Consider the following 144179-nt stretch of genomic DNA (forward strand, 5'->3'; position numbering starts at 1 on the left):
TCTCTTTTTGATTTTTAATTAAAATTTATTTTTTTCAATTACATGTAGAAACAATTTATGACAATTGTTTTCAGGCATTTTTCCCCCTAACATTTAGATTCTCTCTTTTCCTTCCCCTTCTCCCTGAGGTAGTAAATAGTCTGATTTGGGTTATACTAATGCTTTCATGAAGCACATATTACCATATTTCCCATGTCATAATTGAGACACATACAATTAAAAACTCATGAAATAGAGGGAAGTATGAAATGCTTTGATGTGCAATCAGATTCTAACAGTTCCTTCTTCAGCTGAGGATAGAATTTTTTTTAATCATGTGTCCCTTGGGGTTATCTTGGAATCTTGTTTTGCTGATAATAGTTTAGACCTTCACAGTTGATCATTGTACAATATTCCTGTTACTGTATATACACTGTTCTTTTGGTTCTATTAAATTCACTTTGCATCAGTTCACATCAGTCTTTCCAGGTTTTTTTTTTTCCAAATTCATCTTGTTCATTATTTCTTATGGTGAAATAGTTTCCTGTAACAACCATAAGCCACAAATCAGTCATTCCCCAATTGATGGACATCCCTTCAGTTTCCAATTCTTTTCCACTTACAAAAATGGCTCTAAAGGGAGCAGCTGGGTGGCTCAGTGGATTGAGAGCCAGGCCTAGAGATGGGAGGTTCAAATTTGGGCTCAGACACTTCCTAGCTGTGTGACCCTAGGCAAGTCACTTAACCCTCATTGCCTAATCCTTAACCACAATACATAGTATTGATTCCAAGATGGAAGGTAAGGGTTTAAAAAAATAGTTGCTACATATATTTTTGTGTGAGTAGGTCATTTTCCCCATCTCTGATTTCTTTATAGACTCATTAGTAGAATTGCCACAAATCCTCTCTTTTGATTTAATCTCTTCAGGCCTAACTTTCTCCTAGACACATCTCTTGAACAAGCCCCAGATCTTCACAAAGATTTGGATATGAAATAATTTCTTGGGGAAAATGAAATCATTAGGAGAAGAAGCCAGAGAAACAAGTAAAAAAATTAAAAAAATTAAAAATCCCTAGTCCATAAGGAGCTTATATTCTGATTTAGAGGAGAAAGTATATACTCAGGTAAGTATAATCAAGTAAACATAATCAAAAGGACTCATCTTCATGAGTTCAAATCTGGGTTCAGACAGTTACTATCTTTGTAATCTCTGGGCAAGACATTTTACTATGTTTGCCTCAATTCCTCATCTGTAAAATGAGCTAGAAAAAGACATGGAAAATCACTCTAGTATCTTTGCCAAGAAAATCCCCAAATAGGGGCATGAAGATTTAGAGAGGACTGAAACAACTAAACAGCAAAATTGTGAAGGAAAATGGAGGATACAAAGAGGGAAAGAAGAAGGGAATGCTTTTTAGGCAAAGGGTATGACATTTAAAAATCACAGAGATTGGAGTTCAATACCAGAAGATCCCTAGTGCCTTGCATAGGCCTGGAATATAGTGTGGGTGTATAATAAATTCTGATCACTGACTGACTGATTGGTTGATTGATTGATTGATACAGACATGATGAAGGTGATTCAGATTAATAGTGCTTACTTTCTTTGCATTAATGAGATCAGTACCAGAGCAGGAAACAAAATAAAGAGATTATTAGGAAACTTGCTCTTTGTATAACTCAGCCTGTCTCCTTAAAGCATCTCTTGCCCCCAGCCTGCACTAATGTATTGATGTGGTCACTGTCCACATCTGCCATATTCCCTCCTGACTAAGCTGTGCCAATAAGGCCAAGCATTCAAAGATCAATAACTCTGACAACTAGTCTTGTGAGAAAAATATTGTGGGAGGCATCTTTACTGATTACTGATACATCATAAATGGGGTTAATTTCTATATTTCAGTCATGGTCATTAATAAGCCTTGTTTTTAAAAATGAAAAAAACCCACAGTGACCCAACATATTCCATTATTGATCCTCAGAATCAAGCTTCAGGGTATTAATATCATGGAGGCATTGTGATACAGTGAAAAAGACACAAAAGCAGGAAAATTAGTCCAGTCTCTTCTGTTAACTGGTTAGGAAAAAATGAGACCATATAGCTAATGCCTGTGGACCTCAGTTTCCTCCTCTGAGAAATGAAGGAGTTGGACTAAATAATTCCAAAAGACCCTTTAAGTTTTAAATTGTGTGATGCTGAGGCATTTAAGCTGCTTTGACTACCTCTAAGTTTTCATTATGGAAGTGTAGTCACCTTATTCAAGAACCAACAAATTCTAGCTGACCAACAAAAGATATTGTCAATACCTTCCAAACCACCACTTTAAAGCACTGTGTCATTTCAGACTCCAGGGGAAGTATTTGAAAAGGGAATACTGTTAATATTCATTATCTAGATTTTAAAAACACTACATTTTCATTGTCAAATTTGCTTTAATATTTTACAACAATCTCTATGGTGCTCCACAGCCTCTTATTTTCTGAATGAGGAAGACTAAAGAGAGAGACCAAATTAGAAAAGGTCAGCAGTTGTGTCTTGATTTTAAGATTATGGGGCTTTTCTTTAAGGGCTAATGTTAAAGAATGATGAGGTCCACAGGTTTTCCAATAGGAAAAATACAAGGTTAGTGTCCTATAGGAAATACCTATTTAAAAGCTGCTAACAAGAGGCATCTTTAGTTGGGCTACAGCTCCCCAAACCAGGAAAAAAAATAATCCAGAACAAGTTCTAAGTGCTTCCTCTCTGGCATTTTCCTCCCAGTGGCCAACCAGTTCCATTTTAAGACAGTTTACAATACCAGCTGAATGTCATAAATGCTATACTAGCAACTGCTGTAAAGGGAGGCCATGGGCTGTATGGTTAATGAAAATTCCTCAAGCACTGCTCTGCTGGTATTCTTGAAATGAAATTCAGAAATTTCCATGGGTTCAAGATAAGTTCACTTCATAAAGTCTTCATGAAAATTCTCATTCCTTCTCTCTGACCCATGCTGAATTGTTTTATAGAGGAAGGTCAACAGGGTTATGTGCTCTCTCTCGTTACAGTAGAAGTCTGCAGTCCTTTGGGGATGAGAGCCTATATACATTTGTGAACTGTCATGTGTGATATGAAAGCAATGTCTTTTAATAGACTTTGACAGAGTTAAGAGCCAGACTATTGTCCCCTTATTTATTAAGTCAGGCTCCCGAGGGAGAACTGTGTATTACAAATGTTCTACCAATGTTTTTTTGAACATTGCTCCCGAACATTCAGATATCAGGTGCTGTTCTGGTCACTGCTGACTTCCAGGACTGAAATGATTTTATAGACACAGCTTTGCTATCTATTCTCTCTGGTTTTTGGAGCAGACATTAATGTAGATGCGGCTCGAGTCGAACTCTACTGTTTCACCACAGCATAAAAGCGATCCTGACTTCTCAAAAGCTCTGGGAGCTTTGGAAAGTCAGACCAAGCTGGCAAATTCTCACGTACAGATACAGAAATAAACTGGAGTAGAGGCCTGCCATGTGAGTATGAGGCCAGTTAAGTGCTCATCTTCAGAAGAATGGCTAGCAGGGGATGATGATGATTTTGATTATGACCATCAATTTCAGTTACTTTTGACTAAGGCAGAAAGGTACAGAAATCTGCTTAAGTGAAGGGATGGCTTATGGACAAGGTCATAAATATTCTGAGTCAGGATTAAATCTTTGAAAAATTCAAGTATAGAGAGAGATATGTGCCACAAACCAGAACTTCCCATGCTTCTGTGTCAAAATCAAAATATCACTCAAGATTTTGAAGGGTAGATGGGAGACAATAATTTAGATTTTCTTATAAGCAACTACTGAGGCTATCTGAGACTTTGTATCTTCCTGATACAATTTCTTGGTTAAATATGGCTTTGATGAGCAGAGACATGAGAAGTGCAAAATTTTGCCAATGAAAACTGATTAATTCATCAGTGGTCATGCTATGGGCTTGAACATTAGTCACAAATGATTTAAATTTGACTGAACGAAGATACTATGAAATACTTCTAAATCAGTGGTATTCTTAAATTGTAAGACCATGAGCCACTATATGGTATTTAAACCAAAAGGTCTATGGCTCCCAATTAATACTTAATAAATTGCTCTTTAAAAAAGATGATTGCTAATGTTTATTTAATTTGAAGTATTACCTACAAGGTCAGGTAGTATTTATTGGAATCAGTGACTGCAGATTTCCTTCTTTCATTGATGTAAGTCATATGAATGTAGAATATTTATGATTTCTGTCACCATAGTGCCTGGATATGGTTGCTCAGGTAGAAGAGAAGGCAGGTAACTATTTAATTTGAAGATTAAATCTTAATTCTATGACACCAATTTCAATACTATGACAATTACCCCCAAAGCATTCTATGTGTAGCTTCTGTATCATAATAGCGAACATCAACCAATTAATCATCATCCATAAATGCTTTGCTAATATGATGTCTCTAATAGATTTTTAAAGTTTTAATTAGTTTATTTAGTCAATTTGGAACATTATTCCTTGGTTACAAGAATCATATTATTTCCCTCCCTCCCCTCCACCCACCCTTCCAAAAGCTGACACACAATTCCACTGGGTATTACATGTGTCCTTTATCAAAACCTATTTCTATGTTGTTGGTGTTTGCATTAGGATGTTCATTTAAAGTTTACATCCCCAACCATATCCCCTCGACCCATGTATTCAACCACTTGTTTTTTTTTTTTCTGTGTTTCTACTCCCACAATTTTTCCTCAGAATGTGGATAGTGTTTTTTCTCATAGATCCCTCCAAGTTGTTCAGGATCGCTTCATTGCCACTAATGGAGAAGTCCATTACATTCGATTGTACCACAGTGTATCAATCTCTGTGCACAATGTTCTCCTGGTTCAGCTCCTTTCACACTGCATCAATTCCTGGAGGTCATTCCAGTTCCCATGGAATTCCTCCAGTTTATTATTCCTTTGAGCACAATAGTATTCCATCACCAACATATACAACAATTTGTTTAACCATTCACCAACTGGAGGGCATCCCCTCATTTTCCAATCTTTTGCCACCACAGAGAGCACAGCTATGAATATTCTTGTATAAGTCATTTTCCTTAGTATCTCTTTGGGGTACAAACCCAGCAGTGCTTTGGCTGCATCAAAGGGAAGACAGTCTTTTAGCACCCTTTGGGCAGAGTTCCAAATTTCCCTTCAGAATGGTTGGATTAATTCTCAACTCTACTAGCAATTCATTAATGTCCCAACTTCATCACACCCCCTCCAGCATTCATTACTTTCCTTTGATGTCATGTTAGCTAATTTACTAGGGGTGAGGTGATACCTCAGAGTTGTTTTGATTTGCATCTCTCTGTATTATAAGAGATTTAGAACACTTTTTCATATTATTATTAATAGTTTTGATTTCTTTAACTGAAAATTGCCTATTCATGTCCCTTTTCTGTTTATCAATTGGAGAATGGCTTGACTTTTTGTACAATTGGTTTAGCTCTTTATAAATTTGAGTCATTAGACCTTTGTCAGAGGTTTTTGTAATGAAGATTGTTTCCCCATTTGTTGCTTCCCTTCTAAATTTCGTTGCATTGTTTTTTTGTACAAAACCTTTTTAATTTGATGTAATCAAAATGATTGATTTTATATTTTGTGATTTTTTTCTAGCTCTTGCTTAGTTTTAAAGTCTTTCCTTTTCAAAAGATCTGACATGTATACTATTCTGTTTTCACCTAATTTGCTTATAGTTTCCTTCCTTATATTCAAGTCATTCACCCATTCTGAGTTTATCTTGTTATAGGGTATGAGATGTTGATCCAAACCTAATCTCTCCCATACAGTCTTCCAATTTTCCCAGCAGTTTTTATCAAATAGTGAATTTTGGTCTCAAAATCTGGGATCTTTGGGCTTATCATAGACTATCTCATTGAGGTCACTTATCCTAAGTCTATTCCACTGATCCTCCTTTCTGTCTCTTAGCCAGTACCATATTGTTTTGATGACCGCTGCTTTATGGTATAGTTTGAGATCTGGGACTGCAAGGCCACCTTCCTTTGCCTTTTTTTTCCATGATTTCCCTTGATATCCTTGATCTTTTGTTATTCCAAATGAACTTTGTTATGTTTTTTTCTAATTCAGTAAAAAAGTGTTTTTGTAGTTTAATGGGTATGACACTAAATAAATGAATTAATTTGGATAGGATTGTCATTTTTATTATGTTGCTCATCCTACTCATGAGCAATTGATGTTTTTTTTCCAATTTTTTATATCTAGTTTTGATTGTGTGGAAAGTGTTTTGCAGTTGTGTTCATATAGATCCTGTGTTTGTCTCAGCAGAAAGATTCCTAAGTATTTTATATTGTCTAGGGTTATTTTAAATGCAATTCCTCTTTCTAATTCTTGCTCCTGAGATGTGTTGGAGATATTTAGAAATACTGATGAGTTTTGTGGGTTTGTTTTGTATCCTGCAACTTTGCTAAAGTTGTTGATTATTTTGACTAGCTTTTCAGTTGATTCTCTAGGATTCTTTAAGTAGACCATCATATCATCTGCAAAGAGTGATAGCTTGGTCTCCTCATTACCTATTTTAATACCTTCAATTACTTTTTCTCCTCTAATTGTTACAGTTAGAGTTTCTAATACAATGTTAAATAATAGAGGTGATAATGGGCATCCTTGTTTCACTCCTGACCTTTTTGGGAAGACTTCTAGTTTATCCCCATTGCAGATGATGTTTCCTGATGGTTTTAAATATATACTGTTTATTACTTTTAGAAAAGACCCCTTTATTCCTATGCTTTTTAGTGCTTTCAGTAGGAATGAGTGTTGTATTTTGTCAGACTTTTTCTGTATCTATTGAGATAATCATGTAATTTTTGTCAGTTTGCTTGTTAATATGGTCAATTATGTGGATGGTTTTCCTAATATTGAACCATCCTTGCATTCCTGGTACAAATCCTACCTGGTCATAATGAATAACCCTCGTAATCACTTGCAGAAGTCTTTTTGCTAGTATCCTATTTAATATTTTTGCATCTATATTCATTAAGGAGATTAGTCTATAGTTTTTTTTTTTTCCTCTGTATTTGACCTGCCTGACTTTGGAATCAGTACCATATTTGTGTCGTAAAAGGAATTTGGTAGAACTCCTTCTTTGCTTATTTTGTCAAATAGTTTGTATAATACTGGGATTAGTTGTTATTTGAATGTTGCATAGAATTCATTTGTGAATCCATCTGGTCCTGGGGATTTTTTCTTAGGGAGTTCTTTGATGGCTTGTTCAATTTCATTTTCTGATATGGGGTTATTTAGGAAGGCTATTTCTTTCTCTGTTAGTATAGGCAATTTATATTTTTGTAAATATTCATCCATATCACCTAAATTGCCATAATTATTTCCATAAATTTGGGCATAATAATTTTTAAATGATTGCCTTAATTTCTTCTTCATTAGTGGTAAGGTCTCCCTTTTCATCTTGGATACTGTAAATTTGGTTTTCTTCTTTGCTCTTTTTAATTAGATTGACCAGTACTTTGTCTATTTGATTTGATTTTTCAAATTACCAGCTACTATTCTTATTTATTAAATAAATAGTTCTTTGACTTTCAATTTTTATTAATTTCTCCTTTTAATTTTAGGATCTCTAATTTAGTCTTCATCAGGATTTTTAATTTGTTCACTTTCTAGTTTTTTTTTAATTTGCATGCCCAATTCATTGACCTCTACCCTCTCTAATTTGTTAATATATGAACTCAAGGATATAAATTTCCCCCTGAGTACAGCTTTGGCTACATCCCCAAAATTTTGAAAGGATGTCTCATCATTGTCATTTTCTTCAATGAAATTATTAATTGTTTCTATGATTTATTCTTTATCCAATTTTGGAAAATCATATTGTTTAATTTCTAATTAATTTTTGATTTGCCTCTCCACGTACCCTTATTAAGTATTATTTTCATTATGCTGAGATCTGAGAAGGTTGCATTTTTTATTTCTGCTCTTTTGCACTTGTTTGTAATGTTTTTATGCCCAATACATGGTCAATCTTTGTGAATGTACCTTGTTCTGCTGAAAAGAAGGTATATTCCTTTTTGTCCCTATTTATTTTTCTCCACATATCTACTAACTCTATTTTTTCTAAGATTTCATTCTCTTCTCTTATCTCTTTCGCATTTATTTTTTAGTTTGATTTATCTATTTCTGAGAGAGGAAGGTTCAGGTCTCCCACTAGTATTGTTTTTCTATCTATTTCATCCTTGAGGTCTACTAGTTTCTCCTTTATAAACTTGGATTCTATGCCATTTGGTTCATACATGTTGAGTACTGATATTTCCTCATTGCCTATACTGCCTTTTATGAGGGTGTAATTACCTTCCCTATCTCTTTTAACTAGATCTATTTTTACTTTGGCTTTGTCAGATGTTATGATTGAGACTCATGCCTTCTTTTCATCAGTTGATGCCTAATAGATTTGGCTCCATCCTTTTACTTTTACCCTGTGGTTGTCTACCTTCCTCATGTGTGTTTCTTGTAGACAGAATGTGGTAGGGTTTTGGTTTCTAATCTACTCTAGTATTTGCTTGTGTTTTATGGGTAAGTTCATTCCATTCACATTCATAGTTATGATTACCAGCTTTGTATTTCCCAGCATTTTTATTTCCACTCCTAGTCTTGCCTTTTCTTCTTTCACTATTTCCTTCGATGCCAATGTTTTTTTAATCAGTCCCCCTAATGTCCACCCTTATTTTACTTCCCTTTCTACACCCTCCTTTCTTATTCCCCTTATTTTCTTTACAGTCTTTTTATACAACCCCCCACCCTCTCCCTCCCTTGTACTGCTTCCCTCCCCACCAGCCCATTTGTTACCCTTCTACTTCCCTATAGGAAAAAAATCAATATTCTGCCCCAACATATTTGATTGTTCTTCCCTCTTTGGGTCAGTTTCAAAGCACATAAGAGTTGAGTATTTCCTATCTCCAACCTCTTTACCCTTCCAGTGTATTGATGTTCTCCCCCCTCCAGCCATGAGCTTCTTTATGACATATAAATTTATCCCCTTTTATTTCTTTTCCTTTTTGTTTTAGTATTAACCTCTTTTTTTAGATCTAGTTATATATATATATATATATATATATATATATATATATATTTATGCATCCATATATCTATATACATATTTATGTCTTGGCAGTTCATCCTAAACAGTTTGTCACTATTACCTCTAAGTGTAATTCTTCTAGCTTCCCAGGTTATAATAAGAATTTTTAAGAGTTACCAGTGACCTCTTTTCTTATAGGGATACATATCATTTTAACTTATTCAGTCTCTTAAAAAAAAGGGTTTGGGTTTGTTTGTTTGTTTTTGTTTTTTTCTTTTTCCCCCTCTTTTTTAATTACTTTTTGATGATTCTCTTGAGTTCTGTGCTTGGGCATCAGATTTTCTGTTCAGGTCTTTTTTTTTTTCCTTACAAATGCTTAGAATTCTTCTATTTTGTTAAATGACCATACTTTCCCCTGTAAGAATATAGTCAGTTTTGTTGGGTAATTGATTCTTGTTTGTAGACCTACTTCCCTTGCTCTCCAGAATATCATATTCCATGCCTTTCCGTCCTTCAGTATAAATGCAGCTAGATCCTATGTTATCCTTCCTTTGGTTTCATGGTATCTGAAAGAGGACTTCTTAGCAGCTTGTAATATTTTTTCCTTGGGCTGATAGTTCTTGAATGTGGCCATAACATTCCTTGGTCTTGTCAGTTGGGGATTAAGTACAGAAGGTGATCTGTGAATTCTTTCAATCTCCACTTTTCCCTCTTGTTCTAAAATATTGAGGTAGTTTTCTTGGAAAATTTCATGTAGTATGATGTCCATGCTTTTTCTTTTGTCATGGTCTTCCAGTAGACCAATGATTCTTAAGTTGTGTCTCCTGGAAAGATTTTCTAAATCTGTTTTGTGAATGAGGTGCTTTATATTTTCCTCAATTTTTTCATTCTTTTGATATTGTTTTATAGTGTCCTGTTGCCTTGTGAAGTCACTTGTTTCTAGTTGTTGTATTCTGCATTTTAAACACTGGGTTTCATCCCTGGATTTTTGGTCATCCTTCTCCTTTTGGTTTGATTTTCTTTGGAGGTCATCTTTCATCTCTTTTGCCTCATTTTCATGCTGGTTAATTTTGGCTTTCAAGACACTATTTTCTTGTTTTAGTTCAAGTGCCTCTGTTTCCAGATGACTTATCTTACTTTTTAAGTTCCTTTCCCAGTTGTCTTCAGCCTCTCTTAATTGCGTTTTGAATTGTATTTTGAGTTCTTCCAGAGCCTGTGTCCAATTCACTGGAGTTTCTGTTATTTTGCTTGGTATTCCCTCATCTTTCTCTGTTCTGTTTGCTTTTTGTTCATTGCCTGTATAGAACCTTTGATTGTAATTTCTTTTTTCTTTTTCTGTTGTTTGCTCATATTTACCCCTTCTTTAATCCCTGCAGTTGCCTGTGCTTTTGCTCCTCTCATTTTTTTGTGGTTTTGGGTTTTTCTGTCAGCCTTCACCCTTGGAGCTTTGTCAGCAAATCTCTCAGCAAAGCCTGTGGGTGAGGGGTGTTGGAGCTTGAGCTTCCCTGCCCTCTGAAGGCTTTGATGGGATTAAGTCCAGCTGGGTTGATCTGGATGTGCCCTGAGGCCAAAACCTTGGGAAGGGGGAGGGCAATATGGAGTCTATCCACTGCTGCAACTAGGCTGCCCACTCTGGGCTCTGGGCTTTTTCTCTACCTGCTTCCCCACTGCTTGTGTTTGATGCCCTGAGCCTGGCACAGCTTTGTCTGCAAGGTACTCCCTCCAGACCAGCACCCTTGCCTGCCCAGAGGTTCCAGCTACTCCTAGAGGCTTAGAGCTCTAGATGGAGTAGGGGAACCAGGACCTTCCTTCTTCCTTCCCCTTAAACCCAAGTGTTCTCAAATTATGGCTTTTAGGGTTGATATTTTATGTTGAGTCAAGCAGGAGGGTTCCTTGGCTCTGTCTTGTTGTTAGGTTTGATTTTCAGTCCCCTAGGAGCATTTAGTTTGTAATCAGTAAGGAAGGGTTTTCAGAGGTCTGAACTTTTACTGCCTCTATGCTGCCATCTTAACTCTACCCCTAGACTAAAAAAAAGGAATTGTTTAAACAATAAAGTATTTATTTTATTTTTTATTGTTTTTGTTAATAGTTGTTACTTTTTTTTAAAAAGCTATCCAATGGTTTTGAGTTCATTCCAAGGCTATATTTTAAACCTTATAAAAGGTTGCTAAATGCCATGTAAAATCTATAATTCATTGTTAGAAATTCCTTCAAAGAAATCAAAACCTTATCTTGGGAAATATGATGAGAATTGGGACAGAGGAGAGTTGCACATTGTATCAATGGCCTGACAATCATTTTGGAAGGCATCGTGGGTAGAATAACTAGGTGTCATAGACAAAGGTTTTGCTTAGAAATTTACTTTCTGTCACAAGCTTTACTGTCAGAAGACTGGGTAATAGGCATGACATAATACTTTGTACCCTCTCTTTTCCTCTCTCTGGCAACTGGTATCTCTATGGAAACAGCAAAGTACCTAAGTAGCTTTGTTACAATATAGATTAACATTGCTAGGTAGTTCTAAGTACCTACTGAGAATGCAATTCCTCTCTATTATTTTTAGGTAAATACTAAAGGCCACTTAATGGTCTTTTTCAGCTTTATACTGACTGAGAGAAATTGTGAATATTAGTTCATCTGACAGTTCATAGTATATTGAAAAAATGTATATTTTTAGAATGATGGATGAATGATTTGGCATTTTAGACCATCAAAAAATCATATATATGTTTGGATGTACAATGGTAGACATGATATAGGATGGGCTGGCTGGCCTTAAAAAGCTAATTTTTTTTGGATATCTGGTTTCTTTATCAAAATAGACAATACTAAAAGAAACCAATGCTTAGATGATGATTCATTGGGATGAAAAATACTCCAGTAAAACCTTTCCTTCTTGATTCTGAGTTGTTATATTAGAGAATACAAGAACACTGACTTCTAGTTAAGAGACCCAGACCTATGGCTCTAGCAGCAGTTGAAGTCACAACTTGTATCCTTCCTTATGATAATAAAATTACTTTGTTTCAGAAATCTAATATTTATCTGCAAAACATCCCACCAGAAAAATTCAGGCTTTAAAATTCAAATCACCCATCAGAACTGTGGTATCTTCTTTAAAACACAAGATCCAGGTCACAAATGCAAATGGAAAATGTTGGGAAAGATCTTTCATTTCAAATTTACAAGTGGGGTAATACATGGATAATCAGTTTTAGGTGACACTTTAATAGTAGAATGTTTGACTTATAAGCTTCCTGGCTTTCTTCAAGGTTCATCTAAAAATCTTACCTTCTATAGGAATAGGGAAGGGTAGTATCTCTGGTATGGAGGGCTTGTCATGCCCTTTTAGGGCAGCTCTCCAGCCTCTGACCCCCACCTGACACCCAGCTCTCACTTGTGGCTCCCAGTAGCTGCTAGCATGTGGCAGCGGCCACACCCTGGGCAACGGCTTCAACAGGCCAGCTAAACCTTGTGAGGGTAGCCATTGGGTCATTGACCCCTGGTGAACTAGGGCTTTGCTCACCCAGCATGTGAAGACTGCTTTGGAGGAACAGGTGGAAGAAGGTTCAAAGGCTGAGATGGTGATGCAGCAAAGCACTGTGGAGTGCTTAGGGTGTGTTGGAGCACAAAAGACAACACGGCCATCCAATGCAGCTGAGGAAGTCTCCAGACGTAACAATTTTTTGTGCCATTGGACCCAGGCTTCCAATGCCAAGAGAGTGGGACTGTCTCTGTGCATCGGCTTTTCCACTTAAATCTCCTTCACGCACAAGTATCTTTGTGCACACTCATCTATCCTAACCCTGTCCACCCTCTTCAACACCTGCGGCAATGGGGGAGTGACGACACAACAGGTGGAGGTGACCACTGGCTGTTGTAGTCATGATCCTGCACATAGGTGGCCCAAGGACCAATGGTAGCTCGGCCCTGTGGGCAGCAGGGACGTTTGGCAGCATCCTGGGCGACTGAGCAGCCCTCTCTAGGGCAGTACTGCTCACCCTAATCAAGGGAGGGGACTAGAAAAGGTGTCCCAAACATTGCCTTTCCTACAAACTCCGGGTCAGCACACCGCGGCTGGCGGGTCATCCCTTTAAGCGGTGGAAACCAAAGAAAACATAATACAAAGAAACTCCTACTAGGAGCATGGAACATCAGAAAGTTACTTGATAGAGAGAATACCCCAAGACCTGAGAGAACAGCTCTAATCGGTAAAGAACTGGTATGATATAACATCGACATCTCAGCCTTAAGTGAAACACGCTTACCAGAAGAGGGATCACTCAGCGAACCCACCACTGGATACACCTTCTTCTGGAAAGGCAGAGCCTCAAATGAAGGCAGAATCCACAGTGTTGGCCTGGCTATCAAGACCAGTTTACTCAAACAGCTGCCAGACTTGCCTGTGGGCATCAGCAAGAGGCTCATGAAGATCTGTTTGCCTCTCAGCAAAGACCGGTATGCCACAATCATCAGCACATATGCCCCAACACTGACCAGCACAGAGGAGACCATTGAGCAGTTCTACTCTGACCTGAGTGCCATTCTACCCTCAGTGCCCATAAATGATAAGCTGATACTACTGGGAGACTTCAATGCCCGCGTTGGCCAGTACCATGAAAGATGGAAAGGAGTGCTCGGCAAACACGGCATGGGCAAAATGAACAACAACGGCCTACTGCTACTCAGCAAATGCTCAGAGTTCGAACTCACCATCACAAACACTGTGTTCAGAATGGCGAACAAATATAACACAACATGGATGTACCCACGATCAAAACAGTGGCATCTGATTGACTACATCATTGTACGCCGGCGAGACATCCAGGATGTACAGATCACCAGAGCCATGAGAGGAGCTGAATGCTGGACATACCACCAATTGGTTAGAGCGACTCTTCAAATGCACATTGGGCCTCGCCATACAAAATGCTCCCAGACAGTTTGCGCATTTTACAATGTGAGTCCTCTTAGAGATCCATCTTATTTGCAAACATTCCAGTTCTGCCTGGATGACAAACTGTCTGCCAAGGGACCACTCACTGGAAGCTCAACCAAGAAATGGAACCAGTTCAGAGATGCAGTGAAGGAAACATCAAAGGCAGTCCTAGGCCCCAAGCAACGCAACCACCAGGACTGGTTCGATGAGAACAACACTGCTATTGAAGACCTGTTGAATAAAAAAAACAAAGCCTTTATGGAATGGCAAAATAACCCAAACTCTGCTCCTAAAAAGAACAGATTCAAGTCTCTCCAAGCTGCGGCACAGTATGAGATCAGGAAGATGTAAGACCGATGGTGGGAAAAAAGGCAGAAGAAATCCAGTGTTTTGCTGATACGAAAAACTACAAACAATTTTTCAGTACCTTCAAGACTGTCTACTGGCCTTTAAAACCCACCACCACTCCCTTGCTATCCTCTGACGGTGACACTCTCATAAAAGATAAAAAAGGCATCAGCAACAGGTGGAAAGAACACTTCAGTCAGCTTCTCAACTGACCCTCTTCAGTCAACCAAAGAAACCTTGACCAGATCCCCCAAAACCGCACCATTGAACAACTTGACGTCCCTCCTTCAATAGAGGAAGTCCAAAAAGCCATTAAACAAATGAATACAGGCAAGGCAGCCAATAAAGATGGGATCCCAACCGAGGTGTACAAGGCCTTAAATGGAAAGGCACTCCAGGCATTCCACATAGTGCTGACCAGCATATGGGAAGAGGAAGACATGCCCCCAGAACTCAGAGATGCCTCCATTGTAGCCCTATACAAGAACAAAGGCGCACAAGCAGCCTGTGACAACTACAGAGGCATCTCACTACTCTCCACTGCTGGAAAGATCCTCCACCCTGTTATACTCAACAGACTCCTGTCATCTGTCTCAGAACAGAACCTGCCTGAATCACAATGTGGCTTCCGACCAGATCGCAGCACCATCGACATGGTCTTCAAAGTGAGGTAAATGCAGGAAAAATGCCTTGAGGAGAACCTGAGTCTCTACATTGTCTTCATAGACCTGACAAAGGCGTTCGACACAGTGAACAGGGATGCATTGTGGGTGATCCTCAGCAAGCTCGGTTGCCCAGCAAAATTTGTCAAACTGATCCAGCTCTTTCATGTCGACATGACAGGGGAAGTCCTATCTGGTGGAGAGACTTCCAATCGCTTCAACATCTCCAATGGTGTGAAACAAGGCTGTGTCCTCGCTCTGGTACTATTCAACCTATTTTTCACCCAAGTATTACGACATGCTGTGATGGATCTAGACCTGGGCTTCTACATCAAATACCGACTGGATGGCTCAGTATTCGACCTTCGCCGCCTGACTACAAAAACAAAGACAACAGAGAGACTCATCTTGGAAGCTCTCTTTGCAGATGACTGTGCTCTCATGGCCCACCAAGAAAATCATCTCTGAACCATTGTGGACAGGTTCTCTACTACAACAAAACTGTTTGGCCTGACTATCAGCCTCAGCAAAACAGAGGTGCTGTTCCAACCTGCACCAGGGAGGCCAACTAACCAGCCGTGCATTACAATCAATGGCACGCAGCTTTCTAACGTCAACACTTTCAAGTACCTGGGCAGCACCATCGCCAACGATGGGTCCCTAGACCACGAGATTAATGCCAGGATCCAAAAGGCCAGCCAGGCACTCGGGCGGCTGCGCTCCAAAGTCCTCCAACACAGAGGTGTAAGCACTGCAACAAAGCTCAAAGTGTACAACGCAGTGGTCCTCAGCTCACTCCTGTACGGTTGTGAGACATGGACACTGTACCGGAAGCACATGAAACAGCTGGAGCAATTCCACCAAAGCTCCCTCCGGTCAATCATGAGGATCCGATGGCAGGACCGAATCACCAACCAGGAAGTCTTCGACAGAGCCAACTCCACCAGCATCGAAGTAATGGTCCTCAAAACCCAGCTACAATGGTCTGGACATGTCATCCGCATGGACCCACAGCGAATACCAAGATAGGTATTCTATGGTGAACTGTAAGCTGGACTCAGGAAACAAGGCAGACCAAAGAGAATATTCAAGGATCAGCTAAAGTCCAACTTGAAGTGGGCTGGCATCACACCAAAGCAACTAGAACTTGCTGCCTCTGACAGAAGCAGCTGGCGAACCCACATTCACCATGCCGCCACCACCTTTGAAGATGAGCGACGTCGACTTCTTGCCGCTGCGCGTGAACGCCGACACCAGGCCACAACCGCACCTCCTGTTACAACTGGCGTCCCAGGCCCCATGTGCCACAAACTCTGTGCCTCTGCCTTTGGACTTCAAAACCACATGAGGGTACATCAATAGATTACAATGCACAAAGACAATTGTCATTCTCGGTTACCGAGAGACTACCACTATAGGAATCCTTTTCCAGAGTCACCTCACTCCATTACTAGTCCTTTTAATGTCAGATAATTTTCTATTTCCATTGACTATTGTCTCTCTCATTAGAATGTGAGCTCCTTGACGGGACTGTCCATGACCTTTCCTTTCTTTGCCACTTAGTACCTAGTCCTAAGTATTATCCTAAGTCTCTTGTTTGATCCTAAATTCTCCCCTTTACTATACATCCAACAGATAAATGATTCTATGTTCCTCTAATTTGCTTATGGTAGCACCTTTTATGTCTAAGTCATGTATTTATTTTGATCTTATGTTGATATATGATGTGAGATGTTGGTCTCTGCCTGGTTTCTGCCTTTACTGTTTTCCAGTTTTCCCAGCACTTTTTGTTAAAAGGTGAATTCTTAACCACACAACTTGGATCTTTAGGTTTCTCAAAATCCATATTATTATGGTCATTTTCTACTGTGTATTATATATCTAATCTATTCCATTAAACTACCATTCTATTCCTTAGTCAATAACAGCTTTTTTTTTATGATTTCTGCTTGATAGTAGAGTTTGAAATCTGGTATGGCTGTGCCATCTTCCTTCACATTTCTTTCATTAATTCTCTTGATTTTCTTGACTTTTTGTTCTTAAAGATTAATTTCATTATTTTTTCTAGCTCCATGAAACATTTTTGGGTAGTTTGTTAGATTAGTATAGCATTGAATGAATAAATTCATTTATGTACAGTTGTCTTTTTTATATTAGCTTAACCTATCCATGAATCATTAATGTCTTTTCAATTGATTAAAATATCACTATTTTTGTGAAAAGCATATTATAGTATGTTCTTATAGTTCCTGGGTTTGTCTTTTTTTTTTTAATCCTTACCTTCCATATTACAACCAATATTGTGTCAATTGTTTCCATGTAAGGAGAGTATAAGGGTAGCAATGGGGGTTAAGTGGCTTGCTGAAGGTTACATAGCTAGGAAGTGTCTGAAGTCAGATTTGAACCAAGACCTCCTGTCTCTGGCCCTGGCTCTCAATCCACTGAGTCATTTCACTTCTCCCCATCCATCCACCCCATATTTGTTTTAACAGGTAGACACCCAGCTTGTGAGATTTAAAATGGATTGAGGTCTTAAACTGTAGTGATTAGAATAGTGGAAGATATAAATTGTGATAGATATAAGAGAGGGTGAGTAAATTTGACCGCAGAAATATGTTTCATTACAGTGTCTTGGGTTTAAAATCAAATATAAGGTGGTTGCCAGGTATAAACCTCAACTTAAGGTTGACTGCTGACTTGAGTTTTCATTAAGGAATTACATAGCTGAATTCCTTGGTGACCTTAAATTAATATATATCAGTCTTTAAAAGTGATTTCCTTGTCACACAGGGAAATATTCCCAATTATTCAAATACCCAAGTCAATTGGGTTTTATAGAGATTTTAATTAACAATACAATGAGTAATCAAAAAAAAAAGAGAGAGAGTAAGAAAGGAATAAGTATGAAGGGCCTCAAGCCAATATGGCCTAGACCTGAGTCTTAAAAGAGAAATCAGTCAGTTTTTTAATACTCACCACAAGGTCTGACTAAACAAGGATTCTAGTAACACCAGGCCAGCTTCCTTCCTCAAAGAGTCTTCCAGCCAGAGAGTGTTTCAAAGGGCCTCTCTCAAGAGCCTCCCGAGCTCCTACCCCAGAGGGACAGAGCCCCTCAGAGGAGCTACTCAAGGAGCTCTCCTTCAGAATGAGAGTCAGAAATCAAGATCCCTGAATGAGATCCAAGCTCATTTTTAAGGGCAAAATTTTCTCTGTCACCTCCCCTAAGTCCTTACATCTACCAATCACTGTAGATGTTTCTAAAGGACCGCCCATTTTGAATTCACAGCTAAGTAGCTTTAATCTCTTTAGTAAGTCAGAAAAAAATGCTGCTGTGTCGACAAATTTCATTAAGAAAAAACCTCTGAATAAGTTATCACCCTTTTAGGTTTAAGTAGTTTACAAGTTGCCCCACCTATATGCATGGATCCAAGTACTTTCTTTGTTTAGCAATGAGTTTTCTCCCCTAAAACTGTCTTAAGTACGGGTGGAGTAGAGGTCCTCCCACTTCTGATCCTGGCGAGTTCTCACATCAAAATGGGAAATGTTTCTCAGTAGGGAATTTGTTCCAATTAAGAATTCCCTGATGGGGAAATTTTTAACATTCACAAATCTGAGAGATTTTAAGGTTCACAAAGTATTCTATATAGTCTACAGTTATTTTAAATGGAATTTGTCTTTCTTTCTCTTGCTGCTAGTTTGCTGATAAAATATAAAAATGCTGATCTCTTAAAAACTATAGAGTTGAAGTGTCCCTCCTTTTAAGAAAATCTACATTTTCCCTATTTTTTAATGTGTAAATGAAGAAAATAATTTTATACTGGAGAAAAAAATTAGGCTCATAGAGAGGAGACTACTCGAGAAAGAAGAGTGGCAACTTCTTTAAATATTTGGTCTTTTTAGAATTTAAAAAAAAAACATTTATTTTTAACATTCTTTAATTTTTTGCTTCCTAAATATCTCCTTCCTGCCTGCCTTTAACCCAAATATTGAGAAAACAAGCAATGTTAAATAATTTAAAACATATTTCTATATTAGTCATATCATGGAAAATGGGCTAGTGAAAGAAATAAAGTGAGAAAACTATTTCAATTTTCACTCAAAATTGATTAGTTCTTTCTTTGGTTGTGGACAGCATTTTTCATCATGAGTCTTATAAAAAAAATTGGATCATCATGTTAATGAATAGTTTATTTTCTCATAATTGATCATCATTATGATATTGATGTTACTATATAAAATGATCTGGTTCTTCTCACTTCAATTTGCATCAGTTTATATAAATCTTTCTATGGTTTTCTGAAACCAACCCCCTCATGATTTCTATAACACAATAGTACCCCTTCGTAAACATAGACTACAACTTGTTCAGCTATTCCCCAACTAATGACCATCCTCCCAATTTTAATTCTTTACCACCCCCAAAAAGAGCTGCTATAAATATTTTTGTATATATAGACCCTTTTTATTTTTTCTTTATTTAAGCTCCTTGGGATCCAGAACCAGTAGTGATATTACTGGGTCAATGAATATGCACAATTTTATAACCCTTTGGAGATAATTCCAAGTTGTTCTCTAGAATGGTTGTACCAGTTCACCACTCCATCAGCAGTGCTTTAGGGTACCTGTTTTTCTCATTCCTCCTAGTATTACTTATTACTGATTATGTATGAGGAGGTATCTCAGAATTGTTTTAAATTTGCATCTTAAAATTTTTATTGAAATAAATTAGAAAGTAAATAGAAAGAATACTCAGGAAATGAAGATGAGGAAGAAAGGAAGTAATGCTTTTTAATGGAGAATATAAAGTGATAAAGCAGAGAATTGGCAAGAATCATGAGTAGCGTTTCAAAGTATTCAGATGAAATATCTCATTGTTAAGTAGAATAGTATGTATTTTGTTGTTATTATTGTAATTTCCAAAGCACGGGGAAAAGAAAAAAATGCACTAACTTCTTTAGGAAAGCATGTCTAAAGAACAAAACACAAACTAATTTTACACGTTTTCTGAATATGATTAAAATAACAGGTAGAAAAAACCTTTTAGCTAACTAAACAGTGGCTCATCTATTGTGTTAGTATTAAATTTATACTTTGGATCTTCTTTTTGGAAGTATACTTGTCATAGCTCTCAAAGGAGACTTATCTTGACTTAAATTACTGGATGTTATATGTTAGCATTCAAACAGTTAATTGCTAATGTAAATAAAATCACATTTTTAAAAAGATGCCAAATTCATAATAATTTAGTTATTAAAATGAACATGTCATTGATTGTAGCTAATATTTGCAATTTCTTTGAGATTCTCCTTGGGAAAATCCCATAATTAACTAATTAACCCTTTGCCATTATAAATTAATTTTTCTACCCCAAACATACTACTATAATTAGAGCAATGAAATTGGTCAAGGTTGAGGGTTAACCTTTACATTTCCTAATAACTAGACTATTAAAAAGCTAGCATTCATTACCTATTACCTAATTTCTCCTTGCATATGTAAGAGCAGAACTATCATGCTCAAGAAATGTGGCTACAACTGGAACATAAACACTGATATATAGCAGCTTTGACTTGGTTTACATACAGTAAAGTCCATTATCATTTGTGACTGTTAAAATTTCAGTAGAAAATTGAAAAGTGGATAGTAGAACTAGACAAAGTATAATTCTCCTCCTCACCATTTGCCCAAAACTCCTTTGAAATTAAATATTCAGCTTTTTGTGTTTTATGGGTCAAATGACACTGCAAAATTTGGCTGCAAGTATCCTACCATTTACAGTTTGCAGATATGCCCTGAAATTACTAGGTAAAAGGGCTCCTAAATGTGCTATAAAGCTCATTCTCCCTCCATATTTAATTCAGGCTGGCTTCTGTTTTGTGGGCTAACCACTAAATGGACAAAATAAAAATTATCTTAAGCATAGTTTTAAATCTGACAAATAAGAGTCTGATTCTTTGAGTAAAATCCCACTCAATCCAAATTCAGGTAGACTTGAAGCAAAGTAACTCCCTCAAATACTGGAGCGGGGGAGTCCATTAGAAGACAGAAGCAAACCTCCAGGGACTGACAAATGAGGACGGAATGAAAAGGCCTACAGCATAATATCCTGCAACTCTGTTAATGAATTGAAGGATGGATGTGTTTGTAATTGTTAAAAATCTATTATAGGGCATAGTGTGGCCTGCTCCTATCTCAAGTAAAGGGGCACAAGGAGAGCATGGGCAAATTAAATTGACAGATAATCTAAAAACCTTTCAGGAGAGTTGCTAATCAGGAGCTGGCCAATTCGAGACTACATTTTTTTCTTTCTCTTTTTCTCCTCTGAGGTGGAGATGCTAATGGACAGGGCAATAGCCACAGGGTAGATAGAAGTGGGGAAATGTTCAATAATCCATAAAATGGATCCATGGTTTCTGAGTGATTGAAAGCTTCCGTTCTCTTCACTTGCCCCTCTGGGGAAATGAAAGCTTTGAATAGAAGAAAAAATAAGGCTCATCAGGTTTATCCCTGGAGACAAGATTTTGATAGAATGAGAAAAATAACAGGTTTATAATATTATTCAAATCCTAGAGAATTGCTTCAATTCCATTTCAGCATCTTCTATTCATAAGAATAAGCAGGGGTAGATATCAGTGACTATCTGGATCAATGCTCTCATTTTACATGAGGGAGCCAAGGTCCAGAGTGTTTATGTGACTTGCTCAACACAACACAGTCTGAATTTTAACCTAGGATCTTGATTCTAACTAATTCCTGCTCTTTTGATCTCTAACATATTGCCTTCCAAAGGAGGCCAGGAACTATTCATATCTTCAATGGAAAACTATATCTCAAAACCCAAATTCCCACTATCTCTTAAAATTTATAAGTTTTAAGTCCCACTTAGGCAGCATCAATACCTTGGCACAGAAGATCAGTACTTAGGTTTGTAGTTTATCAAGGACCCATTTTCTTTTTTCAGTATGTTCTCCACCCTTTCCCTTTTTTCTTTAGCTGTTTAGATAAAGGTTAGTTTATCTCCAACAAATCTGGTTTTTACATTCTCTCAGTGAATAGGCATTCCTCTTGACTTCATGCTTTCTTTTTATTGCTTCAAGTTTGCTGTACTATAAAAATACTAAAACCTCTTTCCTCCCTCTGCTTTGAAAATTTTTTCAGAGGGAGGGGAAATGGGAGAGTTTTTGCAAATCAAGCCTTCCTGGAAGTGGCTAAAACCCTGATCTTTAGGAAACAGAATTCCTAGAGATGGGTGAATCCAGATGTATTTCCCAATTAGGACACATCTTGGGTTATTTTATAAATATTTGGATTTCTATTTAAACCCAAATATATTTTTCCAAAAGGCTTTTCTCTTCCTTAAACACACACACACACACACACACACACACACACACACACACACACACACACACACACACACACACCAAAACCTATGTGCAATTTAAGGGAAATTTAGTCCATGTGTTTCTGATTCATTTACACTTAACTCATCAAAATAATGTTTGCTAAGAGCTATTGGGTGTCCAAGAAGCCCCTTGATCTTTCCTTTTTCTTAACAAGCTGTCCACCCCATTGCTGCCCCACCTCCCTTAGAACCAGGAAGCTGCAACTGGTCCAAACATTTGAGGTCTGTTGAAAACTTGGGACCCAGAAGGATCAAATGAGTTCAAAACACTGAAAAACATGTTCTCCCATCCCGAATAACTACCCTCTTAAGATCAGAATAACAGAGACATAAATATATATTTGAATGCTCAGAAATGAACTTCCCAATGTTGTTAAAAAAAACAATTAGGTTAATTTAGGGTGGCTGCAATCTTGAAGTGCTGATTGGCATAGATTCAACAATTCTGTCGCAAGGCTTGGACAGTGATAAATAATGTTCCCCTCATTTTTCACAGATATTTTCAGAGCTCAAAAAAGTGTAAAGAAAGAAAAACACACACTAAAACAACAACAAGACCCAATAACAACAAACACTAAACCGGGCTTTGGAAGACTTGGTGGATTTGAACAACACAGAAGTATACCACTGCACTTCAAATGGACAAAACTCAAAGGGTACATAAAGCATTGTATAGTCCTGGGAACATTCTTAGGAAAAAATAATAAAGACTGTGCTGAACTTGAGTTGGAGAATAGAAGAGTTTTATAGTCCCATGCTATTATTGGGGAGTTTTTCATTTCAAAGGCAGGAGAGCCTTTCCCCTACAGCTGCTGTCAGAGAGGAAAGGGATACAGTGCTCAAAGAGCAAAGCCTCCTCACTGACCACCTTAGAGACAGTAGATGCTGAGTCCCTGGGAACTCCCGTAGTGCCTTCCCCTTAGACTTGGTCTGACCATCTCATGAAGGAGTCATTTTCATTCCTGGATCTGTGATATATCCATGAAACAATTTCTCCACTAGGAACATAGGAGTATAGCTGCAGATCAGCAAGAATCCTTCTTAAGAGGACGGCTAGTTACATCCCTGGCCCTGGAAGGGAACATGACTTCTCTATGGTGACATACATAGTAGATAGGAGGCAGGGAAAGGATTTGAAATCAGGACCTTTCATGTTAAAACCATAATTCTTTGCACTATATAGCACAAGCAGCCCAAATTTAATGCAGTTAGTTGACAGCTTCCTAGTACTAACACACTTAGATCACAAAAGAATGGAAATAAGTTTGAGGAAGTGGTCTAGAAGTTACAGGAATTGTCAATTAAGGGGCAAATCACGTAAGAGTAAGAAGAGTAGACTAGGAGTCAGTATCTGGGTTCTAGTGCTACTCTCTTGCTACTTTGTAATCTTAGGGAACTGCATTCCTCAGGTTCCTTGTTTGCCAAATGGAACTAGTACCTGCAGTCCCTACCTTAGCTACTTCACAGGGTTCTTGTGAGATTAAATAAGATAATGAGGGAGAAAAAGATCTGAAAAGTTAAAAGCACTGCTTGAGTGCAAAGCATTATTTTTTTCTCCTCTCACCATGATATTGTGCGTCTAAACAAAATACTTACAAAGAGAATACAGGAGAAAAGAAGACTTCTCATCCTGCTGTGTTCAAAACACAGCTCTATTTAATTGAGTAGGAGGCACCAGAGCTAATGCTCTGGATTTTACCTTGAAGTGAAGACTTGAATCAAAAGGTAAGTTTATCTTATCTTTCTGAAGGTGGTAAAGCTAGGGGCTGAGACTAATCAATCTGGGGCCAGTCAGAATCCCTCAGCCAGACATTCTTGATTGAGACAACTGTTCATTCTTAAATCCTTTCAGCTTTGTCCCAGGAAAAGGCTTGAAGCTGAGGCTCATAACACTTAGCTGAATTGAGTTTTTGAAGCAAATTGTGACCTACAGTTAAGGACATGGATGATATTATCTTTGAGGTTCATGAGTAAATGTTGGTGTTCCAGTCTTGGCTGAGGGAAAATGATTTAAACAAGAGTTGGAGACACGGATATCATATGGAATACTCTGCCAGATGCCTTTAGCTCTTTCCCAGTGACCTTGCCAAAGAAAGATAAGTGCTATTTCAGTAAACCAAAACACACAGGCATAAAGAAAGAAGTGTGTTCGATTCTTAGGGTTGAATAAAGGCTACTAGAGAAGAAGAAAGGTGAGTCACCTTTACCTTGGTGGCTCTCTCTGGAAGGCAGAAGAGGAGTCTGTCTGACTATATGAAGGCCATTTGGGCTCATAAGTCTATAGGGGGACCATAAAATTGCCACTGCTCCTGAATTGAGTGTATTTAGTCAGGGCTCAATTTTTGTTCTTCAGCTCTTACCAGCACAGTTCAGAGAAGAATTGCACCAATTCTGATGATCACACTTACTACATATCCCATCTGCTTTCCTAGATGATTGGGATGTAGAAAATTGCAAAGAATGCTTTCAAATATCTGTCTTGTATTAATGCTGATGTAAGGTCTAGCACTACGATCACCATTCCATCCCATGGACAGGCAGTGACCATGCAAGATGGATGTGTGACTGCAAAATGGATGATTTTCAAAAGTTTAGCTAAAGATCACTGGGAAGTTGGAATGCATTTTTCCCATTGACACCATGCAGGAGGCAAGCTTCTCAAACTTGTTCACAAGTTTATTTTATATCTGATGTTGCTAAAATTCTCTTATATTTGCAATATGCATGAAAAGAAAGGAGGAAATGATGTGGCAATCCTAGTAACTAAATAGAATAGGAAATATAAAATTGAATGTAAACATTTTAAATTTATTATGAGTGCTAATGCTTATGGATCATGTCCTTCTTCCTTAAATTCCCCTTTTCCCTGTTAGCCTTCAGTATAGTTTGCTCATTTTCTTCTTTTCAATACAAATATACAGATACATAGACATACACATGCACAAACATCCATGAGTGAATCGGACTGCATAAAGCATGACCTTTAGTCCTCTATCCCACCACTTTTTTCCCCTACCAGTACCCACCATTGTCTATATATTCAATTCACCCATACTGTCCTTCCCTAACTTACTGTTCAGACACCCCTAATCCTTGCTGTGAATTTCTGTTCCAGATGACTCTGATTCAAATAAATGTGGATTTGTTCTGTCTCCTATTCCCCTCCCAAAAGGCATATGAAGACTTCCCCTGTTGGAAGGGACAGATGAGAATAATTTGTTTCAAAAGCCAGGAAAGCAGTGGAAGCAGGCACCATGGAGTGCTGATAACTTGGTTAGACACTGAGGTCAACCACTGTATCCTGAGCCATTGCTAGGCATCTTGACCTTTGTGTTACCACTGAGCTTTGATGACTGTAGAAGAGACCATGAGGCTGATGACTGTTTAATGCTGCCTATTTTAAATTTAATTTATGCTGTAGTCAGAAGACATTACCCAGTAATGTTATTTTGCTCATCTCTAATAGATGAAGGACAACAATCACCACTATTGCTCCCAACTCATTGCTTCTCAGTCCCATTTCCTGATTACCTGAAAAGAAAGAGCAAAGGGATATATAATAGCTCATAGAGGGAGTTTATTGAGTGAGTCTTGGGGGGAAATGCCAAGAAAGAAGATACTCATAGTTAAATAAGGAACAAATCTGAATACTTGAGGCAATGCAGACTACACAACCTGCATCTCCTCGGAGTAGGGTGAGTTAGAACTTTCACTGTTGAATTGAGATACAAGTTTACTAAGCCTGTAATCACCAACTTCCTACAAATTCATTGTACAGTGAAAGGTAGAAGGAAATAATATCTCCTATGGTCCACAAACTATTCCAATTGTTGGATTGAAGTCCAAGTTCATAACACTTTGACTAGCTCAAAAGGGTACATTCTAGAGATTGTTCTGCTTGCCCAACCTGGTTGGGAGTTAGAAGTCAAAGGTAGCTTTTTTATACTTCTTTGTGTACCTCTTCCAATTTTTACAGTTAAGCTTTGTTTCTGTCATTTGGCTGAGAAAAAAAAAAAGTTAATGTTTTGTCCTTTTCTTGGAGAATCTAAAATTCAAACTGAGTCATTCCATGCTCAGTGATTGGTCAGGAGCCATTATGGCAAGACTATGAAACACAAGTGTCTGAAGTAGCATCAGCTGGATAAGCTGGATCTGGGAATGGGTAAAAAAATGGGAACTATAAGAATTTCAGTTCCACAGGGTGCTTACTGAATATGCTTTCACTTGATGTTAACTTTCTATCTGTCCACTGTGATATGAAAATCACTTTAAAAGACTGATATATATTAATTTAAGGTCGCCAAGGAATTCAGCTATGTAATTCCTAAATGAAAACTCAAGTCAGCTGTCAACCTTTTTTATGGTGTTTTAATTACAAACAGGAGGAAGAAAAGTATTAGAGGGAAAGGGAGAGAAGGAAATAGGGCTTAAATATCCACTCTGCCTAGGCTGAGTCAAAGGTCTAAAACCCTGGATAGCCGAGGCAAAGAAAAGAGATCAGTCCCTATCACTCAAGTGACCAAAATGGAGAAACAGTCTGTGGGCTCCTCCACTCCAAGCTTCAGGCTCCAACCACCACTTTCCCTCCACACAGGAAGTCCCCAGAACTCCTGAGCTGTCCTCTACCTCACTTCCTGTCTCTCACATGTGCCAATGGTGGCTCTAGCTTGACCTAGGACCGCCCAGAGGTCTGTCCTTTTTGCACATGTCTGTTGAAGGCCATATTCTCAAATAATTAAATCTTAAGTTTTGCTGCAGCCCTTCCTGATCTTGTTACCCTGAATAGGGTGGAGATTGTAGTTTCCAAGACCTGATTCTGTTATTCCAAGTATCTCTGTTGTTATTGATCAGGAAATAGCTAAATCCCATCTTCTAAAGAATGGTCTGAATAGGGTTGAGTAGTTTTGAAATTCACACCACCCTATTGTTTTAGTTTATCGCTTTAGTTTTTATGCTGAAAACAAGCACTCAATCATCTTCTGATAATATTAAATCTGCCATCTTTTATTTTCTCCCAAATCTACCTCTTACATAGGTCTGTAAGTAGCCCTCCACTTCATTTTCAAATAATTCAAATATCTGCAAATACCAGTAATGATTCCTATTTTTATGATCTATCCTCTATCCTGCTTTTCTAAAATTCCACATAATTGAGATGGACTCTAATTTATCCTTTCTTGGTTTACCCCATTATGAGTATGCATGTGATTACCCCTCTATCCACTCCTCTGACTCATGATAGAGATTCCAGAAATCTTGTTGCCTATATTCAATCATCCAAAGAAGCTGTGGAGATCTAATACCACTATTGCTATCAATGGTATCTAGAATAACTTTAGGAGGGAGAAAGGAAGAGGAGGAACATGTAAAGTAGAGCTATACTACCTGGACTACATGTTTCTTTTAGGACAGGCTATTCATTGGAATCTTCTTGGGATGGTCCTTGTCATCCATGTTCAATGTGTTTCCTTTTTTCTTAGTTTTTTTGGAGCTCAACTTCCTGTTTCTGGTTATAGGATTCTTCTACCTTGTATCAGCCTTTAATCTTTCACTCTGATAGCGTCACTTTAGTTTCTGGATGCGAAATCAGTATCTATTATTTCATTCTTTTCCTTGGGTCTCTTTATTTGTAGGCTTAGCCTAATCTGATCTATTGCCATACCTAAGTTTCCACAGTTAAAGTATGGAACACAGGAAATGGGCTCTTTAGTCTCTTTCTCTACCCTCCACATTACCTACAAATTTGGACTCCTAACATTTCTACATTAACCTTTGGGCTTTTGAAGTTTTCTTTCTCTTCTTTTGTCCCTGACTCCTTCAACCAACCCCCTTCTTGATCACCTCATCTATTCAATGTTATATTTGCTATCTTAGCCCATAAAAGCTCTGAAGATTCCTAAACCAGATTCCACTCTCACAGGAAAGTTAGATGTCTTGAGTTTGGCTATATTTCTTCAGGGTTCTAGAAGTATCCTGATGAATTAGAGGGAAATTATTATCAAATGCAAATGACTTCAGTTTCTCACCAGTGTTATGATACTTTCATCCAAAATAATGTCTACTCTTATGGAGCACACCTTCCCATTCCCTTCCTAGATTACCAGTTGACAATTATTTTTGTCTTCCAATTTAAGTAGACTTTGAAAAACAGTTTTTTAATACTAAGGTGGCATAGAAAGTAGAGTTAGTAAAAAACATACCCCTCTAAATGTCTTTCACACACTCTCCCTCATTTATATACAGAATCTAGAGAAAAGCAGGTTTCTGCTTAGAAATTATAAGTAGTAATTCACATCTCCTGGTGACTAGAATATTTTTTTCCTTTTTCCTTGAGGGGAGCCCATGAAGTCTTCCTTAACCATGATTAATCTGGGAAATCTGTCCTTGGATCCCAATTCAGAAACTGATTTCAGCAGATATAGGGATGTCACTAGAATACTAACGGGAAGATGAAAAATCCAACATTTCCAAATGCTTTAATACAGAATAAGTAGGTAGGTGGCTCTGTGGTTTGAGAGTCAGGTTTAGAGATGGGAGATCCTGGGTTAGAATATGGCCTTAGATGCTTCCTAGCTGTTTAACTCTGGGCAAGTCACTTAACCACAATTGCCTAGCCCATGCTACTCTTCTGCCTTGGAACCAATGCACAGTATTAATTCCAAGATGGAAGTAAGGGTTAAAAAAAAAGTAACAACAACAAATTATAAGATTTTCTTCTGGCCAAAGGTGGGGTATATATATGGGAAGAATAAGTAGAGTATCTGGTCAAAGTTGAAGATGAGCCTCCATTTCCTTTCTCTCTCTACCTCCATGGTAGTTTCTTTTCAAGAGTATACTGGGAAATTCAGACTTGCTCTAACCTATAGAATGACTCTAGTACTCTAGCTTGATAGTTTACTGACTTGAAGTGAGGTGGGATGACTTGATTGAATAAATAAATCCTTTGAAGGCAAGGAACTGTCTCTTTCCCCCCTTTATTCACATTCTCAGTGGTGAGCACACAGTGCCTACAGCATAGTAGGTACTTAATATATTTTTACTGAATTGAATAATTAACCAATCCTACCTTTACACATACTTCTACCCAAGATAATTGTAACAAGCATTCTAATAGAGCATTTATCACCAAGATAGGAATATTTTTTGGGTATGATAAGGACACATGCCATAAGGAAAATCTGTTTATCACAGAAGTGAAGAAATAGGATGATCCATTTATCTCTACTCCCACATAGAAATAATAGAATTGTATGATATGGTAGGCAGGAATTGCACATCTTTTTTTTTTTAATCTTCTGTTGTAGAGTAAATAAAATGTATTGGTTCCAAGGCAAAAGAGTAGTAAGGAGTAGGCAATGGGAGTTAAGTGACTTGTCCAGAATCACTGAGCTGGGAGTTTCTGAGGCCAGATTTGAATCCAGGACCTGCTGTCTCTATATCTGGCCCTCAATCCACTGAGCCACCTATCTGTCCCCCAAAGAGTGCTAAAGGCTAGGCAATTGGAGTTAAATGGCTTGTCCAGTATTAGATAGTTAGGAAATATCTGAAGACAGATTTGAAATTAATACCTCCTAGTTCTTGGCCTGGCTCTATCCACTGAGCAACTCTGCACATATTAATTTAAAGGATCTATGTAGTGTAGCTGGTCCCCTACACTGGTTTCTGATCTCTTTTATCTCATAAATTCCTCCTTCTAATGTTTCATCCCTTAAGGCAACCTGGACAGAGGAAATTACTTAGGGCTTTTTTACCTAGGCCTTATTTAGGCTGGATTAAGGGAGCAAAATGTTGCCACAAGCCCTTGATTCTTTGTGCTATTCCTCAAATAACTCTAACCAGTGTTCTGGGGAGCATTTTTTTTTTTGCTTGTATCTACTCTACAAATCATCTTATAGTCTCTTATAGAACTTTGTTAGTATTCATTAGCATTCCTAAATTGAGAACTTATAACTCAGGAGATACCTATAGGATTAAAGGAGCAAGATTTATGTTCAAAGATATGGCTAATGTAGTGCCTGTTGCCTGAATTGCCTTCTGTATGCCCCAGGGACATATTTTTAAAATTACTATAATCCACAATATTTTTACAGAATGTTATTACAAAACAAACCAACCAAATACAAATGAACACTAGATCTAGGGTGGGGAAATAATATTGACATTGATCCAAGTAGTTTGGAAATGCCTTAAAGCTTCTAATCAATCTCAAATTATGTAATAGCCTTTGATATTCTGTTTTAAGACTATATTTCCCAAATAAAATGACCATTGTTTCTATTTCTTCCTCTAATCACATATAAGCATATGATAAAATGAATACATATAAAACATAAATAAAACAAATAATTATTAGTAATTTTTAAAGAAAGTATGCTTAGTGTATCCATTATGTTTCAGTTTATCTTTTTATTCCTGAACTTCACACGTTCTGAATAAAAACAAGCATAAACACATAAAAAGTAAAACGGAAAAAAAGATGATTGTACATGGAATTTTATCTCTCTTATACACAGCTTACTTTTCCTTTTAAGTATATGATAAATTCAATATATAATTTCCAAAGATATCTAGAATGTCTGTTCTTTTTTAAAGATTCTTCTGTTCTCTTCTATCCATAAAACAAAACAAAAAATGTGCTTCAGTGACCCTATTTTCTTAACTATAACCATTTCTGAAAACTGAAAAAAGATTTGGAAGTTCTTCTAAACAAACAAACAAACAAACAAAAAAGTCACTTTTGGGACCCACAAATGTCTGAATACTGCTAAATTCTGGGAATAGAAATATATATATATATATATATATATATATATATATATATATATATATATATATATACCCCAGTTTCTTTAAGTATTAAATTAGAAGATTGGATTAATTGATCACTGAAGTACTTTCTCGCTTTGATATTGTAATTCTTTGGACTTGGCAGTCTTATTCACTGTAGGGTCAATGTTATGTTAAAAGGATGGTTTAATCTCTTAGGGATAGCTCACTCAGTGATCAAACCTGAACATTAAAGAATGAAATGGAGGAATTTTATTTTTTATAAATCTGTTAAAGCATAAGCAGAATTTGAAGAAATGAAATAAAAAGGAGGGGAGGGCACAAAAATCAATAAGGGGGTAAACATTTAATGTTAAAAACAAAAACAAAATAAAAAAAAAAACCAGAAACCTGAATATCTCTAGATTTTTATAGGAACCTTCTAGAAAAAAAATTGAGTAAGAATATTGGTTCTGCTACTAAGTAACTATAGCCTTGAATAAATAACTATTTCTCTAGGTTTTGGTTTCCTCATCTTTAAAGTGAGGGAGTTATATTCAGAAACCTCTAAGAGCCCTTATAATTCTAAACTTTCATTATTCTATGATGATAACCACAGAAATAAAAAGAATAGAAGGTTCTTCAAATTTTATTAGCTCTAGTAATGAAATATATACCAGTTTTTCTGAAGGGAAAATGGACTTGGTGGTGTTAGTTGGTCCTTGTGAAAGGGGTCAAACCTGAGAAGTCAATTAAATGTGTTTAACCAATATTATCTTCTCATTTAGTGACTGCTCATCTTTTCTTTTCAATTAGCAATATATAATTTAAGCATGATGCATAGTTTACTGAAATTGTCTTTGCCCATAAAGAAAGTCATATTAGGTACCAAAAGTACTCAGATGTGAGTCTTTAGGTTAATAATATATCTGGCCTTACAGATTAAGTGCTTTGCAGAGTAATATCTCTGGCAGCAATACTATGAGACAGATATGAGACAAATTTTCTGTTTATATATGAAATCTAATGGTTTTTTTCAATAGTCATACTTTTTAACCTGTTTTTTCTTTTTTTCTCTGTAGGTTTTTAACACACTGCTTATTCCTGGAACCCCTCCTACCTCTCTAATCTTTCTCAGCAACCTTTGGTATATTTCCATTGAAGTCTTTCCTACTCACCCTGGATGTTCCCCAAGACTTTATTCTAGGTCATTTCCTTTTCTCCATCTATATTATTTCACTTGTTGTCTCAACAGTCTCAATGTACTCAGTTAACACCTCCATGGAGATGATTTCCATTTATTTGTCCTTTTAACTTCCATAGTTACATCTCCAACTGTGTATTGGATATCTCTAATTGCATCTCCTGTAGACATTTTAAATTTACCAAGTCCCAAACTGAACTCTTAATCTTCCCTTTCCTTCAAGCCTTTTCCTCTTCCTAACTTTTCTATTACTGGCAAGTATATTTCTATAATCCCAGCTACCCTGGCTCACAACATATATTAACTCCCAGCCTGGTATTGCAATGACTTTCTAGTTGGTCTCCTTGCCTCAGATCTCTCTCCCCACGCTAATCCACTTCCCACTTAAATATCAAACTGGCCATCCTTAAGCACAGATCTCACCATGTTATCCTACTTATCAATAAACCAATAATCCCCTATCAAGTCAAGGATAAAATAAATGGTTATTTTGTCTTTTAAAACTTCCATTAGATACCCCCATTCCAACATTTGTTATTCTTATACTTAATTTACTTTCTATACTGTTTGATACAATGAAACTGGCCTCCTTATTGTTCCTTAAACAAGAAATTCCATCTCTTGACTCTGGGCATTTTCACAGGCTCTCTCTTTTTTATTATATAAATTTTAATTTTTTTCCTACTTGTCATGTCAATGCATTTAAAAAATATTCATACTCTGATATTTTGGAATACATGTTCTCTCTCACTATTCCCCCATCCCGAAGAAGGTAGGTAATATGATATAGGTTGTACATATATTATCATATAATATATATTTCCATGTTCATTAACACATATTACTTACATGTGACAAAAATTTGTGGTGGAAATAAAAAATGGTATGTTTCAATTTGATTCAGGCTATAACTATTTCTTCTATGGCAGTGGATATACTTTTTTCTTTTTATGAATTTCTTGGAGTTATCCTAGATCCTTGCCTCATGGATAATAATTAAGTAATTAACACTTAGTCTTCATACATTATTGTTATTACTATATACAACTTTCTGGTTCTGTTCACTTTACTTTGCATCACTTCATATAACTCTTTCCAGGTTGTTGTTTTTATTTTATGATCATCCTGTTTGTCATTTCTTAATGGCACAATAACATTCCATTACAAGCACATATCACAATTTGTTCAGCCATTCCCCAATTGCTGGATATCTCTTCAGTTTTTCAGTTCTTTTCCACCATAGCAACAGGTGCTATAAATATTTTTATACAGGTAATTTCTTTAATCTTTGACCTCTTTGGGATATAGAACTAGTAAATGGTATTGCTGGGTCAAATAGTACATCAGTTTGGTAGCCCTTTGGACTTTATTCCAGATTTCTTACCAGAATGGTTGTATCTGCAATTCCACTAGCATTGTATTAGTGTCTTGATTCTTCCACATTCCCTCTAACATTTATCATTTCCCTTTTTTGTCATGTTAACCAGTCTAATGGATATTTCAGAGTTTTAATTTGCATTTCTCCAGTTAATAACAACTTGGAGCATTTTTCCATATGATATATGACTGTTGATATCTTTGACCATTTTTCATTTGGTAAATGCTTTTGATTCTTGTAAAGTTGACTTGATTCTTTATATATTTGAAAAAATGAAACCTTTGTCAGAGAGACTTGCTATGAAGATTATTTTCTCTACTTTGTGGTTTACCTTGTAACCTTGGTTGCTTTGCCTGGGTTTGTGTGAAATCCTTTTAATTGAATGTAGTCAAAGTTATCTATTTTATATCTCATAATGTTCTAAATTATGTCTTGTTTTAACCTAAATTCTTACCATATCCATAGGTCTGACAGATAATCTATTTTATGCTCCTCAAATTTGTTTATTATATTACTCTTTGTTTTTAAATCATGTATCCATTTTGACTTTACCTTCATATATGATGTGAGGTATTGATTTATACTAGCATTGGTGAAGTATTGGTACATGTGCATGGGCCCACATGGCAAAGCTGCTCCATCCCTCCACCCCCCTTCCAAGTGGCTGAGAACATTTTTTCATGCCCTGCTCCTCTGTCCAGCCACCCAGAACAAAGAATTCCCCTCTCCACTCTTTGGGGTAATGGGACAGGGGTGGGGGTGAGGGGTTACAGGCAGCATGAAGTTGCAGTTTGGAAAAATGAACTCAAAAACCTTTGCCAATGCTAATCTATACCTAATTTCTGCAGTACTGCTTTTTTGTTTTCCCAGAAGTCTTTTTTTTTCCCAAATAGTGAATTCTTCCATAAACTTGGATCTTTGGGTTTGTCAGACACTAGGTTACTATGGTTATGTACCATTGCATGTTGAGTGCCTAATATATTCCTTTGGTCCTCTATTTCTTAGCTAGAAACAATGTTTTGATGGTTTTCACTTTATACTACAGTTTGAGATCTGGTACAGACAAGGCACATTCCTTCATGTTTTTTCATCAATTCCTTTGATATTCTTGGTCTTTTGCTCTTCCAGATCGATTATATTGTTCATTTTTTTAGCTTTATGACAGTTTTGGGGCAGTTTGATTGTGATGGCACTGAATAATTAAATTAATTTAGGTAGAATTATTATTTTTATTATATTGGCTCAGTCTATGCATGAGTAGTTGATGTTTTTCCAATTATTTAAATCTGACTTTGTGTGAAGTGTTTTATAGTTATGATCATATAGTTTCTTTGCAGTTAGATTTTCAAATATTTTAGATTGCCTAGAGTTATTTTAAATGGGATTTCTCTTGATATTGGGCTTTGCTGATCATTTCTATGGGTTTATTTAATATCCTGCAACTTTGCTAAAATTGTCAAAAGTTTTGATTAGTTATTTTTTTTGGTGGATGCTCTAGGATTTTATAAGTATACCATCATATCATCTGCAAAGAATGATAAATTTATTTCCAAATTGTCTATTTTAATTCCTTCAATTGCTTCTTTTTTTCCTAATTGCTGTTAGCATTTCTAATATTATATTGAATACTAGTGATAACAATGGACCATGTGTGTTTCACTCCTGATCTTTTTTGGAGTGCTTATAAGAATCCTCATTATGTTACCTGATGGTTTTAGTTAGGTGCCTTTTAAAGGAATATTCCATTTATTCCAATGTTCTCTTACATTTTTCAAGAGGAATGAGTATTGTATTTTGTCAAAAGCTTTTTCTGTATCTTTTTAAATAAACATAAAGTTTTTGTTGATTTTGTTATTGATATGGTAAATTATGTTGATAGTTTCACTCATTTTGAACCATCCCTGCATTTCTGGTATAAAACCCATCCTGCTCTTAGAATGTGATCATTATGATATATTGCTTTTATCTTCTTGCTAGTATTTTATTTAGGATCTTTTTTCTGGGTCTTATTTCTTAAGGTATTCATTGATGGTCATTCAATTTCTTTTTTCTGAGATGAGATTATTTAGATATCCTACTTCTGTTAATCCAGGCAATTAATATTTCTTTAAATATTCATCCATTTTACTTATATGATATAATTAGGCAAAATAACTCCTAATAATTGCTTTAATTTCTTCTTTATTGGACATAATCTTGGCCTTCTTATTTTTAATACTGGTATTTTGGCTTTCTTTTTTCAATCAATTTATTTAATATTTATGTATTTTATGATTTTTCCATTACATCAATTCTTTGCTTCATTTATTATTTCAATGGTTTTCTTACTATCAGTTTTAATTAATTTCTTACTTGATTTTTGAGATTTTCTTTTCTAGATATTTTTTAGTTGCATAACCAATTCAATAGTTTATTCTTTCTCTGTTTTACTGATGAAAGCTTTTAGAAATACAAATTTTCTGCTCAGTATTGCTTTGGCTGTATCCCCAAAATTTTGATATTTTGTTTGCTTGTTGTCATTTACTTTAATGAAATTGCTGATTATTTCTATGATTTGTTCTTTGATACACTCATTCTTTAATATGAGATTACTTTAGCTTCCAGGTAATTTTTAGTCTTTTTCCTCCAGCCTTTTTTTTAGTGCAATTCTAATATTATTATGGTCTGAAAAGGATGCATTTATTTTTTCTGCATTTGGTTATAAGGCTTATGTCTAATGTCATGTACTTCTGAGAAAAAGGTATTCTCCTTTTTATTTACATTTAGTTTTCTCCAGAGGTCTATCAAGTCTAACTTCTCTAAAATTCTATTCACCTCCATAATTTCTTTCCTGTACACTTTTTGGGTTAATTCACTTAATTATGAAAGAAGTTTAATTTCCCTTGCTAATATTGTTTTATTATCTGCTTGCTCTTATAACTTATACAGTTTCTTCTTTAGGAATTTGGATGCTGTGTTATTTGGTGAAAATATACTTAATAATGATATTATATCACCGTCCATGGTTCCTTTTTATCAATATGTAATTTCTTTCCTTATCTCTTTTATTTGGGTCAATTTTCACTGTTGCTTATCATAATTCCTACCCCTACTATTTAAACTTTAGCTGAAGTATAGTATATCTTGCTATAACAGTCCTGGGAATTTTAAATCCTTTCAGGACATGATCAGATTTTTTTTTCAATTTCTATTTTTGCCTCTTGCTCAAGGAAATAGGAATATTTTCTTTAAATCACAGCTTTATGCAATGCAAAATTCTTAAGTTATCTCTTCTGGATCTATTTTCCAAATTAATTTTCTTTTCAGTGAGAGCTTTCAATTTTTTCTTTTTAATTTGTTTTATTGTTTCCTGCTGTCTCATGATTTTTGCTTCCATTTGTCCAATTCCAATTTTTAAGAAGTCATTTTCTTCTTTTAGGCTTTGTACTCCTTTCTTCCAGATTTATTTTCCTGTTTGAGGAATTTTATTTCCTTCCTCAGGGAACTCTTTTTTTTTAAGTTGGTTTTAGTTCTTACCTATTGTTCTCTCCCCCTCCCCATTTTTCTTTTAAATTTCTTATCATTTGTTTTTCTATTTTTTTTTTTTTGGTCGGGGAGATTTTAAAGGGTTCATTTTGGGCTTGACTTCCTTTAGAATTTCTTTGAGGTTTCACATGTTTTTGTTTTTGTATTGTCCTAATTTGAACTTGTATTTTGGTCATCTCTCTTGTTAAGAAATTTTTTCTATTAGGAGGGTATTTTTTTCTGCTTTTTGCTTAATTGAGAGTTATTTTCCCCTTGATTTTGTCTATATGTTAAAGTTAACTTTGGTCCTGAAGTGAAGGAAGCACTATCCTATGATTTTACTGTGCCAGCTCAGTTGTCTCAGTCTAACTAAGCACTTTACAGAGGCAAAATGGTTGGCCTGCTTCCCTTTTATTGCTCTTGGTTCTATACTGGTTTCTGCTCTTACCCTGCTGAGTCTGGACTGAACCAGCTATGCTCTTTCCCCTGTTGCTTCTCCTGGATTATAACCAACTTGAGTCTTCCTTGCTATCTCTCTAGGTTGTACTTGGCGGAAGCATTGCTTCAGCCCCTCTTCTGTTGGTCCTTCCATTCTAGTATTTGTTTTGAAGCATTTTTGTTCATCTGTGGTTGACTGGAGGATGGTTGGCATGTTTTGAATTCACAGACTATCTCTTATGTGTAGAATACTTTCCCATATCATTTCTAGTTGTCTTCCTTGGCTTATTTTATGTTATAGATAAAATTCTACCTTATACAAAAGGTATGTGCCCAAACTCTTAAGACTTGTGTCATCTCTGCTATTATCTTCAATTTATCTTGTATGTATCTCTTTTGGACATAGTTGTTTGCATACTATCTCCCCTATTATACTGGATGCTCCTAGAGAGCAAGGATTGTTTTATACACTTATTTATATCCCCAATACTTTAGGGAAGTGCCTGTTACTTAGCAAGTGCTTAATCCATATTCATTGATTTTATTTAAATATTTATACAATATATAATTATTTGTGATTATAAATACATTTAAATATATGAGAAAGAATACACGATAGAAACGATTTCTTTAACACTGGACACATAGAATCAATTAGATTGAAAGTTAGTGACCAAATTTTCACTGGTGTAGATAGGTGGAACAGAGGTTAGAATGCTAAATATGGATTCAGGAAGGCTCATCTCTTGTGTTCAAATGTATTCTCAGACACTTACTGGCTGTATGGCCCTGAGCAAGTCCTTTAACACTGTTTGCCTCAGAATGAGCCTCAGAGGGAAATGACAAACCACTCTAGAATCTTTGCTAAGAAAATCCTAAGTATGGTAACAAAGAATCAAACACGACTGAAGCAATTCAACAACAGCAACAATATTTCATTAGAGGAGGAAATTTAGAGCCACCTGCAGATTTTCCAATGTTGTCTTAAAATATGTGAAAATATTTAAAGTTAGCATAAAATTGTATTTGTTCTGATGTGATTTCATAGGTAGAAACTTGCTCCATCAGTGTATACCAGTAATTTATCAATAATTTATAGCCATAGAAAGATTTCCAAGGTATTCTGATTAAACATGACTTTGGTTACATAGCTTGTATGTGTTTTCCAGGAAATAATTAAGCCCAGATATTTCTAAACTTAAATCTAGTCTACAATCCATTTGCTCCACCCATCCTGCTATCTTTTATAACATGAGAAGAAAACAATCACATTTTCTTATAAATTCATATTATGAATTTTTTTAATTTAAAAAAATGCAGTTAGAAAAATATAATTTTACTGTTTCTTACAAGCTTTGATTAACCTAAACACCTTCATTGGCAGTAGTGAAATGGCTTAATTTTTTCTCTAGACATTTACTTGTAAAAACTTTTATTATTAACAGGCTGAATATATAATTGGATTTTGAATTTAATGTTGGTGAAGAATCTACTTACTCTGGTTTATGCCAGGTCTTGGGGAAAGGAAATAGAACCCCTCTCAACTTGGTGTACTTAAGACAATTCATGGTAGCATGTATGCATATTAATTCTGCCAACCCAAAGTAAAATATAATGATTCCATGTTTATGTTGAATGACTCAGAATTTATAGAGAGTTATTCAATTGTTGATCATTTGAGCTCATTATCTCACCTTCAAGATAAAACTAGTAAAGAAACAAGAAATTCCTTTCTTTAAAGTTGATAGGTGGTACATTCTAACTCCAGGTTCTTTGACTCTATAACATCATGTATTGGTTGGGTGTGAGTTACATTGTGAAAAATATTCAGCCTTTGACTTTATTTATCTCATCTGGAAGTTTAGGGGCTTGGTTTGGATGAGGTAATTTCCAAAATCACTTCTAGTTCTAATTTTGTTGTATTTTTCCTGAAATGTTATTTAAAAACTTTGCAGCAAGGTTTAGGAGGAATATTAGTCTCTAAATTTTCTAGATTGACACTCTTTTATTATGAGTAACCCATTTGATCGCATCTATCAATTTCATATTTTTTCTAGATTGTTTAATATTAGAATTAAGTGTTCTGTGAATATTTGATAGAATTTGCTTGAAAATCCATCTAGTTGGGGGCAGCTGGATAGCTCAGTGGATTGAGAACCAAACCTAGAGATGGGAGGTCCTAGGTTCAAATCTGACCTCAGACACTTCCCAGCTGTGTGATCCTGGGCAAGTCACTTAACCCCCATTGCCTAGTCCTTACCACTCTTCTGCCTTGGAACCAAAATACAGTATTTATTTCAAGATGGAAGGTAAGGGCTTTAAAAAAAATTCATCTATTTCTGTCTTTCCCATCTCTGAAACTTCATTTATTACTAAATTTCTATTTTTCCTATTATTCACTTATTTAAATACTCTATTGTTCTGTTAAATGAGGCTATTTTATTTTTGGTAAATATCCATGAATTTAAAATATTTTGTTGTTTTATAGTTTAGAAACATAATGTCCAATAATATATTTCATTTATCTTTCATGAATTGTTTTTTCATTTTAGATACTTGTAATTTGAGTTTCCTTTCTTTTTGGAAATTTCTTTTTTGACTTACAATTTTTATTTTGGTATTTAATTGGTGTTTTTAATTCATTGGCTTACTACTTTTATTTTTTTTAATAGTTAATTAATTGATCTATTCTTTTTTTCTTTTTTGCTGATAAAAGTGTTTGGGTTTATACATTGTTCTCCATGGGACTGCTTCAATTGCATACCATTAAAAATGGTCTTCTGAAAAACAACTGCTTGATCACATGGTTTAATGGGGATATGATTGGGGATGTAGACTCTAAAAGGTCACCCTAGTTCAAATATTAATAATATGGAAATAGGTCTTGATCAATGACACATGTTAAACCCAGAGGAATTGTGCATCAGATACAGGAGGGGAATGGGGGGAGAGGGGGGAAATAACATGATTCTTATAACCATGGAAAAATATTCTGAATCATCTAATTAAATAAAATTTTCAAAATAAAATGGTCTTCTGTATCATTTTTTTTGATGCACTTATCTCTAGTTTCTATTTCTCCTTTGAACAAGAAATTCCATATTTTTTCTAATATTTTTGAGATCCTTCCTTCTTACTCTTCATCTTCATCATCATCATCTTCTTCTAGTTCTCAAAATCCATAACTATCCTAGTTTTTACTATTTGTGCCTATAATTTGCTTCATGTTTTTGAAAATCATTTTGATGCTATGTCTAAATGAATATATAAGTACTGAGTTGATCTATTGTCTATAATACGTTTGATTAGAATGCTATTTATCTGTTCATATCTTTTAAGAAGATATATTTTGCTATTCCTTGCTTAAGATCCTGAACACCACCCCTGCTTTTTTGAGTTCAATTGAAGCATGATACATTTTGACCCAGTCCCTTATTTTAGCACTGAAAATCCTTATATTTTGAGTTGCTTTGTAAACAACATATTTCTAGATGCTATTTTTCTATTTCATTCTGCTGTCCTCTTCCTATTTATGGGCAAACTTCTTTGAAAAGCTTAGATCCTTGGATCTGTCAAACACAAGGTTACTGTGGTCATTTACTACTGTCTGTCAAGAGACTAATATTTTTGCTGCTAAAATGCTTTAGTACTAGCCACCTCTGGGTTTCTATCTGATGCAAGGCTCTATTATATCTGGGGCAAACTAATTGTCTATCTTCAATTCTTGCTCCAAAATACATACTGATGTACTAGCTTAATGGGGTGGTCATCAAATTAAATGCTATAGATTCAAAGTAGCCTTTTTTCATCTATTTTGTTTTTCCAACACTTATTGTTAAGCCAATCTATTTTAATCAGCCATAGATTTCATTGAGAGTACCCTGTAATGTTCTTGAGTTTGAGGTAATCACAATATTTTCTTCTGTTAGATTTAAAATGGTTGAGTTCTTAAACTGTAGTGATTAAAATAGTGGAAGATATAAATTGTGATAGATATAAGAGAGGGTGAGTAAATTTGACCACAGAAATATGTTTCACTACAGTGTCTTGGGTTTTAAAATCAAATATAAGGTGGTCGCCAGGGAAATATTCCCAATCATTCAAATACCCAAGTCAATTAGGTTTTATAGAGATTTTAATTAACAATACAATGAGTAATCAAGGAAAGAAGAGAGCGAGAGTAAGAAAGGAATAAGTATGAAGGGCCTCAAACCAATATGGCCTAGACCTGAGTCTTAAAAGAGAAATCAGTCAGTTTTTTAACACTCACCACAAGGTCTGACTAAACAAGGATACTAGTGACACCAGGCCAGAGTCCTTCCTCAAAGAGTCTTCTAGCCAGAGATTGTTTCAAAGGGCCTCTCTCAAGAGCCTCCCGAGCTCCTACCCCAGAGGGACAGAGCCCCTCAGAGGAGCTACTCAAGGAGCTCTCCTTCAGAATGAGAGTCAGAAATCGAGATCCTCTTTTTCTGCTCTTCTCTGAGCTCTTATTTTTAAGGGCAAAATCTCCTCTGTCACCTCCCCTAAGTCCTTACATCTACCAATCACTGTAGATGTTTCTAAAGGACTGCCCATTTTGAATTCACAGCTGAGTAGTTTTAATCTCTTTAGTAAGTCAGAAAAAATGCTACTGTGTCGACAAATTTCATTAAGAAAAAAACCTCTGAATAAGTTATCACCCTTTTAGGTTTAAGTAGTTTACAAGTTGCCCCACCTTTATAGGTACTTAGTATCCCATTGTATCAATTCTAAAACAGTCATGACTCAAAGAACTTCCTGACCCTTCCATAAGCATGGATCAAAGTACTTTCATTGTTTAGCAAACAGTTTTCTGTCCTAAAGCAGTCTTAAGTAGGGTGGAGCAAGGACACTCCCATAACTAGGAGCCTCCACACTCAAGTAGAGTTCTCACCATCTGCTAAGGAATTTTTTTTAAGTAGAAGATTCCCCAATGGGGGAAACCCCTAACATTCATAAGTCTGAGAAATTTTGAGGTTTACACTTCACAAAAAGAATATTAAGAGCAGAGATATTAGACTCATAGTCAAGCTACCTGCAAAACTCCTATTATCTGAAACAGATTAAAATATAATTGAGAAGCATTTAAAAAAATTAATATTATATATATATTATATAGCTAATGTTAAGTTTTGGCTTTCTAAGTCAATATTTGGCTCATAGAGATCATTTATGTTTGAGTTTGATATTACTGATATAGAGGATCTCAACATACACAGTAAGGGATCTCTCTCCATTTGGAACTTATGCAAGATATACTGCATGGCAATAGTAAATATCCTTTAAAAACATGTATCTCACTCTTTTATTCCTCATTTAATGCTAACAGTTCCCATATCCTTTAACTGAATTACTTCTCTGGTTCAATTTATCAATGAATCCTGCATAATTTTATTTTGAAATTATTTATCATTAAAAAAAAACCTTAATCTTCTTTCTTAGAATCAATTCTAAGGCAGAAGAGCAGTATAGGCTAGGAAAAATGAATTAAGTGACTTGCCCAGGACCAAAAAGCTAGGAATTATCTGAGGTCACATTTGAACTTGGGATCTCTCATCTCCAGGCCTGGCTCTATCCACTAAGATATCTAGCTACCTTAATCTTATAACATTTTAATAGGTATATGAAGGCTCCTTTGCTGGAAGAGAGCCAACCAGGCTGTGTTTTGTAGTTCAACGTTTTGTTGGAAACAACAATCAATAAACGATATAGAATTTTGAGTTCTTTGGATCTTTCAATAAATTGTATGACAGTAACATTTTGATCTGTGAAAGAAAATAATGTGAATGCCTGCTAATATTATTTTATATTTATATCATGTATATCCTAGATAAATGTATAAATCTTTCCCATGACGTGATTTAATTAAGACAAGAAAATATCCATAAGGCTCTATAATTATTGACCATTGTTTACTTTCCTGAGGGTAATAATATTGCTTTTGATTCCTTTGCTATATTTTGGTCAATTTCTTTCCCTGAAAAATCTTGTAAGATTCCATCAGTGCCTCCAATATTGTTGCCAGAAACATGGGTTACCTCAATGGACCTCTGCTCTGATTCAACTGTCTTCTTTATCTGCCATTTTAACTACCTTGTGTTATATATATATATATATATATATATATATGTATGTATGACTGAGATCAAACCAGTTCTTCATTGGCACAACTGGGACCCAAATTCTTGACTATACATGATATAATCATCAAATTGTGCATTTAAATGAGGTATTCCAAGATTATAGATTGGAGGAAAGAAGGAAATTGGGATTTCTTCTGCTTTTCAATCTGTTCATTATTCACTAAAGCACGAATTGGGGAGACCTCTTGGAAAAAAATTTTCCTTAGGACCCAGAATCTAAACTGAAGAAGCCACAAACAGATAATGCTAAGAGATTATTGTTTTAAGGAAATCACAATAACCACCCTCCCTCACCACCTGACAATAATGTCTCAGGCTGCCTGCTTTTTTTTTTAATGACAATGAATATAAATTGTAATCTAATTATACATAGTACAGATTTACAGCTATAATTACTACTGCTTTTAAATTTCAAGGGGACTGACATAAGTAATCAACACATCCCATATAAGAATCCATCTTACTATTGTAAAAACTACCTGTCAATTGTTTGTCAGCTGAATGACATGCAACGCTGCTTATATTATCTCCAGAATTAGTGATACCACAGTTCTTTACTAGGTTTAATGTATGTATTCAAGACGGAGAAAGGTAATGAGCCTAGGAATTATCCAATTAGAGATTCCTACCTTGCAATTCTGTACATTTTTTATTTTATCTAATATGTTATTGTCTCTTCACCATGATAGTATTTTCCTAGTGATTTAACATAATTAACTACCCCCTCTCACCAGTTCCCCATGATGAAAAATGGCCATTCTGATAAATATCATTTGTTCTTTTATTATTTTTCTAGGGCCCAGTAAAAGAAAAGAAAAAAAATATCATATGACTGTTTGATCTAACATGAGTTTTTCTGTTCAGAAGATGCATGAGCAGTATTTATTTTTAAGAGTATTTTTAATAAAGTTCTAATAAAAGAACTTAAAGGCCTTGTCCCCTTAACAAAAATAGCTACTTTTGGAAAGAGATGAACTGATTAAAATAAGTATGGAGAATTATTTTAGGAACTGTCACATCCCTTGAAAGTTATCAAAGTCCCCACTTAGCTGTCAGTGAGGCCAAGTCAACAACTTGAGTCTGTACTAGATGACCACCAAAAAAGATTTCTAAGTCCCAGAAAATAAGCTCTGAACAGGATGTAAACAACCTCATGGATAATTGAAAAAAAATGGAGCACACCATGCCCCTGGAAGTTAAGACAGGCAAAAAGGAAAGGCAGAAATTTTTCTCATGGCAAGAACAATTATTAGATGTACTTATGGTGCTAGATCTGCTAGTCCCTGGTATTTCTGTATTGCTGATGATCACATCAATCAACTAGATTCTTAGACTACTGTAATGGGAGTTAGGTAGAGATCTGAGTAGAAATATATTCTTACATACTTAATATCTGTGTGAACTGTGGCAAATCACTTAATCTCTACCTGACTCATTTTCTTTATCTATAAGATGTAGATAATAACATGTACCTCAAAAGGCTGTTGGGAAGATAAAAATTAGATAATAGTTATAAAGTACTTTGCAAACTTAAAGCATTTATATGTTTACTATTATAATTATCTTTCTCAGCTTGCTGAGATAGAACATCATAGGAGAACCTTTCAAAAGCAGGATGCTCACATAGTCCTCTGTATAGCCTGTAGTTCCTGAACTATCTGTGATCCCTTCTTCAAGTGTAGAAACAGTGAGATAAATGGAAGATATTGAAGCTCTGGAGTCAGAGAACTTAAGTTCAAATTCTGGCTCTCATTGACTATCTCTGTCATTAAGCACAAAGATAGTTTACCTCTCATTTCACTCATTTGTAAAAGGAGAGGGTTAGACAGATCAGTCTCTAAAGTCTCTTATAGATCTAAATATGTGAATTGTATTTTTGTGTGTTTGTTTCTCTCTCTATGCCAGCCCATTTATGAATGGGACAAGAATAAGAAATTCTAGGAAGAAGAGAGACCCTGAAAAGGGTTCCTGTGAATCTATGTTTGTGATTGGCAAGAAGGAATCATGGAACTGGCCTTATTTTGCATGGATTGTTATGGCTAATTGGCAGTGATGACAACTGGTTTCAGGATGAGTTTCCTATGGTTTTTAAGTTTCTTCATCACTAATTTCAAAACACAAAAATTGAGAAAGAAGATATTACTCTGTCTTTGAGCTTTTGTATAATAAAGAAATGTTTCAGGCCTTATTCTGGTTCTTTCCTTTTCCTTTTAATATGATGGTGTGAAATTCTATGTGAAATGACCTATATAGTAAATCAGGCATTCTTGTTAAGACTTTTATGGATCCATGAGTTGAAAATTATGACCTAAAAAGAATGTATTTTTAAAAACACATAGTGATTATTTCATGAAGCTAATATTTTAGCTTAAGGCGACATTTCTATTTTGCCAAAGTAATTTGTTGATTCTGATGATTCAATTAAAAAAAAACCATTCATTGAAAATAAGTCAATCAAGCTGATTGATTGACAATATGGTGGACATTTTCACTCTTAGATTAGTTAAGAAGTTTCTGATAAGGAAGACATTGAATCCTTATTTTGTTGCCATTTTCTATGTTGTATGGCTATATCTACATAATAGTAAAACTTTTGCTTCCTTTGATGGATTCAGTAAAAAAATTGTGGATGTTTTTGTTTTTTTATGTAGAATATTCTATTAAATTGTTCACTTTCCAATTAAAAAAAAAAAACATGTAGCATTAGATTAACCCACATTTTAGTTGGTGTGCACAGAAATGATAAAAGAGTCAGAATATCCAGGGACAAAGGGATTTAAAATCAACCGTTTACCCATGAGATTGCAGTTTAGCTGTATTATAGGTCAAGGCAGTTGGTCATGTCCCTGACTGTGACATTTGAAAGATATAATTACAGTAAGACAGTTGTACTCGTGCCAACCACATTAAAAAGCCGCAGTTTCTTTGCTGAGATAACTGAACCCAGAGGATGGCAGGAATTATTTTCCCGTGTATTCTAATGGCATTTGTTTTGTCAGAGCATAACAAGTCATACATAAATCCCATTTTATAAATGGTATGCTGTGCTTTAAATACAGCCCAATATGTCATTCTGTCAGAGATTAGCAGTAGTAAACTGCTTTGTTGATTGATGCATTATTCTCCTAGCCTAATTTAAAAATTTATTACTGAATTTATAGCAAATAATTCCTTTAAAATGGATTCTTAAATAGTTTGTTCATGCTGATACCAGAGTACAGGTAATTTTTTTTTTACCTTACCAAGGCATTGATATCCCCCCTTTAAAAAATCAAACTAAGAATTCTCCATAGGGGTATTATTTATATGGATGAAGTTGTTTTTTCTTAGAGTTTCTTCAAAAACAACAAAAACTTTTATTGTAGTCTTTAAAACATTACATCATAGTTATTTCCCATTTACTTTTTCCTCACCATGGACTCCTTTATAACAACAACAATAAATATTCAAACTGATTTCTGACAGAAACTATCTATTAACATTTCAAACTTTTTTTTGGTCATCTATCACAGCTAGGTGGCACAGTGGATTGAGATACCTAGAGAATAGAAAGACCTCCTAGGAGGAAGAACAGGGCAATTAGGTGATGCAGTGGATAGAGTACCAGACCTGGAGTCAAGATGACTTATTTTCCCAAGTTCAAATCTGGCCTCAGACAATTACTAGCTGTCAACTTAAGGAAGTTACTTAAATCTGTTTGCTTCAGTTTCCTCATCTATAAAATGAACTGGAGAAGAAACGATTTTAATACCTTTGTCCAAATAAAAAACAAAAAAACCCCGAAAACCCAAATACACACTAGTGATTTGTTAGTGGAGTTGTGAACTGATTCATCCATTCTGGAGGGCAATCTGGAACTATCCCAAAGAGCTATAAAACTTTGATCCTATAAATACCATTATGGATATATATTACCAAGATACCAAGATATCATAAAAAGGGGAAAGTACCTACTTGTATAAAAAATGTTTCAGTAGCTCTTTTTTTTGTGGTGACAAAGAATTGAAAATTATGGGGATGTCTACCAATTGGAGAATGGCTCAGTAAATTCTGGTATATGATGGTGATGGAATACTATTGTGCTCTAAGAAATCGTGAGCAAAATGATTTCAGAAAAAGTTGGGAAGATCCACATAAACTGATACAGAGTGAAATAAGCAGAACTAGGAGATAGTACAGAGTAATAGTAATACAGTATGATGATTTAAATGTATGATCTAATTAATTATTTAATTATGTATGATTGTAAAAGATTTAGCAATATAGTATTCTAGGACGATTCTGAAGAACTTATGATAAAGAATGCCATCCACCTCCAGAGAAAGTACTGTTGGAATTGGATTCAGATCAGTGTGTACCATTTTCCACATTATTTTATTTATGATTTTGTTTGGGAATTTTGGTTTTATATGAGCATTCTCTTAAAACAGTGACCAATATGGAAATGTGTTTTGCATAATCAAACATGTAAAACTGAGATAAAATTGCATACCATTTCTGAGAGGGTAGAGGGAAAAGAAAGAGAGTAATTTGGATCTTATAATTTTGGAACAATATATGTTGAAAATTATTATTACATGTAATTGTGGAAATTAAATAGTTTGAAAAAAAGGAAAACCTCAAATGGGGTCATGAAGAGTCAAACATGACTGAAATAAGTGAACAAAAACAACTTCATATTTAATTGTGAGAAAATACCGTCAGCCTTCACTTTACCTTCCCACTTATCCATTCACTGGCCTACAATGTCTTAGAAGTTAACTTTAGGGGGCAGCTGGGTGGTTCAGTGGATTGAGAGCCAGGCCTAGAGATGGGAGGTCCTAGGTTCAAATCTGACCTCAGACACTTCCCAGCTGTGTGACACTGGGCAAGTCACTTAACCCCCAGTGCCTAGTCTTACCACTCTTCTGCCTTGGAACCAATGCACAGTATTGACTCCATGGTGGAAGGTAAGGGTTTAAAAAAAAAAAAGAAGTTAACTTTACATCACTTTAACTCACCTTTGATTAATTCTTCACTTATCTATTCTGAAATAAATGGGCATGCTTTGTTAAAAGGGGCATAGATGTCTTAACAAATCTTACAACCAGTTCACCTTACATTTGTTTAAAAGGATGTGCTTTAAAGTTGAGTCTAAATGATATTCTAGAGTCAAGCCAAATTGCTAATTTTAGACATCATTGACTATTTGGAACTGACCAGCTTCACATCCTGAAATCTCCCAATTGGCTGAAGATTATCATTGCATACATTTCCATATACTTATTCCATCACAATGCTTTGGCTAATTGCTTTCTTCAGGAGCCTAAAGTTCTATTTGTCTGGACTGAAGAATCAACACATTGACATTTCTGATGAAGACCATAATTCTATATTAAAAAAAAAAAACAAACTATCTCCTAAGATCTAGGCAAGTTTTCAAAGGTTTGAAAGCAATACTGGAATTGTTATAATGGGATTTTAAGGGAAAGGGGGAAATGTTTAGGAAAGGGAACACACACAAGTAAATAAATAATTTTATTAACAAAGGGAAGGGAATGGTAGGGAAAGATGGACCGTCTGACTATTTCCCACCCAGATTCTTCACCCAATAAAGTTTCTACACTACACTAAATAAATCTACAAGTTAAATAAAGGATAAATCCAAACAGGGAGCCCAGATTCACACACTCTCCAGAGTCCTTGGTGGGTCAGACTGAAGAATCCAGTTGAAGGTCCCTAAAAGATCCAGGAAGTAGAGGAATCCTCACCCAAATCACTATGCCCACCAGAATGAATGGGGAAGTCACCCTCAACCTTTTCTTGGTAATAGTCCAAGGCAGGCAGTTTAAGAGATGGTTAATTCAGGGAGCCTCTCAGATTCAACAGCTTCTGTGTTGAATCCAGCTTCAGAGACAGACAGTTGAAAAGCTATCCAATAACTTAAGACTCTTCACCCAGCCAGCTCTTAAGAATCTAGGCTTGAGGGCTGTCAATCAATTTTTTGCAACTTCTTTGCAATTTCTCTTGTATAGAATGCAGAGCCCTCTTTCATGTCTATGAGAACTCAAGGTTTTCACAATCTCTAAGGTGTCAGGCAAACTCTGGCATTCCCTTTGTACTCACCAATAGAGAGTCCTACTATAGTTAGCATTTTTTCACTAGCTGCTTTGAAGGACAAACAACATTTTGTATATGCCCTATACTTATTTAGATCACAGGAACATCAATTTAGAACTTCAAGGAACTTAGAGCCCATGTGGTCCTACCCCCCTCATTTAAGAGATAAGTAAAATTAATAGACTCAGCAAATTTTGCCGAGTTGCCTAAAATCACACAAAGTATATAGCACAATGAGTAAAAAATACTCATCTTGCTGAATTCAAATCTGCCTTTAGATACTTATTAGCTGTGTGACCCTGGGCAAGTCAATTACCCTTTTTTTTTGCCTCAGTTACTCATTTGTAAAATGAGCAGGAGAAGGTAATGGCATTCCTCCCTAGTATCTTTGCCAAGAAAAATCCCAAATATGCTTATGAAGAATAGGACACAACTGAAAAATGACTGAACTTCCACAGACTCCCTTTAGGTACAGGCTTTCCTGGAGCCAGAAATAGACACTAAAAAGCCAGCCCACATCAAAACGTTCTTCTCAGCTCTAATGAGTGTATTTTTTTTTTTCCTATAGGAGTTGCCATGGGAACTTCTATCCCATTCATTCAATGAGAAGAATATAAAATTCTCAAGTTATATCATTGACTCTAAGGTGGAAAAATAATCTTATTTTAGTCTAAATTTGTTTTTTTCTGCCTCAGTTTCTGGTTTAGAAATGAAGGTTTGGGGACCTTTAATAATCTTGCTTTGAAGACATAGAAAATATGAGCCCTAAGAAGGTAACATTTCAAAAATGGTCTAGAGATAGTGCTAAATCTTAGTCAACACTATCCACTGGGGAACACTTGGTTCTAAATTAAAAATGTTGACCTTTGGTCAATAACCGGAAAAAATGTAATTTGAGAATCCTTAGTACCTTCAAATACCCTGCTATAAGGGAAAACTCTGAAAAAACTGGAAACAAAAATGGATCTGTACTCAAGTCAAAGCAGATGCCATCTTTAGTCCGTTATAAAATTTTGGGGTCTTATGCGAGATGTATGCACATATATTCTCCTGCTCATAGTTGTACTTTAATGGTATTTTAAAGGTGCTTGTCTGACAAAGACAAAGTCTTTAATAAAAATCCCAGGAATGAAAAATTTCACACTGGAGGCAGTCAATATATTCTTTGACTTAATCTACATGGCTCATCTTAAGAGAGAAAGACTTGGACATTTGAAAAATGTACTCCTGTCGAACGAGTTAAAGTTGTTTTTACTTTTCCCCATCCTGGATCTGAGATAATTGTGTTGAGAAAGCTATACTTCAAGTTGTGATATTGAAGAATGATTGATGGTTTTAGAAATTCTAAAAGTCTTAATTCATATAAAAATTAATGCCAAATAGAGTGCTGGTGATGGAATAGAGGCATATACACTCACATTTCATTTTTGACACTGATTTTGAGTACTTTTTCATATTAATGACTTAATATTCTTTATCCTAGGCCATTGCCAATTATGTAAGTATTGATGAGATAATGCTTACCACCTAAGTTCCTAGAAAAAAAGTGCAATATATTCATTTGCAAAAAAAAAAAATTCCTCACTATATTATACCTGAAAATGATCATCTGGTGGTTATTCTCTTGTAAAACATTTTTAAGTGATTCTCCCCCTTTGCAATTCAGGTATTAATTTCAGCAGTGAAGATCACAATCCACCATGCCTTCTTATTCTTTGTGATTCTTGTCCACACCTTCCTTAGGCAATATACTGTACATGATGGAATCCTTCTTCTAGATCTTTTAAATTGCTTGAGTACAAGTGCAGCACTTTGATATTTCACTCTCACAATAGGTTTGATATACCTCCAATGTCAATTTTGTGTTTCTTTGACAATCTCATTTATACCACTTCTTGTGCATGTATCATTGTTAGTGATTTGTTATAACCACTTGAGCCTACTCTACATCTTGCCAGTGGCCGTCATGTCATTCATAATTTGGATTCTCTGGAGATTCCCTTGTTCTCTCTTCAGTGATTCACAGTCATAGAGTATCATTGGAAAAGTATTGTTAAAGAAGAAAGAGAATCTAAGGTAAACACATAAGCAGTGGCCCAGTTTGGCTTTTTTAAATCCCATTTTCAAAAATTATTTTGAAGACTTAATTTTATTCAGTATTTGGCAAAATAAATTCATTTTTCTAAGACTGATGTACAAACAAAAATTTGGTGATCTCAGGTTCATTGGACTATTTTTTTAAAAATTCCAATTCGCTTTGCCCTCACTGATATGAGTTTGATGTACTTTCACTTGGAAAACACCAACTTATTTCTTAGGATATTCAGAACAAGTGTTGTCTCCTTTGTGTATTATTAAAGAACTAACTTTGTGACTTACTAAAATTCGATAACATGGACAGCAAGGACAGAGGAATCCTAGAACATATTTTTCTTTTCTTTCTGGAACCTAATATCTATATTATCTATTCTGAAATGAGATAACTTTTTGGCACACTGTAATAACAGGCTTTTAATGAATGCTTGATTCTTCCCTATTTCCCTATTAGAATGGCATATTATAATCAGAGAACCACTAATAAAATTTCCAATTCATCTTTGCCTTTTTCTGTTCTTTTTGTTGTCTTTTTTTTTTATTCTTCCTTGGAAAGCCTTTCTTAAACCATCTTAGTTCTTCTCAAAACCCTATATCAATTACCTCCCACCCAATGCTGCCATGTTTCTTTCAGTGGAGAACTTTTCTGTGAAAATTTATCAGAAATTCTTTCTGCTCAGACCATACCTATAAACCACACTGTCCCCTATTCTATATTTCTTTGCTTCACTTTCTGACAAAGGTCTTTCTTTTTGCCAAGGTTATCCCTGCCACCTGCTCCCTTTGCCCAATCACTTCTCTTTCATGAGCTTTCCTTCTCTTTCTTTCACTTTCAATCCCTTCTCTCTAGCTTCTTTTCTCCTGCATATAAACAACCTCAGGTTGCTTTATCTTTATAAATCCCTCAAGCTACTCAAGACATAATCTCTTCATTCATAAACAGTATCTTAGAAAAGGTCTTTTACATTTTTCACTTTCACTTCCTCTTCTTTCATTTTATTCTTGATTCCTTGCAATCAGGCCTCCATACCTATCAATTGTTTCAAGTCTACTCCTGAAGGTTACAAATGATTTCTTAAATGCTAAACCCAATGGGCTTTTCCAAGGCCTTATTCAACTTGAGTTGTCAAGTTTTTGACACTTTAGACTCCCTGCCCCTGACTCACTATTCCCTAATTCTCCTCCTCCTTATCTGATTATGACTTTTCAAGTGCCTTTCCCGAATCATTATCCTAGTCTCACCTACTAGCTGGGAACATTCTCTAAAGCGCTACATTAGTTTTCTTTTCTTTTCGCCTTCTTTTCCTTTTAAATTTCCTTACTCTCCATGATTACAATAATCCTATATTTGCAGACAGTTCTAAAATATACAAATCATCTAACTTCAATCTTCATCTCAAACTCTAGTGAATTCTATTCCCTTCTCATTTCTGATTTTTCTAAATCCCTAGGCTCCTTCAAGATACAGTGTAGCACTTGCCTCAAGATGATTTTTAAAAATTGTTAAGTCTTAAATGCTATCTCACGACTCAACGTTTTTTGGTATATAATACTTACTAGGTATATGTTGTGACCTCAGTAGAATGCAGATTCCTTGAAGGCAACTGCTATTACGCTTTTTACCTGATATCCTTAATGCCCATCAATATTTGGGATGAATAAATATTAAACTGTTTTTAATTATTCCAATCCCACTGCCACAAAGCTAGTAAAATATCCCATCATCCCATTACCTGAATTATTTAAATCACCTCACAATTTATTTCCCTGACTCCAGATGCTTCTTGTTCTAAACTTCCAAATTGTTCCAAATTGTGTCACAGCCAATATTAACTTCCTCAAGTATTTCTTTAGTCCCATAATTCTTCTGCTAAGAAAATTGCTATGGTTTTAAGTCTCTAGGGTATCAAATCTAGACTTCTTCGTCTTCCTATTTTAATGTTTCAATATGTCTTCAACGTACTGCAAAGTATCTCTTTAAGCAATAAGTGTATAGTTCCCTTTTACCCTCAATGCCAATCTCTTATTTGGACACTCACATTCACACATTTAAGTCTTCAGAAAGTGGCTAAGGACACTTCTCCTGTTTCTAGTCATAACCCTGAGAGTCTGGGTTTTTAATATTGTTGCTTACGAGACCCTGTTACTATGTTCCCCTTGAACAATCAGACAATTTATTGAATTAATTTTTATCAAAGTTACTCAATTTGCATAGAAGGAAGACATAAAAACCATTTCCCCTAATGTATGGGGTATGCTGTTGTTTAGTCATTTTTAATTGTGTCCAACTTTTTGTGACTCCATTTGGGTTTTCTTGGCAAAGATACTGGAGTAGTTTGCTATTTTCTTCTCCAGCTCATTTTTACATATAAGGAAGTTGAGGCAAACAATGTCAAGTGACTTGCCTAGGGTCACACAACTTATATGTGCCTAAGGTCAGATTTGAATTCACAAAGATGAAATTTCCTGCATTCAATCTATTGCACCATCCAGCTGCCTTTAAGCCTGATGCCAATAGAGAATTGGTAAGACAACAAATCTGCCCAGATGTAGATTGACACCAAGGCAAGCATATGTAGAAATCATTGTATGAGAAAGAAAACAACTTGAACTCTATATTTGAGTCTATTCCTTCCAAAGACGTCTGTGTATTTGTGGAAGACTATTTCTCCTAATGGGATGTGATCAAGTAGGTGAATGGCTATTCTTATCATTATTATTAATATTGCTTCAAGTCACCTAGCACAGTGACTCAGCATAATCCATATTTGTTAAAGTGAATTGAACTGAATCTAAAAATGGTAGCAGTAGTCCCAAAGAGTGTTAAGGTAAAATTAGGGAGTGTTGACTGAATATATCTAAAATTCACAAGAGCCAGTGTGTTTTTATCAAGAACTGGACATGACAAGTTAACCTTATTTTCTTTTTCCAAAATGTAACTATACTGCAACCTCAGGAAAACTCCATACATAGTGTGCCCCTTGATATTCATAAGACCTTATGTTATTCTCATGTAAATACAGAATACTTAGAGGCTACATAAGAAGGGAGTTAGGTTTATTTGGAAATGCCCAGCCAACAAGAGTAATCTTAAGGTTTAAAAATATTCTATTTACATTAATCTTCATAAATTGTTCACCACTCCCCAGATGATGTATCCTCAGCCATATCTAGTTTTTGCCACTAAAAAAAAAAGAGCTGCTATAAATATGTTTGTAGCTATGCATCTTTTTCATTTTTTTTCAATAAATGACTAATAGTTGCTTTACTGGCTCAAAGGGCACCCACGATTTAATAACTTTTGGACCATAGTTCAAAATTGTTATTGTTTGTTTGCTTTTGGAATAGACAGACCAATTTACAGCTATAAGAGCACCAAGATACCTATCTTTCCACAGTCTCTTGACTGTTGTCCTCATCATTATCAATCAATAGAACCTTAGCGTTTTTTAATTGGTATTTCTCTAATTAGTAGAGATTTGGATTTTGGAACATTTTTTCATGTTTATTGAGAGCTTGTCATTTTCCCCTTTGATAACTGCTTTTTCACAGTCATTTACCATTTAAAAAGTAAAAAAATAGCTCTGAAAGAAATTCCTTACATATTTTGAAAATGAGACCTTAAAAATGAGAAAATTATGACAAATGCTCAAGGGATATGAATAGGCAGTTTTCAGATGAAGAAATCAAAACTATTAACAATCCCATGAAAACATGTTCTAAATCCCTCCTGATTAGAGAAATTCAGATCAAACCAACTCTGAGTTATCACCTCATACCTAGCAGATTGGCCAATATGACTGTAAAGGAAAATAATGAATATTTGAGGGGTTGTGGCACAATTGGGACACTAATGCATTGCTGGTGGAGTTGTATATTTATCCAACTATTCTGGAAGGCAATTTGGAATCAAGCCCAAAGGGCTTTAAAAGACTGCCTGCCCTTTGATCTAGCTATACCACTGCTGGGTTTGTATACCAAAAAGTTTTAAAAAATGGAAAGAATTTTTTAATAAAAATATGTATAGCTGAGCTATTTTGGTGGCAAAAAATTGGAAAATGAGGGGGTGTCCCTCGATTGGGGAATGTCTGAACAAATTGTGGTGTATAGTGGTGATGGAATACCAGTGTACTATAAGGAGTGATGAACTGTTTGATTTCTATAAGAACTGGAAAGACATCCATGAATTGACGCAGAGTGAAATGAGCAGAACCAGGAGAACAATAAACACAGTAACTGAAACACGATGGGACAATAAAATATAATTAACTTTGCTGCTAAAGTGAATGCAATGATCCAAGACAATCCTGGAGGGCTTATGAGAAAGAATGATATCCACATCAAGAGAAAGAATGGTTGGTTGGAGAAGATATGCAGAAGAAAACATGCTTATATGGTTATACAATTTGGGGGTTAGGTTTTTAAAGATTTGTCTATTACAAAAAATGAATGATATGGAAATAGGTATTTAGTGATAATATGTGTATAACCCAGTGTTATTGCTTGTCAGTTCTGGGAGGGGGAGGGTAGAGGAGAGGGTGAGAACATGAATCATGTAACAGTGGAAAAATATTTTAAAAATAAATAAATTAATTAAAATAAATGAAGATATTAAGCTAAAAAGTGAGAAATTTTCTATAAATATTTCCTTAATTATTTCCCTTATAACTTTATCTACTTTAACTGCAAAAACTTTTCAATTTTATATCATCAGAATTGTCCATTTTATCTTCTGTGATCTCTCTTTCCTGCTTATGAACTGTTATTTTAAGCACAAACGAAAAGATATTTTCTTCCTTGCTTCTCTAATTTTTAATTATATGACTCCTTAAATCAAAATCATATCTCCAATTGAATCTTTAGGTGGTAAAATATCTTGATCATAAACTAATTTCTGCTAAACTCTTTTCCAATTTTCCCAGCATATTTGCGCGAGAGTGGGGAGGAGAGGAAGGCTGAGGAGAGGTAAAATACTTCCCTTTGTGTTTATTGAACATTACATTTTTAGTACCTTTTTACTTTATTTTGTCCCATTCTTTAGCCTATTTCTTTGTATGCCATATAGTCTCAAGAAGAGTGAAAATGTGGACTTTAAAAAATACTGGTTAGATATTTTACATTTGTTTTCCTTGAATGATGACTTTTGCTAATCACTTCCAACTAGCTTCTTCTGGTTGCCACATCTATTCACCATGGATGAAAAGTAAAATAGACTAAATTTCTATCAGTTGTGCATGTTTGAAATGTGTGCTCTAATGGTATTTGATTTTGAAAGGAGTCCTTGATCAAAGCTGTCTTTTCCAGTTCAGGGAGATAGAAATCTTCAGTTTGGGAAACATTTTCTTTGTATCCAATTGGATTTCTCTAGCCTTTGAAATCCCCACATGCTGGTATTCATTAGCCAGCTTTAAATGATCTTATAATATTGTCAACCAGTCAAGAGACAGTTTGGCTTAGGGGATAGATATTGGGCCCTGTTGTCATGACAACCCGAGTCTTGCTTCTGACATATACTGGTTGTGAGACCCTGGGCAAGTCACTTAACTTTTATTGGCCTCCATTTTCCTCATTTGTCAAATTGTGGTAATAACAGGACCTTTCCTCCAGGATTATTGTGAAGATTAAATTATGTAATATTTGAAATGTTATGTTAAGTTAGTAACCCAGGTAAGTCTCTAAGACTAAAAAAGGCAAAGCACACTCTCTTCCATATTGGACAAAAATTATCTTAGTAGGCATCTTTCTACCAAAGGAACCACAGATCTGAGTGTATAAAAATGAAATATATATATATATATATGTATATTTTTACTTATTTATTTACTTATTTAAGTTATATATATATATATATATATATATATATATATATATATATATAATCAACCCCAGGATAAGTGCTGACTAGAACACTTAAATCTTGTAGTTCTGTGTTTGTGCTCAAGTTAAAGGCTTTGGCCTGGATAGAGAGCACTCAGAATGCTTCAGGAAACTATTCTAAAGAGTAAAAATGGGAAACTTGGCAGACAACTAGGAAGTACTTTGGTTTGCTTTCTGGAAACAACTCAGGGTCTCATTCCCAAACCTCTGGAGCCTTTGCTCAGGTGACTCCAGCAAGGTATTTGTTTGAGATCAGGTTTTAACCACACTGTTGTGATACTGTCTCCCTTGGAATGACATCACCCAGGCCATTGCCTTTGCTTCATCTCAAACTGACTCTGTATTTCTTTCACATGGAGAGAATCTGATTAGTTGGTACAGTCAATCCTTGTTCCATTGAGCCTCAGGGAGAAAAGGTTTGAACAAAAGGAAGAGAAAAACACAAAGAAAAAAATGAGAGCCTACAAGATGGAAAAATTCATGCCAGGAAAATTCCATAAAATGAAGCTTATTTTTTGAACTCAAAAAGCTGACAATTAATGGCATATTTTTATTTAAATTGAATTATTCTCCTGGGTCAATAAAGACTGGCAAATTATTTTAGTAATAAGAAAACTAGATGAACTGAAGGAATTAGCCAAAATAAAAATCTGTTCCATGTGCTGCTATATACGGAATGCTTAAACTAGAAAAACTTCAATAATTCATATGTCATATGCCTCTCTACTTCAAGGATCAGTGACTTCCTAAGTGTGAGTACTCCTTCCCTTAACACAGATTTTAGTCCTTTCACACCTTGGTAGACAGTCTGTCAGAGTTGCTATTGCAGAAGCAAAACGTCAGCAGGCTGGCTGCCTTCTGGGAGTGACTTTCTTCACTTAGCTGATGACCTAGGAACAGTCATACTCTGGGCTTGTACTTAAAGCTTTTGCCCTTGATGGGATATTTAGCCTCTGAGAGCCCAGAGTCACTTCAATCTTCTGTAGCCCTGGAATATAGACCAAGATCTCTGAGAGTATCCTGGGAACAAAGAGGTCTACTAGTCTAAGCCTATCTATACTGGAACAATAACCCCCCCACCCCCCCCCCCCCATCTAGCTTGAGTTCAAGATCTCAAGTATTTGGGAACCCACTATGTTCTAAAGTATGATGTTCTATCTTTGAATTGCTCTAATTGATATGAGGGGATATTTAAGCATTAGTTAAAGCATTTTCATGACTTTATTCATGTAAATTGCTAATTTAAATACTATATTCAAAATAATCTGAATGTGTATATGTTCATAGTGAAAAATAGTTTGTCTCTACATTTTTTCTTACTAAATGTATAAGGAAGGGATTCTAAAATGTTTCTCATTTTGAGTCAATTATTTTTCCAGAAAGTATGCAGAAAGAAATGGCTTGCATTCACATAATATTTTGTAGTTTAAAAAGTACCTTTGTTATAAGTCATATAAGAAGTAGACAACGCAAGTGTTTTAAACTGCTCCTGAGGATAAATGTCCGAGATCAAAAAGTCAGTTATTGTTAGAGGCAAGACTATCTAACCCAAGTTGTCTGAGTCTAAACCCATGACTTGGAAAGAGTTTTGAAAGAAAGATTTTGTGTATTTGTGTGTGGGTGAACACTTTGGAGCACACACATACACACACACACATTCACACACACACACACACACACTCACACATTGGTCTCTCTCCTCTCTCCTTCTCTCCCTGTCTGTTTGTCTCTCTCTCTATTTTCTCTCTTTCTCTCTCTGTCTATGTATGTCTGTCTGTCTCTGGCCACAGACAATTACTAGCTAGGTAACCCTGGGTAAGTCATTGGACTCTTTTTGCCCTAGTTTCCTTATTTATAAAATGAGCCAGAGAGGGAAATGACAAACCACTCCAGTATCTTTGCCAATAAAACCCTAAATGGGTGATAAAATTGAACATAATGGACTTCTCTACTAGCAGCAATGCAATGATCCAGAACTATTTGGAGGGACATATGAAAAAGAACACCATACACATCCAGAGAAAGAACTAAGGGAAAAAAAACACAGAAGAAAAACAACTGCTTGATCACATGGGTCGATGGATACATGACTGGGAAAGTGGACTCTAAAAGATCACCCTAGTGTAAATATTAATAATATGGAAATAGGTCTTTATCAATGACACATGTAAAACCCAGTGGAATTGTGCATTAGCTATGGGAAGGGGGTGGGAGGAGAGGAGGGAAAGAACATGAGTCTTATAACTATGGAAAAATATTCTAAATCATCTAATTAAATAAAATTTTAAAAAAGAAAGCCCTAAATGGGATCATAACGTGTTGTAAATGAACAAATTGAATAACAGCTACACACACATATACATGCATATACATATATATATCCTTACAGTTTCAGCACTGAGGTATGTGTGTGATATATACATTCATGAATTCATGAAATATACATACTTGTGTACATTTACTTTAGATTGTAAACCCCTTGAGGACAGAGACTGTCTTGCCTCTGTGGAAAGGAAACAAGAACAAGTTCTGAACTTTCTGCCACTGTGTTGGAACAAGCAACAGTGGGAATATCCATAGAGAAGAAATTGAAGACTGACAGTTGGTGGGGAAGGGGCAACTGGGAGTGACAGTGGGTCATGTGTCTAGTACTTCCTGGAATGGGGAGTGGGAGGAGCTTGTTCTTCACAGTTTCTGGAGAGTAGTGCTGATATTTTGTTCAGCCCAAAGACACTGGCCCAACTAGCTCTGAAAGTCAGAACTCTTCTTGTTGTATACTGTCTCATGCTAATATTCTGAACTTAAGAAAACTAGCACAGATATAGTGTAGACAGGAATAAGAGAAACCTTCCACCAGCCTGTGAGGCCTGGCCTCAACTCCAAGGCTGAGAAAGACTCCAACCTTATTTAGGGACCTCCCTCTTCCCTTTTCCCTGATACCTCTCCAATCTTAATTGGTTATTAAAATTTCTCTTATTAGAATATCTCAGTCAGATAAGTGGACTATCTTTTCTGGGGCATAGAGGGAGCTGAACCTCAGTTCAATCATCAAACTACAAAAGGTCCTTATTGGACCCCTGCTGGGTGACCAAAGTCAGGGGCAAGGCTTGTCCTTCAGGAGAGTCCATGTTTAGCCTGCTCTGGGGCAACATTGGTAGCAATCCAGTGAGAAGACATCCCCGCAGGCTATCATAAGTGACTCTTTTCTCAGACACCCCATTTGGTCAAAAACAGCCTCTCAGCAGGGGGCATCTCTCTCCTTTGCCTCACTGGCAGCCATATTCCCTCTCTCCTTTCAACTCCTCCATTCCCTGCTACAAACCTTCTATATCCCCTGTTCTTCATATCTACCGCATCTTTCCCTATAAATATTACACCTCTTTTTATATCCCCAGAATTTACATATTTATTGATTAGTTATATAACATAATAAATCAATAAAAATTTATTAATTGCATGTTATAAATATATATCAACAAAATTTTAAGGGCTTACATAGTATATATTTATACATATACATATGTATACATATATATTTTTTCTTTCTAAATTGCCTTTTCCTTATATCAGTTTTTCCTATGGAAAGGAAAACAAAATTAAAATATAGACAATATATTTTACTTTTACTTTCCTTGCCTATTGGTCAATATATTAATAAGGTATTTATACACTATTATATGAACTTTTTTATATTAAATTTTAACTTTTTAAGTTCTATTAACTTTGTCCTATTGCAAGATTTTTTATAACTGTATTCAATACATTATGGTAATTCCTGAAGAAAGTCTGCAAATAAGGCAGGAAAATCCCCATTTTAGGAGTAAGGAAACTGAGGCATAAAAAAAGGTTTATGTAGAATCTAAACAAATTTCAGGTAAACTTGTAAGCCATACATTCTTTCCTGTTAGGTTAGGCTGCTATAATCATTTCAAATAATGAAACAATGGATCTTATGCATAGTTTTGTCCCAACTCCCTTGTTTTTGGAAGCAGGTCCCCTGTTCATACAGCAGATTGTTATCTTAGCACATTGTTCTTATAGCTGGCAATATTCTCATTTGGAACATATTCAAGAACTTGGTCTTTTCCCAGTGTTATTGACTCTGATCTTATGGGTAGTACAGATGCTGATCACCACTAATTAACTAGTTCATTCATTTTTGTTTGTTAATTTAGTGATTTTTATCCATTTATCTATTCATTTGGTTGTTTGATTATTTATTTTATCTTTAATAATTAGATTCTAGTCTTTTAAAACCAGAAGTAACCTTAAAGCCAGTAATGGACCAGTGAGTCTGACTCTTTTCCTTAATCCTCTCCACTATGAAGCCACAGATTCTGTTTCTATCCCCAAATAATTATTTTCCAAGTGCCAAATATATACTGGCAAATACATTTCAAGGATAATGGAATAATTACGGAGTCTAACAAATAAATAACTGACATGAAATTTAAAAAATATCCAAAAACCAAAAGAAATATATAAGTATGAAACAACATGTGTGTGTGTGTGTGAGTGTGTGTGTGTGTGTGTGTGTGTGTGTGTGTGTGTATAGAAGTTTGTAGCTTAAAATGTAGACATACATTGTCTACTGGGAGCTTCATAAAAAACCTGTGAAGTAGGAAAGATAGGAGACTCATTTTACAGATGAGGAAATTGAGAAACAGTGAGTCCAAAAGACTTTCCCAATCATTATACATTTAGAAATTTGCAGACCCTGGGCTCAAACTGAGATATTTGAACTTCAAAAGAAGTTCCCTTTCTATGAATCCAATTTATCTACAGATTAGTGTATTTTTTCTTTCTTTTTTATTTAAGATTCACCTCGTATTTGTAAACTGTCTCTCTAAGCCTTTGGCCCTTGAGAAAAATATAATCTTTTCTGGCTGGCTATTCTGCTCTCCCAGGCAATTCTTGACACTAGATAATCACTTTTTATTTCCTAGTTCCCAGGCCCAGGAACACGCTGAATTTGTCCTCTTTCTAGGGGGTCAGCCTTGGCCTACTCTCCCATTCGTTTTATCCAGCTTCTCCTCTGAAAAAATCCACTCTGTTTTTAAGTCCAGCTACACCTCCCCCCTTCACATTTTTAAAACTCCTTTTATATCTTTCTTTCCCATTTTTCTTTCCTTGGATCTCAACAGCCCAGAACACCTAACCCATATCCAATCCTTCCCTAAACTTCGTTGTTATGTTTCCAGTCATTCCATTTCTGGCTCATCTATCCATGAGCATTAACAAATATTCATCTTTTCACTGGGTATGTTGTATAGTCCTTTTTTGGGGGGAGGGGAGATGAGTTAAACCTATAGGACATACATAGATGGGAAGGGACTTTCAAATAATTTTTTTCTGTCCATCTGAGCAATCTCCAAACATTCCATAGTCCTCTAATCCAGACACACACACAGAGTCCCAGGAATGGGTGCGGCATTCTCAGGGAGAGATTGCTATTATTTTTAGCCTTTCCATGAAACCCATAAAATAAGTGTCAGAACTGGGCCTTGAGCCAAAACTTCCTGATTATAAGTTCAGTGCTCTTTCCACTACATCACCCTGAAAACTGTATGGTTATGACCTCTCTCAGGACCATATTTTTCCTTTCTTTACAGTTTGCTTGAGGTAGGCACAAAAATCTGTTCCTAGTGAGTGAAATTCATGTAACCCATGTAACAGCAGTGACCAATAATCCCAGCTCATATGAGCTCTTTAAGTTTTACAAAGCTCATTCTTCAAAATAACCCTCTGAAGAAGGTTGTTTAAACTGTAATTATTCCCATTTAAAATTTTATCCTCCTTCATGAACTCTATGATCCAGTTATACTGACGGACTTGCTGTTCCTTGCCTAGGAAACTCCATTTTTATTCTTCGTGTTTTTGTAATAGTTATCCCTTATGGTTGATATACTCTTTTTCCTCAATTCGACCTTGAAGAATCTTCTTCTTTCAAGACCCAACACAAATGTCACTTCTGAAGGAGACCAATTGCTAGTCTCCAAGTTTTACTGTTTTACCCTTTATGTTTCTACCTTCCATTTCCTCTGTCAATATCTATGAATATACATGTTTTCTTCCCCATTAGAATGGAAGCTCATGGAAGGCTGGAGATGTTTTGACCTACTTACCACAATGCGTGGCAAATAATAAGCACGTAAGAAATTATCACTGATTGAAAAACTGAGTCTTTTGGAAGTTAAATAATATGGATAAAGTGAATCAGGGCAAGGATTAGAATGAAAACCTTATTTTATATCCATTTTTCTTTCTATTTTACTACTCTGATAATTGCATGGTTATGATATCTTTCTGACCTGTAAATAATAGAATAAATAGTTATTACTTTGGTAGTCCTCTCTCCTTTCTCTAATCCTCAAAAACACCAATAGTCTAAACTCCCAAGAGGTAGCTAACTACTTCTTCTTTCAAAGTCATACGGATAATCCTGGGGGCTAAGATTTCTAATAGTATTCCTTATGGAACACCATTTGGTGTTCTTCTCAATTTCATTAACCAGTTGATATAAACTAACTTTTGTAAATCATTATTTACTAAAGTAGAATAGTAACAAAATTTGATACAAAAGATTCCCTCCAAACAAAGGGTACACTCACTCTTGTCCTTGAAAAGCAGGCTATGATTTAGAAAGAACAATGCAGATCTTAGTTCCTGGAAATCCTTTTCTCTTTCCATGAAGTCCCCATGAAGTTTCCCTTAGGAAGATGTAACTCTCTAATCAGGATCCAATGTTCATGCCCTTGAATATTCCTCAAGCTATCTTTTTTTTTTTTTTAAACCCTTACCTTCCATCTTGGAGTCAATACTGTGTATTGGCTCCAAGGCCAAAGAGTGGTAAGGGCTAGGCAATGGGGGTTAAGTGACTTGCCCAGGGTCACACAGCTGGGAAGTGTCTGAGGCCAGATTTGAACCTAGGACCTCCTGTCTCTAGGCCTGGCTCTCAATCCACTGAGCTACCCAGCTGCCCCCCAAGCTGTCTTTTCTTAATGTGACTAGTGTTCAATATATTTCTTAGCACACTGCATTTTTTGTTTTATGGATTTTCCTGCCAAAGCCAATGAGAAATTTGTCTTCTGCTCTTTCAAAATTCACAACTATATCCTCTGAAGAAAAGGAAGCAGGAAGGAGGGAGGAGAGAGATTATTTTCTCTCTTTTTCTCCCTCTGGTGGTAGTCACAAAGGTTATGCTACATCTTGATACCTTTACTATGTGAGAATATCTTTTTTTTTAAGTTATGTTACTAATTAATTAATTACAATTGTAAAGTAGCTGTATGTCTTCAATCAATTTTGGAAGAATTAAATGCTTTAAACCATTAGATGACATCAGATGACAATGTAGAGTATCTTGTTAGTTGCGTTAATTGAAGTTGAGAGGGTATCAGTGCCATTCTTACAGCTAGATATTTTTGTAATGGTTATACAATTATGAGGGAGATAAAAAAATGTCCAAAAGCATTTCAGATGCTCTAGGATACAACTAGGAATAAAGCTTTCCTAATATTATGTGCCAAAGAAGTCTCATTTCTATGAGGGTATTTTGATTGTTGATTTTTTTTTCTAGAATTTGAGCTGAGACCTGAAGGAAGCCAAGATAATTAGGGATGAGAAAGTAAGGCATTCTAGGTATGATATAGAGTACAAAGGCTAGAAAAAAAATGTCACCATAAAACAACCTTAGTATTCTTTAGTTTAGATGGCTAGATAGCATCTAGAGAACACTTAGACATCTAGATGGCTGGACAGTGTCTAGATGGTTAGACATCTAGATGACATTTAGATAGTGACTGTATGACTATATGGCATCTAGAGATGTTTAGATGGCTAGATGGTTGCTAGATGGCATCTAGACAGTGAGCGGCTAGATGGCTATGGCTAGATTGCTTTTAGAGAGCTAGATGGCTTTTAGACAGCATCCAGATGGTATCTAGATGGTGGCTAGATGGCTTCTAGATGGTGGCTAAATGGCAGATAGATTGCTAGACTGTATCTAGATAAATAAATAAATATATATATATATATATATATATATAATTACACTGCTTGACAGTAAATAAGGAACATCAATTTTTAAACAAAAATTCTAGCTAAGAAATTTTATATAATAAAGACAATCCCAAGAAACAAAGATTTTAAGCATATTTATTAAGCTTTGTTTTTCCTATTTCATCACAAATCCTATTGCCCCACAGAAATCAAAGAGAAAAAAATTATTTATCTCTATGAGGAATCCCAAAAGTCTTAGTGCAATTTTAAGCTTTAATGATTCTATAATATTTAATATATTCCATAATATTTAATATGTATATATATATATATATATATATATATATATATATATATATATATATATATATATATATATATATACACTCATACACACACAAAGAGATACCGAGACACACAGGCAGATATAAACTTTCATGGAGTATTGCAAGCTTGTTCAATGACTTTCTTAAATAATAGGCAACATATAACACAGGGAAATGTGTTCATTAGAATTATTCCCTATTGTGATAGAGAAGAAATAGAATAGTCAAGTCCAGGAAGAATTCCCTGTGTAGGATGATATATTCCTGATGTTCCTCTTTCTAGATGATGTTGTATTGATTGCACCAAGCCCCAAGACACTGCCTAGCCTGTTGTAGGAGATCTATCATCAAACAAAAGGATTTTTTTCTTGTCCATCCACCCTGGAAAAAACAAATGGATAAATAATGCTTATCTCCCAGTTATCAATATGTGTATGAATAGGCATCCTATAAAGGTTGTCAAAAAGTTTGCATATCTGGGATAGATAATAAGACTAGACTCAGAATTTTAAAATAGAAGGGGAGTGAACTAGAGTGCTTTTAGGAAATCACAAAGCTCTATTATTGAACCAAAACTTCCTAGGAAAGCACATCTTCATCTTTCCTTTTAAAAAATATTTTTGAGATATCATTTGTTTTCACATGATATAGATTTTCCCCTGCATCCTTTCTTTACTTTTTATCCAAGAAAGGCATCTCTTAAAACAAACCATTTTTATAGGGGGAAAGAGAAAAAAAAAATCAGTAAACTGATCAACACATCAAAAAAAAAAATCTGATGTTATATGAAATGTTCCACACCTATTGACTTTGCCCCCACACATCTGCTAACAAAAAGGGCAAAATGTCTTCTCATATATCTTCTTTGGAACCAATCTTGTTCTCCATATTTTTGTAATATTTAGTTTTGAGTTTGTGGTTATTATTCTTTTATTTTAAATTATTGTAGTTATTACACATATTGTTTTCCTGGCTCTAATGACTTCAGTTTGCCTCATGTAAGTTTATACAAGTCTTTTCAGGCTTCTCAGTTCATTGTTTCTTATAGCACAATAATATTCAATATGATTCTGTGACAGGATTTTAAAAAGCATCCCTTCTAATTGATTGGTGTCTAGTTTTCAGTTCTTTGCTTCTGGTGCTGTTATAAGTATTTTGGCATATATGGAACATTTCTTTTGGTCAATAGGCTTTTGACTAGCAATGTAACGTGTTGGTTAAAGATTGTGGATGTTTCAATCACTTCATTTGTATAATTTCAAATTTCTATCAAGTTCCACAATGATGCATGAGTATGCTTGTCTTTCCATAACCCCTTCAACATTAATTATTCCCATTTTTTATCATCTTTGCCTATAGGAGGAATGTGAGGTAAAATCTAAGAGCTGCTTTAATTTTCATTTCTCTTATAATTAGCAATTTGGAGCAATCATTTACATTGTTATTAGTTTGCAATTTTTGAGAACCTTTTGTTTATAGCCCTTGACCATTCCTATACTAGGCAATGCCTTTAGATCACCTTTTCAATACAAATATTTAACCAGTATTGTTTTATTGCAGTAACACATGGAACTCCACTGAAGACCTAAAACTGAATATTACAAAGAAGCCAATGGAATGGCATATGGTGGTTGTGAATTAGGTATATCATATAATCAATAAAGAATCTGAAGAAAACGAGTAGAGAAAGTCATCAAAGAAATGCATGTTAGAAATTCTCATTTTCCTCAGTGATCATATGATTTGATCATATGACAAAAGCAAGGAATGACAGATTGATAGTCAGATTGTTCCACTGGTAGCCTTGTCATGTTAGGATAAAATAAGGAAGGTCTTGTAGCATGTTGGATAGATCCACTATGGTGAACTTGTGGGAGAGCATAGAAGAGAGTTACATGTGAGACAAAAATAGATATAGTGCATTTTGTATCATTGGGCAGAAATCTCAGATTGATATTTTCACTAATCAATACACATATTTGAGAGTATCCATCTGGCATGGAATTCTTCACTTATTCTAAATCTCAGAAATTAACTCTACATTAATAGTCATCTCCAGCCCCAGATAAAGGGATGCTCTTTCCCTTTCTAAGATAAATATCTCAAACTGCTGAAACTAGGTCCCTCCATTACAGTCTAATTTCTTCGTTCACACAGTTTGTTCCCATCTTCAAATTCTCCTTCTTAGTTGGGTCCTTTCAGTTACCAATACATCAGTGTAGTTGTTGCCAATCTATTTTGCTTATCTTTTCCTATGGAATGTGTGAATGACTGGTCCATATCAATCATCAGTAAACTAACAAATGAATGGCTTATCTTATTCATGTATCAAGAGCTAGGTGCTAGGGATATAATGACAAAAATGAAACACTACCTGCCTTTCTTAAAAATGTTTATTTAAATGTCAATATAATTTTTAATATTTGTTTTCTCACATTTAGCCATCTATGTTCTTTTCCTCCCTCCAACCATTAATCCCTCTCTAAGAATTCAGTTATTATGATAGAGGTTGTGCTTATATTATCATATAGTGCACATTTCCTTGTATGTCATGTTGTGAAACATGTCACATATTGCTGACAGTAGAGAAAAATGAATGAAGAAATATAAAGAATGGTATGCTTCAATCTGCATTTGAACTCTGTTCCTTCCATAGAGGTAGATCTCCTTTTTCATCCTGAGTCCCTTGGAGTTTTCCTGGATCGTTGCCTTGTTGTTAATAATTAAGCATCCACAATTGATTATTATACATTAATGTTGTTACTGTGTACTTGTTTGTTCTACATATATTATTCACTGTACTCCTATACATCTACAGTCTTACTTTGGTCTCTACCAAAATGCAGAAACTATACTCTTGGATGTTATTAATGATCTACTAATAACCAAAGAAGCAATATTAAGTTTAACAATGAAGATTTTGTTTTATATGTACCTCCTCTATGACGTCTTCTTTGGCTAATGCATATACCACATGTCAGCAAGTACTTGAGAAGTAATCAATTATTCAATAAACATTTACCATTACATACCAACTATTTTCCAGGACTCTAAAGTCCCTTCCTACTTTAAATCTATGACCCCCAAATCCCCTGCATTGAACCCCTTACTTATTTTTATAGTCATATTCCATACCAAGTTATTAGCTCATAGAATCCTGGAGTTACAAAAGTCCTTGATGCTATTAATTCAGTCTCTCTTCACCTCTTCACCAAAATGCACATGTTCTCCACTTTTATTCCTAACCTCACCACATTACCCATAACACTCTTCATCTACCAGAAAACCACTTCTTACTTTTCTCTTTGCACAGTCGGGAAGAATTAAATTTCCTTGACTTTTTTTCCACTAGTTTACTTCTTGATATCTTTTAAATCTCAGGCATGTGGGTAAAGGCTTGTTTTCAGGGGTATACTAGCTTACAGGGTTTTCCTTCAAATATTCCTAGTTTCTTTAAAACCAATCATCAGAGTCTCATTTCTATTGAATTTCATATGTGAAGCAAACACTAAAAAAAATAACCATTTTTAAAATGGGTTGACTTTCATGGGGATTGGATAGAACCTGACTTTTTTTTTTCTCTTTGAATTGGGTTCACTGCATCTATAGACTCCCTCCAAGGCTGATATGCAGTGAAGAATAAGGATAGGACTTAGGTTTATGAATTTGTAACAGGTTACATGCTGTGTTGGACCTGGACATAGAGAGATGAATGTAACTAAATGCGAACAGAAAAACATCATTCAAAGAGAAGGACCTGAGCTGTCTTAGGTCTGGCCTTTCCTGCTCACTAATCAAGAAAATGAAACATCTTCTGGAGTTTCCAATTCAAGCTGGATATAGGAAAATAAGTAACTATCCACCAAGTGAATAGAAGGAGTGAATGGACAATGTGAAGGGCAATTAGAAGGAAAGAGTTCAACCCAGTATGTTGAACCTGACCTCAAGGATTGTTCTTTACCGCATTGGCTAGAAGAACCCTAAAGTTGTTTTTATATATTCCCTTTGAGAATACTGGCTCTTACATTTTTTTTTGGCAACATTCCAGTTTTTCTCCAGAAATCTGTTCCACTCAGCCTCTAGGATTTCAGCATTGGATTTGTTATCAAATTTTAGGGTCTGATTCGTGGCAAATTTTCACATATAATTGGACTTTCTAGAATTTACTCAAAGGACATAAATGTACAGGAAGGAGAGGAGCATGTATGTCCCCAGTCCTCAAGACAGGACAAACCATTTTTATATCCCCTCCATGCTTTATGTGTCCAGGTCTATACGCATGTACTAATCCATACCTTTCTTCAGTGTTTTCTATTTGGAATGGATTTATATGCAATGTTTAATTAGCTTGTAAAGGCAAAACTATGCAGCCAGAAGGCATAAAACTTTGCAGATACTTTCTGCTGATATTCAGGAATTGGGCCCCATAATGCTATAATGATACATTCTGTCTACAAATGTGCTCCACTAAGACTTTTCCTTTATGGTTTTCAAACTTTTCTTTTTTGTCTCCCAACAGGTTCTGACAAACAGGCTGCTTTACAATCAAGTATCTATCCCTCTCGGAACCTTGTCTGCTCTGGTCTTGGATATCATAACTACTGGTTTATTTTTCTTGTCAGAGTTCAAGAGAGCACAAGAAAAATGTATAATTATTGTTTCTACCAACTTTATCTCTGCTTGCCAAAAAAAAAGAAATTCAGGGACTCCTTTTAGACATTAGACCTATTTAGCTCTCCCTGACTCTAGAGTTTCTTGACATTGTCATTATTATACGTCTTCTGGCTTCCTTCTCAGTGTGTAAGGAGGTGAGAGTGGATAGAGTTGGGAGAAAGAAATGTGATGGTATTAATTTTTTAAACTCTCCAAATAGTTGCCATACTTGTCACTTTAGGCTTTTCAATTTCATTAGTGCTGACAGAGATGAATGACATATCCTAATTGTGGATTTGCACCTGCAATCCAGAAGTGGTTGCTGCTTTTCCAGTCTTTCTCAAGGTTTCTTTCTTGAGGTCTGATTCTCAGAAGCAGCAAAATTCCGCCTCAATCCCACAGCTAATAGAGGAATCTGGGGAATTTAGTAAGTTTACAAAGCTCCTGAATCCATATTTCAGAGGCAATCTGTTATTCCAAAAAACTAGCTCTCCAACCTAGTAAACTTGATACGTGGAGGGAAGAAAAGAGAAAGGAAAGAGCATATATTTGAGATTCTCCCAGTGTGTACAGGGGTTCTTCAAACCTTTCTCTGCTAATGGTACTTTGCTTACCTCCTTACCACTAAGGCGGCTTAATCACTCCTTCCAAAAGAGACAGAAATAAGTGCTTGCTTGATCTAGTCCGTCTGTGGTATGAAGATAAAAAATTTAGAGCTAGAAGGGATCTGAAATGTCATTGGATCCATATTCCTGCACTCATTTTGTGGAAGACTCAAATGGTAGCATAGTATAACAGAGATATATCTATGAAGTGGAAATTAGATAAAATTCACTTTCCTTGGTATGGTCTACACCGACAACTCTTGGCATTGCTTAGCTGAAATACAATAGAGTAGAGACTAGGGATAGAGAAGAGAAAGAAGAGAACGATAGAGAAGAAAAATAAATATTTGTCTCTGATTCATCTAAACTTTTTATGTGTAAGAAATATTTCATTACCTCTAGTAAAATTACTGATGAGTTGCCTATCTGCACTGGCAGAGTGAGTTTTCACATTGGACATTCCCTACTGTGATGTCCAAGCAATAACATTGTTTGCCAGTTTTATTTTCAGATCTCCCATGCATGTCACCAGGCGCAGGAGACACCATTATCAACAGAATGGTGAAAAGAGTCCAGTTTAAATTCTGCCTTTGACCTGTACCAGTTAGGACACATGATCATGACTAAGTCTCTTTCCTCATCTCTAAATTGGGTATAGAAACACTGGCACTAGCTGCCCCACAAGGCGAGAAAATCACTTTGCAAGTCTTTGGAGACTATAGAAATGTGAGCTGCCACAAGAATTATTTTATATAAATGACTTTTTCTTCCCCTGAAGAGCCATAGCAGCTTCTGCTCCTATCAAGATATATAAAGTAGTCAGATTGTTTCTGTCCACCATGGGGCTTGAGCCTGTCTAATGGAACCTGGCACCTAGGGAGTGAAACAGAGTACTCCCAAAACTTTATTTTAATACTACAGATGTTCTTGGGCAGCTAAATGGCAGAGTGGATAAAGTGCCAGGCATAGAATCAGGAACACCCATCTTCCTGTGTTCAACTCTGGCCTCTAGACACATTGTTTGCAATTCTGGGAAAGTCATTTAACCCTGTTTAACTCAGTTTCCTCATTTGTAAAATGAACTGGAGAAGAAAATGGAAAACCACTCCAGTTAGGGTCATGAAAGTGTCAGACTTGATTGAATAATTGACTGAACAATGATAATAATACAGTTGTTCTCAGCTCTCTTTATATTTTAAAGTGTTGATATGGATGATGAAGAATGGAGAGATTGCTGAACTTGAATCATCATGTCTGAGTTCCAAATCTGACTCTACTATTTCTTCCTGGTCTGACCTTGGAAATGTCCTTTAACCTCGCTTAGTCTCAATTTCCTCATGTAAAGGGGTTTGGTCAGGTGGTTTTTAAGGATGCTTCCACCCCTAGGGTTATGATTCTATGTGTTTTCCATTCCTCAAAGCCAAAAGATAGGGAATTTTCAGGTTAGCATGATATATACTTTATCAAACAAAGTGTCTGTATTGCATGTCTTTCACTTTTTTATTTACTCATTTAGTTATTGCTAGGAAAAAAAGTTTAATTTGGAAGTGAGAATAGAAATAAAAGACAAAAGGCATGAAAAAAAAGGAAACAATTAAAAAAACCTGTATTCTAGTGCTTTTTTAGCAACTTAAATATACAGAAAAAAATTGTAGGCAGAAATTCAGTTTATCACACTACAATAAAACAGTTTGGTTAGGGGTAAAACAACACTCAGGGGCATATCAACTCATTACTAGGAAATCTGGGTGTATGGGGTGCTCAGGGAGGGGTAATATCTCTAGTATGGAGGGCTTGTCGTGCCCTTCTAGGGCAGCTCTCCAGCCTCAGACCCTCACCTGACACACAGCTCTCACTTGTGGCTGCTAGCTGCTAGCATGTGGCAGCGGCCACACCCCGGGCAACGGCTTTGACAGGCTGGCTAAACCTTGTGAGGGTAGCCATCGGGTTGTCGACCCCTGGTGAACCAGGGCTTTGCTCACCCAGCATGTGAAGACTGCTTTGGCGGAACAGGCGGAAGAAACCAACAAGAAGGTTCAACGGCTAAGATGGCGACGCACCAAAGCACTGTGGAGTGCTCAGGGCGTGTTGGAGCACAAAAGACAACACGGCCATCCAATGCAGCTGAGGAAGTCTCCAGGTGTAACGACTTTTCGTGCCACTGGACCCAGGCTTCCAACGCCGAGAGAGTGGGACTGTCTCTGTGCATCGACTTTTCCACTTAAATCTTCATGCACAGGTGTCTTTGTGCACAAAAACGCACAAAGACAATTGTCATCCTCGGTCGAGAGACAATCAACAATAACTAGGAAATCTTTATTAAGAGTCATCCTCAAACAATAAATATAATGAAACTTTTCAAAAGATTAATATTGATAAATTTTATTCTCATTTTCAACTGTTTTAAGGGATGGTTCTCTTAAGAGGGTCGAGAGGGAAGTTCATCCTGGGAAATGTGGATGATCTCAAAACAAAAAAAATATTAAAAATATCATATTTTTAAAAGTGATACATAACTTACCAAGCCAGTCAATCTATGCCATTTCAAACTTGCCTGTCAAATATTTTCTTGTTTTTGAAATCTGAAAATAGCCAAGGTTACACCTTGATGCTATTTGTTCTTTTCAATTTTGCTTTTTTTTTTTTAAGTTTCTTAAGTCTCAGATCAGAGTTTTGGAAAGGGTTTTTTATACTGTTTTTTTTTTAAATAACTCTTTAAGATTCTCAGTACTCCATAAATTCCTCTCTATTGGCATAGAAGCTTTGGTAGACGTAGACTCATAGTTATTATCCTTTCTTCTTTGAGTGTCCAGGCTGTCAGGCAATAAACATTTATTAAATATCTATTATGTGCCAATCATTGCACCTAACACCTTGGAGACTAAAGAGGACAATAACAAAAAGACCGTCTCTACTCCCAAGAAGCTTATAATCTAATAAGAGAAGATAATGCCCAAACGAAGTTGAAAAGGGAGAGAGGGATGTAAAGTATCAGTCAGGGGGTATGATGGAGAACAGTGGATAGGAAATGAAAGTATGGCTGCATTCGGAGTCCTCTTTAGATGTAAGATTTGGGAGAAATTCTTTATTCCATCCTCTACATCTCTAATCAGAGAGGCAAAGAATACTGTTGAAGTGTGAGTACCAAGACTGATATAGTATTTATAGAAAGATGAGTTTCTTGATAAGGTTCCTTACAGGCATTGTGAAGTTAAGGAGTATAGAAAGCAGGCACAAAAGGCATGCTATTTCTTCCTAACAATATTGACCCACTGAGGTCATCACTAAATCTTATTCTACTATGATCCTACACTTTGCCTCCCGAGGAACTTTAGCAATGTTCTGAGGGTTCAGACTATTCCTTCTTTTTGAGATTAGGTAAGGAGTGATTGTAGTGGATTTGAGGGCATTGGGATGTTTTTGCCCACCTTCTTCATTTGCCAAAGAAGGACTGACCAGAGGAAGATTTCAAAAAATCTCTATAACAAAACCATGACTGTTCTACCTTTACATGAACATAGAATGAAAGTCACTTATATGGAAAACAACTTTGAAAGATTTACTGTGATCAATTCAGTGACTGGCAAGTTGTGACTTCAGAAATTTGATTATGAATTGTGCCAGCTACCTCTTGTCAAAGAATATAGACCAGAGGTGAGGAATAGAACATTCATTTTCTTTATTTTTTATTAATATCATTTATTTACAGGTGTCTCAAGCCCTCCCTTCCCCTCCTCATGTCACAGAAAGCATAATCTAGGAGATAGATATGTCTATAGAAATTATGTCTTTCATGTTTCCATTTCTCCGTTCATTCTCTGGAGATAACTTTCACCAATTATTCTTTCAGTATTAAATCTGTAGTTGTGTATGGTGTTGTCTTGACTCTATTCTTTTTGCTGTTTATTTTCCAACATTATTTTTTCCAAATTCTTTTAAAAAAATTAGCCTGCTCATCATTTCTTATGGCCCAATAGTATTCCATCCCAATCATTTATGATGATTTGTTTAACCATTCCCATATTAATGAACATCCTCTCAATTTCCAGTTCTTTATCATCACAAAGAATGCTGCTATGAATATTTTGGAACATATAGGTTCTTTTCCTTTTCCCCTGAGCTCCCTGGGAAACAGACCAATAACAATATTACTCGGTCTGAGAGTATAAACAATTTCATAACCATAACTTTATAAGTCTAATTCCAAATTGCTTTTCAAAAAGTTTAAATGAGTTTACAGCTCTCATCAATAGTGTATTAGTGTCCCCATCACTTTCAGCATTTGCCAATCTTCCCTTGTGTCATTTTAACCAATCTGATCAATCTGATGGGTATGAGATGATATCTCAGAATTATTTTGGTTTGCATTTCTCTAATTTTTTTCATATACTTATATGTGGATTAAGCATATTTTTAAACAGAATGAATATGTTGGGGTTTTTGTTTCAATTCATTTATTTGTTCTAAATACAATTTTCTGGGTTGGGAAGAGAGTAGATTGGTGGGTAACAATAATGATGCAAAAAAAGAATTAAAGAAATAAAAGTGTCAATAAAATGAAAAATAAAAACAGAAAAGAGTAGAAGAGTTTAAAAATGAGATATGGATAAGCAGTATGATTTTGATACTACCATATTAAATTTCACATGCTTTAAAAAACAGTTTTGTATATAACATTTTTTCTGTTCTTGGTGTAGTGAAATGATCTTGTTATAAGGCAACTAGCATTTACTAAATGCTTATTGATATGCCAGGCACTGTACAAAGCTCTGAGGATGCAAAAATAAACAAAAAGTAAAACAATCTGTACCCTCAAGCAGCTGGCATTTTAATGGTTAAAAGTAAACTATGAAAGAGACCTGAAAAGTTGGAGGGGGAAGGAGAAGGTCCCCATATTGGGGCATGATGATGAAATCCAGATAGTCAGAAACATTGCCAGGAGGGAAACAAAATATCGCTATCATAGGACCATCCATAAAGGAGGTCCTGGAAGAGTGAGACTGTCGGGTTGACATGGCAGAGGAGTGTTCCAGGCTGAGAAGGCCTCTGGCCCTGAGGGAAATACCTTTGTGAGAAGGCAATTGAATCATGATGGTAAAGTCCAGAGACCCAGAAGCTGATATTAGAGGTAAATGAATGTTTGTTGATGCTTATTAAGATCATAACTTTAAAAATGAAAAAAAAATCTTTGGTTTAAAGAAGTCAAAGTACCATCACAAAGGATCGTCTAGCTGTCTAACTGTTGTCTAGACCCCATCTAGATGCTGTCTAGTTGTCTAGCTGTCTAGTCATTGTCTAGACATGGCCATTTAGATGTCTATCTGTTTTCCAGGAGCTGTCTAGCCATCTAAACTAAAGAATTTTAAGTTTGGTTTTTGGTGATATTTTTGCTAGCTAAGTGTATAATTGTTATTAGGGAATTTTTTTTTTGAGGAACATATATAATTTAGGATATAATCTCCTTCCTCATGACCTGATTTATTTATTAAAATTTTAGGTGAAATAGGTTATTTTTGTTAAGATCATGACTTAATAATATGCTTAAAATGCTTATTTTATAGGATTCTCTTTATCGTATGAAATTTCTTAACTAGGTTTTTTGTTTTAAAATTAATGTTCTTTATTTTACTGTCAAACAGAGTCATTTTATTTTTATTTTTCTATACTTATATAATTATTTATCTAGATACTACTTAATCATCTAGCTACTGTCTAGATGTTATCTAGCAGTATAGATATCTAGCTGTCTAGCCATTGTCACATGCTGTCTTCACTGTCTATATACCGTCTAGATATGTAGTCCCTGTCTAGCTGCCATCTAGTCATCTAGCTGCTGTCTAGACACTATCTAGCCATGCCTAGATGCAATATAGATGCCATCTAGATGCCCAATCTAGGCACGATCTAGATCAGTGATGGGCAACCTTTTGAGCTTGTTGTGTCAAAATTCGCCAAAAAACCGAGCATAACTCAAGTGTTGTGTCATTTCGAGGAAAAAAACAAACATAATTTCACAATATTTATAGTTTAAATAACAAAAATGTATAATTATAATATATAACTGTATTTATTAAACCAAAAACTAATTATTTAATTTACCTGCTTAGTGATTTCTTTGTTCATCTGTCAGTCAGTTTCTTTTGTTGATCTTGATATTATTTAACTTGTGTGGTGCCATGAACTAAGATAAGTGAGGGGGAGGGGGAATTCTTTAACTAACCTGACTATTCGTGACTTTTTTGTTGCTGAATTTCATTGGCTAAATCTTCAATTGATTGGCATTTTGTAAACTTCAAGCCCAAATAATCGCTACTAACTTCATCTGCCAATCTGTTTCTTTTTTTGGTTTTGATATTATTTAATGGTGAGATTAAGGTCTCACAAAAGTACATAGAGGGGAAAATTGTGCATAATGTCATTGCTATATTTTTCAGGGTGCTAAATGTGTCTGGCAATGGGTTCTAGGCATTCCTCCATTGCACATGGGCTAGAATCCCACCCTGTCTTCCTTCCCCTACCCTCTCCAGTTGGCTGGCCCAGGGGCAAAGTGAGAAGCCCCTGCATGCTCCTTTTGAGAGTGTACTTCTCCTCCCTGCCCCCATGGGAGTCCTATGCGACCCAGCCAACAGGCATGCACAGCCCACTGCTAGCCCCTGGCCCCCATGGCCTGGGTGTGAAGTAGCCCTTCCCCCCAGGGCCTGGCCAGGGCATAGGCATGGCCATGTCTGCTGGCCCATAGCTCCCAGGGCAGCTCCCAGGCCCTGAGGTGCACTGAGCCCACATGCAGCCACGTGTCATTGAAAATGGCTATGTGTGTCAGTGCTGACATTTGTGTCATAGGTTCACCATCATGGATCTAGATGCTGTCTAGTCACTGTCTAGACACTGTAGACATCTAACCGTCTTACCACTGTCTAGATGCCATTCAGAGGCTCTCTAAACATCGTATAGATGTCTAAACATCTAGGTATCTAGCCACTGTCTAGACACCTTCTAGTCATCTAACTACTGTCTAGATGGTGTCTAGATAGATGTCTAGCCATCTAGCTGCTGTCTATATGCCATCTAGACATCCAGCTGTCTAGTCATCTAGCTGATGTCTAGACATTGTCTAGATACTATCTTGCCACCATCTAGCCTTCTAGTTGCCATCTAGCCATTGTCTAGCCGTCTATCTATCTAACTATATTACATTATTCAGAGACTTAATGTCACCATTAAAGTCACCATTAAAAATAAGTTGAAGTTGCACTTTTGCAAATATCATTTATTGTCAGCAAAGAATTCTGTACAATGTTGTATATACATGTATATATATACACACATATGTAGAAATAATTTAATTTCCCCATAATTGTTTTATTTTGTTACCCTTTATTATAATAGTTCCTTGTATTTAATAACATTATTCTTAGAACAGAGTCATTATTTTGATAAACAGGCCTTATCAGATTGCCAAAAGAATGAATGAAATATAAAAATTAATAACCATTGGTCTACTTATATGTAGAAAAGTAGAAGGGGGCTTTTCCTTTAACCTCTATATCCTCAGAGCCCAGAACAGTGCTTGAGTGCACATAGCATGTTCTTAATAAATGCTTCTTGAACTTAATTCAGGGCATGGGGATGGGATTGAGAGGAAGACTTAGTTATAGACTAGATTCACTAAGAAAGGAGGGAGGAGGATCTGGTATTCAAGGGACAATAGTAACAATAAGGCAAAAAGTTAGAATGAATCTCAAAGGAAGAGGCTAAAGAATGATGGTGATAGAAGATCTAGAAGGAATAGTGAAGAATAAGGCATGTTGACTTCTTCTGGACTAATGAATAAAGAGTAATTTTTGAAGGGAAAACCAGCACTATCAAGAGTGGGAACAAATGTCTTCAGAAGAAGGCAAAACCTTTACTTAAAAAATTCCTATGTTTCCAAGCTATTTTTATAGCTTTAATCCCTTTAACCTACTTTATGTTACTGTCAAATGGATCATTTACTGTTCATCAAATTTGATATGCCATGTCCTGCCTTTGTTGATAATTACAATGCATATTTTAAATGGTCTATTTAGATGGAAGATCTGTGTTCAAATCCAGCAGTAGATGCTTAGCAACTGTGTGACCATGGACACGCCATTTAACTACTCTAATTCTCATATTATTTATTTATAAGAATAAAACCTACTACTCAGTGTTTGTGTGAGGATCAGACAATAATATTTATAAAATATTTTGTAAATATTAAATACATAAATGCTAGCTGTTATTTGTATTATTGTTATGATCCTTAATTATATTCATGCAGGCCATCTCACTTACCTACAATTCATTCTAGCCTGAGACTCTTTTACTTTGAAAATATTAAAAATGCTATATAAATTCTAGTAATTATTACTATTACTATTACTATTATAATGCAGACAATCTCTCATGGTTGGCATCCATTTCCTCCTGGGGTAAACCCTTGTGCTTTGCAAGTTTTAAAGTACTTTCTAAATGCTAACTAATTGTTGTTACTGTGTACTTTCTTTTTTTTTCCTTTTTTATTTTTTTTATTTTATTTTTTTTTAATATATTTTATTTGATCATTTCCAAGCATTATTCGTTAAAGACATAGATCATTTTCTTTTCCTCCCCCCCCACCCCCCATAGCCGACGCGTAAGTCCACTGGGCATTAGATGTTTTCTTGATTTGAACCCATTGCTTTGTTGATAGTATTTGCATTAGAGTGTTCATTTAAAGTCTATCCTCTGTCATGTCCCCTCAACCTCTGTATTCAGGCAGTTGCTTTTTCTCGGTGTTTCCACTCCCATAGTTTATCCTTTGCTTATGAATGGTGTTTTTTTTCTCCTGGATCCCTGCAAGTTGTTCAGGGACATTACACCGCCCCTAATGGGGAAGTCCATTACGTTCGATTATACCACAGTGTATTAGTCTCTGTGTACAATGTTCTCCTGGTTCTGCTCCTCTCGCTCTGCATCACTTCCTGGAGGTTGTTCCAGTCTCCATGGAACTTTTCCACTTTATTATTCCTTTGAGCACAATAGTATTCCATCACCAACATATACCACAGTTTGTTCAGCCATTCCCCAATTGATGGGCATCCCCTCGTTTTCCAGTTTTGGGCCACCACAAAGAGCGCAGCTATGAATATTTTTGTACAAGTCTTTGTGTCCATTATCTCTTTGGGGTACAGACCCAGCAGTGCTATGGCTGGGTCAAAGGGTAGATATTCTTTTGTCGCCCTTTGGGCATAGTTCCAAATTGCCCTCCAGAATGGTTGGATCAGTTCACAACTCCACCAGCAATGAATTAATGTCCCTACTTTGCCACATCCCCTCCAGCATTCATTACTTTCCTTTGCTGTTATGTTAGCCAATCTGCTAGGTGTGAGGTGATACCTCAGAGTTGTTTTGATTTGCATCTCTCTGATTATAAGAGATGTAGAACACTTCTTCATGTGCTTGTTAATAGTTTTGATTTCTTTATCTGAGAACTGCCTATCCATTTCCCTTGCCCATTTATCAATTGGAGAATGGCTTGATTTTTTGTACAATTGATTTAGCTCATTATAAATATGAGTAATTAAACCTTTGTCAGAGGTTTCTATGAAGATTTTTTCCCAATTTGTTGTTTCCCTTCTGATTTTAGTTATATTGGTTTTGTTTGTACAAAAGCTTTTTAGTTTGATGTAGTCAAAATTATTTATTTTACATTTTGTGATTCTTTCTATATCTTGCTTGGTTTTAAAGCCTTTCCCCTCCCAAAGGTCTGACATGTATACTATTCTGTGTTTACCCAATTTACTTATGGTTTCCTTCTTTATGTTTAAGTCACTCACCCATTTTGAATTTATCTTGGTGTAGGGTGTGAGATGTTGATCTATTCCTAGTCTCTCCCACACTGTCTTCCAATTTTCCCAGCAGTTTTTATCGAATAGTGGATTTTTGTCCCAAAAGCTGGGATCTTTGGGTTTATCGTATACTGTCTTGCTGAGGTCGTTTTCCCCCAGTCTATTCCACTGATCTTCCTTTCTGTTTCTTAGCCAGTACCAAATTGTTTTGATGACTGCTGCTTTGTAATATAGTTTGAGGTCTGGGACTGCAAGGCCCCCATCATATGTGTTTTTTTTCATTATTTCCCTGGATATCCTTGATCTTTTGTTCTTCCAAATGAACTTTGTTATGGTTTTTTCTAAATCAGTGAAGAAGTATTTTGGTAGTTCAATGGGTATGGCACTAAATAGATAAATAAGTTTGGGTAGGATGGTCATTTTTATTATATTGGCTCGTCCTATCCATGAGCAGTTAATGTTTTTCCATTTGTTCAAGTCTAGTTTTAGTTGTGTGGCGAGTGTTTTGTAGTTGTGTTCATATAGTTCCTGTGTTTGTCTTGGGAGATAGATTCCTAGGTATTTTATTTTGTCTAAGGTGATTTTGAATGGGATTTCTCTTTCTAGTTCTTGCTGCTGAGCTGTGTTGGAGATATATAGAAAAGCTGATGATTTATGTGGGTTTATTTTGTATCCTGCAACTTTGCTAAAGTTGTTGATTATTTCAATTAGCTTTTTGGTTGAATCTCTAGGATTCTTTAAGTAGACCATCATGTCATCCGCAAAGAGTGATAACTTGGTCTCCTCCTTGCCTATTCTGATGCCTTCAATTTCTTTATCTTCTCTAATTGCTACTGCTAGTGTTTCTAGTACAATGTCAAATAGTAGAGGTGATAATGGGCATCCTTGTTTCACTCCTGATCTTATTGGGAATGCATCTAGTTTATCCCCATTGCAGATGATATTAGCTGTTGGTTTTAGATATATACTGTTTATTATTTTTAGGAATGACCCTTCTATTCCTATGCTTTCTAGTGTTTTTAATAGGAATGGGTGTTGTATTTTATCAAAGGCTTTTTCTGCATCTATTGAAATAATCATGTGGTTCTTGCTAGTTTGCTTGTTGATGTGGTCAATTATGTGGATGGTTTTCCTAATGTTGAACCAGCCCTGCATCCCTGGTATGAATCCTACTTGATCATGGTGAATGATCCTTCTGATCACTTGCTGGAGTCTTTTTGCTAGTATCCTATTTAAAATTTTTGCATCTATATTCATTAGGGAGATTGGTCTATAGTTTTCTTTCTCTGTTTTTGACCTGCCTGGTTTTGGAATCAGTACCATGTTTGTGTCGTAAAAGGAGTTTGGTAGAACTCCCTCTTTGCTTATTATGTCAAATAGTTTGTATAGTATTGGGGTTAACTGTTCTCTGAATGTTTGATAGAATTCACAGGTGAATCCATCAGGCCCTGGGGATTTTTTCTTAGGAAGTTCTTTGATGGCTTGATGGATTTCAATTTCTGATATGGGATTATTTAAGAATTCTATTTCCTCTTCTGTTAGTCTAGGCAGTTTGTATTTTTGTATATATTCATCCATTTCTCCTAAATTGGTGTATTTATTGCCATATAATTGGGCAAAGTAATTTCTAATGATTGCCTTAATTTCCTCCTCATTGGAGGTGCTGTCCCCCTTTTCATCTTTAATGCTGTGAATTTGCTTTTCTTCCTTCCTTTTTTTAATTAGATTGACCAGTACTTTGTCTATTTTGTTTGTTTTTTCAAAGTACCAGCTTCTTGTCTTATTTATTAAATCAATAGTTCTATCACTTTCGATTTTATTAATTTCTCCCTTAATTTTTAGGATTTCTAATTTGGTTTTCTGCTGGGGGTTTTTAATTTGATCGCTTTCGAGTTTTTTCAATTGCATTTCCAATTGATTGATCTCTGCTCTCCCTTGTTTGTTAATATGAGCTTTCAGGGATATGAATTTGCCTCTGATTACCGCTTTGGCTGCATCCCAAAAGGTTTGAAAGGATGTTTCGCCATTGTCATTTTCCTTGATGAAATTATTAATTGTTTCTATGATTTCTTCTTTAGCTAAACGGTTTTGGAGTATCATATTGTTTAATTTCCAATTGGTTTTAGATTTGGTTTTCCATGTACCATTACTAATCATTATTTTTATTGCCTTGTGATCCGAGAAGGCTGCATTCATTATTTCTGCTTTTTTGCATTTGTGTGCTATGTTTCTGTGACCTAATGTATGGTCAATTTTTGTGAATGTGCCATGTGGTGCTGAGAAGAAGGTGTATTCCTTTTTATCCCTATTTATTTTTCTCCATATGTCTATTAATTCTAATTTTTCTAAGATTTCATTCACTTCTTTTACCTCTTTCTTATTTATTTTTTGATTTGATTTATCTAAATTTGATAATGGTTGGTTTAAGTCTCCCACTAGTATGGTTTTATTGTCTATTTCTTCCTTCAATTCTCCTAGTTTCTCCATTAGAAATTTGGGTGCTATATTATTTGGTGCATACATGTTGATTAATGATATTTCCTCATTGTCTAGAGTCCCTTTTAACAAAATATAATTACCTTCCCTATCCCTTTTGATCAGGTCTATTTTTGCATTGGCTTTATCAGATATCATGCCAGATATCATACCACTCCTGCCTTCTTTCTATCAGTTGAGGCCCAGAAGGTCTTACTCCATCCTTTAATTCTGACCTTGTGGGTGTCAACCCGCCTCATGTGTGTTTCTTGAAGACAACATATGGTAGGGTTTTGGATTCTAATCCATTCAGCTATTCGTCTACGTTTTATGGGTGAGTTCATCCCATTCACGTTCAAAGTTATGATTGTCAATTGTGGACTCCCTGGCATTTTGATTGCCTTCCCTAATTCTAACCTTTTCTTCTTCGGCTCTACCTTTTAGTCCAGTGATTTACTTTGAATCAGTCCCCCTTGTCCCCTCCCTTGATGTTTCCCTTTTTACTGTGTACTTTCACAGGTCATCTCTCTGGCTGAAATCCATTCCCTTCTGGGACAGCCTCTTATGTACAGGGTCAGGATATTGGTATTATTAGAAGAATTGTCATGTTTGGTGGATAGTGCCAAAGATTAGAAAATGAGAAATCTGATTCTATTTCAAATTAACTATGATTTGGGTCAACTCTCAATATCCCATACCTTGAATTTATAGTGAATTAAAATGGTGACATTCACTGTTCATACTTGCTTCTCAGAAATGCTATTTGAAATAGATTGGGAATTTTTGTCAGCACCAGAATCTCTCTTCTTTAATGCCTCATTGGATCCAGGATCTCATTAAGACATAATTTTTAAAATGTCATTTAATTTGTCAATTTAGAATACTTTTCCTTGGTTACAAGAGTCATGTTCTTTCCTTCCCCTCCCATTACCCCCTCCCATAACTGACACACAATTCCACTGAGTTTTACATGTGTCTTTGATCAAAAACTATTTCCATATTTTTCATGTTTGTATTAGGGTGATCATTTAGAGTCTATATCCCCAATCATATGCCCATCGACCCATGTGATCAAGCAGTTGTTTTTCTGCTACAACAGTTCTTCCTTTCAATGGGGATGTATTCTTTCTCATAAATCCCTCTGAATTGTTCTGGATCATTGCACTGCTACTACTAGAGAAGTATATTACATATGATTGTACCACAATGTATCAGTCACTATGTCCAATGTTCTCCTGGATCTGCTCCTTTCACTCTGCACCAATTCCTCGAGGTCATTAAGTTCATATGGAATTCTTCAAGTTCATTATTCCTTTGAGCACAATAGTATTCCATCACCAGCATATACCACAATTTGTTTAGCCATTCCTCAATTGGAGGGCATCCCCTCATTTTCCATTATTTTTGCCACCACTAAGAGCACAGCTATGAATATTCTTGTACAAGTCTTTTCCCTAATTATCTCCTTGGGGTATAAACCCAGCAGTGCTATGGCTGATCAAAGGGTAGACATTCTTTTATCGCCCTTTGGGCATAGTTCCAAATTGCCCTCCAGAATGGCTGGATCAATTCCCAACTTCACCAGCAATACATTAATATCCTGACTTTGCCACATCTCCTCCAATATTCAATATTCATTACTTCCCTTTACTGTCATGTTAGTCAATCTTCTAGGTGTGAGATGGCACCTCAGAGTTGTTTTGATTTGCATCTCTCTGATTATAAGATATTTAGAACACTTTTTCTTGTGCGTATTAATAGTTTTGATTTCTTTATTTGAAAATTTCATATTCATGTCCCTCAACCATTAATCAATTGGGGAATGGCTTGATATTCTGTACAATTGACTTAGCTCTTTATAAATTTGAGTAATTAGACCTTTGTCAGAGGTTTTGGTTATGAAGATTTTCCCCCCAATTTGTTGTTTCCCTTCTAATTTTGGTTTCATTGGTTTTCTTTGTAAAAACATTTTTTTAACTTAATGTAAACAAAATTATTTATTTTATATTTTTTAATTTTTTCTAACTCTTCCTTGGTCTTAAAATCTTTACTTTCCCCAAAATCTGACAATTATACTATTCAGTGTTATCCTAAATTACTTATAGTTTCCTTCTTTATATTCATGCCATTCACCCATTCTGAATTTTTCTTAGTGTAGGGTATGAGATATTGATCCAAACCCAATCTCTCCCTTATTGTCTTCCAATTTTCCCAGCAGTTTTTGTCCAAATAGTGGATTTTTGTCCCAAAATTTGTGATCTTAGGATGTATCATAGAAAGTCTTATTGAGGTAACTTACCCCAAGTCTATTCTACTGATCTTCCTTTATGTCTCTTAGCCAGTACCATATTGTTTTCATGACCACTACTTTATAGTATAGTTTAAGATCTGTTACTGCAAGTCTACTTTCCTTCACATTTTTTCATTATTTCCCTAGATATCCTTGCTCTTTTGTTCATCCAAATGAACTCTGTTTTGTTTTTTTTTCTAATTCAGTAAAAAAGTTTCTTGGTAGTTCGATGGGTATGGCACTAAATAAGTAAATAAGTTTGGGTAAGATTGTCATTTTTATTATGTTAGATCATCCTACCCACGAGCAATTCTTGTTTTCCCAACTATTTAGATCTAGTTTTAATTATGTGGAAAGTATTTTATAGTTGTGTTCATATAGTTCTTGTGTTTGTCTCAGCAGATAGATTCCAAAGTATTTGATATTATCAAGGGTGATTTTAAATGGAATTTCTCTTTCAAATTCTTGCTGCTGAGGGGGAAGCTGGGTAGCTCAGTGGATTGAGAGCCAGGCCTAGAAAGGGGAGGCTCTAGTTTGAAATCTGGCCTCAGCCACTTCCTAGCTGTGTGACCCTGGGAAAGTCACTTGACCCCCATCGCCTAGCCCTTACCACTCTTCTGCCTTGGAGCCAATAGACAGTATTGACTCCAAGATGGAAGGTAAAGGTTTAAAAAAACAATTCTTGCTACTGAGATGTGTTGGAAATATATAGAAATGCTCATGACTTACGTAGATTTATTTTGTATCCTGAAACTTTGCTAAAGTTGTTGATTATTTCCCCTAGTTTTTTAGTTGATTCTGATTTGTCATTGACTAGCGCATGCCCATGTGGTGTGGGTGTGCACAATTTTGGGAAACTGAGGCAAGATAGAAATTAGTTTCTCTCTGCAAGGAGTATTATATTTTTATGAGGTTTATTAAAGGTTAAGGATTAAAGAAAATACAGAATAAGAAAACACATGCCTAGGCCAGAGAGGCCTAGACAAGATCACCTCACATCATGGAAGAGACGCGTCTGCTCCAAAACAGAAGTCCAAAAGAGAGCAAAAGGGCCTTTCCAATCAGGTTAAATACCTTCTCTATCTCGGCCCATGTGAGAATTCAGTGAAATTACAAAGCATTTTGGAGAAGTGGAGCAAGGGCTTCTGGGGATTGAAGTCCTGAATTTGAGTCTATTTTTACATTTCTCTGTGTGATCATTTTTGGAAAAAATTAATTTTTCCCCAAAAGGATCATGAAAACATAATCAACTAAAAGATTACAATAATGTGAGGATAAGAGGGGAAAAACAAAACAAAACCAATAATTGCTGGTCGCATTGATGAAAAGCCAGTTAGGGGCAGTCCCCTTTGGCATGAAAGTATACATACAAATAAATGTTCAATCAACCTCACCCAAAGTTCATTTTTGTGCACTTGTGGTCTGGAAGCTTCTTCATGGTATCTTCTCCAACAGTTCAGTTTCTGGATTCAGAGAGGTAGCATCTTTCTTTACCTAAAATTCTTCTCAAAAGGAATTTAAACTTTGCAATTTAAATAATAATATATATTTTTTTACATTTCCCCATGTTGTGGGTGATTGAAAAATACACAATCACTTAGGGATGCATGGCTGAGGTATGAGGTATATGAATCAATTGGCAAGAGATATTAAGAAGATATCAGAAAATCCAAATTAAAAAAAATTTCTGGATGAAAATATAGACTATCAAAGTCTTACGTATAAAGAATTCAAAAATATAGCTTATAATCATTGACACACTGTGTCAGCTAAGAAAATATAGCATATAAGGCTTTCTCACCAAAAATAAGATCCATTTCCTCTTCAATATCTGACCATGATCCAAGCAAATGAGTTTAGCAGTAGTACAAATATGTAGTTTTCAATATCCCCAAAATTCTCAATAGCCCAATTAATTATAATAGCAAACAAATACACTATCATATTTTACATAAGTTGTTGTATGACATTTAAAAGCCTATGAATTGATGGATATTTGTCACAAGTTTTTACAATCATAGCAAATCTTTCAACCTTGGTAATAAACATATTTTTTTAAACAAGGTAAAACTTATCTTGGGTTAAGAACATAATCAAATAATTTATATGTCATTCTGGTGAAAGTAAAATGGTGAGCTGAAGAGTATAAATGAGAGATGCTCCTTTTTGGGGACCTCATGTCTTTACGCCTGGCTCTCAGTTTGCTGAGCCACTCACTCATTTGCAAATTCAAAGTTAGTCCAAGAGTTGTAGGGAGTTGGGTCTCCTCTGTGACATGTAGGTGAAGTCGATAAAATCACCAGAACAGTCAAAAGGTATCCTTTTAAATAGCCCATTGCTTTTAAGTTCCTGTTTGGAAAAGGCTGTTTCTTCTCTCTCCCTTTTCTCTCTCTCCTCCTATGATCTGCCCAGTTGGTCAATACCCCCATCCACATGGAGGCTTAGCCTAAGGGAAAATTACCCATACTCCTTTCCCTCTTGTCTCTCCCCTCCTCCCACGTGGCCAATACCCCCGTTTTTACCAGCACAGGGGTAGGCCAGGAACACAGACAAGTAGGGCCAGAAGCTGGAGTGGGCAGCCGGGGTGGGCAGGTTAGCTGCAATCTGCAAACAGGTCTGGATTGGGGGCTGCAGACAAAGACGTAAACAGGTAGGGAGAAGTGGCTGTCCAAAGCAATGGTGGCAGGCAGGCAGGCAGGCAGGCAGAACTATGCAGCCAGGGGCCAGGTGGGCGGCAAATGCAACAGGTCCTGAGCAAGCCTGTGAGCTATCTAATGGCTGGAATGAGCAGCAGCTTTGCAAGGGTAAAAAACCTCGGCCAGAGAAAAGTGTATCAAAAAAATTTCTAGGCACTAGCTATTAAAAGCTGAACTTAAGATCAGAAAAGAATCAGAAGATTGAGATATTTAATTTTCCTGAAGTGGTTACACCAACTGTAAAGATGAAAATTTTGGGAGACTGAGGCAAGATAGAAATTAGTTTCTCTCTGCAAGGAGTATTATATTTTATGAGGTTTATTAAAGGTTAAGGATTAAAGAAAATACAGAATAAGAAAACACATGCCTAGGCCAGAGAGGCCTAGACAGGATCACCTCACATCATGGAAGAGATGCGTCTGCTCCAAAATAGAAGTCCAAAAGAGAGCAAAAGGGCCTTTCCAATCAGGTTAAATACTTTCTCGATCTCGGCCCATGTGAGAATTCAGTGAGATTACAAAGCATTTTGGGGAAGTGGAGGCAAGGGCTTCTGGGGATTGAAGTCCTGGATTCGAGTCTATTTTTACATATCATCCGCAAAGAGTGATAGCTTGGTCTCCTCATTGCCAATTTTAATACCTTCAATTACTTTTTCTTCTCTAATTGCTACTACTAGTTTTTCTAGTACATTGTTAAAGAATAGAGGTGATAATGAGCATCTTTTTTCTCTCCTGATCTTATTGGAAATGCTTCTGATTTATCCCTATTGCAGATGCTGTTTACAGATGGTTTTAGATATATGCAGTTTATTCTTTTTAGGAAAGGCCCTTCTACTCCTATACTTTCTAGCGTTTTCAAAAGGAATGAGTGTTGTATTTTGTCACAGGATTTTTCGGCATCTATTGAAATAATCATGTGATTTTTGTTGGTTTGCTTATTCATATGGTCAATTATGTGGATGGTTTTCCTAATACTGAACTATCTTTCCATTCCTGATATAAATCCCACCTGATCATAATGAATAACACTTGTGATGACTTGCTGGAGTCTTTTTGCTAGTATTCTATTCAAGATTTCTGTATCTATGTTCATTAAGGAGATTGGTCTATAGTTTTTTTTTTTCCCTCTGTTTTTGACCTGCCTGACTTTGGATTAAGTACCATATTTGTATCATTCAGGGAATTTGGTAGAACTCCTTCTTTGCTTATTTTTTCAAATAGTTTGTATAATATTGGGATTAGTTGTTCTTTGAATGTTTGATAGTATTCACTTGTGAATCCATCAGGCTCTGGTGATTTTTTCTTAGGGAGTTTTTTTGATGGCTTGTTCAATTTCTTTTTTCTGATAAGGCATTGTTTAAGTATTATATTTCTCATCTGTTAATCTAGACAATTTGTATTTTTGTAAATATTCATCCATATCACCTAGATTTCCATATTTGTTGCCTTATAATTGGGCAAAATAATTTTTAATAATTGCCTTAATTTCCTCTTCCTTCAGAAATGAGGTATCCCTTTTCATCTTGGATAATGTCACTCTGGTTTTCTTCTTTACTTTTTTAATTAGATTGACCAGTACTTTGACTATTTTATTTGTTTTTTCAATAGATTCAATAGATTCAAAAAGATTCTAGTCTTATTTATTAATTCAATGGTTCTTTCACTTTTGATTTTTATTAATTTCTCCTTTAATTTTTAGGATCTCTAATTTAGTTTTCATCTGGAGACTTTAAATTTTTTCACTTTTAAGTTTTTTGATTTGCATGTCCAATTTTTGACCTTTGCCCTCCCTAATTTGTCAATATATGAATTCAAGAATATAAAGTTCCCCCTAAATACTGCTTTGGCTTCATCCCATAGATTAAGGAAAAGATGTCTCATCATTGTCATTTTCTTCAATGAAAATATTAATTGTTTCTATGATTTGTTCTTTATCCAATTTTAGAGAATCATATTATTTAATTTCTAATTATTTTTTGATTTAGATCTCCATGTACCCTTCTAATTATTATTTTTATTGCATTATGATATGAAAAAGGCTGCATTTATTATTTCTGCTTTTTTGAACTTGTTTGCCATATTTTTATTCCCTATTCCATGGTCAATCTTTGTGAATGTACCATGTGCTAATGAAAAGAAGGTATATTCTTTTTTCTTCCTATTTATTTTTCTCCATATATCTATTAACTCTATTTTTTCTAAGATTTTATTCACATCTTTTACCTCTTTCTCATTTATTTTTTGGTTTGATATATCTCTATTTGATAGAGGAAAGTTCAAGTCTACCACTAGTATAGTTTTATTCTCTATTTCCTCCATCAACTCCATTAGTTTTTCCTTTAGAAATTTGGATACTATACCATTTGATGCATACATGTTGAGTGCTGATATTTTCTCATTGTCTATACTGCCTTTTATCAGGATGTAGTTACCTTCCCTATCTCTTTTAATCAGATCTATTTTTACTTTGGCTTTGTCAGATATCATGATTGCAACTCTTGCCATCTTTTTCTCAGTTGAGGACAATATATTTTGCTCCAACCTTTAATTTTAACCCTGTGAGTGTCTACCCACCTCATGTGTGTTTCTTGTAGACAAGATATGGTCAGATTTTGATTTCTAATCCACTCTGCTATTTGCTTTTATTTTATGGGTGAGTTCATCCCACTCACATCCAAAGTTATGATTGGCACTTATGTATTTCGCAACATTTTGATATCCTCTCCTAGTTCTGCCCTTTCTTCTTTCACAATATTCTTTTAAACTTAAAATTCTTTTAAGTTGCTTGTAATCAGTCCCTCTAGTCCCCACCCTTATTATGTTTCCCTTTCTTCCCCCTCCCTTTTTGTTCCCTTCCTATAATTATTTTAGGGTCTGTTAAATTCCCTCCCCCATCTCTTTCCCTCCATTTTTGTAATCCCCACCCCACTCCCCACCTTGGTTTTCCCTTCTCACTTTCCCTGTAGGGAAAGACTGAAATCAATACCCCAATGGATCTAGATGCTCTTTCCTCTTAGAATTGATTTCACTGAGAATAAGGTTTAAGTATTACCTATTAGCACTCTCTTCCTCTCCTTATAAGAGTATTCTTCCCCTCCCCTTCCCACGTGCCTCTTTGTGTGATGTAGATTTTTCTGTTTATCCTATTCCTTCTAGTTTATCTTGATGCCATCTTCTATTCCCCCCTCCCTTTTTTTTGCATATCATCTTATACCACTTATTACTGCAATCTCTTTCTGTGAATGATTCTTCTACTTACGAAAATGGTGAATATAATTTTGACAGTTACAAATAGCATTTTCCCATATAGTGATATAAACAATTTGATCTTTTTGAATCCCTTAAAGAAAAAAGTTTAAATTAAAAAAAATAATTTTCCCCTTTTCCTTGTCTTGTTTACCTTTCCATGTTTCTCTTGATTTTTGTGTTTGTATATCAAACTTTCCACTTAGTTCTGGTATTTTCTTTACAAATACTTGGATATCTTCTATTTTGTTTAATTCCCATACTCCCCTCCTGGAAATATTTGGTCAGTTTTGATGGGTAGGTGATTCTTGGTTGAAGACCCAATTCTCTTTTCTTTCTCAATAACATATTCCAAGCCTTGCAGTCCTTTGGTTTGGAAGCTGCCAGATCTTGTGTAATCCTGATTGGTGCTTCTTGATATCTGAATTGTCTATTTTTAGCTTCTTTTAAATTTTCTCCTTATCTTGGAAGCTCTTGAGTTTGGCAATTACATTCCTGGGAGTTGTCTTTTGAGGATTTAGTGTAGAGGGTGTTCTATGTCCTCTTTCAATATCTATGTTGCCCCCTTGTTCAAGAACATCAGGACAGTTTTCTTGGATAATTTCTTTTAGTATGATGTCAAATATTCTGTTTATTTCTGGGTTTTCAGGTAGACCAATGATTCTCAGGTTGTCTATTCCAGGCTGTTTTTCCTGATCTGCCATCTTGTCAGTGAAATATTTTATGTTTTATTCTATTTTGTCAGTCTTTTGAGTTTGCTTTATTAATTCTTGCTGTTTTGCAAGATCATTGACTTCCAATTGCCTAATTCTGATCTTTAGGGACTGGTTTTCTAATGTAATCTTTTGATTTTTCTTTTCAGTTTGGTCTATCCTGCTTTTTGTGGCTTCCAGCTATATCTCAAATTGGGAGTTCTTTTCCTTTAAACTGTTATTTTCTTTTTGAAGTATTTCCCACTTTTCTTGCCAGAAGGCTTCCATATTTTTGATAAGCTGTAATTCTTCAAGAGCTTGTGGCCAATTTTCATTTTTTGGAAGGTTTTTGTGTATTTGTTTGTATTTCCTCTTCTGCTATTTCTTCTATAGTCTGGATTTTTCCTCCATAAAAGCTATTCAGGTTCAAAAACTTCTTCTTGTTTTTCTTGGTGTTGGGAACTTTTTCCTGGGCACTGTTTTCCATCACTATGGTGATTTTTTCTTTCTTTTCCAGACAGAAATCTGAGTGAGGAGGGCAAGCTTTCTATGTATGGAGTTAAGGAGCTAGGTTTTTGCCTGAGGCCACCTCTCAAGTCTCTGCAGCTTCTACTATTTGCTACTCTTCTCTGTGCTATCTCCCCGTGGGTGCCCAAGGTCTGGGCTCTTCAGACTGCTGGGGTTTCAGGTCTAGCTGCTCTCAAGGGTAGGTCTTTGATGGTCTTAGTTAGCTTCCAAGGACCTAGAGGTGCCCCTCACTCAATCTAGATGTGCCCCTTGCTCACTCACTTATTCTACTTCGCACTGGCTCTGACTCTTGTTCTGTAAGTGGGGAGTGGGAAGGTAGATCAGGTCGTGTTTTGGTGGAAGCTTTTTCACCCCCGTATAGTGTGGAGATGCCCAAATCCCATGTACCTTCCATGCTGCTCCCTACTATAGAGTCTCTTCTTTCATATGAATTTGTTTTGTTCTTTTTTTTTGGCTTTTTGAGGTAGTCTATAATGGTAGGTGGTCATGAGAGGAAGAGTCTTAGGTCTATACTGTGCCATGTTTACCTGGAATTCCCCTCATTAAGACATTATTATATCTCTTTTTGTATGACTGATGTACCATGTTTTACTCAGATATGTTTGAGGTGAGATATTTTAAGCTACTTCATGAAGAGAGTTAGTCTTTTAATATACTGAGGCCTATTTATAGTCATCATGTTTCCCTTTGAATACCTTTGATGGAATTGAAACTGTAAAGATTAATTTTACCAATTTAAAATTCAATTAATATGTATAATTGAGAGTTGGAAATACATATGTATATATATAAATATATAAATGCAAACATAAATAAATACTTACCTTTATGTATATATGTATATGTTTATTTTTGGAACTTGCCCCAGTATGCTTTTTATGAGAGAAAACCTCGTACAGATCTTAGAACCCTCGACTCTGAGTAAGGAAGAAACAGGTTTATATCTTTCAATCTGTGTGACCCAGGGAAAGCTTTTTAACCTCTTAGTCTCAGTTTCTCAACATGTAAAATGAACTGTTGTGAAGATCAAATGAGATAATATGTGTAAAATAACTTACAAATCTCAAAACACCCTTAAAATATCATCTTTAATTATTATGAATTACTTTTGGGGCAAGATGTATCTTTCATATATTGTATAATTGCTCTTTTTACTTTGACCTTTTAGAACTTCTATTTTCCTTCAAGATGCTGTTGAAATGCCATCTTCAAAAGGAACCCTGTTTTAGGCCTGCCTTCTGCCACCCCACCCCCATCTATGGAGTCTCCTTTATTAAGATTACCTTTATTCCACTTTCCATATATCTTGGTTGTACATGTATACTTTCCCATCAGAAGGTAAGCTCCTTGATGGCAGGAACTGCTTTTGGTCTTTCTCTCTCTTTTTTTGTATCCCCAGCATAAGGACAGTTCTTAATATATGTTTTAGATGGATTGTGTACCAGGTATACATAATTTGTTTCTATATTTCTATATTAAATAATAATTATGTACTATAATTATAATAATAGCATATAATATATGATTATATCACATATATTTCTTATTCTATAATATATTATGCTTTATGTAATATAAGATATTATATACCATACTGTATACAATATATTTTATATTATATAGTATCACATTAAATAGTTTATACTGTCATATAATGTTATACAATATAATTTACATATAAATCATATTTATATTAATTATTACACATAATATATTACACACATGGTATATATTTTTACTTCTTATATAATGCTATATTTTTGGTTGATTATGCATAAGATCTATAATTTCTTTGATATGGGAATACATAATGAATAATGTACCTTTTTTAACATACCTGGGCTATTAAGAAATTCTGTGAATTTTCCATAGTCATGTAGTCAATATGTGTCAGACCGAGCCTGAATTTATGTCTTCATGACTCTGAGGTTTGCTTTGTATATATTATTACATATTGCCTCTCAAAGACAACACCTCAAATATAGTGATAATTCTTTTTTCCAAACAATAACACCTCAGATGACCAGACATAACCTCTTATCTTTTGTACTTATAATGAGTATCATCCTACCCATTCCTGCCCTGGCACTGTTAATTGTATTACATTGTTTTGTCATAAGATCTTAATTAAGCAATAGCCAGGATAGGAGTCAAATAAACTATTTTAAACCTTTGCACTCTCTTGGTTTTTCAGGTTTATGAAGGATACAAATAATCCAATAGTTTCCATGTCTACCCAATTCAAGAAGTGGCAGCTAGAAATTTAAAATGCTAAAAATAAGAAAGGCTTCTATTTGATGATGAATGAAATGCTACCTTTCTGATTCCCAGAGACGTCTTTGCTATGACCATTGTGGATAGGATGTCTGTAGGAATAGGTACTTCCTTCCTTATATCTTCAATGTTCTGGCTTTGCTCAGAAAATACATTTAAATATCACAGGATCTGACAAGGGTAGCAAGATGGGGAGAGGAAAAATGAAGATTCCTACTTCTAAAATAATCACCAGCCCCAAGGACCAAAATGATGTCAACTAGTGTAAGGAAACATTTTGCAAATTACATCCTTTCAACTTTAAATTGGAGCATGTGAGTCCAAAAGAGCCACTTATGGGGTATTATGGAACTGATCTAGCTAAAGGATATCAGTCCTAGTGACACAAAGATAAAAGTGGAGAACAAAGGACAGGCTGTTGGTAATGAGCCTTCAGTCAGGAACTCTGGCTCACAAACGATGCTCAGCTCTGAGAATGCAGGGCCAACACTGTAGTCTAGTCACTGGAACCTAGTAGTGGAGTTGTCAGCAGACCTTAAAGATCCTTGTTGGCTAAAGACAGCTGTTTTCTGATCTCAGGCAATACTTCTGCTAAAGACAATGTAAAAGAGTAAATAAAGTAAAAGAATGATCACTGGCCTCTGAAATAGCACTGGACTTATCTGTGCTATGAAGTCACTATGTGACCTCAGCAAAGTCATTTGATCCCAATGGTCTTTAGGTTCCAAATCTGCAAAATGAAAGTGTTGAGATAATCTCTAAGAGCTTGTCCAGTTCCAAGATGCCCTGTGGGTCACTGGAGCTCAGAATCCCAGCTACAATACACACTCCTGCCACTTAGAAATAGTGACAAGGATGGCATATAGGTGGTCAATCACTTCAGTCCTTCCATACATGAACTCACACCATCAGATACTGTCCAGATTCATGGTCATTCATCTAATGATCTGAGTGTGGTGGACCAAAATGGATTTTGTGAGTTAGTCACTTTGGATTTTCATCACTTCACATGATCCCAGGTAGGGTCTGGCTAAAATTGGACTTTGGAGCCCATGATGAGAAGATCCTGAGGGATACGCTTTAGTCAGAGACTTTGGAGACTTAGGGATTTGGAGCAAAACAATCTAGTCTAGAATCCAGGCTCTTTTGCTTTGTACCTCCGTGACTTAAGGTAACAGTCAAATAACCAGCACTTAGCAGGCTGGTTACCAGGCAGATGCCAGGTCCTGTGATAGATGTCAAACAAACTAACAGAATTAAATGATTCTTATTCACTTCACCTATTTGGGGCTGTTCTCTTATCTTTGAAATAAGTTGTTGGACTGCAATGATTTCCATGCTTACTTCTTGTTTTAAAATCCCAGTATCCAAAAAATCTAAGCCTGTGCCTTTAATGCTGGGCTCAAATTGTCATAGTTAGTCTGAGGGCTTTAAGCTAGAATAGAGTAGAACAAAGTCATTGAATCTTTTAATACCACAGGTGGTATATTAATGAAGCCAATTTGTTCATTTTGGGATTCCTAATCAAAGAATTTATACATCTTATAGCATAATCAATGAAAGAGCAAATATATCATTATATAAGAAGTCATGAATATATATAACATAACATATTATATAATTAATAAAATATAATTAACATATAAATTATATAATGTATTATAGATTACAATGCTGTATTCTATAATATAATCATTTAAAATATTTTATTTTATTATTTTTAGTCAATTTAGAACATTTTTCCTTGGTTACAAGAAACATATTCTTTTCCTCCCTTACCTCCCCCCAACTTTCCCAAAGCCGATGCGCAATTCAACTGGGTATTGCATTTGTCCTTGATCAGAACCTATTTCCATGTTGTTGATGTTTGCAATAGGATGTTCATTTAGAGTCTACATCCTCAGCCTTATCCCCCTCAACCCATGTAATCAAGCAGTTGTTTTTCTTCTGTGTTTCTACTCCCACAGTGTTTCCTCTGGATGTGGATAGTGTTTTCTCATAAGTCCCTCCAAGTTGTTCAGGATCACTGCATTGCCACTAATGGAGAAGTCCATTACATTTGATTGAACCACAGTGTATCAGTCCTTGTGTACACTGTTCTCCTGGTTCTGCTCCTTTCACTCTGTATCACTTCCTGGAGGTTGTTCCAGTTCCCACGGAATTCCTCAAGTTTATTATTCCTTTGAACACAATAGTATTCCATTACCAACATATACCACAACAATACCCCAATTGAAGGGCATCCATTCATTTTCCAAATTTTTTGCCACCACAAAGAGCACAGCTATGAATATTCTTGTACATGTATTTTTCCTTATTATCTCTTTGGGGTACAAACCCAGCAGTGCTATGGCTGGATCAAAGGGCAGACAGTCTTTTAGTGCCCTTTGGGCATAGTTCCAAATTGCCCTCCAGAATGGTTGGATCAATTCACAACCCCACCAGCAATGAATTAATGTCCCAACTTTGCCACATCCCTTCCAGCATTCATTACTTTCCATTGTTGTCATGTTAGCCAAACTGCTGGGTGTGAGGTGATACCTCAGAGTTGTTTTTATTTGCATTTCTCTGATTATAAAAAATTTAGAACACTTTTTCATGTCCTTTTTCATAATAGTTATGATCTCTTTAACTGAAAATTGCCTATTCATATTCCTTGCCCATTTATCAATTGGGGAAAGGCTTGATTTTTGGTACAATTAGTTTAGTTCTTCTTAAATTTGAGTAATTAGACCTTTGTCAGAGGTTTTGGTTATGAAGATTGTTTCCCAGTTTGTTGCTTTCCTTCTAATTTTGGTTGCATTGGTTTTGTTTCACAAAAAAATTTAATTTGATGTAATCAAAATTATTTATTTTACATTTTGTGATTTTTTTCTAGCTCTTGTTTGGTTTTAAAATCTTTCCTTTTTGAAAGATCTGGCATGTATACTATTCTGTTTTCCCCTAATTTACTAATAGTTTCCTTCTTTATATTTAAATCATTCACACATTCTGAGTATATCTTGGTGTAGGGTGTGAGATGTTGATCCAAACCTAATCTCTCCCATACTGTCTTCCAATTTTCCCAGCAGTTTTTATCAAATAGTGGATTTTGGTTCCTAAAACTGGGAGATTTGGGCTTACCACAGACTGTCTTCCTGAGGTCTCTTATCCCAAGTCTATTCCACTGATCCTCCTTTCTGTCTCTTAGCCAGTACCATATTGTTTTGATGACTTTATGGTATAGTTTGAGATCTGGGATTGCAAGGTCACCTTCCTTTGCCTTTTTTCCCCCTGGATATCTTTGATCTCTTGTTTATAATGTATAATTAAAAATAATTCTATATTATATACTATAATAATAAAATAATATACTTATGTGTTATAAATATATCAAAATGTATAATATTTAATATAGAAATATATATATGGTACATAATCAATCTATTAAGAACTTTCTTTGTGCTAGGGATACAAAGAGAGAGAGAGAGAGAGAGAGAGAGAGAGAGAGAGAGAGAGAGAGAGAGAGAGAGAGAGAGAGAGAGAGAGACAAAAAACAGTTCCTGTCATCAAGGAGCTTTCCTTCTGATAGGAGAGTATACATACACGTACAACCAAGATAGATGGAAAGTAAAAAGAAGATAATCTTAGGTAAGGAGACTCTAGTAGGTGGGGGAGAGCAGGAGAGAGGCCTAACACGTTTCTTTTTGTAGATGACATTTCAACAGCATCTTGAAGGAAGTTAGAAGTTCTAAAAGGCCAAAGTGACCAGACTGAGTATCCAAGACATCTAAATGGCAAAGATGGCTAAATTTCTAGACATCCAGATGGTATCTAGACAGTGACTAGATGTCTAGATATCTAGATGGCATCTAGACAGCATCTAGACAGTGTCTAGATATCTAGAGGGTTAGATGGCATCTAGATAGCATTCTAGACTTTTATTTTGCTGTTTCAAAGTGGGAACTCTGATAATAGATTGATCAATTTATTATTTGCAATAATAGAAATGTACACTTGGAAGTAGAATGTGATCGTATAAGATTTCAAGGAAAAGACTAGGACTGTACTTAATTGTATTATATTCTCTAAGTAGAATGTAATTTCTCTGAAAACAAGGAATCTTTGTATTTATATTGAAATTTCTTTGAAGTGAGGCTTAGTAAATTGACTCTCAAACCATTACTAAGATAACTAGTAAGGTTTCAATGCTTTTTGAACATTTTTCTTAGTTATAACAATGGAGCTTCTGCCTAAAGTGGTTTCTTGCTACGTTAATAGGAAATCTATGAGTGATTCTTTAACTACAGTGATTATATCAAGGATTTTGTCTGTATTGTTTTATTTCTCTGTTGGTAATAGGGACTTGAGTCATACTCATGATATCAAAGTATTTTTTTCTCTACTGTGACATCTCTGATGTTTAATAAAGTTTGTATTCTGTCTTAAGGATTTCCCATACTCATCACATTTGTAAGGTTTCTCTATGTGTATTCTCTGATGTAAACTACAGTTTGAGTTTCAACTGAAACTTTTACTACTTATTACATGGATATGTTTTCTCCCCAGTATGGATTCTTTGATGCTGAATGGGGCTTGGACTTTGGCTAAAGGATTTCCACATTCATAAGGTTTCTCCCCAGTGTGGATTCTCCAGTGTAGAATAAAGTGTATGCTTTTCCACACTCCTCATAGATTTTCTTTTGAGAGACTTCAGGGAGTTTATCTTCTACTATAATCCTTGAATATATGCACATACTTATATATATTTATGTGTATATATATATATAATTTCATCCTACAATCAAATCAATTATCTACATTAATGGAATTAAAAATGGATAGAGTTCATCTTTACAATTTTGATTCCATGGAAGAACAAAAATTGAAAATAAAAATTGAGCAAAAAGTCATTCAAAGGGAAATAGACATTAGTACATTCCTTCTTCCATAATGGCTTCATTATTCATATCTTTGATCCTGTGAACTTATTTTCTCCACCTTCACTTTACCTCAGCATACCTCACCAATAGTATATCAGTTAAGAACAGAATTGTTCTCTCAATCATTTTATGTTAAGATAACATGCAGTTCCAATTGATTGCAAAAAAAAGCCTAGGACATCAATATTTAATGAAGAATTATTCCTTTTGTTTAACTCCTTCAACAATAATAAATTAAAAATAGTCCAGCGTAGTGGTAGTCAGATAAACTCCTTTTATTCCATAAGTCTACAGTAAGACTTTAAGTCATCACTGCTCAAATTATCCAGTATGATGGAGTCCTTAGGAGCAGAAAATTCACCTATGTCTGCCTGAAATGATCTTGATAGGTTTTTTTGCTTTGTTTTGTTTTCAATTTGGAAAACCTAAATTTTATGACTACTACTGATCCTATCATGCATTTCCTGAAGTATTGGTAGGTCCCTGCTTGCCCATGGATCACTGTAGCTGTTGTCACATATCCTAGATCTTTGCTGTCTTTGGAAACTACAGTCTTACACATTTGCCCCAAAGGGTAACTTTAGTATTAAAACAGCAAATTAGAAACTGGGCTTCTGGAAACATTTCTTCAATGATAATTTTAAAAGTTCTTATAGCTCTAAAATTATCATGAACCTGTAAGATATTCCTAAAACATCACCTCTCTTTCTGTGATTCCATGTTTCTTTCTTAGTTAACCTAGTGTCATCCAAAAGCCACCACACCCTGAATAAAGTTATACTCAAGAAAACTGGTTCACATCTATGAGGATGCTAATATAATCATTTAGTAAATGCTAGTTCCCTTATAACAAGATCATTTCACTATACCAAGAACAGAAAAAAAAATGTTATATACAAAAATTTTTTAAAGCATTTGAAATTTAATATGCCTCATTTTTAAACTCTTCTACTCTTTTCTGTTTTTATTTTTATTTCATTGACACTTTTCTTTCTTTGTTTTTTTTTTGCTCTATTATTGTTCCTCACCAATCTACCTCTCATTGTTCCTCACCAATCTATCCTCCCAACCCAGAAATCTTATTTAGAACAAATAAGTTGAAATTTTAAAAAATCAATTCATTCACTCTTATTGAGAATGTATGTTTAATCCATATATAGGTATATGAAAAAATTCTCTAATTAAATACTGAATAGAGAAATGCAAACCAAAATAATCCCAAGATATCTTTGCACACCCAAAAGATTGGCTAAAATGACATATGGGTAAATTGGCGAATGTTGAAAGGGATGTAGGATGGGGACACTAATACACTATTGAGGGCCTGTGAACTGATCTAAACTTTTTGAAGACTAGTTTGGAATTATACTCTGAAAGTTACAAAATTGTTTATACTCTTAGACCAAGTAATATTGTTATTGGTCTGTTTCCCAGGGAGCTCAGGGGAAAAGGAAAAGAACCTATATGTTCCAAAATATTTATAGCAGCATTCTTTGTGAAGGTAAAGAACTGGAAATTGAGAGGAAATCCATTAATTTGAGTATGGCTAAAATTATCATAAATGATTGGGATGGAATATGATTGTGCCATAAGAAATGATAAACAGGCTAATTAAAAAAACAACAACTTGGAAAGAACAACATGTGATAATAAACAGTAAAATGAATAGAATCAATAAAACACCATACACAGCTACAGATTTAATACTTTAAGAAGAAATTGTGGATGTTACCGCCAGAGAATGAATGGAAAGGTGGAAACACAAAAGACATAGTTTATACAGATATATGGCTTATTCAGCCTGGGCTTGTAGGTGTTCTCAAGAAGGGGGAAAAAGCACAAGTGATTAGGAGGTTCCTTGAATTCTATTCAGTGTTGAACTTGCTGCTATTCTCTTCTCAGGAATGAAAAAAAAATCTGCAAAAGAGAGATCTGGTTTAATAGAGCATTTAAAAAGCATCTTGGTATTTGGTTCAGGTTATGAGATTAAAACAATGCCAATAACAATAAGCAATGGAAAACAAAGTACCAGAATTCTCATGACAAGCTGTGCTCACTTCAAACATGCTTTTGTTTTTGTATTTCATGTTAAAGGCAAATTTTTATGTTAAATATTGAGAATAGCATGTTAATCATTTTAAAACTTGCCAAGGAACATTTTACAAATTTTATAGTATTTGTTCTGAGTTCTGAAATATATACAGAAGGCTAATGGAGGCCTTGAGTACACTATTAGGTTTTACTTTAAATGTAATTAGATTTTATTGTGTGCCCAATAAACATTTTACTGTAGGTTTCACAATGTCCATATCTACATTTTCTAAATAAAACATTTGCTTTAGGAGCAAATGTCCAATGTGGGTGTCTTAACAGCCAAAACATTTGCTGAACTTAATTTCTTTCAGTCAGGCTAGAGTTGGGGCTGGAGGGAAATGTCCATTTGGGGCTCTAAGGATACCAAATGCTATTTGATTGTGTGTTATTGCTGCTGTAGCTTAAAAAAAGAAGAAATTTAAAAATGTGCTGCTTGGCCTAAGTCTATCAATAAGAAAGACAGTTAGGGTAGTATCTACTCACCTTGATAAGTGCAACTAAGAATAGCCTTTATTTGCTTAGAAAGCAATTCAAGATTTCTTTTATATTTTGAACTATCTCTTAGCAGACAGAAGAGAAATTTCCTCATGACATGACTCTCTTGCTTTGGTGTGTGTGTGTGTGTGTGTGTGTGTGTGTGTGTGACAACCCTTTGTCTATAGCCTGGCTTGGCATGTATCTAGGGGAAACTTTGGGCAAATTGCATAGATACTATTTCTGTTCTTGGCTTTAATTGGGCACAAAGGTAGACATTAGACAGGAGTTTATCTAGTGATGTCCAAGGTTGGAATATAGATACTAACCATTTCCTTCATTTTACTTTGTTATATAAAAATCACATGTTACATTTATTTTTACTTAGTGTGTTATATATATTACACTATACATATATTAAATGGATTATGCTATAGGTTTTATGTATGTAAAGTTATATCAATTGATGTAAATATAGATGATTAGGGAAAGGGATGATGTGATTACATAAAGCACATTCCAAGCAACACTAGATAGTTTTGATAAAGATAGCATAGGTAGTTGAATAAGCCAAATGGTAAACTCTGACCAACAATCTGAGGAAAACTCTTTCTGGGAAGTGACAATTAATCCATTAATTGATAAGCATTTACTAAAGGTCTATCAAGTGTTAGGCACCATGGTAGACCAGAAATTATTATTTTGAAAACATGATCATGAGAAATTTTTGGTCCAAAGTATGACTGTAAGCCTGAGTGTAATTTGAGACAGTCATAAGGATATGAGTCTTTTCAAAATTGGTCATATTTTGCTCAGGCTTCACTAAACATGCATCTCTATGAAATTATGAGCTATAAATTCCAGAGCAGAATTGTCATAAGGAACACAATTATGTAGAAAAATGAAGATGGTAACAAAATATTTAAATTAATTATATTTTCCCTAGAGCAATAGAAGTTTTATTATGAGGTTCATGAGAACAAGCCCCAAAAGTCTACAATAGTTTTAGAAAGAAATGTATTAGGTCATTAAATAGAAGAGAATGAATTGTAAAAGTGATGTGGATCCCTCTTCCCAGGTTCTGGAAGGTTTATTTTATATAGGACTTTTTTGGGAAAATTTTATTTAATTAGTTAATTTAGAATATTTTTCCATGGTTACAAGATTCATATTCTTTCCCTGCTGTCCCCTTACCCTCTCCTGTAGCTTATGAGCAATTCCACTGGGTTTTACATGTGTCATTGATCAAGACCTATTTCCATATTATTGATATTTGCACTAGGGTGATCATTTAGAGTCTATATCCCCAACCATATCCCTTTCATCCCATGTGATCAAGCAGTTATTTTTCTTCTGTGTTTCTATTCCCACAGTGCTTCCTCTGAATGTGAATACCGCTCTTTCTCATAAGTCCCTCAGAATACATCATATAGTATTTTGATAAAAAACATATGAACATGAAACACATATACACAGTTAAGCTATTTTGCCCAGAGAACAACTTGAAAGCAAAATAGATTGAGATGGGATTAGTAAATGTAAATATTCAGTAAAATTTGGGCAAAGCAAAATCACAAGGGAATCCAAAACACAAGCTTAGGTGAACCCAAAATAAGATGTGGGTGCAAGGATCTACAATAAGAATATTTTGGGTGGATGTTGGACCTGAGGGAACTTAAAAATTTTTGCAGTCATCTCTGGCATTCCTAGAGGTTCATTAGGATCAAAGCATCACTCTGACTTCAAATAAACTCTAATTAGATTTAAAGAATGTAATAATTAATGTTTCCTAAACAATATAATAAATCAGCCAAAAGACCTGATTGGCATAATCAGACTGATACTGCAAAAAGATGAGCATTCCATCTATTATTTGAGAGATTTGGAACTATCACAATTTTTGATTCAGAAAGTATACTTCTGTCATATTCATAAGTTGCAGTTGTTGTAGAGAATTTAGGTCATCTTCCCCCCTCTTCCTCCTCCTCCTCCTCCTCCTCCTCCTCTTCTTCCTTCTTTCTTTCTTCCTTCTTTCTCCTTTTTTTCTTGCTCTTTCTCCTTCTGTGATTGGAGGGATGGGGACATATACTATAGGTATTATAAAGGTAGAAATGACAAGAACTTGGGTAAGAGGGGTATGTGTAAAGAGGTGAAAATCACATATAAGATGTGAGCTGAAGTGAGTGGGAGGAAGATGATGCTCGACAATAATAGGAAAATTGGAAAGAAAGGAATGGGTATTTTTTAGGGGGAAGCAAAGATTATCTATTGAATATGATTATTTTGAGATGCCTATGTAATCTCCAATTAGAAATATGACCAAAGGTAGCTGGTAATGTGAAACTGGATCTTAAGAAAGAAACTAGGCTTTGGTATATAATCTATGAATTTAAGATAGTATATAAGATCACTAAATGAGTGTTGAGGAAGAAAAGATGAAGATTTTTCTTTCCAAAAAAGAATAAAACCCAGATAGAACTTTGGAGCTTTAACCTGAAGTTAGTGAGTGTGACTTGGATGAAGATAAAAACAAAGGAAACTGAGAAAACACAGACAGGCAGGAGAAGAACCAATGTAAGTTAACAAGCATTTATTCAAGCCACTATTATTTTGTTTTTTATTTTGAAAAATGTAATTAGAAACAAAGCAGACCTGAATTATGGCTGAATGAAATGTCACACAGTATACAAATTATTAAAACAATTATGCATAGAACATTGTAAAGAATATATACATATATATGATGAAACTATAGAGGATTCAGACAAGATTCTTGCAAATCTCAGGTAATACAGTAGAAAATTTCTAATCTATGAAGAAATTATTTTAAAAACAAAACAAAATAAAACTGTTATCCTATAGCAAATTTCCTAGGTATATTACTCACCATTTAAAATTAAATATTTTATGACAATTTTCTTTTCTAAAATTACTTTTTCCAAATTATATCAATACATTTTTTATACTTGTTTTATGACATTTTACAATCATGTTCTCTCCCCACTCCCATCTCTCTCCATCTTCAAGAAGGAAGGTAATTTGATAGGGATTGTACATGTTATCATACAATACATGTATGTTCCTCATGTGAAACAAATTACATAATGCTTAACTTCTCGAGCAAAAAAAAATTAATGAAGGAGATAAAATGAAGCTTGGTATGCTTCAATTTGCATTTGGGCTCTGTCAATTCTTTTTTTGGTGATGGTCAGACCTTTTTTGCCATGAGTTTCTTGGAGTTATCCTGGATCTGTGCCTTGTTGATAACAGTTGAATCATTTACAATTGATCATCATACACTATTGTTATTACTGTGAACATTGTTCTCCTGGATCTGATCACTTCTAATTTCCAGGGTTTTTTTAATCATCTTGTTTGTCATTTCTTATGATACAAGAGCATTCCATTAAAAGTATGTATCACAACTTGTTCAGTCATTCTTCAACTGATATATATCCATTCAGTTTCCAGTTCTTTGCCAACACAAAAGAACTGCTATAAATATTTTTATACAAGTAGGTCCTTTCCCCCTATCTTTTTTTTCCTTGAGATACAGAGCTACTAGTGGTATTTCTGTGTCAAACAGTATGAACAGTTTGATGTTACTTTAGGTGTGGTTCCAAATTGAATTTCAGAGTGGTTGTATCGGGTCATAGCTCCAGTGTGTTAGTGTCCCAATTATTCCATATTCCCTCCCACAATTATAATTTTCCTTTTTTATCATGTTAGCAAGTCTGATAGGTGAGACATGATACCTTAGAGTTGTTTTAATTTAATTTTTCTAATCAATACTGATTTTTAAAAACATTTTTTCCATATGACTAAAGATAATTTTAATTTCTTCATCTGAGATTGAATGTTCATATCTTTGGGCCATTTGTCAAATAAAATGCTTTATATTCTTATAAATTTGACTCAGTTCTCTAAATATTTGAGAATTGAGGTCTTTATCTGTGATACTTGTTATAGCTTTTTTTTCTAGTTTGTGGTTTGCCTTTTAATCTGGGTTGTATTAATTTGGTTTGTGCAAAACTTTTTAAATTTAATGGAGTCAAAGTTATCTATTTTAGATATCATAATACTCATTGTGTCTTATTTTGATCTAATTTCTTTTCTTATCCATAGGTATGAGAAGTAAATTATATTGCACTACACTAATTTGTTCATGGTATCACCTTTTATTTCTAAGTCATGTAGTATAGTAAAGTAGTAGTCTCTCGGTGATTGAGAATGACATTGTCTTTGTGCAGTTTCATCTACGGTGTACCCTCATGTGGCTTTGGAGTCCAAAGACTGAGGCAAAAAGTTTGTGGCAAATGGGGCATGGGACGCCAGTTGATACGGGAGGTGTGGTTGTGGCCTGGTGTCGGCGTTCACGCGCAGCGGCAAGACGTCGATGTCGCTCATCTTCAAAGGTGGTGGCGGTATGGTTAATGTGGGTTCGCCAGCTGCTTCTGTCAGAGGCAGCGAGTTCTAGTTGCTTTGGTGTAATGCCAGCCCACTTCAAGTTGGACTTTAGCTGATCCTTGTATCTTCTCTTTGGTCGACCTAGCTTCCTGAATCCAGCTGACAGTTCACCATAGAATACCTGTCTTGGTATTCGCTGTGGGTCCATGCGGATGACGTGTCCAGACCATCGTAGCTGGGTTTTGAGGACCATGACTTCGATGCTGGTGGAGTTGGCTCTGTCGAGGACTTCCTGGTTGGTGATTCGGTCCTGCCATCGGATCCTCATGATTGACTGGAGGGAGCGTTGGTGGAATTGCTCCAGCTGCTTCATGTGCTTCCAGTACAGTGTCCATGTCTCACAGCCGTACAGGAGCGAGCTGAGGACCACCGCGTTGTACAATGTGAGCTTCGTCGCAGTGCTCACACCGCTGTGTTGGAGGACTTTGCAGCGCAGCCACCCTAGTGCCTGGCTGGTCTTTTGGATCCTGGCATGGATCTCGTGGTCTAGGGACCTGTCGTTGGCAATGGTGCTGCCCAGGTACTTGAAAGTGTTGACATTAGAAAGCTGCGTGCCATTGATTGTAATGCACGGCTGGTTCGTTGGCCTCCCTGGTGCAGGTTGGAATAGCACTTCTGTTTTGCTGAGGCTGATAGTCAGGCCAAACAGTTTTGTTGCGGTGGAGAACCTGTGCACAATGGTTTGGAGATGATTTTCTTGGTGGGCCATGAGAGCACAGTCATCTGCAAAGAGAGCTTCCAGGATGAGTCTCTCTGTTCTCTTTGCTTTTGTGGTCAGGCGGCGAAGGTCAAATAGTGAGCCATCCAGTCTGTATTTGATGTAGACGCCCAGGTCTAGATCCATCACAGCATGTCGTAATACTTGGGTGAAAAATAGGTTGAATAGTATCAGAGCGAGGACACAGCCTTGTTTCACGCCATTGGAGATGTTGAAGCGATCGGAAGTCTCTCCACCAGATAGGACTTCCCCTGTCATGTCGACATGAAAGAGCTTGATCAGTTTGACGAATTTTGCTGGGCAACCGAGCTTGTTGAGGATCACCCACGATGTGTCCCTGTTTACTGTGTCGAACGCCTTTGTCAGGTCTATGAAGACAATGTAGAGACTCAGGTTCTGCTCAAGGCATTTTTCCTGCATTTGCCTCACTGTGAAGACCATGTCGGTGGTGCTGCGATCTGGTCGGAAGCCACATTGTGATTCAGGCAGGTTCTGCTCTGACAGGAGTCTGTTGAGTATAACAGGGGCGAGGATCTTTCCAGCAGTGGAGAGTAGTGAGATGCCTCTGTAGTTGTCACAGGCTGCTCGTGCGCCTTTGTTCTTATATAGGGCTACGATGGAGGCATCTCTGAGTTCTGGGGGCATGTCTTCCTCTTCCCATATGCTGGTCAGCACTATGTGGAATGTCTGGAGTGCCTTTCCATTTAAGGCCTTGTACACCTCGGTTGGGATCCCGTCTTTACCAGGTGACTTGCCTGCACTCATTTGTTTAATGGCTTTTTGGACTTCCTCTATTGAAGGAGGGACGTCAAGTTGTTCAATGGTGCGGTTTTGGGGGATCTTGTCAAGGGTGCTTTGGTCGACTGAAGAGGGTCGGTTGAGAAGCTGACTGAAGTGTTCTTTCCACCTGTTGCTGATGCATTTTTTTATCTTTTATGAGAGTGTCACCGTCAGAGGATAGCAAGGGAGTGGTGGTGGGTTTTAATGGCCCATAGACAGTCTTGAGGGCACTGAAAAATTGTTTGTAGTTTTTCGTATCAGCAAACCGCTGGATTTCTTCTGCCTTTTTTTTCCCACCATAGGTCTTGCATCTTCCTGATCTCACGCTGCGCCGTGGCTTGGAGAGACTTGCTTGAATCTGTCCTTTTTAGGAGCAGAGTTTGGGTTATTTTGCCACTCCATAAAGGCTTTCTTCTTGCTCTTCTTGCTCAATAGGTCTTCAATAGCAGTGTTGTTCTCTTCGAACCAGTCCTGGTGGTTGCATTGTTTTGGGCCTAGGATTGCCTTTGATGTTTCCTTCATTGCATCTCTGAACTGGTTCCATTTCTTGGTTGAGCTTCCAGTGAGTGGTCCCTTGGCAGACAGCTTGCCATTCAGGCAGGACTGGAATATTTGCAAATAAGATGGATCTCTAAGACAACTCACGTTGTAAAATGCGCAAATTGTCTGGGTGCATTTTGGATGGCGAGGCGCAATGCACATTTGAAGAGTTGCTCTAACCAATTAGTGGTCTGTCCAGCATTCAGCTCCTTTCATAGCTCTGGTGATCTTTACATCCTGGATGTCTCACTGGCATACAATGATGTAGTCAATGAGATGCCACTGTTTTGATCGCGGGTGCATCCACGTTGTTTTATATTTGTTCGCCATTCTGAACACAGTGTTCGTGATGGTGAGGTCGAACTCTGAGCATTTGCTGAGTAGCAGTAGGCCATTGTTGTTCATTTTGCCCACGCCGTGTTTGCCGAGCACTCCTTTCCATCTTTCATGGTCCTGGCCAACGTGGGCGTTGAAGTCTCCCAGTAGTATCAGCTTGTCATTTGTGGGCACTGAGTGCAGGACGGCACTCAGGTCAGAGTAGAACTGCTTGATGGTCTCCTCTGTGCTGGTCAGTGTTGGGGCATATGCGCTGATGATTGTGGCATACCGGTCTTTGCTGAGAGGCAAACAGATCTTCATGAGCCTCTCGCTGATGCCCATAGGCAAGTCTGGCAGCTGTTTGATCAAACTGGTCTTGATAGCCAGGCCAACGCCATGGATTCTGTCTTCATTTGAGGCTCTACCTTTCCAGAAGAAGGTGTATCCAGTGGTGGGTTTGCTGAGTGATCCCTCTTCTGGTAAGCGTGTTTCACTTAAGGCTGCGATGTCGATGTTATATGGCGCCAGTTCTTTACCGATTAGAGCTGTTCTTCTCTCAGGTCTTGGGGTATTCTCTCTATCAAGTAATGTTCTGATGTTCCATGCTCCTAGTAGGAGTTTCTTTGTATTATGTTTTCTTTGGTTTCCACCGCTTAAGGGGATGACCCACCAGCCGCAGTGTGCTGACCGGATGTTTGTAGGGCAGGCAATGTTTGGGACACCTTTTCTAGTCCCCTCCCTTGATTAGGGTGAGCAGTGCTGTCCTAGAGAGGGCTGCTCAGTCACCCAGGATGCTGCCGAACATCCCTGCTGCCCACAGGGACGAGAGACCACTGGTCCATGGGCCACCTACATGCAGGATCGTGACTACAACTGCCAGTGGTCACCTCTACCTGTTGCATTGCCACTCCCCCATCACCGCAGGTCTTGAAGAGGGTGGACAGGGTCAGAATAGATGAGTGTGCACAAAGATACTTATGCGTGAAAAAGATTTAAGTGGAAAAGCTGATGCACAGAGACAGTCCCACCCTCTCGGCGTTGGAAGCCTGGGTCCAGTGGCACAAAAAATTGTTACATCTGGAGACTTCCTCAGCTGCATTGGATGGCTGTGTTGTCTTTTGTGCTCCAACACACCCTGAGCACTCCACAGTGCTTTACTGCGTCACCCTCTTAGCCATTGAACCTTTTTATTGGTTTCTTCTGTCTGTTTAGCCAAAGCAGTCTTCACATGCTGGGTGAGCAAAGCCCTGGTTCACCAGGGGTCAGCGACCCAATGGCTACCCTCACAAGGTTTAGCCAGCCTGTCAAAGCCATTGCCCGGGGTGTGGCCGCTGCTGCATGCTAGCAGCTACTAGGAGCCACAAGTGAGAGCTGGGTGTCAGGTGGGGGTCAGAGGCTGGAAAGCTGCCCTAGGAGGGCATGACAAGCTCTCCATACCAGAGATACTACTCCTCCCTGAGCACCCCATACACCCCAGTCATGTATCCATTTTGAATTTATCTTAGTATATGGTATGAGGTATTGGTCTATGCCTAATTTCTGCCATACTATTTTTCAGTTTTCCCAGCAATTTTTGCCAAATAGAGAATCCTTCCAAAAGCTTGAATCATTGGGTTTGTCAAATATTAGGTTACTATGGTCATTTATTACTGCATGTTGAATAGTAATCTCTTCCATTGGTTCTACATTCTATTTCGTAGCCAGGACCAGATTGTTTTGAGTTGTTACTTCTGTTTAAAAAAAAAAAAGAAGTAAGGGAAGGAATGTATCCTGATAGGAAGTCTGGGCTCCAAGGTATGGAGGGAGGGAAGGAGAGAAGAGTCCCCCTTTCTCACAAAGTGTGGTACAGGGGAGAGAGCAGCTGTAATGGGTTGGCTCAGAGAGAGGGGGTTTGAATATTTCCCCCCTTCTGCTTTCTCCTTTACTAAAACTGTTCTCCCCAAATCACTCTTGTCCCTCTTGTACCCCCTCCACTATTCGAGACCCAAAAAGTCTCCCCTTGATCCATTCACTCACACTCAGCTTGGGGAACAGATAACTTTTAATGTAAACTCAATCAGGTAATACAAAAGGAATAATGGACAGGGAAGAATGGGAAAAGGAAAGTGGGAAAAGGGGTCCCTATCTCTATCTAAACCCTTTTCTTCCTCCTCGAGTTTGGGGAAAACTCAGGCCTTGGCAGCCTGAATCCCCCTGAGAGAAAGTCAGGTTGACTCACCCCTGGGCAACAGGAGCTGATGTAAAGTCTGCTCAGGTTTCTCTTCAGAAAGTCCCTTCAGTTGGGAAGTGTTGGGGGGAAAGATTTCTAGTCACCAGCAGGAAAAGTGGGTAACCCTCAGGAGAAAGTTTATCTACCTTCTGTCTTCGAAGTCTCAAGTGGAGAGACCCTCACTGCTCTCCCGCCAGTCTTCTCTCCTCCAGAAATTCACTCCTGGGGCCCCTCCCCTGTCGAGGCGATCAATTTCATATATTCCTCAGTCTGGCACTTTTTCTCTAGTGCCAGCCTCTATCACACTTCATAATATAGTTTGAGATATGGGACAGCTAAGGTACCTTCTTTCATATTTTTTCACTAATTCCCATGATATTATTTTGTTGTTATTTTTTTCTATTTAAATGAAATAATTTTGGCTTATTTTTATTGATACCACTGCTATTTTCTAAGTCATTACCAGGAGAAAATAGTATCATGAAAACCTAGAGATGGGAGTTTCAAGGAGAAGAGAGCAAACAACCATGTCAAAATTTTCAGACTATTTAAGAACCATAAGAATTAAGAAAAGGAAATATTTGCCAATTAATGGATGACTGGACACTTATAAAGAGTAATTCCAGTTGAATGATGAGTCCAGATGAAGAGTAAGAGAGAAATGGAGACACTGCTTGTAGACAGTTTTCTCAAGGAGGCTGGTCAAGAGAAATGCATGGGTACACAGCTAGTATGGATGTCCATATTAAATGAGGGTTTAAAAAAAACATGGTGGAAACATGTTTGTCAGAACCAGGGAAGCAACCAGCATATATTATAGATTAGTGAAAGGGGGGTGATAAGGGAACAGGTGATCTGCTATAGAGAAGAGGATGGAATGTAGGGGTGCGCATAAAGACATTTGCCTTGGCAAGGAGAAAGCCACTTAGTGAGGGAAGGCATGAATGATGTGAGAGAAGGAAGGCAGATGGGGCTCTCAGAATATGACCTCAATTTTTTTTATTGGAGTATAAGGCAAGATATTTAGCTGAGAGAGTGGGAGAGGTACCATGGGAGATTTGTGGAGAGATGAAAAGATTTTGAATACCTTCTGGGTTGAATGATATAATGAATCATTTTTAGGAAGTTTTCCCTGATGCAATGAAGGTCCCCTTGAGATTGTGCTTCATACATTTAGAGTGGACATATTCATGAGTTTCTCTAGCAGAGAGTTTTCAGTATCACATGAATAGGTTTGAATATAATAGATGCTGGAAATAATCTAAGTTTGGAGCTTAAAAAGGCATGATGAACAATATGATAAGGGAGCAAAGATCTTGTGTAGAGGAACAATTGAACTGGTTCACTAATGGAATGGAATAGGGATGGGTTTGCCAGTGCAGGGTTGGACTGAAAAGAGCTCAAGTATAGAGAGATTACATGTCACAAAGAGGGCACATATCAAAGTTAGAGGTTCATAAGACAGAATGATAAAAAGATAAAAACTTATGAGCTAATAAAGGGATTTCAAAGTTCATAATCATGAATATAGAATATTTGAGGGTGACATTATGGTCAAGATTAGGACTAATTTCTGTGTACAGCTTCAGTAGAGGAGTAGGGCATGAGAATTGAGTCCACCTGAAAGCTGGTGATATTGGAGGCCTTGCTACTTGTAGTGGTGGTGAAGGTGAAACAAAGTTTTCTTAGAAGTTGAAAGTCAAAATATAGGACAATATATTAAGGATGGACCATGGACCCTCCCCATTCTGTCCTTACAATTATCCATCCCCCTATAACGGAACTTAGTAGCCCAGGAAATGTACACAGAGTGACCTTCTTTATAACTGCCAGATTCCTGCTTAGAAAGGCAATATTTTCCATTTACTGTATAAACTGACAAGGGAATTCCTTCTCCACTGCTTTATAACAATCCATCCATCCTCTCCCACTCCCACCTGACTAGGAGGGGAAGGATTGAATTTAATGGGAACAAAGTCTAACTAGAGCAGAACAAAGCTTGCCAGCACAACTCTTGATCTCTTGGCTATTTCTGATTTTCATTTTATGCTTTATTTTTCTGCAATGTGTGTATTATCATCAGTTTGTTACTGCTTAAGAGGAGGGTTGACATCTGTGAAATCTCTGAAGTTAACACTACTGTGCATTCAGCTCTTTCCCTCAGGCCATGAGGCTCAGTAGAAGTGATCTTATAATCTGAAGCTTGTTACATAGTTTAGAGTTGCTTTTTGTTTTGTTTTGTTTTGCAATAAACTACCAAAAATATATACATTGGAGAACGTGAACATCTTTTTTATTGTTATTTCTATTGAAAAGTTAGCAATGGCTGAAGTATTTCTTTTACAAACATACAGTGGTTTGTCATTTTTTTTTTGCAGTAAACTTTACTGCAAACCCATTTGTGGTGTCTAAAAGAATTACAGCCCGGCACTGGGGATTCAGCCCTGTAAGCCAGGGATGGATCAGGTTTCCCAGACAGCTGGAATTTAATTTCAAATAATGAACCAAAAGAAAAAAAATTGATGTTTTTAATGGGGTTGAGTTTTGCAGCATGTGTTTGGAAGAAGCTTGCATCAGCTTGAAAGAATGACCTCTGCAATTTCTTGAAAATGTATCATCATGATACAGAATATTTAAAGTGACACTAAATTCTAAGGACAGTGTATAAGTTAAGACAGGAGCTGGAAAACTTGGAGGAATGAGATATTGGACTTCCCAAAACTGAAAGTTTTCACAAACTTGAGAGAAATCCACCCAGAGAGAAAATGTCTATATATTATCCATTTTAAAAAAGTTTATGTATATAATATTTTGTTAATAGAGGGAAATAAAGTGAACTCCTATGGTGAATTCTTGGGACAATCTGGGAAAAGTCTCACAGGATGGGCAGGCATTTAATTTTAAAATCCTCCTATCCATTTCCCTTTGTTGAGACCAAGGTGTTTTATTTAAGTTTCTTATAAAGAGAAAAAAATCATTGCCATTTATAATCTTTTCTTGTTCTTTTGTCAACTTTCAACAGAATTATCTATAATGAAAGAATACTCTGAGGTAAGTGTATTAGACATGGAAGTAGGAAGATTACACATTGTCAATAAATTTCTGTTGCTATAGAATCAGAAAGGGAATTGGAAGCCATTTAGTACAATCCTTTCATTTTAATATGAAGAAACTGAGCCCTACACAGACTAAATGACTCACTCAAGGTAACATCAGAGGTAAAATTTGAACTCAGATCCTGAGTCCAAGTTTAGCACTCTTTTTACTGTATTGAACTCATAGGAGAATCTTTCTCATAGGAGAAAAATATTTGAGAAGGATTCATTGTTATTTGCAAAGGATAGTCACTTTTTTTTGTGGAACCATTCAGCATTCTTTAGGCCCTTTGTAATTCACCCTGAACAGATGAATCCTGTGAGAGATAGGGCAAAAATGGGGGTGGGGGGGAAGGAGGGAGGGGAGTATTGTCTCTTCTGCTTTGATCAGGTATCCACTAACTTTCTTAGGTTGAAAATAAATCAGGGATGCCTCCCTAAACTCAATCAATTGCAGTCTGGGTTTCTGCAAAAGGTCTACTGGATAATGCTTTTTTTGTTTCTTTCCTTCTGAATGGATCTAAGATCTTAGATCTTAGACATGCTCTTCCTGACTCAAAGACCTATCATCTACTACTGTGCTACATAGGTTTGCTCATAAGTATGTGATATATATCAAGATATTTTTATTGCTAATGTTGGCAGTTTGAGGACCGACATAATTATCATTTGTCCTGGTCATTTTTTTTTTGCCAAATTGTCAAGGAATCTCTTTCCACATCTTTATGCTTTCCACTTCTTACAATGAGAACAGTAATTAAGTCAATATTACCGTTTCCTCTAGAGAAAACATATCAATCAATTATGTTATTTTTCCATTCAGCATCTCTATTTCTCAAACTAAAGCATCTTTCCATTTTCCCTATCATTTCTTTATGGTATCTACCCCATTAGACTGTAAACCCTTTAAGAGCAGGGACTGTCTAGTTTTTATATTTGTATCTCCATAACCTAGTGCAATCCTCAAAGCATAGTAAAAACTTATAAAATGTTTTTTCATTCATTCAATACTTATTCATTTATATAGGCAATGATAGTAACTATAGGGTCTCCATAATGTCTAACTAAAATATTAGATAGGCTGTAATCATGGAAAGGATCACAGAAGATTATCTACCTTCTTCCCCATTCAAGTGAAATAGCTACTTTAAACCCTACTATTCCTCCTTTATCCACTGATCTGTGTATGGGCACTGTGACCATGACATCTTTATTTTTTCTTCATTGTCTTAGCAAGGTCATCTTACCATTATGAGTTATTTCCTTTTGGTCGCTCTCCTTAGGACATTATATAAACCATTTTTTAGTCATGGTAAAACCAAAGCTCTGATGAAAGCTTCTTACATTGATTTGCTCTATGGTTTTGCAAAAATAATTTTCCATTTCAATGATAAGTCTAAATGTGGGTAACTTAATAAAAAAGTATTAAATTGAAGAAATAACTTATTTTCTTTTGGTTCATAAACTTTGTAAGAAGAGAATATTACCTATTCAGAGAACTAATAAATCAAAAGGGCAAAAAGTAGTTCGTCCAGAAAGGTAAATGTATCTCTTAAATGCACAGCTGCAAGAAGTAGAAGAGAAAAATGTATGTGTATAGAATTTCCTATAGGCTTTCCCATATACTTCCTAAAAACAGCCCCTTTGATGCTTAGTACCATTTCTGTCTAATAAAGTAGCTTATTAAATGTATTCATTCAAAGAGGAAGGATTTTTCAAAGGGTCTTTTCAATGGTACTTGTGTTAACATTTGGATTACAGATGGCCGATTGCATTTACATTACCTTGTAAAAGTCTTGAATTTGTGCTTATAGGCCTCAATGAACAATTGTGGGACAAAACTATTGTAGGGAAGACTTTATGGAAAGAAACTCATTGGCATGTAGTGGTTAGTCAGTCTGGTCTTAGAGAGAACTAGTGAAGTTCTTCACCAGGTAAGACAGCTTCTGTCTGCCATTTTCTTTACATTAGACCTTTTGGACTTTCTTAGTCATACTTCTTGAAACATATTGAGATATTTTTCAATGTCTATATTTATTATAGGCATTGCACCCCTCCATATTCAAACTCAAACCCAACCTTTACCCCTCACCACCACCATACACAGTATCCAAATAGTCTGGGTATAGTTTTAAGCATTAACAGATGAAATACAAGTGACTATTATGAGATGCCATGCAGCATCTCATAATCTTAATCCTCAATTCAATAATAATATTTATTAAGATTTTCTATGATGATATTTCTAGTTCTTGACAAAGCGAGATGTTCTACTTAAAATTAATATTTTGTTACTGGAAATGTGCCAAGGAGAACAGGTATTTTTTAAAGTTTGTAATAAATACATTTAATAAACAATTCCTTAACCAACTCTAATGTATAATGTGTTATACCTATCATTCAACAAGTACTCAATAAAATACTACAAACATTCAATACTCCTATTTTAGATTGTGATGGCACTGAGTGAGATAGAAAGTTTAGAGAACATATAGTCCTAATCCTTAAGGACTTTATTCTCTATTAGATGAATAAAATACTAACACAAATAACCATAAAGCATATTTTTCATGATATTGCTTTAAAGAGTTAGAAAACAATGTACTATGTGATGTCTCAGAGGAAATCAGAGAAAGCTTCCTGAAGAAAGAAGTGTTTGAGTTGGGTCTTCCATGATGAGTAGGCTCCATTGTACACAGTAACAGCAATAAAGTATGATGATTAACTGTGAATGACTTTTTATCATCAAGCAATGCAAGGTTCTAGGATAACTCCAAGAGACTTATGACAAAAAAAGTGGTTATCCAGAGCTATAGAAGATACTGACAGAGTTTGAGTGTACATCAAAGCATGCCATTCTTCCCTTTATTTCCTCCATGAATTTTTCTCTAGTGTAAGCAACATGTGTCTTCTTTCATCATAGGACAAACATGGAGATAGGTTTTATATGATAACACATGTACAATCTAGATAATATTACCTGTGGTCTTAGAGAGGTAGGAGGGGTGAGAGAGAGGGAAAGAACATGGACCACAAAATATGAGAAAACAGATTAAAAATTTTATCAACCTGTTATCTGGAAAAAAATTAAAATTAGGCAAAATTTTCTTTAAAAAGGATGGGTAAGATTTGAACAAATAAAGATGCTGAGGGATGGAAAGTATTTTAGAAACAGAATAGTGAGTAGATATTGAGAAATGAAAACATGAGATATTTTTAAAGGCCAGAGAGTTATTTAATTTGGCTTAGAACGTGTAAAGAAAAATAATATTGAAATAGGACTGAAAAAGTTACAGTGATTATAAATTGTGGAAGATTTTGATGATCATTTGGATTTTCTTTCTGAAGGCAATAGGGAGCCACTGTTATTTTTTAACACAAGCATAATTGTTGATGAACCTCATCTTGGATGGCACTTTGGTATTCTTTGTAATGAGATGGCTCATTTTCTTTTATAAAACCCTTACATTCAGTCTTAGTATCAATTCTAAGATAGAAGAGTGGCAAGAACTAGACAATGGGGCTTAAGTGACTTGCCCAGGTCACATAGCAAGAAAGTGTCTAAGGACAAATCTAAACCCAGGTCCTCTCCCTGATAGCAGGTCTGCTGCTTTATCCACTGTGCTACCTAGTTTTCAGAGCACAAATCATTTTCACAAGATCATATTATAATATGATTGAATAGACTAAAAAACACATTATATTTCACATATGTGATATAAATTCTTCTATTTATCTATCTATCCATCCACCCTCTGTGGCCTTGCAGAGTTGATTATAAAATAAATTTCTGTAAGGTAAATCGTATTTTCCTTCTCTTATGCCTTATAAAATAGAGACCTCTTCCCACAGAATAAAGAAGTTTTCCAGTTGACTGAGCTGAATACTTTTGGAATGGGAAGGATTCATTTTTAAGTTTAGCCTCATGCCATAATATCTTTTCCTGTATATCAGAGGTTATTACATCTGAGAATGTTTTATAGTGCTCTTAAAATATTGTAGTATTTTTTTTTTACTTCCCTCCAATTCCCATTTCCTCAAATCTTAGGGATTTTTCTCATGTCTAGAGATCCTCTTATTTTTATATTCAAAGCTTCTGGAATTTTATTTTCTTCTTCTCAGTTTAGGCTAAGAAACCAAGATCCCAATTCCCATTTAGAAATATATGCCAACAGATACATATAATATTCTCTTCAGAAATATTCCTTAAATTCCAACCTTCATATCCCATATAAACATATTATCAATATTCTAATTTCAGAAATGTAGCTTGAATATAAATATTATGAGGGAGATAAATGTGACCATTCCCTCAGCTGACACAAGTATAACCACCCTTATTAAATTGCCTTCATGAGTTTCTATAGTCAAACCATATTTATTAAAAGGTAGCCAACTTTCTGGCGATAAGCCTTTCCATGAATAGCTAAGCTCTTCTTCAGATAATAAACACCCAGCCTGTCAATGGCCATGTGCTCAAAGCCTTTACAGCTTTGGAGACAGAGAAAGCCAGTCAATAAACATTTATTAACCTCCTACTATGCTCCAGCTACTATGCCAAATGTTGTGCTATGTGCCCCCAAAATCTTTTGCATTTTCCCCCTTCCCTCTAAAACCACTGTCTTAGTTCAAGATATTACTTTCTATGAACTAAACTACTATAAACAGTCTTCTAATTGGTCTCAGTGTTTCCATTTTTTTCTCCCTTCCAATCCATGTTCCATAGTACTAGAAGACTAATTTTCCTAATGCAAAAATCTGGTCATTTTTCTTCTTTACTTAAAAATATTATATGGTTCTCCATTGCTTATTATATAAAATATATAGTCCCCAGGCCAACATTTAATGCTCTCCATGATCAAGGTAAGCTAAAATCTTCTTTTCCAGCATGATTTCATATACTTTGTCTTTATGACATTGTTATTCCAGCCAAAATACACTTGTAGCTATATCTTGGACTTGATTGTTCATTTCCTTCTTCCATTCATTTACAAAAGACATTCCCCATGTCTATGATTTACTCCTGTTCAAACTCCTCCTCTCAGATTCTTTGTCTTCCTTTTAGGTTCAGAATAAATGCTATATCCTCTATCTATTTTTATTTACACTCCCTACTCTGAGTTTGAGTGCTCTCTTCCTCCTCAATTTCCCTTTTAGAAATAAATGTATTTGTTGTATTATGACAGAAGAATGTGAGCTCATAGTAGGGACTCTCTTGTTTTTGCCTTACCATACTCACATATAAATCTCGAAAATGAAATTTGCAGCATCATGGATGGAAATGCTGATTTTGATATCAGGAAGACTTAGGGTCAAATATAGCCTTTGATACTTAACTTGCTATATGGAGTTGGACAAGTCATATGAACATCTCTTTGTGCATCAATTCCATCAAGCTTCAGTAATATTTCACTAATATCAAGTTAATGTGTTGACAGAATGGTTTCTACACTGGGTGTTCTTCAGTAAAACAAAATCACAAATCATTAATGCATTATTAGTATGTCCCTAGCACTTGACATCATGTTTTGCATATGCTGGAAGCTTGCTGAATGATTTGTTGAATTGAATTGGCAGGATCTTTTAATGCTTTGGATTTTCTGGAATGAAGTTCCAGAAAGATGAGATCATATATTTAGATTAATAAGAGACCCAAAAGGTCAGAATTCTCTGACCTTAATTTTGCTGATGAAGAATCTTAGAGAAAAGCTAAGTCAATTGTCCAAGATCTCTATCTCCTAATCAATGCACTTCCAGTGCCCTTCCCTTTGTATCTTGCTGTCTTATTCTTGAAACTATAGAGTAAAGGGTAATACCCACCTGTTCTTTAACTCAAGTTTATAGTGATCATTTTCAACTGTTCAACCGGTTTGTTTTAACTTTTGGTATCCACAATTAGAGCATATCCATCATGTTTGGAGAAATATATTGTACATGTTTATGTTCACATGACTGTGGATGATTCAGTGTTTCCTCTAAGCAGAGTCCTTCTAGTGAAACATATAGATAATACAAATAGATGTATTCTGAAATGAGCCAATTCCAATGGACAAATCCACATTTTCTGTGCTTCTGGGGACTTGGAATGGATGATGATTACACTCTTTCATATTTGCCAAAATTTACTAAGGTCCAAAGGGGACAAAACCCTTTGTGCTTGTAAGTATGGTGTGACTGGCAGGGCAAAATGATGTGTGTTGAGAGGTAGAGAATTTCACAGGCCTGAAAAATGCTTGCTGATATCTGGGTTTTCCCAAGTATGGCAGAAGCTTTGATGAATTTTCTATGGAACTGAGTGGGCTCAACCTAACTTGAACATGTGTGGTAGCGTCTGCAGTGGTTTTGGCAAGGCTTGGCAGAACTGGCCTAAAAAAGCCTTCTTTATCCCTGAACAGGTCCTATGAAGCACTCATCACTTTTTCTGGGAGATAACTTAGTATAAAACAGAGGCTGAATTTTTCCAAAGTCATCAGACATATCCCTAGAGATTCTACTTGGTTTTCCAGTCCCTATCACAAGAAAGTGGACATCAGGTATTTTCAAAGTTTCAAATTTAAAACAAAACAAATAATAACAATACCAGCAAAAACACTTGACCTCATCTGTTTTTCTGGCTTCTCAAATATAGCAGGTCTATGGTGTCTAAGCTGGATGATAAATATGTCTGCTGCCCTGCCCAGTAATCTTTATCATTGTCAAAAACTACCATTTATTTTACACTTCATTACAGCTATCATTTAGTGAATTATTTTCATTGTTCAGGCTAAAGTATCAGAGGATATTTATAAACATGTACAGGGTAGAGAAATGCTATTTGTTTCTTCTTCGCAGACTTTCTCTGACATTTCTCAGCTAATGAGAGATTAAATGAGAAATTTGAGAAGCACATATATCAACTCTGACTCTTAAAATATTGTTGATATTCTCAATTCAAACATGATCCGAAAACAATAGTGATATGCTCAACTCTTCAATAAAGACCTGGGAGGGAGAGGATATACATTGGGAAGCCATACCTTCTTTTTTTCCTCTGTTGGATATAGTGTTGGCAGGTTCAATTAGAATTTTTTTTCCCCTGGAACATTTCTAAAATCTTCTTAATAATCTGTTCAAAGTCTTTAAATCACTCCCCATTGATCACAGAACAATCTCTTAACTCCGGATAGGCTGGAATTCAAGGTCTTTCATAATATATCTTAATCCTATATGAACATTCTATTTATTGATACTATAACCATCCTGCCCCTTGAAACTCCCCATATCCTTGTCTTGGATTACACTCTTCCACTAAATGGAAAGTCTTCCCTATTCTTTCATCCTATCCACAGCATCTCTAGTCTTCAAGAATCAATTGAAAGCTCCATCTCCTTTGTGAAGCTTCGATTATAGATCCCAATGATGAATGTTCTATTTTAATTCCTATGATTCCTCTAATACCCTGCTAAAGACATTTGACAGGGTTGTATGTTGCTTTGTGTTATTAAATATAGTCTTTATCATCTATCTCCCTAACAAAATTGTAAACTTCAGGAGAACAGAGACTTGGGTCTTGGCATCTTCCAGAGTGTGTTGTCCAGTGATCATGGCTGACCTTTGAAACTTGCTAATTGGATATCCCCAAGTTGCTTAACCTCTTGAAACTTCTTCACTTGTAAAATGGGCATACCTTCTAGTCACTATATCATTCATGATTGAACTGTCTGCTATATGGACAGAAGTGACAGTAACTGCTCTAAACTCAAAACTATGGATTTTTGCCTCACAGGAATGAAGATCTATTCTCTTCTTTGGAATGAGGAAAAGCGATCGGAAGTATCAATCATTTCTTTAGTAGCATATTCCAAAATCTACATACCTGGCTAAAGTATGGAGGAGTAATCAGCTTCCTTCACAATATACTTTGGGAACATTTGGCACAATTTGGGAAAAACAAATAAAAACTTCCAAAATATGAAAAATATGTCATTGTTATTTGGGCACTGTTATAAAAGTATAATAGAGAGGTTTTATTAAAAACAATGACCTCAAAGTTAACCTTCTTCCCATCTTTCTTTATAATTGCCACACCTATCTCAAATTTAGCCAGAATAAATCATCTATAAAATAGATTCTTCCTGGATTTGAAGACAATTCACACTTAAAGGAAAATTTAAAAGTTATAAATCATTTATAATGTTAAAATATATGTTCACATATGCCTATAATTATATATATTATTTTTCAATATGCATTATTTCAATATTAATAAAAAAGTATTCCTACAGTATCCTAGAATCTTTAAGTTAGAAGGAAGCTCAGAGGTAATTTAGGTTAGGAATTCCCTTTCTAATATGATCTTTGAAAACAGCTATCTAGTCTCTGCTTGAAAACTTCAGCTATAGTGATTAATTCTTGTGGCAGCCTGTCCCATTTTTGGACAGCTGTCACTGTTAAGACATTTTCTTTTGTTCTTCACTTCCCTAACAATCTAGCTCTTTAAACTTTCCATTCTATAAACCTAACTTGGATTTGTATGTAATAGGAAAATAATCTGATCCTCTTTACAAATGATGTCTTTCAAATATCATTGTACCTTTATATCTTCTCTTCTCCAGGACAAATAGTTGTATCATTGATTTTTGAAACCAAAGTATAAAATTTTTACTTGGTCCTAATTAAAAATTGTCTAAGTAGATTAATCCCATTATTTTAGCTTTTTGAGACCTCATTTCTGTATTCAAAGATGAACATAACATCTGTGACTTCTAACTCACTGATATATGCTTATATATAATCTATATATATGTATGTATGCATATAAACACACACATAATACATACACATATTTTATGTTAAATAGATCTAAGCCAAAGACATTGCCTTTAAGCATATCAATAGATACTTCCCTTTAACCCAATATCCAAATTACTATGCTTTGGATTTGGTCCAAATGACTATCATTTTAACATGATGGCAGATACCTAGGTGGCACAGTGAATAGCATCCTGAGCCTGAGTTCAAAGTTCCAAGCTGCTTCGGGAGAGTCATTATCGATATTATCCTAAGAAAGTAATTTTACTTCTGTCTTCAGTTTCCTCAACCATAAAAGGAGGTTTAATAATTTCCTGACTCCCAGTTCTTGTGTGCATCAAATGAGAATACTACTTGTAATGTTTTGCAATCCTTAAAGCACTCTATGAATTTTAGTTATTTTTAAGAGTAATAATATGTAACACGTTTTGTTTTTGCCTGGCAGGGGAACTTGGTATGTGCAGGAGAAACTTAGGGGAAAATTAATGGTCATGGAGTTTATGTATGGATCAGAAAAAATATTCTTATTGATCAGGTCAGGGAAACATTGCATAGAGAAAATAGCCTTAATCTATTATTTCTCTCCACTTTTTTTTAATGCCAGTTATACTTTTGGACTTAGAAATGCCTCTCTACTTCTCTTTCTAATTATAATTACTTACACATATACTACACTATATATAATGTTTTATTATATATATAATACAATATATAATGTTATATAAAGTTTTATGTACATTATCTTATTTTATTCTCACAATCACACTTTGAAGTACATAGTGCAAATATTAACTCTATTTTTCAGATGAGAACGAGGCTCAAAAAATTGACTAACCCAAAATCATACAGCTAGTAAATTGTTAAAAGCTATAGTTTGAATGTGGATAAGTTAATGCTAAACCAGGGCTCTTTTCTACGGAAAGAGGACTCTATAGACATTGTACCCATTTTTGGGCTCCCTAGTCATCTTCCCTCTTCCCAGTACTAGCATCTTCTATGCTTAATTTACTTTTCTTGCCATTAATATGAGTATAGAATTAATTATAACAAAGGTAAAGTTTAATATTAATTTTAAATAGATACATATTCCAGAAAAGTTTACCTAAAGAAGAAATATTTAAGTTTTGTGCCTCTTTTTTCCCTAAATATAGATCCTAGATTTAAATCTGGTCCCCAAGCTCTGTTCATTTTCATCCTAGTTCATTGTTGTTCAGGTGTTTGAGTCATGTCCAACTTCTTCTGATCTCAGTAGGGGTTTTCTTGTCAGAGATATTGGAGTAGTTTGCCATTTCCTTCTCTGACACATTTTACAGATGAGGAAATTGAGGCAAGCAGGATTAAATGATTTGCCCAGGGTCACACAGCTAGTAAGTATCTGAGGCTAGATGTGAATTCAGATGTTCCAGATTCCAGACTTGGAACTCTCTCCTATGTGCCCCATAGCTACTCTCCTTTATGTGTTTTCTTTCCTAATTCAGATTGTAAGTTTCTTGAGACCAAGGTAATGCTTGCTTACTTGTTTGTATTATTATCCTTAATGTTTACTTACCCCAGTGTCTGGTCCTTATTAAGTGCTAAATACTTTTTTTATTCAATCTTTCATTCCAATCTTTTCATGCTTTCCCTCCTCAAATTTTTAGCAGCCATCAGTGCCAAATCTGAGGGAAGTAGTCATACTAAAACCAAACAATGTGTTTGAATAATGTGTTTATCCTAGAAATCTATAAAGTTTTTGGCACATAGCTTCCTTTGGTTGATCACTATCACTTCACTATCCCTTCCCCAAATTGCTTCTCTGATTTTTTGGGCCTTTTAATCCTGTTTTCCCAGGATAATATTTTTATCCAGGAAAAGAGAAAACTTAGAGGGTGTACAATGGCTTCAAGACTATATGACCACTTAGAAATATTAGAGTAATGATTTTTTTCATGTATGTGATGGACTAAAAGGCTCACGAGGTAGGGTGTCCTTCCTCACTAGAAGTTTTCCAGAAAAGGTTGGATGACTACTTGCCAGGTATGATTTACTGAAGATTCTTTTTCTGGTCTGGTTGGACTAAATGGACTTTGATGCCAACTTTGGAATTCTGGGATTCTGAGATTTGGATGGTAAATAGCTGGCATGCCTATTAGTCGATGAATTTTCCATTGTTGTTTTCATTAGTTAGTCTTTCCTTCATTCTCAATTTTGAAAATTACTTCATACTCTTCTTAGATGTTATGACTGGTGGCAATGTTTCTGGAATCCTATAATGTAAAGCTGTTCTAGCACATTTACCAATTAGTTATTTAGGTGCAGTAGAAGATTAATTTTCTAAATAGGGATCTGACATAGCTGAGGTCCCTGCCTATCCTTGGCTAGTGAGTGGCATCATTTAGTGGAATTGTGGGTTTCTCATTGATGTAAAACATCCAGATGCTGAAAGGATGGGCTTTGCATAGAAATATGTAAATAAGTAAATGTTTAAATTCCATTCCAAGAGACTAAAAAACCTGTTTGATGTTAACCACAAACAAGAAAATCTTTCTTCAATAACCTACAAAAGCCCTTTTACAATCCTGATTATGCAAACTTTTTTTTAAAGTGCCAAATGGTGGTATTTGTGGGGAGCTAGGAGGAAACAACCATCAAAAAAGGACATGCCCTTCCCTAAGTCAAGATTGCAGTCATGTTTGGGGTTTTAATTATAAAAAAATATCTTTATTGAATCCTTTTCATAAAATATGAGATATTTTTGTCACTGAGCTTAAAATCTAGTTCATTCCCAACTAAAGGCACTCACAGACCCCAAATCAGCCTAACTCTGCAGCTAATTAATGTTATCAAAAGACCTGGCAGGATTATTCTGCTGCCTTTTTATCTCTGCAGGATGAGGAGCTTCAAATAGCTTTCCTTCTCCCATTAACAGTTGGATGTCATTGGAAAACTCAGTTGCAGCAGCAACTGTTCTTGTTAGAAATATTATAGCCCCTTCCTCTGGAGGATGAGACAAAAGCAGATAAGCAATCATACAATTATCTAATGACTAGAGTTCTTCTCCCTTACTCCCTACAAGGCAGTTATAGTTATAAGGTCAAAGATTCCAAGAAAAATGGGTTTCAGAATATTGCTGGTCTGGCTATGTAAGAGGATAACATTCAGAACCTGTTTTCTGGTCCTTTTCATCCATCTTCCTTCCTTTTAATTGTACTCTCTAATGTTTTTGTTGTTGTTCCATTTATGAATTGCTTTCTTGCCATTATTTTGATTTTAAAATGAAACATGCTGTCCAGTCATTAATCTTTTCTGTTTGTATATGAAATCTTTCCAATTGAATTAACTTCCAGGTGGCATTCCATATTTCCCATCCTTGTTCCAAATCAAAAGATCTCTTGTGTGTTCAGTGTAGCATAAGGTAAGAACTGGTATGACACTAGACAGCACAAAGGGAGTGGAAAAACATGAAAGGATTTGTTGAGGGGGTCTCCATATTCCTTTGATATAGATTCTCTAATAATGTGAATTACAATGCTTATGTATAAATGACTCTCAGAGGCTGGTGGCCTTTCCAACTCTGCTTTCTATTTATGCTATCAGGACCTTGCATGCATTATCCCTAATGCCTGGAAATAAACTTTGTCTACATCTTTATCCATAAAATTTTTTCCCTTTCTTCAAGGGTTAGGCCCTCTCCTACCTCTTCTCTGATTGCTTTTCTGATCCCCTAGTTATAAGTGGTTACTAACCTTGCATTTTGCATACTTATATAGATATCTATAGAGAGAAAACATTCTCACTTGTATCCTGGTAATTTTTTTTTTGCACTTTCCCTTTCCCTAACAAATTGTAAACTCCTTTAAAAGGACTGTATATTTATATATCATCTAGTGGAGAAGAAAGAGTTCTTGTCTTGGAGTAAAAAATTATTTTTAGTTTATTCAAGGAGAAGGTAGAGGGGAAAAGAAGGGCAAATTCTTTATTTTCAATTTTCCCATCTATAAAATTGGAATGATAATTTTTGCATTACATATCCAACTTGAGTTTAAGAAGTTGACTATATTAGAACAAATGAAGGAATGAAATAATACAACAATTTGTTTGAAAATGGAGTTTTTGTGACCTGCAAGCTTATAAATCAAGAATTTGATACAGCAGCCAATATGATATCCAGCCAATATGATATCAAGATGAATAAGAGAGAGGTGATGTCATAGACTGAATTTAGGGTTAGGGTTATTGTCTTACACTGGTACACTGTCCTATAGAGTGCTACCCAAAATACTGTGCTCAGTTCTGGGATGTCTCATTTGAGGAAAGACATTGACAAGCTGCAGAACATCCAAAGGAACTAAAAGAGAATTGGAAAGATCATAGCTTTGGGGGAATGATCGGTAGAATTGCATAAAGTAATAAGCACAAATTAATTATGTATTTTGTGTCAGGCACTAAGCTAAACATGTTTTCAGATATAGCCTCATTTGATTCTCAAAAACAACCCTGGAAATTATATTATTATATTATCCTCATTTTATAGGTGAAAAAACTGAGGAAAACAGAGGTTAATTGACTTTTTAGGGTCACAAACTTAGTGTTGGAAGTTAGCCTTAAACTCAGGTTTTTTTTGACTTTAGACTCTATTAACCCACCTAGCTTGATGGGATGTTTAGGCCAGGGAAGACTTAAGTAGAGTCACAATAGCTATATTCATGTTTTTGAAGAACTGTTGTATGGAAAAGGCATTGATATAACAAGCATGAGCAATTGGAATTGCAAAAGAATATTTCCAATTCTCTGCTACCTTGAAAAGTGCTACTATAAACATATTGGTGAAAATTGAGCTTTGGGCTTTTAAAAAGTAAACCAGTTTCCCTTTACCAATAATACATATATGAGATTTGAGACTGATTTATCAAATACTCATAGGCTTGGACCTGTGCTTTTCTCTACTGGGGTAGTCTTTAAACCAATTCAGAATCCTTTTATATTTTCTGAGGCTATAAATTTTTGTCCATGGCTGGATAAAATTTTAATATAGGTTATACTCTGTGATCGAGAATTTTTCCTTTATTTCTTTTAATATCTTTAGCCTATGAGTATAATACCTAAGCTATTCATATGTTGCCTTTCATTTTCACTATGTGGACAGCCTACATCTTTTTCTGGTTCCTTAATATCTTTTATTTCATTTCATATGCATATCACCATTGGTAATACTCTGAGGTCTACTTATACTCATGACATGCTTTTACTATGCCATTCTCTGAAATATTATTTCCTCTGATATTGGAAGTATTTTATTATTTTTAGCTGGATAGCATTACTGGTAAAATTCTGTTGTTTAACAGAAGGTTTTCTACAACATTGAATAATTTAGGATTATTGGAAATCCTGTACAATTCCCTAAAGGCAAATTAGTTCAGTTTCTTCTACTCACTCTTCTATTTAGTTTATTATCCATCTGCTGTTTCTCTTCATGATAGAATTACATCTAGATCTATCTGTTTGAATGGAGTAACTTAGTGGAATAATTGTTCTTTGTGTAATGATCTTGTTAAATTATTTTTTTCATCCACTTTGTTTTCTGAGTGTTGTTGCCTAAAATGAATTTATTTCGCCTTATTATTGATTTCATTGCTTTAAGATTAAATGCAATTAGCTTAATGTTATTTGTTCATCAAAAAGGGGTCATGACTTGCCCCAAATCACATAACTATGAAGTTCAGAGGTCCCCTGACACCAAATCCAGGACTCTTGGACAAACCAGTAACATAGAATTTCAGAATTAGAAGGACCTCAGTGTTTATGTTATCCAATCTGATACTTGAATAATTACCACCTGTACAACACACCCAATGATTAGTCATCCAGCCTTTACCTGAAGATCTACAGTGACAAAGGGTACATTGTCTCATGAAATAGAACATTTTACTTTTCGAAAATTCCTATGTTTCCAATTTTATTTTCATTTCTAGAGTTAATGTTCCCCTTTTAAATTGCCATGCATTGCTCCTAATTCTGTGATCAGATGTTTTTCCATACTTTGTTTTTGTAAGAGGTTCAATTACATCATGGGTGATGTCTTGACTTGTGTGTGAATTGGATTTAAGTGAAGAAGAGTTGATCAAAAATGTCAACTTTGTTCTTTCTTCCAGTCATACAACTCCAGTAGCAAGACAAAAGTTTTGAATTTTTTTCAAGGTTTATTACTATTCTGGTTGCACTCTTCCATATATTCTGCAGAATAGCAACGTCCTGTAAATGTAGTACCTAGAACTTAACATAATGTTCCACAAAGGTTCTGATCCAGGTAAAATACAGTGGAAATAACATCCACAAAGTCCTAGACATTTTGACTCTGTTAGATTTTCTAGTGGTTATAATCTCACTGTGCAATCCTAGTGAGCTCATAATCTACTATCAATCTCATCTTCCTACTTCCAGATATATTTTCAGTAAATTTTAACCCAAAATTGAAGCTCAGGGATCCACAAACTATGGCCCATAGGCCAATTCTATCCAGCTCCATTTTTTGTAACCAAAGGTGATATAAGAACAGTTTTCATTTTTTTTATTGTATTAAAAAAACACAAAAACTATTTTATGTACCATTAATGCTGATATTCTCACCAGAACAAAGTAGAGTGGTATAATGAAGATAAGGTATAGGATGGCTATTTATTACTTTCGGGCAAAAGGAATACTTAAAACAAGAAATACTAAGAATCAAATTGATAAAGATTTAAAGCACGAGACAATGACTATAAAATGTACATTCTTTCAGTAGATTTTTATATAAAGTATTTAAAAAATGACTTGCTCAGTGAACTATTCAATGGGTATTTCACCTTCACTTTAGATCCCCATCTCCTTATAGATTTATATTTTCTGGAAATCCATGGTAGGTTTTGGACACTTTTCCCTTTGGTGATCATTTGGTCATCTTCCCCAAGGCACCTTGTAATAACTTCAGGGACTACCTCCAACATTGTCTCTCATCAGCTGAGGGACAGGTAGCTATCAACCTCTGCAACTCATAAGGTTTCATCTTAGTTTGGAAAAAAATTTATCTCAGGATCAGTTTGGTCACCTATGCTCAGGAAAAGAAGTACAAAGCAGAAGACATTGCCAAAACTTTGAGATCTCAAATTTTTCTCACTTATATGAATATATGTACTAAGTGCCATGCTCAAGCAACTGCCATAAAGGTAAAAGAAGAGTTAGATGATCTCCTCTCCTCTTGAATATATGAGAAGTCATAGAGAGAGCACACATTGTAGAGAGAGGAAAAAAGAATAACAAGTTTTCTCCCTTAAAAGTTCACTAAGTTGATAATTCATCCACAGTGACTAATCCTTTAACACATGCCCTTTCTCCCTGCTGCCTTCACAGGGACCAAGGAATTGTTGCATTATCCCTATGAACCAAATTACCTTAATACTAAACATATTTATCTCCAAGTAGTGACCAGGGCATTCAGCACATGCTCCAAAGGATGATTGCCAAAGGCCCTTCATCATGCATACTTCATTTGGTATACTTTAATCCAACCCCCTCTACGTTGGAACAAGGAAAAATCTTGCAGTTTTGGAGATGGCTTTTAATAGCAATAAAATTAAGTACTTCTTCAGCATTGGAATCAGAAATTACACAAAATAATGTCAGTTTTCTCAGAGTCAGACTGAAAGGGAGGTTTGTCTAACTATGGCTATGACAAAGTGATATTATTTGTTCTGATACAATTAATTTACCCTAGAGTAAAAATGATACTTTCATATAGAATTGCATTTTAATTTAACTCAGAGAAAGCACCTTCTACTTTGTGACTATGTACATATTTTTTCACCACACACACACATACATCTACTTTTTAATGAGGTGATGCATTTTATATAAATTTCAGCAGGCAGGAATTGACTTTAACCAATATTTTTTCCCTATTCTCTGCTACCTTCTAAGTTGTTTGTTATTGCTAAGAGTAGCATCATTTTACTTGTTAGATACTTTACAGTAAATACACGTCCTCTTAATCACATCACAGAAGCTTAAATAGATTTGTAAAACCATTAAGAAATCAATAGTTAGCTTTTAGGTGATGAATTAATTAATGGAGTGTGAAGGTTTGTGTCCTGAATTACCCAGAATGCACTGTAACTTTTCAAAACATCACTAACAATAGGGAGAGTGTACAAAGTTCCATGATGTTACTAGTTTAGAAAACTTTTATAAAAATATATCAGACTTGCATGATAATTAGAAAATCTCACAAAAATAAATCTTTTTTTCTGGAAACAGACCATCCAGTCAATTATTTCTCAGTTATCTTTGGTGATAATGGATCAAGAAAAAGCAAAAAAAAAATGAAAGAAAGAAATTCAAGATATAAAACAAACAAATAAAAAAACAAAAACAAGATAGCACTGATTATTCAAGCTTGACAAAGCAATTTTTCCTTTACTATGTGAGAGCACTTTATGATGAGCATCATGGAAAATGATCCTTTTCATATATAAAATATTAAACTATTTTGATACAAGGTTCGTGCTATATACCAGGATACCTAGCACAGTTCTCAAGTTTGTAGTTCAAAGATCATATAACTTCTTCTTCCAAGCCTTACCACAACACAGAAGAAACAAATGCTAAACAGTTAAGCCTTCTTGAAGCAGAATTACATAGTTTCAGAAAATTATATCATTTTCTAAAAATACAAAAATAAGTTTTTGAGATCTTTGAACATATATGAAAGGCCCCTTTGAAAATTCTATCCCAGTTCCAGGAAAGCTAAAACAAAAGAATACATTTGCACACCAAATTGTTCAGTAAACAAAATCCCAAATATAGATAGAGATGATATTAATTTAATGGGCAAAAATTAATTCCTGCTTGTAAGACAAATTTGACTTTTTGAGAACAGGATGATTTTAAATCTACAATTGTCTTTCTTGAAAATATGTTTTAAAAATCCTTGTATAATAATATCTAAAAGAAACTAATCTAGTTCAAATCATAATATACTTTGTATGAGTAGTCAGTCATTATTTTATTTAGAATTCATGTGAGTACCAAAATGTCTCTCAGGTAAAAACAAACAAACAAACAACCTCTCACCCCTTTTTTTCATATACTCACTAAAATGAGTTGGAAATCAATGGTCTTTTCAATGTTTGCAGCATGTCAAAGTATATTTCAATGCATACAAATGTCACATAAAGCAAAGATACTATAAATATAGTTGTTTAGAGTTAAGACATTCACACAGTAAAATAAATCTCCATTTTTAAGCATCCTCGTGAGTTTTTTACTTTTTAAAAAAATTTGTAATTGATTTTCCTTTTATAGTTTTCCATGGTTGACAAGAATGATTTCTGTCAACCCTTCAAAGCAAATTATTTTTGCTGACCTTTCCTCTGTCTTCATTTTTAGGAGCATTTGTCAAAATGCTCCTAAACACATTTGAAATGTTTTTTTTTTCCTTTCAATCTCATTCATTATAATTTCTTATTGATGAAATGTGTATACTCTAATGATCTTCATCATGAAGTTGTAAAAACTATCTCACCTTTGAGTTTCTGGAGGAAAGCTTTCTGGACAATAAATTGCTTCTCTTTTGTTCAAGATACAGTTTGTCTCTAATTTTGTATATTTGAGTAGAAAAATCATTAATATCAGATTGCTGAGGCAAGTTTATTCAGCCATAAATGTTCAGGTAACTTCTGGCCAGACATCTGTATCAGGCATGGTGAGGTCTAGCTCCTATATGGAAATAAGTAGCACAATGACAACCAGGGCAGCAGGTGATTACTCAAGAGGGTGGTTGGTTGTGAGAGACAGGAGAGATCTGAGCTTCAACCTCCTAGTCTTCTATTTGGTACTTCTACTCCCCACTTGTGGTCTCTAAGGAGAGGATAACTACTTGTCAGTGGTTATGTAGACGAAAAGCACATAATAGATTTAATTAGATGGCCTCTGTGTTTCTGTCATTCTGCAATTAGCTGGTCACTGATGTCTTATGAAGGTTTATGAGTCGATAGTTATAATTAAAGTATTATATATGTAGTTTTAACATAACTTTATATAAATAAATCTATCCACAAATTACTTTAATGATTTGAAATTCAAGTCCAGGTGGAGGAGAGTGCTTTGAATATTCTCTCTTACAGTACACCCAAGATCATATCACATAGGCAGAGGCTACATTCACCTAAATGATTGAAAAGGGAAATCAAGTTTCTAAAAACTAACTAATGTGATCTAGCACTTTCTTGTAGTGACAATCATTGCTGTTCTTGCTGCAAACTCTCTCTTTTGATCAATCTTAAAACCATTACTCCTATAGGCCACTGGAAATCTACCCAAGCATCTGGTTTCAGGTGCTCAAGTCAACCAGTAATTTCATCTAACCTTTTCTAAGAGTTGTTGACTGGGATCAAAATTGAGTGATTTGAACTTTACATTATTTCTCTTTCCTCTTCTCTGGTGGAGATGCCAACAACCTGGGTAATGATTGTGAAAGTGAGCCAGAAAAACAGCAAACAAAAAGATAGAAATGGATGTACTACAAATCAAATGATCAAAGAAGTTAGAGTTCACTCAGCCCAAGCCATTCATTTTGTAGGTTAAAAGTGACTTGCCCAGGGCAATTAATGGCAGAATCAAAATTAAAATTAAGGTCTACTGACTATCAGTCTAGTTTATTCCACTGTTCTATGAATCTGGCTATAAATAATAGAATTTGTAGAAAGGTTCTTTTCGTTTCATATATTTATTTATTTAAAGTCTGGAAGGAGAAATTGATCAGTTGCAGGTCTCAGGCTTCAATCACATTTGAGGACTCCTCCAGAAAGAAAACATAGGATAGGAGGTTCATATGTAGAAGAGTATGGGACAACACGTTTAGGTGAAATAAGAACTCTATGGTCATAACCTTGAACTGAATTCACAATGTTTGTGTTGCTTAAGCAGATTTATTATTCAGGAGTCTGGCTGTTAATGCAGTATAGGATCCAGATCAGATTTCTAACCATTATTTAGATCTCTAAAGGGAAATGACCTGAACAACTGAGATAATTACCCAAAGTCACCATTTCTTCACACACCCTACACTTAGTGAGCTTTGATTGTTCCCAGGTGTTGAACCTCTTCTTAACGACTCAGAAAGAACTTTCTTAGTCTAAGAACTCATGATTATTTAATTCTCTTCTCTGGAATTCCTAAGATACTCCTTAGCTGATCATGAAATCCCAGAATGTGCTTTCAAAAATATTTATTACAGTTTTTATTATGATATATTCTTGATCTCAAAATGGCAAGTTTAGGGGAGAAAGTTTTCCATTCAAGGTCAAGATCTGTTATAGGCATAACAGTCATAAGGAGAAAGTGTGATTAAGGCTCAGATAGTTTCTTGGATGGAGAAAGACGATCATCATCTCTCTCCATTAAAAAAAAAAAAACAGGGGGAAGGGTTCTGACCTATAACATTTGCCTTATCTTCTGCATGTACTTCCCAGTTATACTGAAGAGTAGCTTATGTTCGCTTGTGAGAAAGCATTTGATGAGATTCAGTGGAAGCTGTCTGGAAAGAATTCTGGCCAATCTTATGCTGGGGTAGGGTCTCTTTAAAGTTAAAATGTCAATCAGTACATGAAGACACATTTTCTGAATACCAATCCTTGTAAAGCAGGGGTTATAAAAAGAATTAAATGCCTTGGAGAAGGATCTTTTTTTTTTCCTCAAGGAAATAATGAAATTGAACAGGACAGACAGACAAGTCAGGATTGAAATAACCTGAATAGAGATCATGGAAAAATCAAATGAGGGCTTGGGAGGGTCAGTTGCTGCAGAAATAAGTTGTGTAAGAACAGCAAGTTGGTGAAGCTCCATTTTTCTCATGCCTGGCTACATTTGCTTCCTTTTGAAAGTCAGAAATGAGATACAATCTCTGTGGCTCTGGATAAATTACTTTACTCCCTTGAACCTCAATTTTCTTATCTGCAAATCAAAAGCATTGTATTAGGTGATTGGTAAAGTTCATTTCAACTCTAAATGCAAAGATTTTACAATTTCTAGGCTTACTCTGTTTTTTCTGTGCTCATCTAGACCTCCTGGTTACAGTCACAGTTAGGAAATCTCTGCACCACACTCAAAACCTGTTCCTGATTTCTAAATGACATCAGATTGGAATAGAGGTCACTAAGCCTGGATTCAGTCCATAGCCTCCTGTATTACAAGGAGCTGGAGGAGATACTAAATGTCTTTAGCACTCTCAATTTACAGATTAGGAAATGTAGAACCAATTAGGTAGTGATTTGCCCAAGTTCATATAGAGAGTAAAGTAGAACAGGGAAGGATATACTATTATAGATTTACTTTATCTGAATATTGTGTTGGCATTTTATTTTATTTGATCTTCAAATTATTTATTCTTGAAAGTGAACAAACCCATAAAACCCAAACCCTGAAACATATGTCCAAATAAACTAATGATAAATCATTTGTTTTCATGTGCATTTCTTCCTCAACAGTTCTTTCTTTCGAGGTGGCTAGCATTCTTTTTCCTAAGTCTTTCAGAATTGTCCTGGATCATTGTATTACAGTTAGTAGCAAAGTCTATTACATGTGATCGCTCCACAATATTACGGTATATAATCTTCTCCTGGTTCTGCTTATTTCTCTCTGCATATTCAGATAAAGTAAATAATTTTTATAATTATTCAACTACACTATTTTCTGATTGATGTACTATATCTAAAGGTATGAAACATCTTCAAGTCAATGGTACTCAACTAGAATCCTAAAATGGAGTATAGATGAAATCCATTTTAGAATATAAGAAAAAAAAATAGGTCACCAATCAACTGTAAGTCACCTAACCCAAATCTTTATCCAGTTTTTATTCTCCTTAACTTCACTACATTGCCTCTCCCTTTGTAACAGGACAATTCTTTTTCTGACAGCTCCTGCTCTTGTTCTGCTATCATCCTGCTCCTGAGCTATGGATGTTGCCCAAAGCTCAGTTCTTGGCTATCTTATTTCTCACTTGGAGGATTTGTGCAGGCTCATAGCTTCAGCTACTAACTCTAGCCCTGAATTCTTTTCCCCTACCTCTAGTGGGACATCTCCAAAAGCCTGGTAGATATTTTCACTTAATGCTCTGCAACCATCTCAAACTTAGGATGGAGCCAGAAGAAACCAGTTGTCTGGAGGGACATCAGGCTATTTATTAGGATGATGTGAACAGAGTGCCACATGGCTCCCAGAGCAGCACAGTGGAGGCTTCCCTTGAATGGGTCTACTACTTCAGAAAAAATGTTGACACAAGGAAGAGCTGATCAGCCATTTTGTTGGATATTATTATTTCTTCTGGCATATACCAGATTCTTAGGAAGCTGCAAGGGGGTTACTGCAGAATCCATTATGTGGAGGTAGGTCAGTGTTTGGTAGTGAGAAAACATTTGGTGAGAATCATTAGATGTGGCAAGAGGAGGTGGAAAATGTGCTGTGGTAAGTGTGGTAGAAGCTGAGAAATGTCATATGGCAGCAATATTTGTGGCATTTTGTCCTTTATCTTCTTCCCTTAAATTACCATTATGGTGATGGTGGTAGTGATAGGGCATTCATTGATGTTTGTGTTGAGCTGGGTTAATGTCTTATGCCACTCTTCTATCTAATAACACTGCACTAGAACTGAGGAACTAAACAGTTGTGGCATCTGTAGTCAGTATAGCTAAATAATAATAATTTATATATTTAAGTTTACATATATGTTACATTACATTTATATATCACTTTAAAGTCCTCAAATAGCTTTATGAATAGTATCTTATTTGAGTGTCACAACCATATAGTACCTATCTCACATCTATAACTCCAGTTTTATGAAAGGAGGAAATAGAAAATAAGTTAATGCAGTCACATTGCTTAGGAAGAATTAGAGGTAGGATTTTACCCTAGCTCTTCATGATTCCACATAAAACTCTAAACTACTACTACACCACATTGATTCTTCTACAACTGAGAAGAGTTCATAGAAAATTTACCAGCTGAACTTACTTCTTACCTCCTATCTCTAGAGAATGGTGCTGAATGGTGGTAACAAGATAGGACCTAGTTACTTGTCAATACTTGCCATTGTAGCCCTATACAAGAACAAAGGCACACGAGCAGCCTGTGACAACTACAGAGGCATCTCACTACTCTCCACTGCTGGAAAGATCCTCGCCCGTGTTATACTCAACAGACTCCTGTCATCTGTTTCAGAGCAGAACCTGCCTGAATCACAATGTGGCTTCCAACCAGATCGCAGCACCATCAACATGGTCTTCACGGTGAGGCAAATGCAGGAAAAATGCCTTGAGCAGAACCTGAGTCTCTACATTGTCTTCATAGACCTGACAAAGGCATTTGATATAGTGAACAGGGACGCATTGTGGGTGATCCTCAACAAGCTCAGTTGCCCAACAAAATTCGTCAAACTGATCCAGCTCTTTCATGTCGACATGACAGGGGAAGTCCTATCTGGTGGAGAGACTTCCGATTGCTTCAACATCTCCAATGGTGTGAAACAAGGCTGTGTCCTCGCTCCGGTGCTATTCAACCTATTTTTCACCCAAGTATTACGACATGCTGTGATGGATCTAGACCTGGGCATCTACATCAAATACCGACTGGATGGCTCACTATTCGACCTTCGCCGCCTGACTGCAAAAACAAAGACAACAGAGAGACTCATCCTGGAAGCTCTCTTTGCAGATGACTGTGCTCTCATAGCCCACCAGGAAAATCATCTCCAAACCATTGTGGACAGGTTCTCCACCACAACAAAACTGTTTGGCCTGACTATCAGCCTCAGCAAAACAGAGGTGCTGTTCCAACCTGCACCAGGGAGGCCAACGAACCAGCCGTGCATTACAATCTATGGCACGCAGCTTTCTAACGTCAACACTTTCAAGTACCTGGGCAGCACCATCGCCAACGACGGGTCCCTAGACCACAAGATCAATGCCAGGATCCAAAAGTCCAGCCAGGCACTCGGGCCACTGCGCTCCAAAGTCCTCCAACACAGAGGTGTAAGCACTGAAACGAAGCTCAAAGTGTACAACGCAGTGGTCCTCAGCTCGCTCCTATATGGTTGTGAGACATGGACACTGTACCGGAAGCACATGAAACAGCTGGAGCAATTCCACCAACGCTCCCTCCCGTCAATCATGAGGATCCGATGGCAGGACCGAATCACCAACCAGGAAGTCCTCGACAGAGCCAACTCCACCAGCATCGAAGTCATGGTCCTCCAAACCCAGCTACGATGGTCTGGACACGTCATCCGCATGGACCCACAGCAAATACCAAGACAGGTATTCTATGGTGAACTTTCAGCTGGACTCAGGAAACAAGGCCGACCAAGGAAAAGATTCAAGGATCAGCTAAAGTCCAACTTGAAGTGGGCTGGCATTACACCAAAGCAACTAGAACTCGCTGCCTCTGACAGAAGCAGCTGGCGAACCCACATTCACCATGCCGCAGCCTTTGAAGATGAGCGACGTCGACGTCTTGCCACTGCGCATGAACGCGAACACCAGGCCACAACTGTACCTCCCATAACAACTGGCGTCCCAGGCCCCATGTGCCACACACTGTGCGCCTCAGCCTTTGGACTCCAAAGCCACATGAGGGTACACCATAGATGAAACTGCACAAAGACAGTAGTCATTCTCGATGGCCGAGAGACTACCACTACTTGTCAATAAACACTTTAAGTACTATATTCTAGGCACTGAGCTAAGCTAAGTTGTTGGTGTATGACTGGGCAAATATTTTAATTTCCCACCTTCTTGCACTCCTCTGGAACTTATCATGTCCCTAAGAACCTCATCATTCCACAAGATTACATCAACTCTTAACTCACACTTCATCAGTCCTCAAGGCTTTCCTCTCCTCAATTTAGAGAAGTTAGAGCATGAAGAGTAGAGAACTTTTCTAGATCCTCCATTTCAGGAGGAGGGCAGTCATCTCTTCATTTTTTACCTAGCTGCATACATCTGGTCTTCATCATATACTCTTTGCCACCCCATTAAATTTTTTTTTAATGTATTGTCTTTCTCTAAGAGTTTGGGAACTCCTGAGGGCAGAGATTATCCTTTGCCTTTGTAACCTCAGCACAATTCTTGAAAATTGAGAGGTGTTTAATAATGTTTCTTGAGTGACTGTCCCACTGATGGTCACCTGAAAAGCTTCCTAACCTAGTGCTATAATTATTAAGTATAATGAATGCAGGGTAAATGGGACATAGACAAAAATCTAAGACATGGCCAAATTATTGGAGAATGGTCAAGCAAAGCCATAGAAAGGACAAGTGGAATCTTTCTATGAGGTGTGGCTGTGTTTAGTTTAGCGATATTGTTTTTTGATAGTAGAGAAAACAGGATACTCAAAGGCCTTCATTTGAAGCCATTATTCATCAGCTGCTACCTCCTGAAGCAATCTTTACAGCTCAGACTTAACTCCTTAATCCCTTTCTACATCCTCAATTAGACATAGACTAGAGGCACATAGACACAAGAACCATTGTGTCCTAGGAAATATAAAGATATAACATGCCTCCCCAGAGCAAAAGTGAATGAGCTAGAATCTAGAGTAGACATATGCATAAAGGTCACTTATAAGATAATTTAGGCTGGAGTTCCAAGCTATACAGGTAGTATTTCTCAAGCTATAAAGCTTTGGTCAAATGTACATTTAGGTAATAATCAGAATTTTCTAGGTTAGTCACTTTTTTTAATCAAGGCATTGAATAAAAGAGCCAAGAAAAATCTGACCAGGAACACAAAGACAATTGGTTCTCAAAGGCTAGACTGAGCACCTTAAACAAGGTAAGAGGGGGTTGAAGATGATGAACTGTAACTATTTGAAGGTATTTATTTTCATTGTGCTGTTCAGTTACTATTCTTCAGCTGCTGCTGACTACATTGGAGATTGTGATTTCTCAGTCTAATTTCAATTGACTTGGACACTTTACTTTACCCAAAGGACTTCCTGAATGGATATGACTTTCATTTTCAGTTCATGTGGTCTCATTTGTTAACTGTCAAGCTTCTATCTGTAAAGGTAGATATTTTCCTAGTGCTCAAAATGGATCTCGTGGTCATTGCATGGAATGAGAGTCACTAGCTATATAATAAGTATAGCAAAGTTTGGAGATTTCATTAGTTGAGTTACTTTTCACTATGAGGCTATATTGCTCTTTGCTGAGAACAAAGACTAGAATGGATTTTGAAACTGATTTTTATAAAAGGAAAATCCTGCTATTTGACCCAAGTGTATTTTTTAGTTTATTCTGTTGTTTGTGGTGCTCTGTGGACATGATGCTTTGTGGACTTGAGGTTTCAAATAAGCCTTCAGTTTCTTACTTCTTCCCAATTTCTCTGCCACCCCCTGTAGATAGATAGATAGATAGATAGAGAGAGAGAGAGAGAGATAGATAGATAGATAGATAGGATAGATAGGTGTGAGTGTTGGTATACATATATACACACATAGATACACACATATACTGGGAAAGGGAATTTTTATTCCCTTTGTCTATTTTAAGTTAATCAATCAAGAACTTAAAATACCCCTACTTAACACTCAGTAAGTCATTAACAAAGAAAGTTCATACTCTAAAGGGCCTCAAGCACTGTCCCACTCCCCTCCCTACCCCACTCTGTACCCACAGAGTGATTGGGAAGTGATCTCATTTTCAGTATAAGAAATTATGTGAGGTTCTTCACAGAGGTAGAGAATCTATGTAGCAGCCCACCCAGATAAGATTCTTGCCTGGCACCCCTGTGTTTGTAATTGAGCCTGTTGGAAACCTAGATAAATTTTGAGCCCTGGCACAAGAAATCCAATGACTGCTGTTTGTATTTTTATCCTAAAATCAATAGGCTGTGCTGTTGTGAACTACTTCTCCTGTTAAATGGAAGCTTTTAGGTTAAAACTGTCTTTGAGCTATAACTCTTGAATTGGAGAACAGTTTGGCAAATGGACATGCTAACTTTTGTTGGACAACATAATTTAGCTAAATTTATTCTTTAATTATTAACATATTCCCATTCCACCATTCTCTCTTCATCCCAGTGATTCTAAACCCCCAGCTGCCATTGTTCAACACTTTTCTTGGTGTCCTCTCTAATTGCTTCCTTATTCCTATCCTCACCAGACCCCACCCCCACCCCAAAGTCCAACAGTGACTCAATTTAAGGCAGCCTGCTCCTTTCACTATCCTTTCTAGAATGCCTACTCTATAGATAAAAAGTTGGTGTAAACTTTTCTTCTCAGCTCCTTTATCTTATACTTACTAAGACCTAACTCCCTCCTGATAACAGCCCTTTGCCATTGTTTTCAGTATAGTTTACACTTTCACTCATGCTTACAGATCATGGTATATAATAGAGAGTTGAGATATTTGTTGCTCTCCATTGCCACTTCAATGCTCATTCTCTACTGCTGTACATTCAGCAACCTTTTCTCCTTTGAGATTCAATTGATCCATATTTACTTCCCATTCAAGATTCTTGTATATATTGTTTACCAACCTCTAGGATACTCTTTCTTTCCTCAATGAGTTACTTGCCTGACTTTTTCTACCTCTTAACCTCTGCTTTTATACTACAGAACTTCAATACCATATTGATAATGCTTCAACTTATTTATTTAGCATGACCTACTTCATCATACTCCACCATATCGATGCTATACATGGAGATGATCATGCCTTTGATCTTGTTGCCATTAATAACAAATACACCACTTGTATGTTCAAGTTTGAAATTGCCTTTTGTTCTATTCATAAACTGTTGAAAGAAGATGGAGAATATTACTACATGGTGCTGACTATGTCCACTATAAATTTGTTATGCAATCTCAAATTGGTGCTACAATGGCAGGATAATCCTTTTACATTTGTCAAATTGAACCAAATTCCATTTGCTACAGTAGCTCTTCAAACCTTTTCAATCAAACTCAACCCTTCCAAAACTTTCTCTATCCATTTAGAACATTGCCTCATATTTCACAGAAAAAGATGAGACCTTTTGCCAAAAGATACCTCCTCTACTTTCTTTCTCAGCTTATATTACTCCAATGTCTTCTGCAACTTTTTCCTCCTTCATCACTATTCTAAGACAAGAGATGGGTCTTCTTACCACGTCAAATTCCTCTACATGTACAAGTGATCCATTTCCATCTCATCTCCAGTAAATTGTCCCCTCCATTCTCTCTCTCCCTCATTTTCAACATCGTTCTCTCTCTATTGACAGGTTCTGTACTGCCTACAAACATATCCATGTCTCCTTCATCCTCAAAAAAATCTCACCTGATCCATCCATACATCTTAGTTTCCTTTTGTGGCTAAATTCCTTAAGAAAGTAATCTATGATAGGTATCTATACTTTTTTCTCTCAACTCTTAGGAGTTTGGCTTCTAATCTCATTATTCAATGGAAATTTCTTTCTCCAAAGCTACCAATGATCTCTTAGTGGACAATTGTATAGCATTTCTCAATCCTCATCCTTCTTGACCTCTCAACAGCTTTTGACACTATCACCCTCTTCTCCCTGATAATGTCTTCTACCTAGGTTTTCAAGACATTCTTCTTTTCTACTTCTCCTACTTGCCTGGCTTGGTCCTGGGTCCTTTTTCTGTACTCTCTTCATGCTATTTCACTTAGTGATCTCATCAGCTCCCATGAATATCATATCTAGGCGGATTATATTCATTTCTACTTATCCAGCTTTAACCTTTCTCCTGGACAGTTAGATGATATAATGAATAGAGTGTTGGACCTGGGATTTAAAAATTCATTTTCCTTATATAAAATCTGGCTTCAGCCTCTTATTAGCTGTGTGACCCTATGCAAGTTACTTAACTTTGTTTACCTCAGTTCCTAATATGAAAAATGAGTTGGAGAAGGAATCCGTAAATCATTCTAGTATCTTTGCCAAGAAAACTCCAAATGAGGTCATGAAGGGTTGGAGATTACTGAAATGACTGAACAATGAAGCAACCTTTCTCTTGGCTTCTAGTTTCATATCTTCAATGACTTATTAGATATCTTGAACTATCAGACATCTTAAATCTGATACATCTCAAATTGAACTAATCATCTTTCCCCTAACACCTTCCTCTCTTTTAACTTTGCTGTTTCCCTCAAGAATTTTATGAACCTCCCAGACC

Source organism: Monodelphis domestica, chromosome 3, assembly GCF_027887165.1.
Source record: "Monodelphis domestica isolate mMonDom1 chromosome 3, mMonDom1.pri, whole genome shotgun sequence".
NCBI classification, from domain to species: Eukaryota; Metazoa; Chordata; class Mammalia; order Didelphimorphia; family Didelphidae; genus Monodelphis; species Monodelphis domestica.